Source organism: Caloenas nicobarica, chromosome Z (assembly GCF_036013445.1).
Source record: "Caloenas nicobarica isolate bCalNic1 chromosome Z, bCalNic1.hap1, whole genome shotgun sequence".
NCBI lineage: Eukaryota > Metazoa > Chordata > Aves > Columbiformes > Columbidae > Caloenas > Caloenas nicobarica.
In genome coordinates this window covers 59621292-59752339 of record NC_088284.1, presented here as the reverse complement: position 1 = coordinate 59752339, position 131048 = coordinate 59621292, and the positions used below count along the sequence as shown (strand labels likewise).

The window sequence follows — 131048 nt, the reverse complement described above, 5'->3', positions numbered from 1 at the left end:
TGCTTGCTGCGGCCTTTACAGGGACCCTATCTGCTCTAGGAAGGGTCTTTCTTGTCATACTGCAACCTAAAAGCTCTGACTGACATTTCCCAGCAAATATCATCAGCTCGTGAACCATATGGTATAGGACCAGCATGCGTTCACTGTTGCCATTCCAACAATCAGTAACACCCAGCAACATGGCAGAGACGATGCTGGTGACCTGTGAGACCTTAAATTCCTGCAGCTGTCTTCACCAGTAGGTGAGGACCAGAGATGTAATTCTTACACTGCAGTTAAAGAGAAGAATGAAAGGCCCTTTGGGACAAATTGATCCAAAAAGCACGGTCCATCCTTGCCTGCTGCAAGAGCAGTGAATGCTGGAGAACACCTCTCCAGGGGAAGGGAGTGAGATGCTGCTCTCCCTGTGAGCTGGATGCAAGTCCAGAAGTTGAGTAACTCTGCTAGCACAGAGATGTGCTCTGGCTAGGAGTCCTGCCTGACAGTGGGCTGTTCTGAGGCACAGAGCTGTATTGAGTCAGTGGGCAATAGGTAGCTTTTGTTGAGAAGGAGGAAGAACGTTCCACAGAAAATTTGCAGCTCTCAGATTTCTCTCTGTTGTGGGGAATACATGAATAATACCTCTCCAAAGCCCGCTGTCTCTTGCCAATCAGCAATACTTGTTTCAGGCAATTCTATAATACAAGTGGGGCCTCAAGTCTGGAAATACTCATTTGTATCTACTACCACTAGGCACTCACAGAAGGAGCCTCGGGGCAGTTGGAAATGGGATGGGAATAGGATGAGGATACAATAGTGGACTTGATGGTTACCTGCTCCTGTTGGAGTTAAATGGGCAGAACTCATTGTTTCAGGGAGGTTCACATTCAAACTGAAGTGAAGAAGAACCACCGAGAGTTAAATCAGATTTCACTGAGAGGGCAAGCTGAGGGACTCTTCCAGAGTATTTGGGCTACCGTAGCTCTTCAACTAGAGTGCAGGCTCCATTTTCTTTCTGAACTTCATTATCTTCCTGTTTGCCACTGACACCTTCACACTGCTTCACCTCTTCCCTGTTTCCCTAAACTTCACTGCCCCGCTATGTCAAGCATTTGCTACAGAAGCTCGGTGCTTTCACTGCATCCTCTATCTTTCATCAATGTATTTCAGCAGAGCAGCTCTCCAAATGACAACTCTACAGGTAGAAATGAGCTCAGTGGCACACGAAGTTTTGCAGGAACAGAGGCACTGATTCATTTCACCCATATTCAGTTGGTTATCATTGTGATTACCCAAAAAAGACATGAAAAACACAGGGAAGGAAGAACAGTCTAGTGACTTATTCAGGAAGGTTGCACAGTCTCCCAGTGGTGTTGGTGAGGTGAGCTTGAAGCTGACTCATGTTACATGGCACACTCAAATTGCAGTTTTCTGAGGGCAAAGTGGTAATTTTGGAATTTACCCAGATGTTTCCATGTGGATCCACCCATACTGCCCTAGTTGCTGGGGCTGCAGCACGCATGTGGAGGTATTCAGCCAGATGTCATGGAGAAAATGTTTCTTCTAATGTTTCTTCTGATTTCAGGTGAGCGGTGCTACGCAACCCTGTATTTATGGGCTATCAGGGCTGGAGTCAGAGGTAGGTGACTATGAAAATTACTTAATGGTGTCATTTAAATTTCATAAGGAGTAGAATTTAACCCAGATTCCTTCCAAGGCTAAAAAGCACTGCCACAGGGGCAAAAACACAAACCAACACACTGAGTGACTTGCGTGTGATCTATGGGCTGTAAATTCCTGCTTAAACTAGAGTTCTCAATAACTAAGGTCAGTGACAAAGGACCAGAATATGTGATGATGAAATGAGATAAGAAGTTTCCCACCTGCTTTGAATGTTTCTTGGTGTCATACCAATCTGTGAGCTGTTTGGCCAAAGGCAGATGAGAAACAAAATTCAGCAACAAGCTTCATAAGACAGAGGTGTTCCTTGGTTCACTGTGTGGGTTCATGTCTAGAGTCTGGACTTCAGTGGGAGTTTTTTTAGCTTAAACAGACTGAATTTATGCAGAAAATCTAGAGTGTTTGGTAGCAGCTATAAACTTTTCTAGCCTGCCATTATTTTATTTTACATTTCTGTAGGCATTTATTAATGTAAATTTTATGCTTATACAATTATTTTCTGCCTGCAGTTCCATCACTGTCAAGTAATGCTGCTCATTTCAGAGTAACTATGGGTTAATACTGCTACAGGAGTGCTCTTGACTGTCAAATATGTCAAGCCTTCCTTGCTTCATATGCTCCTATTTTTCTGCAGTTTACTTAGAAAGGTTTTCTAAGGGAATCTCTATGAACAGTTCCTTTTTAAACTCTATTTAATAATAACACAATGGTCGCATTTGAAGCATATGATTGCATGGGTACTTTGTTTACTTAAGATGGGAAAACCACAATTTCTAATGGAAAAAAAAAAAAAGATCGATCCAATGTGAAGCACTGCTGCCTCTCTACCTCTTTGCTGGAGACAAGCTGAAATAAATATTTTTATGGTAAGTTGATCTTTCCAAGAGAGAGTAATATGTCAGTGACTCTCTATGTTGCAACACAGTTCCATATTAGAAAGAACGTTACAGCAGGTCAAAGAGAGGTCCAAGTTCAATACAGTATTGGAAAGAGAAGCTCCTGGGAAACGGCCCCAAACTCAGATAACAGACACCAGCCATTAGCTCAAGTGGATCAAGTCTGTAAATTTAAAATAGAAGAATGAGAGTTATTCTCTGTGCTTTTGATACAAGCACTTCATGGGCACATTTTTGGTCACATTTGATAATAAATAATGAGTTGTACAAAGACATTAAATGACTGAAGAGTTGAAATGGAACTTCTGTTGTCAGTCTTCTGTGGCGTGTGTTCTAATTCCTAGTCTTTCTACGGAATACCATAAAAAGACATCATATTTTCATTTAAATTTAATGAAAAAATGCATCAGGTTTATATAATTTTCTAGTACTTGTCAATGCAATATTCCTCACTGAAAAACTGTGCCCACAGGAAAATTTTGTTTTTCACTGAAAGGACAGTAGATCTAACACTAATTGCATTTTTTTTTTTTTTAATTCTTTAGACTGTATATGCCTTTCTTAGCATCAGTCACAATTACCCTCAAATAGTTTTTGGTGGATAACATCTCTGCCTGGGGGAAAAATGTTGAACACCTTTGAAAGTGCAAAGCTTATTTTCGTTGTGTTCACTGAATGTTTTCAAGCAAAAAGGAAAGTAACAAATTTGGATTTCTTATTTCATACCAAGATTTTGAAGTATATTGGTTTGGCTCAGTGACGTGTTAAAGTCGTACCTATGCTTTGCTAGTGTTTGAAGGAGGTGCAAATGGTGCACATTTGAGTAGAGCTGGATATCCTTTAGCATGCAGCACTGAAGATCAGGAGTGATAACTTTAAATGCTGATTTGCAAACAGCCACAGCTTTTCAGCATGCTGTTCCAGTGATATGACAAGATCTCAGGATTTTCCCTTAAGGATGAAAATGTTGTGACCGTTTAGGCTAACTTGCACAGAAGAAGTCACTGTGAGACACTGGAATGATAACTCACCTCCCAGAGAGGCAGAGTGGATTTCATTAATAACCTAGACGGCAGCAAGAGAACGAGGTAGTCATTACCAAGACAGTATGGGTTTATTTGATAACATCTGGAAATGTTAAAGTTGAAGACAGTGCTTGTACCTTAAAATGCCAAGAAACAGATAACTAGATATGCAGATGCCAAATCATCTGCTTGCCTAAAATGACAGCAGTAGTCGATGATCAGAGCGATCATCCCCAAAAAATAGTGTTTAAACCTGATGTTGTGCTCATTTTCTAGTAGGCCTTGCTATTAACTACATAATGGTATTACGATGTAGTTTGTGGACAGAAAATATTAATTTCTTAAAGCAGTATTTTTCTGCAAAGCTTTTACTTGGTAAAATGTTCCACACTTCCAGAAGCTGCATGGACAGCTACATTCAGACAGCTATTTAAGCGCAAGTCTAGCTTTGAGCTTATGGAGGAAGTATTGATTTCTTTGGACAGGGTATGAGCTTAAAAAGCACACACAAGCTAATGCCACAGACTCTCCAAGGACTCCTTAAAAGCACGGCCCTCAACATCTCCTCTGCTATAAGGCAGGGAGGGTAGAGAAGAAAATTAATTATATGGCGCTAAAGGGCCTTTAGAAGAGACAGGAATAGGGGTGTGCCCCTGAAACGTGCTTTGCTTTTTAAATCACCCTGAAGTGCACACCATGGCAGTTCAGCATTCATAGCAGGCAAATACATGGCCTGAGGAACAAAGAAGACAAATCTTCTATTCCCCCACAAATCTGCTCACAGCGTCTCCAGAAACATGTAATATGAAGCATGGTGCACAAAAGCATTTTATAACCTGGAAAAAGAGAACTAAATTTTGTCTTCTTTTGTAGCAAGGAGATGGGCATGCTGATTAGGACAGTGTGGCCTTTTAAACGATGAAGGTAGGATCAAGTGTCTCCTAACATCATCACCTCCTCACAGGCCCTCTTACCTCCCATTTGCTATCACAGTGCTCCTGAGTGCGCTGCCTCAAGAAAATATGGTGGGGGGGGAGCAATTACAAGCCCAGTAAATGAGAAATCTAACTTCTAAGCCAACAGGAATTTTTTATTGGTAAGAGGGTAATATCAACACATATTTGCTAAAACTTCACAGTGTTTGGTCATCAGCTGTCACAAGGAAGCAAAGGATATGCTAAACCTTGCCTATGTCAGTCACTGAATCATTCGGAGGAGCGTTGCAAATCTTGTCAACAACTGCTGCAATTTTAGTGATGGCACCTCTGTAACTGAATGCATTTTTGAATGCCAAAATGCAACAAAACCATGGGGGACAGAGCATGCAATTTTTAAAGCCCTCTGATAAAGGCTTTTATTAATTTGAATAAATAAATTCCAGGCAAGGTCAGCATCTGCTCAAAATTACTGTTGATTAATTAGATGAAATGGAAGCATCTTACTCACCAACTTTTATCAGGACTGGGCTGAATCTGCTGATAATGGAAGTAGCCTCTTAGCCTCCAGACTGCAGTTACTTTTGTGAGGATTTTGAAGGGAAATCACAACTATTTCTAAATCACTGATGGTGCCTAATCTGGTTACTTTCCTATATAAAAATTCCAGGCTTTCTTATGAAGTGCGTATGTTACATGCTTAAACTTTCTATGGACAACTGAACAACAGCACATAGCTACACTGGAGTTGTCCTAGGTTATGCAAAATGTCCATGTACTGGGGAGAGCTATGAGAGATGTGAGACCCCGAGGAGCAGCAGGTGGAGGTCAAGCAAGGTACCCAAGCGCAATGCAAACAGGACCAACGCACCTCTCTGGCCAAGTGAATTGAGCCCTTCCAGGCAGAACACCCAGGTGAAAGATTTGCTCAGATTTTTTAAGAATCATAGCTACACACACAGTTTTAATGCATGTTTGTAGGGGGAGATAATATTTTTATTAGTCTGTTCAATATAATTGGAATGAAACCTTTGTGGGATCAGAGTCCCTTCATCAGGACTAATTGAAGCTCTTAAGTCTTCTGTAAAACTCACTTCTCTCATATACACAGACCATTAAATCTACAACAAAACTTCTGCATAAATAAGAAGGTAAGTAAACATTTTCCAGGAACAGAAGCATGGCCTATAACACCAAAATTACACCTGTCTTCCATAATGAACAGGCATTTCACACCTGCAGCAGAACAAATCAGTCTTTGTCCTCCAAAGCAACCTGCAATGCAGATTTCAAAGGATTTTTTGGAAAATTTCTCTTGGGGATGAGGGTGGGAAGTGAGGTGAACAGTGGAGGCATAAGAAGTGAGAGAGGCAAAAAAATTGCTTAGCCAGATTTTGATTTGTCCAGTGCAAATGCTGGACTATTTTTAGGATGTTGACCACATTTCATGAGACAGTCTCTGCTACAAAGATGTTGCTCAAAGTGCATGGTAAGTTATGGTTGAATGCATCCATGATACATCATGATCCAGAAGGCTGCATTTGCATGGGTTCATAATTAACTGAACACCTGTAAGTATATAATCCTTCTGGGACTGACAGCTACTGTTATTTCATTTTGTTTCGCCTAATGCATTTCAGCATTGTCTCTCTTGAAAGCTTATATGAATCCATCTGTCTTTGAGGAACTGTAATGTGCAAAGTGTATAGTATAGTTCATACATGTAGGAGTACATCTATTGTCGGTCTAGGCACACTGACATTTAAACTGACAACTGGCACAACAGAGTAGTGAGCAATGCTCTGTAAGACTTTCATAAAATTGTGTTTCAAAATAATGTTCTACTTGTCTTCTCGCGAAGTGTCGATGTCTATGCTATTTGGCAGTCAACCTGTGAAAGTTTGTTTCTGTCTTTCAGGAAAAGTGGATATTTTACAAAAAGTATTTTTTTCCTGGACAGACTAGAAAGATAAGGCAGTCTTAAAACATCAAAGATAACAAAACAGTAAGAAAACATGTACTACACAAAATCTGGTTATATTGTTTTAAAAATCATTGCTTCTGATTTTTTAACTGAAACAATACAGGTTAAAATGAGTACCTCTGACACTGTGACACTACACTCATCTCCAAATGAGTCTTAAATATCTAGGACTTGACATTCTAATAATGCCAAGCTGAACTTATGGCATCTCAGAAACCAAACTTGCCTGATTGCATTGTGATGCAAGAAGCTTTTAAACATACAGCTGGCTTTAAGTATATGCATTAATCCTGCTGAAGACAGTAATACTATAAACATGTGCTTAACAGTTTGCAAAATTAAGTCTTTAGATATTGCCTTTTAAAATTTACTCCTGCTTTAAAGTTAGGGTCCTAAAATAAAAACATAGTATCTTTGAATGGTACTATCTTCAGTTCCGACAGCTAATATTTCCTATTCCATCTTTCAGTATTAATAATTACTAAACATACACGAACTTAAAAAATATTTGACATAATTTATTTTAAATACAGTTCTCTTCCTTTAAATAAGATAACCTTCTGTTACATCACTGTGCATTTTGCCTTCATGCAAGTGTTTCTTGTGTTGTTTTGGTTTTCTGCTAGCTATGGCTTTCCTCAAAATAGAGAAATAAATTAATAAATCTAACAATTAGCGTATTTGAAAGTCGTAGCTCTAATTTAAATTGCAAAACAGAGCCACGTTAGGTGCACTGGTGGGGAGCAATGCGTTATACGTAATTCAATACATTAAGAGAAAACCTGAAAATAAGTACAGACTTCCGATGTTTAGGTTTTTGTTTTTACCCTTCTCTTTTGGAAATGTATACACCGCACCTATTCCCAATGGACACAGGTAATTAAATGGGATGGGGAAAAAAATCACACAACAGAATTTATTTTCTTATACAGCTTTTTTTTTTTTTTTAATTTTGCATTAAAGAAAGGAACTTCATCAACATTGATTGTCATTTACAGAAAACATTCAAAAATCATGTGTGCATTATTATGGAATGCTAACAGTATTGAACTAATAATTTACAGGACATAAAATAAGACAAAATCTATTACATTCTAAAGTAATATAGAACCTTTTCATTTGACAGGGATGCTGGTCCTACAAAATTCATGATTAAAAGAAAAACCCTCAACGGTCACTTTCTAAATGAATCAGGCTGTATTTTTACTCACATACATATAAATTAGGTCAGTTATATTAAACAAGGGAGAAAGATCAGAAGAAAATTGGCAGATGTAAAAATGCTGGATGAACTCCTGGCTCCATGGAAATCAGTGAGGGGTTATGCTGTTGGTTTCAATGGAACCAGATTTTTACCCAATATGTCACGGTTCATTTGCGATTTTGTTTTTTGCATCTACAAGCCAGTTAAGATACATCATAATTATTATACAACTAAGCTTCAAAAAAGAAAAATCACTGTTGGCTCTAGGAGACATTTGATTTTAGAAAGTAATTTTTATTCCATTTTTGAGAAAGATTCATTCTGAGTGCCATTCATGTTTTCTTTGATTGTTTTTATCACACTTCTTGATAGGCAATGCAACTCTTATGCGTTACCAACAGTGGTAAGCATGCTTATCAACTAGCAAACAACACACCCTCAAAATTCAAATCAAATTGATATACAATATAGCTACTGCCAAGCACCAAATAGCTTAGGGCTTGGAGATCTGAGTCTTAAAATCTCATTTCACTCTAACAAAATGAACTGGAAATAGGATAAAAACATTAGATATTTGAAAGTGGGAAGTATATGAAAAATCTGTTTCTCTCATAATCCTAAATGCAAGGAAGCATTTTCAGGGATATTTCAAAAATATTAGAAAGTTTTATTTAAATCTAAATATCTATTTTAATTATGTTTTTCTTTTTTATAAATTGGTAATCATAAAATACTAGCCATTAAAGTCATAGTGGAATGCCAGAAAAGCATCCAAATATTGTGTCCTATTTATGCTCCTGCCTGTGTTATTATAGCTGTTGATAAACTGGACATAACTTATTTTTCTATTATGATGTTTAAAACATGTATTTGGTGAAGGTCAGTTATGGCTTCAGATTACAGCTAATGAGTGACCTGACCTCAACTTTGAATAGAAATTAAAGACATACAAAAATATTTTGCTCACTGGAAAGAACGAAATGTTTCTATTCTAGTTCATGCCAGAAGGATTCATAAAAGCCGTATGCTGTAAGGAAACATTATTTGCTTAAGCAACCTTTCTTCAAATTATATTAGTCAAATGCAGTCTGCAGGTATTAATACAATTCTCACTGTACAGACTCACTGGGATCATGTTTCATTGACAGTTCCATCTTTTTTTTTTTCCCCATTACAAACAGAAGTATACACTAAACACCAACGGCTGGTCAAAAGGCTTTATCTATTACAATCAGTTTCCATAAAAACTGAAGAGTACATTACACTTACAAGAAGCAAGTACATAATTTGCTCTTTGATGTTTTTCCTCTTTAAAAAAAATTGTTACAAAGTCTTATGCTTAAACAGAGACATAGAAAAAATCAGTGTATTCACTGTCCCAAGTTATTTACAGCAAAAATTACAGAGACAGCATACATAGTATCAGACCTTCCACAAGCATATATTAAAAGTAATTACATTTGAAAAAATATTTTATTTGTCTTCTACATTTCTACAATACATACTCAGGTTTCTTTCTTCTTGTTTTGTTTGTTTAGTTTTTAACTAACTTTCTTTAGTGTTAATTAAATGAGGCAGAGAGTGCAGCTGTAAAATAAGGGATTTTGTTGCTATTCTGATTCCTATTTTATTTAAATCGCCCATTCATTACAACCAGAGTAATTAATTTAACATGGGAATTATCTCACAGCAATTAGCATAAATCTCTAAATACCCCATGCATTTGATTTAGCTGGGTGTTGTAACAGTTTAGGGTTCGGTTGTGCTTTATTTGTGGCCACAAGTACAATCATGGAGCCGCTCCCTGTAGCCTACCAGAGGTCACACTGCAGTCATGCAAGAGGCAGAGACTGTCACGGCTACTTCGCTTTCTATGCTACTCAGTGGCTTTTTAAGAGTAAGTGCATGATTAAATCCCCATCTACTGCACAAGAACGTGTGGTCCACACTCTGTTGGGTTAAATGATTATTAGCCTTTCTTACTAACAACAAAACACCTTTTTTTGCCTGATTCTGACACTGAAGTGACACATTAAAAAAAATACAAATGTAGTGCATCTGAATCTGAATCCCCAAAGTCGACAGCCTAATGTAGTTACTCTGACTTATTAAGCTGTGTGTCTAAGCAAGACAAGTATAAGTGCTTTTTCTATTTTTTTTTAATTTTTTTTTATTTTTTATTTTAAATAAGCTGGTTTTATCTGGAACAGTCTTCAAGATAAAGCCTGTTCTTTCTTGTTCTTTGTGGCTGACCATCTGGCCCTGCTTGTTTTTCAATGCAGTCGTGTTCTTGTTGCCCAAATAAGGGACCAATGTGATCATAATATTGAAAACTAGCAGACATTTTAAAAATTCTGTCTAGACGGAGTTTTATATTGAACATACTTTACTGCTGCCAATGTACAGCCATAAACAAGGGCCTCAGCCTTTTCTTGAAGCACATACATTTTTCTCAACAGCAGTATCTTTGATCACAAATGAGCAGCTCCACCCAACTAATCCAACAAATATGCAAAAACACTGTGATATCTACATTAGATGAAGCTTTTTCTTCGTTATTGTACAGAAGACCACGTGCAAAGCAAACATTTTCTGCAAGTGCAGTTACAAAGAAACACTTATAATTTATTTATTGCTGCTATATCCAATGACGTTTTCTTTCACTCTCCCTATGTGATGTTCTGGAATTGTGAGGATGATGAAGTTATGTAAATGCAGTACATCACTTTACTGAACTCACTGTGAGCAGTACTATCCTCGCTGCCCGCAGTAACACCCAGGATATCTCTCCCAGAGCATTTTGTGCATTGCCTTATCCTCTCAGCACAAACGAAATGCAAAAATTGTCTGGTGGACACTGACATCATGTCACTAGACGTTCAGGCTGTGTATTTTAGGAGAGTTACTGACTATGAGCTACCACTGCAGAAATTTTAGATCTTTTTTTTTTTCACAATGGCATTTGTCTGCAGACTGCATACACAAGTGGCTTTTATAGTTAAGTGATCCTCTGCAAACCACTTCTGGGGTGGTGAATTACTGGTGTGTTGGGCTCATTGTCACATGGCCTTACTTGCAGGGACAACACACGCAGGGACAATGTAGCTAGTGAGGATGTGGAGGCTGGGAGGAAGAGGAGGAAGGAGCCTGCTTCCCACCCCCTGCGTGGAGCCTTCCTTGCATGCTGCAGGTGAGGATCAGCTTTGAGAAAGAGGAAAGATGAATCATTTACCACTCCAGGCCTCATTCATTAGGAGTAAAAGGAAATGAAAGAGAGGCAAGGTCCTCTGGCCAGAAGACTGCCCTTTTTAATGGGCAGGTATCATGCTAACAAGAACTTCACTCACTTGGACACAGCTCCCAGCAACCTGAAAGACTGAAATTCAAATTGCAACGGGACAGTTGGCAAGGAATATGACTATGAAAACCTTGATGTGTAAGGATGTTTGCCTCTCCTTTTCACCTCTTCAAGTTGTCCACCCATCTTCTAGGTGTAGAGAATTCAGAAGACGGAGTGAGTAAAAACGCATACATACTCACTGTGGGAACAGGAGCAATGATCATACTCAGAGCTGAGGAAAACCTCTTGGCTGGAGACCTGGAACTAACTCAATAACAGGCAATATAATCCACTGCAATTTTTCTTTGTGTGTGTGTCCTTGTAATGATAGGTCTATAAAAAGCACGGTGTAAAGCTAGGAATAAGCAGAAGCACATTTCAAAATTCTAGGAAACAGGAGTATTTTTCACTAGCACAGTATAAAATGATGTCATGTTTGCTCGAGGTGAGAAAAGGACAGGTCATACCATGGAGGTGCATTGCTACAGAGGACTCGGGGTAGCATCCCTGAGAGGAAAGGGTAGCTGTTAGCCACGTTACACTACTTGCTCTTTATAGTCATTTCTCCATGTGGTAGCTCGGCATAGCTGTTGCTGTCATTGCTGACATACTATCATTTGTTCCACGTCTTAACCTTTCTTCTTACATGCCCGCAGCAATTCTGAATATGCACTCACACTAACGGTACCTAAACTCAGCACCTTTAAACTGCACTTTCTTTTGTCAGTTGTCTAAATTCAGTAACTTGTACAAAGCTTGCCTGTGTTTTGTTTCCAAAAGGACTTTAACGTCGCAGACTGATGGGTCAGTAGAGCTCCACTGACTGTGAAACAATGGGTCAAGTGAGTCCTGCATCAAGCTGAGGAAATGCCGACAGTGAATTCAGTTTATACCAATGTTAATCCTAATCACTGGCTTGAAAGCCTTGTCTGGGTCACGTTCATCTGGGCAGCTCAACCCCATGCCCTTCAAAGCCTCTAACATTCTCTTCCTTATTATCACTGTTATATTTATACAGCTATTTTTAGTAATGAAACATCCCTGAGTGGCATACAGTGCAACATCTGCATCAAGCAGTGATTGTCATTTACAAAGCATGAAACTTAAAAAGGAAAGAAGAGGTCTGTATCTCCAACACACTGTTTCTAATGGATGTTAGAGATAGGAGTTAGCTTCTAGAGTGGAGGCAGAAAGTGCTGGGACAGGTTGGTAGGTATAAATACACTATTTTGTTATTGCCAGGGAAAAGTGAGCTGTTCTGTCTCAGGTTTCCATTTCATATATGGTTAGACATAACATATTTGGATAAAAAATCTCTTCCATGTTTCAGATTGATCTTATTGCCCAGTGCTATATTCCTGGGATGTCCAATAGACAATGACTCTGAAAACAGGAACCAACTTCCAGGCTGGACCTTGGCTCTTCTGCAAACACAACATAATGGAGAGTCAGGAGGAAGGAGGACAGGGGGAGCCTGAACATCTTTCAAATGTGCTTTGTCGCACAGCTTTAGAGGGAGTGAAAAAATACAGGGAAGGGAACCATCAGCTGCACATCTCTGACGGTGCTGCCTGAGTGCTTTGTGAGACTGCTGCAGTCTTTGAGCAGCTCTCAGCGACTGGTGGTGGGAGGCTGAGAGGCCAGAGCACAAGAGCAGCTTTGAACCCTCTTTGTGTAGAAGTTGTCATGTCAGAAACCCCTGCAAACTATCCCAAAGGGGAAGGTACACCTATGCAAGCTGCCACCACGAAAACAAACAAAGAAAATCACATCGCAAAGCTCCACCTGGAGCACCATAACATGGCACAGGCATCGAGACAGCATTGGAGCCCAAGGCGCAACAGGAGGAACAAACTGATCCCTGTTAAATGGAGCTGAAATGGACAACAGCAACTGTGAAGTAAAAACATAAAAAAGCAAGTACGAGATAATAACAGACTTGTGCTCCACAAAGCTCAAAGGGGACCTCTTAACACCATGGGCCTTGGACTTTACGAGGGGTTGAGCACTTTCTATGTGGTGCTGAGCTGCCTTCATGTTTAGTGGTGCTAGTTAGAGCTAAGGGAGCCTGACGACTTGCAGAATCAATTCCTAAATGCTGCCTAACACAAACCAATCAAAAAATGTACCTTGTTTTTGGAAAAAAGTTGGGTCAACTGGATGCCTTCTATTACCTTTTTTTTTTTTTTCCCTAGCAATCACTAAAGCAATATTTCCATTAGGAGGAAATATGACTCTTGGAATTAATTCTTTATACAAAAAGCTGGCAAGAGTGACATTTACACCAAAATTAAGTTTCTGTGGTAGCGTAATGAAAAGCCTACATCTGCTTCCTTGATGCCAAGGATAATTTAGATCAACATGTCCGAATTATTGTGAGAGCAATGCTAGATGATTCAATACATGCTTTAAATATCCTTTTGTTAAAAATCCCGGGTAAATCAATCATTAAAAAAAGTGTCTTATTTAAAAAGCTTGTCACTAAAAGATCAACAAACATAACCAATTACTACAGAGAGCAGATGTGGCAAATCCTAGTTTGAGAGATTTAACTGAAGGGCTTGAGATACTACTGTGAACTAATGAAAGCCAAGAAGAAATAAAGAGCAGCACTAATATTATCTTAAATGCATTTTGTGAGAGTATTATGCAGTTATTTACTAGAATTCATGCTATTTTATTATTTAAATCTATGGATAACTTGAACACATTAAATCTAATATCAAGAATCTGAAATTTTAAGTATAAATGACCATGTATTAAAACCTACATCAAAAATCCACCCTGTAGCATGTAATCATTATTTGTTGTTTTAAACTCACTCAGCAAAGGGCAAAACAGGTAATACTTTACCTATGTGGCCAATGCCAAATCACAGAAAATTAAATAAAATTTATCAGCCTTAGTTACCACGAATAAGTAATGTATAAGAATGAATTTTTATTTTCCAAATAAACAACAAGGTTATTTGCTCGAATTCTGTAAAGGTACTAACAAAAATAGAGCAAACTGTTGATAATGAACATTATTTGAAGACAAATATTTGCTTGTCAGTATTCGTAATTGTTTGTAGAGGCTATTGCCTATCAATGGCAATGAAGATTTTGTATACCATCATCTTTGTATTTTTAGGACCAAAAGACATGAATCCATTTGTACGCCAGGGCTAAAACCTGCAACCTCTGTGGTCTCTGGCAAGTCATTTAACTTCTTTTCCTTCATTTCTGCATCTTTAAGAAGTGGCAGTAATCCCTACTGACTGAAAAGGTCATGAGGTTGCAGTGATTTAAGAATAGTGCTTTAAGGATTAAAAGCCTTGCTGATAGTGATGAAATAATGTCTTTTTCACTGGTGATCTCCATTTGGTTATTTTGCCTAAGACATAAGTAAAAAATCTCAAGGACTGATTAACTTATTTGAAAAGAACAGAATATTTTCAAGATGTAACCTGTAATTGTGAAGGACTATTTATAAACATAACAAACCTCTAAGAACAGAAATGTTTATGACATATTCTATATTTCTGTGGGTTGGCTAAATATGTTCATTTTGATATACTGAAAACAAGTTTGTAAAGAATTTCAAACAAATATATACGTGCGTGTTCTTGTGTTGGAAAATACAAGGAAAATATGAATCACCTGCAGTTAAAACTGAGCACTTCTAGGGTTCAGACTGACTTTTTTTCCCAAATAAATTCACACAAGCAGTACATAAATATAGTTAATTAAGTATTTTGTTATTAGAAAGAGTTGGAGTTTGGGGTCCTTTTCATGGATTTGCCATGCAAAAGGGATTGCAAACAGATAAATCACCTTAAAAGGGAATGCCAGATTTTTGGTTTAAATGGTATAAAGAAGAATCAAGCTTTATGATGTTAATTGAAGACATTTTAATGTAATCAGTAGAGATCAGAAATGTGCTCGGAATTTGGAGCAAAAAAGGTATTCTAGAAATTGCTGTTATATAGGACTAAGTAATTTTGAAGAGTATGTCATGTTTGCAACAAAATTCTCAGCACAACTAACTTTGCTGTGCACATTTTTTCTTTTTTTCTTTTTGAAGCTGTAATGGACCTACAAAGAAACATTTATTAGCTGAGAGTTTTTAACTGCTCTTGTATATGGTTTGGCATTGCTAAAACAGAGCAGACAAACATTGATGATGTGTAGATGGGATTCTGTCATGAAACGTATGTAAACTTGCAAACTGGCTGATGGAGGCAATGGAAAACTCCACAAAGTACTTGGACTAGTCTGTAAATTATTTGGTCATGCAGAGAAGGGAACAGAAGATTGAGATCAGAGCTGTGCCAGTATGCTGGAAAAGCGGGAGGCATTAAGTTATTACAGCAACAAACCAAGTTTCTGCACCCACCCTGGGGCCCAGCTGTGTTCCCCCTCTGACACTGCTCTGCCGTGCAGCCTCCTGCCAGCATGCTCCTCCTCACCTTGCCTCTGATTGCACTGACTTCTGTGTGACTGGAAATAGAGAAATGTATCTGCTCGTGATCCTGCGTTTGTTTCTTCTCTACTGCCTGTTTCCTCTTACTTATGCTCTGCTCCCTCCACTGGTGTTTCCGGAGGACAGTTCTCTAAAATGTTCACAAGGGGTAAAACTGGTGGTAAGGACAGAGCTGTAGCAGAAACTGAATTCCTCTTCCATAGCTAAAAAGTCTTTCTTTTTTATCTCTGGCAGGATCCAAATACATTAATCACGACTGCTAATTAAACTTAATTAATCCACAAGATTAAGTCCATGGCAGTCTTCCACTCACCTCTGTGTTTGCCTCTGGTTTTGCAAGCAAATGCACAAAAAGTCAATTCAGAGACAGAAAAAAAGCAAGCGCCGATCCTTTGCTCCCCTCCTGAAGTGCATCTAAAATCAACTCTATGTAAGTATATATACACAGTTATATACATACAGATATATACATACATATATGCATGTGTATATAACATACATATATGTATGTGTGATTTGGAAACCATCAGTCCCATCTAGATGATGGCTATGTCAGAAACAGTGATAGTTATATTCGCCTTCGTAAGCATGGACATTGCTTGCTTTGATTTTCCTCCTCCTTCCCTCCCTTTCTCCCTCTGCTGTTACTCTTCAGAGCTACATTTTAGGCTTCCTGTGGTTTTTGCTGAGTTCAATATACATCTTTCCACTGAGTTTGGCAAAAACCAAACCAAGCCTTAAAACTACTTTCCAAAATAGTATATATAAAATAAAATCATGTGTGGAATCAGAAAAGCATACGTGTGGGATAGTCCACATTTTTACTCTGTGTTTCGGATACTTTACTGCCATTAGGCCCTATAATGTTCGCTTTTTTATGTGATCTATCCCTATAACATGGAGAAAATTCCAAAAACTTGTCCTCTCTCTGCTAAAATCATCCAGACAAGGCTTTTGCACCATTGATACATTCCTGATGTTTCATTTACAGACTGCACACATGCACTAGATTACACATACCTCAGAAGTGATTCTGTCATTACACATTGGCAGCTGACAATTTAACTCTGAATGGCAAAGTAAATCTAACATGTTACTTGGAGAGTAAGAAATGCATGACAGCCGGGCTGAGCATCCTTTAAAAGTAGGCATGGGATTCTTAAGCTACAGCATGTATGCACATAATACCTACATATATATATGTATATAAAGTATATAGCATATATACATATATATGTGTATTCCATACATGCACCATAATTTCCAAGACAGCTACGAATTTCCACATGCATTAAACTATCTAAAAACATAGAAATAGGCAAGTCTAGTAAGTGGAATTTTCTTAAATTATATTTGAACAATAAACAACAAGAGTAATACTGCAAAGTACTGCTCTATTCTCATGTATATCTACAACAAAATTCTAGGAACAGTTGTCTCCCAAAACAACCCCCAATAAAATAAAATTAAAAAAAGGTAACACCCAGTGTCCTATATTTGTATATTTCTTGTCAGTTTAAAACAAAAAAATAAACAAAGAAAAGAGAAAAAAGACATCCCCACTCAGAGTTGCATATTTACATTCTTCAAACTGTAGCGGTGAAAAATAATTCTATTAAGTGCAGGACATTCCTAGTGTTGCAGTAGTGACATTTTTAATAAGTTCTTCATGAAAACATTTCTTTTTGTCTTAATAGTGACGCATTCCATGACTACGTGAAAATTCTATTATCCCCTTCACTTGCAGCCAGTGGTTGAGTCTGGATTGAAAAGCTCCTTGTATAATGGAGGAAACAGTGTGTTCACTATATCTGGATGAGATTGCTTAAATACCTGTAGTTTCTCTCCATGCAAGTTGCAAAGTGCAGTTATGGTTGGTATCTTGGCTATTAACTGCGAAACATTAAAATAAAAAGGAAGAGGGAGGAAGCACATTTAGTGTAAATTAGTTTTCAAAATGAACTATCTTAACATATTGTTGGATAACTGAGTGCAATACTCTGAACTCCATCAAAACAACTCAGCCAAAGGACCAGATATCGTTCTTATTGTAAAAGGCTAAAAACAATTGTCCTGGAAATTTTAGCCAAGTGCCAAGAATGCATTTGACGAGTAACTGCTCCCAGGGGTATTTTTTTAAGGTAGTCTCATTCTTGCTACTTAAAGGCAGTGTCATTCTGCTAATTAAAGAGATTAGTGGATTGAATAAAAAATGGAGTAAGACGAACCAGGGACAAGAGTAAAACAAGCCTTACTTATCCTGCACATTGCAGGTACACAGTGTGCTGCTTTTAACTCATATTAATGCAGCAATACATGGAGAAACAACTACAAAAAAAGAGTCACATCAAGGAGTGCTGGGCTCTTAGTTTTAAAAAATTACCTTTGTCAAAGTCTCATCATCGAGGTGGTTCTTCTGGATCACATGTTGAAGTGCAAAGTAAATCTTTTCCTGAAGCTTCTGGACCTTCCTTGGCTCTATTAACCAGGCTCGGTCTGAGAAAAAGGAAAGCAAGAGCTAAAGTCAAGAATGCTCAGATGTGGGGCATGCTTACAGATGTACATCATGTCCCACGCTGGCAAGCACTCACAGCAATCATAGTTCCCAGGAGGAAGGACTGCATAATAATTAAGACATAGTTTTAAAGGCAGAGTATTTTAATCCATTAAAGGATCACCTGACAGTTTACTTAACAGATACGAAGTGTACAGAAACACAATGTTGGCTCTGCATCTGTGTAAACCAGTATGTTGGAGATAAAGATGAGAGTAGAAATGAAACAAGGCCCAAGCATTTTATTATTTTCTGTTGGTTCAATCAGTGTTCTTCTAACTTCATACTGGCTAGGTGAAAAACATGTCATGTTATCTCAGTGTCTTGATACATAAGTAATAAACATATTGATCAAAACAGTTCTTTGAAAATAATATAATTATTTAAAATTTAAAATAAAATATATCTCATTATTTACTAGGTGAACATTTTGAGACCAAATATTATATTCTGAATAAAAAGAAATGGCTTCCTTCAAAAGAATTTCTTTAATAATTCAAAAGAATTATGAGTTGTTGCAATGTCTTGAAGTGCAAATTTCTCATCATTTAAAAATGTTCTCTTTTTAAACAACACAAAATAAAAGATTATCTGGGAGAATAACAGTTACAGACAGTTTGGAAAACTATATGGCTTCTACTGAACTCAAACCTCAAGTGTAGGAACACTTAAGATCTATATTCTCAAAAGTCATGGTTTCTGGAGACAAACACACAAAAAGAAGTAGCAGATCCCAAGACAATCTCCAAAGCATTAACACAGTGTGTTTACAGCACCATGAAACCTTCTGTTTTCTCATGCTGCAAAGTTATTTCTTCTTCCCTCTCTCCCACAGTCCAGACAAATTCTTGGGTATAGATTATAGCTTTCAAGCAGGAAATTAAAAATCTATTTTATCACAGGGCATGAATCTTCATGTACACATTGAAAAGTGCAGGAAAATCCCTTTCACTTTCGGAGCTCTTTCACCCACTCCCAGTCACTAAAATAATCCATAGAAATAATACAAGCTGACCATTTCAATGAGTACACATACCACAGAGGCTGGAGCTAAATTTTATCACAGGAGGAGTAGGAGTCTGTGATTTGTCTTACTGTTTGTGGAGAGGGGTGTATGACAAGTGTCCATCACCAAGTAATGTGAAAAGAGAAAAAACCAAACCTGTAACTACTGAAGAGATGATCAGGAAAATAAAATAATCTTTTTGCAGAGCTTAGAGAATTATGCTCCCAGAAGGAAAGCCAACAGATCCTGTGCCACCAGTGGCCATAGAAACAGAATTAGCTGAGAGTACGTGTGGCACCACACAAACAAGCACACAATAATACTTAGACTTCACTGGTTAGGTGGCAAGTTTTATGCTATTGCAAAAACATGTGTTTCAATAGTGTTAAAACAATGCCTATTGTGGCTGCCTGGAGCTAAAAAGATTTATCACAGAGACCAATCCTTAAAGACTTGTTTTTCTGTCACAAGAATAAGCTTAAAAATAGACTGAGGCTCTTGGAAGACAGGTTTAATCACTTATCTGTCATGAAGTGTGCTGTATTTAACAAGAGTTCTTAAATTCATGATAAGAGCTAGATGAAACTTTTACAATCAATTTTAAGTTCATCTCCCAAAACGTGGTTTATACCACCTGAGAGCCACCTGCAAATTTGGCTGTACCTCTAGTTATATTCACAAAACTGCAGGAAAAAGCCAATAGATCAATGGCTATCCATACATGATACAAGAAGCAGTGGTTCAATTCTGTACTTTTCCTTTTGGGTTTTTAAATTGAGTACTTTAAAGAGTTCAGAGGCCACTAGACTAGAGAATAGAGTAGGAAAGAAGATAGGGGACAACTCACTAGGCCTCTTTTTGCAAAAAAGAAGATGGAAAAAAGTAACATGGCCAGTCAGAATTTCAGAAGAGGCACTGGCAACCAGGAGGAAGCCACGTTAGTGTTTTACCACCAGCATGTTTGTAGGTGATGTCCCTGCAACCTTTACTGGACTCCTTCCACAATGTTTTAACCTTTGAAATCAGCAATCAGGCTAAAGAATCACCTCGAAGCAGAGTGCTTAGGTCCACCCTAAAGTGGAAAATCTGGATTTGTGCTCTGAACCAGATGGAAAATCCGTCTGACACAGAGCTTTGCAACCTTAGCAATTGTATTAATAGATGTTCTTAAGTCCCCTTACTCCTGATGGGACCACTCTGTTTCCTGTAAATGAGCTAAACGCTGAGATCAAGGGCACAAGAAACACCTTTCAGGATGGTGGCTTCTGTAGGAAAGGAACTTGAATATAAGTACTTCCCATAGGGAATCTCTGTGTACCTATCTTAGTGGACAGAAGGGCTGTGCACGCACCTCTGTGAAACAGTGCTTATTTTTTAAATTTTTACATATGTTCCCAAGATGAAACCCTTTATTTTGAAGAAGCTGGAACCATCTAGTGTGGAAGGAAATTATTTATTTCTCTGTTGTTTACTGTTACCATTTTTGTAAGAAAATAAATGGCAAATTTCAATGTCAGTTCAATCTATAGCGATTTTCCCTGCCTTCCCACTCTCAAACTTAGCAGCCCAGCTGAAATACGAATTATTAGCACAATCCAAATTTGCAGACTTTTAAGGAAGAGAGATTGCTTTCACTCATGTACATGCTGCTGAAGCCCATCATTTCTTTCTTATTGAGTCTTCTATGACTAGATACATATGCTTACAGACTATAGAAAAACACAGTCAGCATGCAACAAGTGCTTTAACTTTTTTTTCTTTTTTTTTTAATTAAAGGAATAGGAGACACTGTATGTGTCATCTTACTTGCAAGAAAGGAAAAGCCAGCTTGGATATGAAATGGGGAACTGTGGATTATAGAAATATTTGACCTCATACTACCACTTTCAACCCTAAAGTTTGATTACAGTGAAAAAAATCTTGGAATTGCCTCTACATATCGGTGCTGCTTAGCAGAAACAGAAGCTGCTATTCAGGAGACACCCAGCTATGAAAGGCTGTATGAGGACTGATGTAAGTCATGACTGGAATGCGTTACTAGAGTTAATGAAGAAGCTTTTACAACACGTGCCTGCAATACAGCTGGCTCAAAGCCAGTGCTGAGTTGCTAGCTTTTTAAGTACTTAGTACAGCTGCAAGATGTAGAAAAAAGCACGGATACTCAGGCAACATGAACCGCAGGCATATTGCGTTTTTGCGTGCTTTGCAAACTAACGTGACATACATAGAACTGCAGAGCTGAATCAAAATTTTGATGTCCATCTAATGCCTATCTGCAGCTAAGCACATTTCATAAATTACTTGATCCAAAATCCACTTAAAATAAACAGAAAATTTTTCATTACTTAAATAGATTTTTCCCAGGCCTATGGCACAGGACACTCTGAGATGCTATAAACTTTCTGCAACCAGGTTTTGTTGAATAGGGTGATAACTTGTTCTCCTTTCCAAGATTAGCTGGGGAGACAGAAACATGACTTCTTTTCAATTTGGCTAGAAATTACATAACTGAATCCTCTTTCTCCCTGCAGGTGACGTGACCTCATGTGATCTAAAGTGCTTTCAAATCAGCTTTGAAATAATCTTATTGTTTTTGTCTGTTCAGCTAACTCCTAATGTTCCTTTTGCTAACTGTAAAAAAATAAAATGAAGAGTAAAAAACCCTCTAGCTCTTACAAAAGAAAAACACAGATCCTGTTTACAAGGATCCCACCATCCTCTTCCTGATCCTCTTGGTTTCATAACGTGAAGTCAGCTGGAGAACTTCACAGCCCAGATGCCACACAAATTTCCAGGTTATCTTTAGCTTTGCACTGAGTCAGTCTGCTGAACAGGCCACTAACACTACCCGGGAGCAAGCACTGACTGCACATCTCTGTCACGGACCTTTCAGACTAAGGGAGGGCTAACAGAGAGGAACCCATCAGGACACTGCAACTGTCCTGTCCCAGAGGAAGTCAGGGCTGGGACACCTCTGAGGTGTAAATCAGGGCTGTTTGGAGGGTCCTCTCTAGAACATCCTGGCCTAACACCATGAAGAGCCATCGGCTCAACTGTTTCACCTCTAAGCAGATGACCACAAGAACTGCTCAAAGGGAAATTAAAAGGAGCAGAGTCCTTTCAGTTGGTGTCATTAATGATGAGAATGAACATGTTGACACCATCTGTGCCAGTTAATTCTGCCTACTATAATCTCTACCACAGCTGTGCAACAGGGCAAACTGACCTAGAGGAAGTCTTTAGCAGAAAAGACTGTAAAAATAATTCCCAGTGAGATTTTTTTGTAAAGGCCTTTCAATAAGTTACTCTTAGTGGGAGCTGGAGGTCTACCTCTGTCCTAGTTTCAGCTGGGATAGAGTTAATTTCATTGCTAGTAGCTTTGTTTTGGATTTAGTATGAGAATAATGTTGATAATACACTGATGTTTTAGTTGTTGCTGGTAGTCAAGGACTTTTTAGCTTCCCATACTCTGCCTGGTACACAAGAAGCTGAGCAAGAGCAAAGCCAGGACAGCTGACACAAGCTGGCCAAAGAAGTATTCCTTATCATACGATGTCATGCTCAGAATATAAAACGGAGTTCCCCAGGGGGGCAGATACCACTGCTTGGGAATAAATAGGCTATCAGTGTTGCGGGTGGCGAGCAATTGCACTGTGCATCACTTGTTTTGTATATTACATTATTATTATTATTGTTATTATTATTCTTTTTCTCTTCCTTTGGTGTCGTATTAAACTGTTCTTATCTCAGTCCTTTCCTTTCCAATTATCTCCCCACATATCACTTAGGCAGGAGGATTGAGTGAGGGGCTGCGTGGTCCTAGTTGCCAGCTGAGGTTAAACCATGACAGCTCTTTTTGGCACCCAACGTGGGGTGAGAATGGTTTGAGATAACAACAGATTAGCTAGAGTTTATTAAGGGGCTTGTATCTGTTAGCAGTTGTGGGTCACGATATTGATTCATCTGTTCTCCGAATGAGTTTATTTGATGTGCACTGTGCTCTTGTTTTTGTCGTATACGTTAAAGATTGGTGTTGGCTTATGCAGTTTGCTGTGCTCTGCAATGATTAGTGGCATTTTGCCTCGGGAGATTTGTTACGAGAACACTGACCTTGAGCTTAATCTGGTATTTGAGCTTTGTACTGAAGCCATTACTGTACTTCGGGCACCATCTCGTGGAGACAATTAGTAATTATACTCCTCCTCTTGAGAAGTTTTTTATGGAGGAAATACAGAATGGCACCTTTGCTACCTTCTTTTGTGATATCTCCTCCTTCATTACAATAATTTGTCAGTACCTTCGACATCTTTAGGTAGTTAAAATACTTCCATTGGTATGTCTTGGAAATATTGTTTTGGTGTTGTCTAAGGTTAGCAAGTGATTTAAGAACATCATCTAGAGATCTGTCTCAAGGCTGGACAGTTGTAAGTGGCAGGGTGTGTGGAACAGTGTGGGAAAATGCCTAGGATGCTGGGCACTTCTGGTGTTTTGGAACTTCACCTCTGAACAAATGCAGAATCCTCAAAAATTAGTAGAACATTTGGAAGACGTATGCTGTCATTGTGGCAGTTCCAGGGAGACACAAATCATTGCAATGTGCTGGGTCCTAGTCCATGACTACTGAGCCCTGTTTAACACTATTCAGTACCTTCAAAGGGAAGAGAGGGTCTCCAGATCGGATGACAGTGTGACAGGCACTGCAGTTACACAAACCCAGTGACAGGCACTGTGGCTAGTTGGTGTTAGGCACTGTAGATGGGCTAGAGAACCAGCCCATGCCAGTATCAGTTGCTCCTGTACAAAAGAAGAAATCTTGGAAGTGAAAGTCAGCTTGTTTAGTAAGAGACAATGAAACAGCAGGGCCATCATGAGAAGGGGAGGAGGAAGAAGAGGAGATGGTAACCACCTGGTCTCTATCCCTGAGTGAGCTGCAAGATATGCAAAAAGATTTCAGCCATTGTCCATGCAATCACATTGTCACCCCCCGGGATAAAGGGGCCAATAGCCTGGAATTAGAAGGTAAGGAAGTCAAGCAGTTGGGATCCCTTTCTACGGAAGGAGGTATTGACAAAGTGATTGGAAAAGTGGCACTAGCCTTCAGCCTCTAGAGATGACTCCTATCGGGCATAAAGAAAAGACATCCCTTCAAGGAAGATATTATATTTAACCCAGGCAAGTGGACTACCTTGGAAAGAGGTATCCAGTACCTGTGTAAATTCCCTGTGCTTGAGGTGATTTGTGACCTAGACAACAAGCAGTTACTCAAACATTCAGATGAAGTCCAGTGCATATGACCCATGTGGCAGAAGGTTGTATGGAGCTCACCATTGCCATATACCAACTCATTGGCAGTACTGAACAGCAAAGACAGAGAGGTACCAACAGTGGAGGAATTGGCTGGTCAATTCTAGCAATATGGATAAAATCTCTCTTAGTTCCTTGTCTCAGCTGTGGAGAAACTGTCCCGGGAGTTCCAGTGGTTCAAAGAGGATATGTCATATTCTCCACCTGTACAGACTAGTATCTTGACTATTAAGGGTAAGCATTTTTCCGCTCAAGAGGGAGGGTATGAGGAAGTGGGATGGACAGCCTGCCTCAACCCTAGAGGTACAGGTATATAAATTGCAAGGAAAAACAATCACAAATAAAGGAAAATTGCTGCTCCAGTCTCTAGCCTGCTGTTCCCTAGACAGAGTAGAAGGGCTGATCTCACTTCCAATCCTATGGAGGGAACTTCTGATTCATATTTACAAGAGCTGAGTAACAAGGATGAGATCTGAACCCATGCATGCCACACAAACCCATTTGTCAGTAATAAACACTATGATAAGGACTAGAGGGGACTGTCTCCAGCCATGTGGAGGAAAAGGACAACCAGGTCTACTGGACTGTGTGGATTTGATGACCTGGCACATCAGCACCGGGGGAGTATAAGGCCCTAGCAGACACTGGTGTGCAGTGTACCCTAATGACATCAAGCTATTGAGGCAGAACCCATCTGTATTTATGTAATGACAAGGGAAGTCCAGCAGCTAACACTTTTGGAGGCTGAAGCAAGCATAACTGGGAATGAGTGGCAAAAGCACCCCAATGTGCCTGGCCCAGAGGCTCTGTGCATCCTTGGTACAGGCTACCTCAGGAGAGGGCATTTCAAGGGCCCAAAAGGGTACCGGTGAGGTTTTGGTATAACCACTGTGGGGACAAAGCGAATTAAAAAGCTGTGTACCTTGTCCAGTCTCTCAGAGGGCTCTTCTGTTGTAGGATTGCTGAGGGTCAAAGAACAGCAGGTGCTGATTGCTACCATGACGGCACACCGGCAGCAATATCACACTAACCAAGACTCTGATTTCAATGCATAAATTGATTTGTCAACTGGAGAGCCAAGGAGTGATCAGCAAGACTCACTCATGCTTTAACAGTCCCATATGGCTCGTGTGGAAGTCTAATGGAGAGTGAAGACTAACAGTAGGCTATCGTGGCCTAAATGAAGTCACAGTGCTTCTGAGTGCTGTCATGCTGGGCATGCTAGACCTGCAATACGAACTGGAGTCAAAGGCAGCCAAGTGGTATGCTGCAACTAACATTGCTAATGCATTTTTCTCAATTCCTTTGGCAGCAGAGTGCAGGCCACAGATTGCTTCCACCTGGAGGGGTCTCCAGTACGCCTGGAATCGACTGCCCCAGGGGTAGAAGCACAGCTCCATCATTTGCCATGGACTGATCAAGACTGCACCGGAACAGGGCAAAGCTCCAAACACTTGCAATACATTAATGATATTATCATGTGGGGCAATACAGCACAAGTTTTTGAAAGAGCAAAGCCAGGACAGCTGACATAAGATGGCCAAATGGGTCATCTTACCATATGATGTCAGGCTCAGAATACAAAATGGAGTTGGCTGGGGGAAAAATACCGCTGCCCAGGAATGAATGGGCTATCGGTGTCTCAGGCAGTGAGCAAATGCACTGTATATCCCTTGTTTTGTATATTTACAGAATCACAGAATCACAGAATGGCTGGGGTTGTAAGGGACCTCTGGAGACCATCTAGTCCAACTCGCCCACTAAAGCAGGGTCACCTAGAGTAGATTGCACAGGAATGTGTCCAGGTGGGTTTTGAATGTCTCCAGAGAAGGAGACTCCACAACCTCTCTGCGCAGCCTCTGTCTGTGCTCGTTGCCCCTCATCCTGTCGTTGGGCACCACTGAAAGCGGTCTGGTCTGAGTAAAACACCACAACCTCCCTTGAGGCATGTTTAAAAATCCCACACTAAACTCTTAACTTATTTATTAGATCTACTTTCTGAGTGAATTAAATCACAAAAACCTCTTTTCTGTGGTCAGACAGGCAGCACTCACTGAATGAATGCTTTTGCCTGCACAGAGTTATGATATAAGAATACATGAGAAAGAGCCTGTTGCCCCTGGAATCAGCATCTCTCACCTGGAGCTAAAACCAGACAGGACCTCATACAGACTTTTACTGCTCATGTTTTTATCCACACACACACACAAAAAAAAACCAACCAAAAAACATTGCCCTACAACCTGCTCTGGGCCGTGAGGTCTGTGCTTCAGGAAATGCTAGGAGGAACATGCACCTCCTTGAGTGCCATGCTTCTCTGTACATGGTCTGGAGGAACACCAGCCTGCACTGCTTGCCTGTGCAATCCTGCTCCATGTCTGGTACCCCCACACTTTGGATCTATTTCCAGTATGTGTAATTGCTGATAGTCTACTAAAAAGAGAGTGAAGTATATTTGGGTAATTCAGGTATTCTTCCATTGCTTCATACACTGCTTACTATCACTTAATACAGCTTAAACAGCTATTTAAGTAGGTAGAAATAGCGGTGGACAAGGATGAAAAAAAAAATCATTGTAGTATTTGGAATGAATAATTACCTGGTGATATCAGAACAGCAGACGAAAACAAGGCAATCTCCTCCTCAGTCAGCTGTAAGGAGCATAAATTTTTTGCAAATTCGAACGCTTCATTCACCAGATCATCAGAACCTGCAGACCACGAAGGACAAAATCAGTGCTAGAAATTTATCAGCTCTTTAACCTGCCATAAAAGGTGGATTGTTTTGGTGTCAAAAATGTTGTGAGAGAATGTCTATACTTCTAAAACAAGTGCCTTTCATCAGCTATTAAAATTCCACCTACCCCAAAAATGTATCACTAAAATACCCATTGAATCACAAAAATTACCAAGAATTAGGGGCATGACCTGAACAAAAATTGCAGAGAGATCTTAGAAGAGGGTTTTATTTTCCCAATGTGTAAATAAATGCTATTTATAAACAGATATTAAATATAAGAGGTAATAATGACCAGTCCTAAACAACTTTCACATATATAATTTTTAATTAACAGAATTTGTGAAAAAATCATAAAGACCAAAATGAATCAACTAATGCACATTTAAATATGCTGTAAACTTGTAAAGTAATGTTATTTTTATCCATATACAAATAACAAAAATAGATACCTACATGCTAAATACATGCATTTGAAGCAAGTATCTCTCTTTGAGTTTGGTCCTGAATAAATTTCTGATAAAGTATCAATCTCATGGATGGGCAAAATACATCCATATAGCTATTAACATTTCAGGTAGCACTCAATATGTTGAGAAATTAAGCAGTTCTTTCAATACATGAAGCTTAAATTTTTTAGGCAAAATAATATTTTCTGTAAGTCCTTGCCTACATTTTGTTGCAGTTTATAATTTTAGTCCCCTCATTGCCTTATGCAGGACACAATTAGTAGGAGTGAGTTGATATATAAAGCATAACTGAGCTGTTAAGAGAAACTCTTGGCTCCTACCATAAACTAAGGCTTTATCAGAACTTCAGATGGCAGAATAAGAAGTCTACCTGAATAACCCTCATGATGCTCTTTCTTATTAGAGAAAACCACCTATCACTGCTAGCAGCTAGGGAAGTCACCTTTTTTCTTTTTCACTTCCAGCCCAGAGATTTGGAGGTTTGGGGATTTGCTATTTACTGGAGATTTTCATTGTGGGTCACTATTTTCAGACAGACAAATCCATAACTATGCAGCTTCATGTAATTGGTCGAGAAGAAAAAGATCAACATACCCAAGGCTTTAAACATTTGCATCCCTCCATACTTTCCTTCAAACAGAACAGTATTGTTGAGTGGGTTGAAGGCACGGCACATTCTCACCAAAACCACTTCCAAACAGCCTATCAGACATGAAAAAGAGCAAAAGTACCACACATTACTGCAAAATATCAGAATATAGGAAATTTCAAGAAAACATGCTGGAAGACATTAGTCATTAGAAACATCAGCATGGATAAGACACTCTTTGAAGGCATCTAGAAGATATGTCTCTGAATGAGAGAAACAAAATATTTCTGTTTGCTCTGAGTATAGAAAGTGGTAATTTCTGGTCCAGCGTAACCACCTTTTCTTCTGGTTGTTTTTTCCCCCATTGCAGCAAATCAACCGCCTGGACTTAATCTGAATTTAGACCTAGGCAAATATTCTCAATTTGAAATACTTTATCCTGAAAATCAGGCATTTATTGAAGATTCTTTTGAATAATTAAACCTTTTTTGTACAAAAAAGCAGCTTAATTCAATGTATATATGAATCCCAGCTTCATTTGGATGGAGGGGGAGAACATCAAAAAGTGTTTTTAGAGACAAAATAAAAGTTAAAGCACCGTCAAAAAAACCCCTTAAATTGGATTTTGTTTCCCTTGTTTTTCATCCAGGTTGGGGAACAGCCAAAGAACCCTTCTTTTTTTTTCACTCATGTTTCCTTATTATTTCCTAACTGGAAAAATACACAGATTGGGAAAAGGAAGGAAAAATTTTAAGCATCCCTTAACTAAATTTAACTTTCCTGTAAGAGGAACTCTGAATCTGAGGATTCTTTTGCAGACATGCTTTTGAGTGAAAAGTCCTGATTTTCTAACTCCTGCTCAGCATTAAAAATGAAACAGAAAACTTGACATATTTACACATGCTGAAGCTAAACAGAGTTGTCTGGCAGTACGATCAAATATAACAATATATTTTGCTGAAGGTGCAGTTGTGTTGTTAGCTTTGCCAGCCAAATGACTGAAGTTACCTGGGGTGCACTGGCATCTGCAGAATTTTCAAAATTAGTTTGAGTTTTAAAAAAATAGTTCACATGCTACGACCCTGTTTTTCCAGGAGGTTGTCTACGTGTTCCCAGGGTCTCTGTATCCCCTCTCTTTGTACCTGCTCCCACTGTCTCAGCCTCTGTGTACACAGCTTTGAATCACACTGGCTTTCAGCCTTAATGAAGAGGTCTCTCTTGAAATAGGAATTACTTCTTACGCTTTTACAAGCTGTCTCACACAGCATCCTACCTTTTACACGTGGAAGGAGCGGGAAAATGATATGACAGGGTAAATGCATTTAATTACTAGTAGCGGTTCACTTGGTCATAACATTTTGCCCTCCTGAGTTTGGCGATGTTACTACATCATCACGATAAATCTTGTCATGATTCTTTTGGAGGACAGAAATTACCGAGTACCACGGCAGGGAATGAAACCCTTTTCCCCCTTGGCCTGATGCACACGTGTGCACATCCAGGCACACACAGAGAGCACGGCCAGAGCACACCACCGTAATCCGCTCTCATTTATTCTGAAACCAACTGGCGCCAGCAGGGATTTTCCCTCCTGCGCACTGGCTGGAGGGTATTTCTGTAGTCTCATTAAAAAGATTAGAGATGACCACAGAGGCAGGCCCTGGTGAGCCCCGTGTTCGTTTCACTAATGACAAGTGGGGATTTTACAGGGTGGCAGATGACTGATTCGACCAGCTCAATTCGCAGGGTCCTTCTACCACATGTCAGGTTGGAGGCTGCAGTTTCTGCAACGATTGTGTGCGTGCGTGTACTCAACAACCACAACTGAGTGTAGAGGGAAGGGGATCAGAAGGCAGTAATGTGATTGATGTGGAAAAATACAGAAGGTTTAACGTAGCTAATGAAACAGACTGTAATGAGGCCTTCTTCAAAATTAAAATTTGTAGAACAAAACAGCAGAGTGCACTTCTAATGTGCTGCGTGCTAAACCAGTCTCGAGCCCGCGGTGTTTACCCACCTGACTTGAGAAGGAGAATTTGGTCATTCTGGCAGAGCTCCATGAAGCCTGTTATGCGCTTTGCAAACTCCACCACGTACTGGATAGCGTGGGTGATCTGAATGGCACACTGCTGCCACAGAGCTTCTCTGGTCTTCCGGGAAAACACACAGGGAAATGAAAAGCAGTGAGCAAGCGGGTTCATCAGTGCATTAAGTTCTTCAGGTGGTGTTGCAGAAGCGTGTGCGCCTCCGTCACCCACCCCATCCTCAGGCAGAGGTGGCAGCACCTCTGCTTCTCAAGGTACTCCAGACTTTTCATTAGAAGGCTGTTTTCACGAGCCGATTGCCTCAGTGATCTGAACTCTGGTGTGCCTCTTCAAAGGGGCAGAATGCATGGTGATTGCAATGTCGGCTTTTGTGCAAGATAGGCAAACAGTGGCACAAACAATGTAAACAACCCAGAGTACTCTGGGGGAAGAAGTGGCACAGTGCTATTAGGTTATCCAACAGAACTTTTTTGCTAATTTGAAATTTAAAACAATACATAATTAAACTGTCATTGCGATCTGAACACTGCAACAAACCTTTTTTCCTTGATAATCAACTTCCTTGCACACACATGTGTGCATATGTAAACTGATACTCTTGGTCCGCATGCTACAGCACCGCAAGCTGTGGTGTATTTTTATTCTTGCTAGTACTGCATAGCCCCTCAGCTGTCAAAGAACAAGCTGGAGTCTCTTCCATCTCTTCTGTTATCAGCTAATGTGCCAACTGAAATCTGATTGAAAAATCATCGCTAGTGATGTTGTTGTGAGAGACACAAAGATTTCTGTTGACTGGACTACGTTTGAAGAGGTGCCAGTGGGAAAAAGTCTGAACTGGACCTGAGAATCTCAGAAGAAGAACAAAAAGAAAGTGTAATAAGATCATTTTTTCCACCCAGTTTTGAACAACTTCAATTTCAGGAGTACTTTCCATTTGTCAGTATCTATTGTCTTTAAGTGACAGATATTTGTTATTCACATAAAAAAGTGGATGTGCTTTCCAAACGATAAGGGAACAAAGTTAGGTTGTCTTATTTTCTTAAAATGCTTACAACAGAGGATCCAATTCTGATCACATTAAAGTCAGCTGAATTTCTGGATGGATTTTAGAAAGCTGGATTCCATAACCATGCCTGAGCTTTGACATAGCAAACATTCCAACATGCTGGAAAGCTGCTACTTCTTTTTATCAAGTGTCACTCCTTTGCTTTCAGTAACCAGCTCCTATATTTAAAAGCCTGTTTTGACCTATAGGAAACTCATCAGCATATCCTTGCCAAATACATTACGCTGTTAACATTTTCAAACCATAGGGAGAAAAAGAAAGATCATATTACAGGATTGTACCTTGCTCTGGTAAACCTTAATTTCTTCATATGTGTGAGTCTGCCACGCTAGCTGGTGTAGCTCCTCCATTGTATATTGACATGTCTCCAAATGAGATTTAATGATGTTTTGTGCAATTCGATCTGCAGACAGGAGAATAAAAATATCTTGCATGAAACAGTGAACTATGATTTGTAATAGAAAAATGATGAAAACATTAAAGATTTTTTTTTAAAGTATCTTTTCTTTCTAGTGCTACCTTTCTGTATTTTTTAAAAATTTATTTCTGAAGATGACTGTTCCAAAATATTTCAGTATTCAACCCTAATCCAAAGGATGCTTGAAAAATAGTGGACCTGCACATGAAAATAACAATGAATGTTGTGACACTATTTAAACTCTCATTCTGGAAGTGATCTTTTTCTTCTGTGTTTAAATAAATGTCGTTTGGAAACCCTTGTTACTCGATCATTTCTGTCTGCCCCAAGGCTGTGCAGCTGCCCAGCTCTGGCTGCTGAATCCTGACATGGTCATTTGCATTACCTTGGGCTGACTCATATCAGAGAAACAGGAAACAGGTCTCCTTTTTTTCTCAAGTTAGTTTTCGGCTTGATCAATTTCCCATTTAGGTCAATGAACACAAACATGGAGACCAGTGCTAGCAAGGGGTGGAAGCTAGAACTAGTATCCTGGGTTTTAGGAGAGATGGGGGGAATATATCTCACACAGAGGATTAAGTTACCCTAAAGTTATTTTGACATTGCAGCCTTAGAAAACCACTGTGTAACATGGAACGCAGGATACAAGGGGAAAGGGGAGCATTCAGTGCTGGCCCGAGATTCCACTGAAACTGAGTAAACTTCTCAGGGAAATATTTTAAAGTAGATCTTTGTCCTTTAAGCCACTTGAGTGGATTAAAAAGGTTTTCACAAAAACTTCCAACGTGAATTCATTAGCACTGGAAGTTGAAATGTCTTGATAAAGCATGCTTTAAAAATGTGATGATTTCTTATTTTGCAGCTTTGAGACCTATCCATCTAATGAAGCTCAGTGCTTCAGGCTGAAAACTTTGCTTAAGCTGAATAACTTTCACGCAATGGAACAAAGTTGAAGTCACAGAACTGAACTGAAGCCCTTGTGGCAGAATTGGCATTTCACAGAAAACATATTTGTCAAAAATGAAAGGACACTGACAAAGCCTCAGCCAAACCTAAGCATAGGAAGTAGAAAAAAACTAGGAATGTCATCATTTATTCTTTCACATCCTCAACAGTTTGCCTACAGTGGGTGGATCTGGTGCTTGGAATCCCAAAATAAGACTTTCTTTGGTCAAATGTTGACTGAATTTAAAAACACCAGCAAGAAGGAAATCTGAAAAATGAATGTAAACATGCATACGCTCTGTGCAAACACTGCAATAGGAGTGTTATTTAAAGGAGAGGTGCCCGTGCTGCCACAGTTAATAAGCTGAGGCTCAGTGGAAGGGCGCTGAAGAAAACACAAAAGAGTTCCAGGTTTTTGTAGGAACAATAAAACCTGCTCAATTCAGTCTTTACAGGTATGCCTTTAAAGGTCAGCACTATCTTTAGGTTTCCTGATGGAAGAATTGACTCAGGTATAAAGATAACTAAAAGTGTATATTAGTGAATAGAGGGATCTATCCATTGTTCTTTTATGGACGGCTGGATGCAAGTCTTAACCCATGATGGTAAGCTGCTACATTTTATAGCAAAAATCTTACAGACAAATGGGCATGCTGGAAAAAAAGGGATAATGAATTGAAACAGATTACTTAAAGGATTAACAAAGGTTTATTTGTATTTCTTTAACCAAGAAAAGCAAGTAAGCCACACCTTTTTTAGAAAGATCAAATTTCAGATGTTTACTCCCATATTGTTCTATTTAAAGTATAGTTTTAACAGCATCATATTTCTGGAAACATCCTTAGCTGCAGTAAATCTGACTGCAGAAGTTAAACTCAAGTTATAGGTTCTGTCACTTATGTTCCTGGAAGGATTTAACCAGACAGACAAATATGGTCAGAGCAACATTTAGGCCTTGTATCTAAAACATCAGTGAAAGAAGTATGATTTCAACTTCTGTGGCCTGAATGGTGAAGGATTTTGCTCTCTGCATCCATTAGCTGTCTTTTCTCTCTTGTGCTTCCTCGGCCAGCTCTCCAAGCCTCACCATTTGTTACAAAAGCTGGAACTATTCATATTCTTGACATAACGAAAAAGCTTACAAGAAATACCTCAAATACTTTAACATTACTGCATGGAGAGATTTTGAAGAAGATAAGGTGACCTGATGCCAACAATCTGAAAATAAGACCTTTTCCCTTCCCTGGCCTCAAAATATTCTTGATTAGCAGTTCTGCACTACTGCAAAGATCCTCAGCCCCACTCCTTTTCCTACCATTTATGTATTTACTTTAGGATCGAAGATCTGACAAACTCTTCAGGGTTTTGTAGAGATGGCATCCTGTGTTTTACCCCCATACATATTTCTGTATGTACTTGTGCTTATGTTAAGCTGACATTAAAACCCATTTAGATGTGTGAAGGCCTAGGGCAATAGCAGAAAGCAGCAGCTGACATCCAAAGAGGAATCAGGTGCCAGACGAACTTGAAACTCTTGCGCTGCAGGCTAGGCAAGGCTGACTGTGTGGTAGAAAGGATAGGCTGGGTCTCTGGGGAGGAAAGGACGGCTCATTCAGCACAAGCAGCAGAGGAGGCTGCTTGCTGACACTCGACACTGGAGTCCCTGGAAGGAGGTTTATGCAAATATAGCACACTGGGTGTGCAGAGCTTACATGATGCAAAAGGTAGATGAAGTATAAGCCTGGCTTCTCAGATGCTCCAGCAACAGAAGTTCCAATGCAGGCAGATCAAAGCATATAAATTGCAAACGGTTTCAAAGACCATAGCCCCATTTTGTTTTCCCTGACATTTTCAGTTTTTATTACAGCATCTTTTCACTAATTAATCTAGAATCTGTACACATCTTGGCAAATCCCATGTGGAAATAATTTCCTCAACTGCTGGGAATAATGTACTGACATCTAATGTAAACCTGTACTGTCACATGGCACAAGTACTGTGCTGTACACAAAATATGGTACATTTCTGTGAGACCTGGCAGCTCTGAATCACTGCTGGCAACTGAGTTCAACGGATTAATTCTTTTACTAGAACTAGAAAGAAAAGAACAATCAGGAAAGAAAGCAAACAGCTTCATTCGGCTGGAGAAGATCTGCTACCTTGATGCAGAGGCTGCGGCCTTGGCCCTGTGGAGGTCCCCTGCACTAGGAATCCTGTTTGGGTGGGCTGCAAGGACTATGAAAGACAACTCCATTTTTTTTTTTTACTTCAATGTGAACTGCATTTCTGATTGAAATGTTGTGGGTCTCCATTTTACATAAGTTGCAGCAGCTTTGCAAGTTTTGCTTTATGAAAGCAAAACCAAAAGAGATGATGCTGGCTACTCAGGTGTGAGAATCAAAGTCTGCAACATTTTATTTTACAAGTACCAGATGCTGCAAGTGTTGAGTGAAAATTAATAATTCCAGCGAAAGAATTACTGAACCTGCATGATAGTACACTACCGTCATTATAACAACTACAGCTGTAAACTGCAGGATTTGTAAAGCTTATCTGCCACAGTATGTAAACACAAGTGAATGCTAGGTGCTTCACTCCTCCTTCATCCATATACTGCGTTTATTATATTACGGCTGTATCTTCTACCATGCATCATGATTGCTTCATACTACATGATACCATGGTGAATCTGAAAACCATAGCATACCCTAGCAGACTAACTCTGTCTGGGAAACATGTCCCACAGAAAATAACATGTTCCCAGTATCTGAACTCCAGTATGCACTGTGACATGGAATCATTTAAATTAGACGGCTTTGTTCTAAATTTGAAGATTTCTTAATATTGGCACCTTGAGATTTTTAATGGAAAGCAGACACCTTTTGTACAAATGCTATGTTTCACTAAAAAAAAAAAAAAAGAAAAGAGAAGAGAAGAGAAAAAAAAAAGTAAGAAGTTTAGAAAAAAGTATTTACTTCCAGGGAGACAAACCAGAAACAACATACTCCAATCCAGCAAATAGTCAATAGTTGTAACTAATATGAGGTCTTAAAAAATCAGAAATACTCAAACAAGATGTATCCTGGAATGACCACTTATATTTCATTTATTTCCTGCACATATCTGACTGGCTTTCTATAATGGCCCACTATGCTACCTGTAAAGTTTTGTCCCTTCTTAGGGGTGACAGGGAGACCTACGCATGGCTGGTTGTCACTGCTGGAGAACAGAGACCCGAGAGGTCGGGCTGGCCTCCGTGTCCCGCAGCAGGCAGGAAGAAGCACTGCCCCTCCTGTCACAGCAGCTCGGGTGCTGCTAGTGGCGCCCTGAAAGGTGCCAGCCGGAGAGGGGAAATAAATGAATTGGGATTTTGCAATGCGGCAGTGTAAAAAAAGAAGTCAGATGTGTAGCAGGAGATGTCCAGAAGAAGCTGAAAATTGCACGTCAGGAAGCTGAAGGATTATCTATCAAAAAGATCCGTTCTTATTCAGAGAAAAAAATGTGGGTTTCCTGAAAGAAATACTGTGTGCATGTACGCAATTTTATGGTCTGTGACGTTCAACTTGTCAGATAAAAAGGTCTCAATGCTTATGACTACATGGAGCAACAAAAATGTAACAGAAAGATGTGTATGTACTGTTGCTGAAACAAAGGCTGCACAACACGTAAGGGAGTATGGTAACAGAACAAATAAACATCTACAGAAGGGGCTCCTGGGCTTGTGGCTCAGTGGTTATGAATTGGACTGTTGAGGCCAATACCTGAAAGAGGCCACATGCAAATATTGATGGGAACTGTCCTGAGGACTTGTCCTAACAGAATTAAATGAAGCAACCACAGAAAAGCAGCATCTAAAAGGTGAAATGTGCTATATAGGACATGAACAAGACAAGGATGAGGAGGACCTTGAGAGATCAATGCTGTTTTAGCAAAATAAATAGCTTTTAAATTTGGCCTGGCTTACCTAAAACTACAGAAACAACAAAAAACCTCAATTCTGTGAGGATGGCCCAGTGAAGAGTGAAGTCAGCTATACCACAGTTAGTGCAACAAACCCAGCTTGGTTTCTTTCAGATATTTAAAATATCACTTGCCATTCCCTCTCTGACCTCCCATCCACTGTGTTTGGCTGGCTAAGAGGCACCATGGGTAAGTTTGGCCCAAGGGGCTGGTCTGCTCAGGCCAACTGGCCAGCAGCCACTGCCTTTCGGGGTGAACATGGGCCTGGGTCACGGCTTCTGCCTTCTCCTAAGGTTGTCTATCTCCCTCAGTTGCTGAGTAGCCTCTTTTCCAGAGCTGCGAACCCAAGTGTCTGAGACCTCTGCTCCCCTTCCTTGAAGCTGGATAGTAGCTAAGGCAGTATTGGATGGTCCTGACAGAAGGACTGGGCAAATAGCAAGACTGCAAAAGCCCTATTCCACCACCAAAACACACCAAAAGCATATGTTGCAAGGGAAGAACAACAGTGCAGAAGCTATGCACTTTTTGCATAAACTTGGGATTATGGCTCACAACTTCCAGAACAGCAAATGACCTTTTCTGTTTCCAGTTTTGGTTCCCCTGCTGGGCTTTTTTTTTTTTTTTTTTAACCTACTGTAATGTCTTATTTTAGATTTCGGTAGACACCTCACAAAAGGTACTCTCCAAAGGTTATGATAGCTCAAATATGTATCACACCACTGGGTAGGAGCTGTTTAAATCCTAAAAGTGCATACAGAAAACTGAACATTGCAACCTAGATAATATAAATCAGCATAGCACAGACCTGCAGGGGTCTTTCATCAGCTGATGAGTCAGTCCTGCCTTTTTCAGCCATTTCCTTGCAATATTCAGAGATCTCAAACTATGATATACTGAGGAAAAGCTCCAACTTGGGGTCAAGTACAATGCTGGTGGGTATGGGTGTAGTAACTCCATGGACTGCACACATTTACCAGCTGTGAATTTGGCCTGCTAAGTGGAAATTATCCACAGTGCTCAGCAGTGTCTGTTTCCTACAGGCTCTTTAGTTCTTTCATTTGTCTCTCTTTTCTCAGGAGAGACTCCAGTTTTTCTCAGCATTCCCTTCTTTTGCACTGGGAACTGAAGAACTTTGATGTATGCCTCCTAAAACACTGATAATCATCCTCAATTAAAATGAATAATGAATTTTTAATTTGCCACTTACCCTTAGGATCCAGTTGAGCAGCTAAGAGCTCATCTCAGCTTATATCCTAAGTTGAGCTCTCGCAGGGATCCACTTTGAATTAATGCTGCAATAACACCACAGCTTTGGCTGGCTGCTGTAAGCATGCATATCAGGCTGTACAACTATCAAAACTTCAGCTAGACATTAGAAATAAAATCTCTCTTCTAGTAGCCAAAATAATCACAGAATCATAGATGCCAAGCTAGTATCATATCAACATTCTTTTGTACACTAATTCAAGGATATTAGCACTGCAAAATGTAAAGTTTTGCAAACTGGTTTCGTTATACGGATTACCTTAAAAAATTCTTAGACATTAGTAGGGGCAGTGACACAGGGAAAAAGGCAAAAGTATTCCTTGATGTTGCTGTCAAACATGAATAATAGGTCCCAATTTTTTAAATTGAAGTGGCTGAAAAGTCTGAACCTTTTTTTTGCAGAGAAGCAGGAACATATTTTCCTAAAAATGGTTGCAAAAAGCTTGTCCCATATTTCATCTGTCCCTGGCATTCTCAATGTCATAATGCACAAAAGATTTCCCTTTCAAAACTGTTATAGATAGACTAGCAAGTTTTATAACCCACATTTGTTTAATAAATTTGTGACACTACATGATATGCAGCCTAGATACCAGAATACCATGCGACTAGAAATGCTTGAATTTAGTTGAGGAAAACCCCTCCCTTGTGTTCAAGTTACCGAATGCTTACTGTCAGGAACAGATTGCACATTGAGGCAATATTATGTGTGTGAATTCTGCACTTCCCTCTCCCTTCGAAATAAATCAGTGTTTCATTTGCCTTTCAAAAAAATACTAGTAAATTACAAGAAATGACAATACAATTGAATGAAGTCCTAATCTAGAGGAACATGGAGGATGGACCCAGAACTCTGTTAAATCCTAGAGGATCTTTATAAATGCTTAAAGGTCTCCACTTAATAATACTTTTCTTGGGTCTCAGCCAATTTAGTAAAAAACGTATATTTTGTACTAATTAGAAATCATTTAGCTGGCAGCAAAAGCACTAACCAAGGCAATAGCTAGAGCTTACGGGACATGGACTCTACAGGCACTGTATAATTATCACAAATTTATTGAGATGAGCTGTTTTCTAACTTGTTCCAGCATAGCTTACACAAAGAGACCTTTGTATTAAAATTGAGACTGTTCTGAAACAAGAATGTGGTTTCATTTATTACAATTAAGCAAATAATGCTTGGAGTGGACATTGTTCACGATGAAACCTAGAAATATGCATGGAACAATTGGAATATTAAGGGTTTTAAACTCGTGTTGGAAGGGTTCGCCCTGTCATAGTCTGCAAAGGACTGGGAGAGGTTAGACATACACTTTAGTACTTCTTTCATTGTCACAGGCTTACATTTATCTTTTTATAAATATTTTAAGCAATCTAGGTATAGAAATTATGGTTTTATTTTCCCGTAGTGTGGCAACCGAGTTGGATCAAAGTTGTGTGTTTAGTGTCAGAAAGTGAAGCAATTTGGTTATCATAAGCAATGCCAGAGATTTCACTGAGCAAGAGAAAAAATGTCCATACAGACAAAAAGGAACACAAGACAGTGCTCCGTGCCTTAGTATCTTCCTTCAACTATTCCGATTTACAAGTGACTTTCATCCCTGCAGGACTATTGCACTATAAAAACTGTGTCTGATAATCACTTTCAGCATTTGTCTGAGCCCTGTGTCATTTTTCCATGAAACACATCCATGTACCTCTCCCGTGTGTTTCACTCCAACTTTTTCTCATCTCTTTTCTCTCTTGTATAAAAGAATTGTCACTGTTCTGTCAAATAAAGTATCAAAACTGAATGGACTGAAGAAAGACATCATTACTTACAGAGCTGGGAACAACATTACAAACTGCATAACAAGCAGAATTACTTTATTCTCAAAAATAAGGTGGAAAGCAGTGAAAACCATGAAGTGAGTGATGAAATCTGCCAAACAGAAGACATGCAGTGAAAAAAGTGAACTACGGCCTTGAGAAGTCAAATTAGGATGTTGCATGTGTACTGGGAAAGAAAAAATATTGTAAAACCAAGCTTCTGTTGGCTTCCTTGTGCCTGAGGATTAAAGAACGATTGAACAATGTTGTCCAAGATGATGAAGAAATACAGTATGAAGCCAGAATAAGCTTTCAGAAAGCACGAGGTAAGTGTACATATTGTGAGTGCTGACTGCCCAGAAACAACATACACAAACATTAAGGACAGGGAGCATTGGTACTGAGATAAAAGGGTTCCTCAGATGAGGAAATAAGCAACATGTCACTACTCATTCAAAGCACACCAATTTTTGCGGATAGTATGCCTCTTCCATAAACTACAGTGATTCATAAAGCATCACTGCCTTGTCCTCTTTCTTTTTGACGGTTTCTTGCAGAAATCCAGCTACCATTTCTTCTGCTATTGACATTGCTCCTCTGAACCATGCGAAAGGGAGTCAGCCTATTCCTGCAACTGGCAGCGGCAGCACACCTCAATACTTGTTAATACCATTAGCTTTACGTTGATCTTTTTGTGTGATTTCTAATCTGACAATATTCACAGCACAGTGCTATTCTTGAGAAGACTGTCATGATATATGGTAATATATGGGATGTATGATATGGTATTTTGCATATTTTGACTGCTACAAATGTTGCTTTCTAACTGCTTTTTTGATTCTCAGTAGAATGAACATATTTTGTGAAGTTTGGTTATGCAAGAAAATATTCATATCTTTTGAGAAAAGGAGGAATTTTATATACTTGTTTTAATGGATTAGAAATTTATTCACTTTAAACAACTGTATCATCACGCTTTAGAAATATAAGCTATAAACAAGGTTGTTTTTAATACTGATTAAGGCATCTTTTAAATTCATTTGTAAAACAATATGAAAAGTAAGTAAAACAGAACAAAAGATCACAAAATGTTTCCCATCTTCAATTTCAGTTAAAAGATGTCCCTGATTTTATTGGTTTAATCACTTAATCCAGCTGCTTATATTGTTTAAACTGTCATAACCACAATTAAGATGGGATCTCGTTGTCTTGGGTGCTGCAGAAAAACAGACTCAGTTGAAAATTTTTATTTCTTGAAAACATGCACATACGCCAAAAGTAATTAAATGTCATCTCTCTGTGAACAGAATTCTTGATTGTATTTCCACTTGCAACACCTATGCCCACAAGAAACATGAAGTGCAATATTTAAAATCACATTTTCTGCAGCCTCTATAGTCCATGTCTGTAGTATGATCAAACTCCAGCTAGGAACGCTGCCAATGGCCGCCACTGGTAAAACTATTGTGACGTTACTAGCTGGCGTACATTTGATATATTAATTGACTTAACTGAAAGAGAAGTCAAATTGCTTTCAGAAGTAGCCAAAAAGCTTTATCATCTGCAGGAAAACCCAATCTGAGGCATACTTTTGGACTATCTACAACATTTCCAAATAGTTTTAGATTAATTGCTTTATTGTATAAATTTGAACTAGAGATAGTAAAAATGCGCATTGCACTGTGCTTATCGAATTGCTATAATTTGTATTAAGTGTAGTTGAGCAGGACTGCCATAATCAACACGCAACTGATCCTCACAGTTACTGTGAGGTAGTGGATGCTCAGTGATTTGAAAATCACGGGATGAAAAAACTGGTGCTTAAATATAATACCTTCCAGAAAACAGTCTTTATTTTCTAAATCTACATCACGAGTTATAACAAACTCTGCCCTCCTTAAGTCTTCTTAAATCAGTAAGTGGTAAAATGTGCACTTTGTAAAAGATAACAACATAATCAGTTATTTGTAAACATATGGATCATTTAAAGTACCAGGCTGGGCAGCATAAACTCATTAAAGCTTTTATTCAAGTCTGTAATTAGGCTGATTTTGGTCTAAATTTACAAAAAAGAGAGGTTACTAATTTGGAGGCAGAAAAGATAGAACTATAAAATTTAAAAACTTACAAAAAACATTATATTTTTCCCACATTTCTGCCAAATTATTCATTGCTTTTATTGGTTAAAATTATTTCTAAATATATGCTTTAAAAAACCTGAATCCACAAATATAAAAAAACACCCTTCACTCGAGTATCAGTTCAGCTAGAATGCTTCAGAATCATAATGCTCTAATTTATTCCTCCAGTTTTCTGTCCATTTTTTTATGAAGTTGAAGCTTTTCCTAACTGAGCAAAGCTGTCAAATTAGTTTCAAATCTTGCCATTGTCTGTTCTTTTATTGACTGTATGAAAGGGGGGAAAATTAATTAGTTAAAAAACCTGCAGAAGAAGCTCTAAGTTTTGTCACATGAACTGAAATGAGTACAGAACTGAAATATTAATTTATTCTGATTGTCACCTTTAAGTAGGTAATGACGGTAAGATATAGTGCCCTAAGGGTATCTGTGCAGAAATGCACATGCTGCACATTTTTAATTGCTCACTAGGTGGCAACATTGCTCTGCTGAAATACAGCTGTAAGGCTGAGGCACCTGTCCTGCAAAATTTGACTGTCACCTTAGCAGGATATTCAACATTAAACTACGCTTAGAAAAAGAGGTGAAGAAACATTATGCAGCACTACAGTCACAGAACCATCATTTCTGCTTCACTGTGTGGTCGGTGGTGGCCTTGTAAAGCGAACATCAACACAGACGTCAAAGTCATCTTAGGTATGGTTTTTTTGGGAGTTCATTGCATTTTGAGTGTTCTGGTTGCTACAGTGTCCATTCAAATAAAAGCTGACAAATACATGTTCAGTAAGCTGTCCATTAAGACTTGATTTGGTACAGGGAACAAATTCTGGAGATACAGAGAAGGTAGTTAAAGAATAGTAATAAAAAACGCTTATCACACTGGAGAAGTGCTTTTGCATCCTTCAACAGCAACGCACAGCATACTTTCTAAGACATGTGTCCCCTGCTGGTATGTATATTGCATATGCAGCATACAGTGCTGTGGACATTCATAAACAATATAGGCATGGAGGAGCAACCCAAATTCTTCTAAAGATATTTATGAAGTTGTTCACTGTAGGTCCTGAGATGAATGTATAAACCCAGCTAAATACGGGCTTACATATGCACAGGGTGTCATTTGCAGTTACCAAGGGGGCTTTTCTTTTACACACCCATCCTGAGCCAGACTTTAAAACATTTCAAAGGTCTTGTTTTACTGTGATTTTCCAGTCAATGGGTCAGGGTCAAAAGAGCTGCACGTTATGGTGGATTTGGTGAATAGAGCAGGTGATGCCTTCTCCCGTTCTGCTGCCCTAGGGAGCTATTGCCCCACCTTATGATACACACGAGAGCAGGGTCAGAGGGGCTAGGGAGAGGGAAGACCAAGTCCAAGCATACCAGTCTTACTTATTATTTGCCTTTAATTTTGGTAGAAATGTGAGCTCTACCTTCAAATAGCCCTGACATTGAAGAAATGCCATGCAAACACACATAAACAACAGCTCTTTCTGTAATTATAGAGGCTGGGCTATATGACCTCCTGCATGCTCCAGTAGTGCCTTATTGAATACCTAAATACACATAGCTATAGGGCACTCTTTAGTTTGACCTGGAGTGAACCCTTAAACAATTTGTTTTCACCACAACAGAGTTTGCTAGTAATTTTTTCTCATCTTTAAGAAATCATAGTCTGGTAATCTCAACTGCAGGCGAGGTAGGGTAACCTTTCCATTAATTTTTATGGACCAAGATCTGAGCCACATATTTTGTGAGAAATGCAATGCTGAGCTCAGTGACAGATAATATTATGCACATATATTTAAACAAGATGTCTTTAATTTGACCAAGTCTAAAAATAAGCCTTTAATACCTGATAATTTAAAATCACACTTGAGAGCAAGGATTGCCATCCCCTTGTGGGGATATCAGGGTCAGTAAACGGAGCTCCCTTCTGCCTTTAGGATTTCCCCCATACCACCTGACCTCTGTGATTCTCTCTGTGAGGAGAAAGACATTCTGCAAATAACCCAATTCTCGGTTTTGACATTACAAGCAGATTTCACCCCACAGTTTGAGCTCCCACTGCAGCATGAGGAATTTCTGCCTTCCCAGAAGGGCAGATGGCAAGATGGTCCAGGAGAAACAGGACTGTGCTGCATGGTCCCTGGCATCATGTGCCTCAGGCCCTGGGTGTCCCCCACGCTGGCTGCATGACCCACCCTGGGTCATGCCACCCGTGGACAGCATGGCAGCTAAAGAAAGAACCAGCCCAACTCATCTGGTTGCTGCATCTGACCTACCTTGTGCTCTGCCCATCTGGCTACAAATCCAAATCAAGTCTCAAACAAGATGCCTTGAGTTAGGGATGAAAATACCTCCCTTAAAAGAAAAAGGACCAGGCCTGGAAACACAGCTGATGCCAAGCTGAGGTTCTGCTCATGTATGCTTATTTACAAGTTTTGGACTGACTCCTTTATGTTTTATATTTCTTTTTGTAACAGGAACTGGAATACTGACTGGGGCTGAGCCTAAGACACAGTTCTGCCTAATGGGAAACTACTTGATTTATCCAGCTTTTCTCCATCATAAGCTCAGGCAGTTACATGAGAAATTTGTGTCTGTATGTGAAACTGCTCTAGTCATCTCTTCCATAAGAGGCTTCCTATCCTCCTTCTCATAGTTATCAGATAATGTGCAGTTGTACCCTGGGCTATTCAACTCATTTGGAGGAATATACTAGTACTAAGTATGTACAGTAGCCCTGTATGACTTTACTTTCTCAGCATCTCTTTTTCCGACACTTATTTCCTGGTACAGTATTTAGAGATACTAGTAAGCATGCAGGATAACCTGTATTTTGCTTGCTGTGCCATTCTAATACTATGTGTTGAAACATTTGCTGTATAAAAATTTTGAATTTCAAAACTGTGAAGTTGAACAATTTCAATTTCCACTACAAAGTCTATTGTAGATGAAGGTACGCTCAGGAAAAAGGGCACTTTCACATTCAAATTAAAGCATACCACTGTTAAAGATCAAAGTAGGCCTGACTATTTTTATTCCTTTTTGATGGAATTAGAAAATTAACTCGTGAAGAAAAAAATGTAAATGATGTGTAAATTATGTCATATGGTATCTTAGAAAATATTACTTTTATAACTGAACCAAATTGACATGGAAATTCAGATTTGTTATTCGGATTTTTCAGAGAACCTTACTGTTGTATAGCAAGCAAAAATAAATACTGAAGTGACTTAAGCAATTGCAGCAAGTTGTTTAGTTAGGTGCAGCAGGGACCATTATTAGATTTTGTTTTACAAGCATTTAACATTTTCTTTAATAATCTGAAAGAGAGTTTACAACATGATAATTAAATGAAGAGATAATTCTAAACTGAAAGAAGTCACAAAGCGTCAATGCAGACTGAGACATAATGTAACATGATTGAAAATGTTAGAAAAATAAGAAAATGAGATTCAAACTTGGAAATGTGTGGTCAGAGGTATCTTAACTGCCCTATGCAGGAGAGGAGTGAGAAACAAGCAAAGCAATAACATTGAAGGAATAAGTGAACTGGATATTGGTTGGCACGTGATGCAGAAGCTACAAAGACTACTTTGATTCTGGGCTGCCTGTGAAGAAGTCTGTCCCTTGGAGAGCTTACAGAAACTTTTAGGAGCTCAAGGATGGAAGGAGTCTCACACGTTCACTTATGAGGAAAAAATTAAAAGGGTTGCACTCAAGATCAGGCAAGTTGGAAGTGAGGTTGTGCTTAAAAAAATACATGTATTTGAAAAACATAAAGAGCAGAAGAAAAACAAGACTGGATATTTGAACCTGGTAGAAAGTTGTCACCGAGGAAAAGAACTAACATGATCTGGGACACTTAAAGCAATGGTTCAGTGTATCACTAGACAAGGAAGTATGAAGAAATAATCTTCATACTTTCTGCCAGGCACAAAGATCAATGCAGTAATAGCTTTTCCATCTCCTATATATTGTCTATGATTTCATCTAACATTTATAGTAGTGATTTCTATTTAACATGACCTGAGCTTATTCCTAAATCTCACTGGAGTTAGATACAATGCTGCAGTGAAATTTATGCATACTGTAAAATGAAATCAATGCATCCCATTGCTTAGAGTTTCTCTGCTTTGACTATAAGACTGCAGCGTTACAGATGGTCCAACAATCCACTGCAGCATTAAAAGGCATTTTCTGCTTGTTTTTAACCACTGAAAATATCATTTGCCTGTGCACTAATCCCATTATTTCATGGTACATCTCTTCAATTTTTTCAGTTCTGTCAGGTGATCCATTATACTACATTATCTCTCACTAACACCCTTACCCCTCTGCTGTAGGAGTCACAAATGACATAGAGCAGTACTCAGGTAAAATCCTAGCTATTTAGGAGCCCCAGTTCCAACTTCAAAAAGAAGAGAGGTAAATCCCAGCACCCGAATTTTTTTGTCAGCTCAGCGACAGGCCCTTTGATATGTCCTGTTCACTGCACTCTGGGGTTTTCCCTGCTTTTTATGCTCCAGAAGGAGAACACTGGCCAGACGACACAGAGGATGAAAGACTTGCAAATGTGGAGTGAGTTTAGGGCTGGCTAGTTTAGGGCTAGGAGAGCAAAAAAATGGGTGAACATTTGAGAATGATGCATTATTTTTAAGTGATTCTGAGACAGAAGTTAAACAATTTCCTACATCTCCATAAGTCAAAAGATCCCATTGACTTCAGTGGGATCCTTTAGCCACTAAGTATGTGAGAGGGGAGATTCAGGCTAGACATGAGGAAGAAACTTTTTACAATGAGGGTGGCAGAACACTGGTACAGGTTGCCTGGAGAGGTGGTAGATGCCCCATCCCTGGAGACATTCCAGGCCAGGCTGGACGGGGGTCTGAGCAACCTGATCTAGTTGAACATGTCCCTGCTCATTGCAGGGGGGTTGCACTAGTTGACCATTTAAGGTTCCTTCCAACCCAAACCATTCTGTTAATATCTGATATAGTCTTGTGGTCATATGCTCTCTTTGGGGTCACTTCTGTAACTGAGCACAAACCCAAATTCATGGACTGTCAGAATGGTCACATTTCTGGTACCTCCTCTGAGTCTCTCTGCAAACATTTTCCTTTGGTATAGGGTGCTGCAGAGAAGAAACTCTTGACTATTTACATTGTCTCTCAGATGATTTGGAGTACTCTGAACCCCTGTTGCAGGACTGGGGTCTCCAAAAGCCACATGTAATATTCACATGGCCTCAACTGCTGAGAGGGAAGTTGGAGCAGATGTTCCTCACCAATCCTCTCTATTGCTATGCTGTGGGTGTAGGATGTCACTGGACAGCAGCCTAGGCCAAACGTGATGGCAAAACATGTCCCACTAAACAGTGTGACAGAAAAGCCTGACTTTCCCCTATGCAATTTGCAACTAAAGCACAGAATTTTTTACACACTTTCCCGTATATGAACACATATATGTAGAAAACATGCTACGGATTCTAGCTGCAACTTCATTTTTTATCAGACGGTATCTACTACATACACCCTTTCTGTAACATACATCGAGTGCATGCCACATCTCTGGGTCTCTCAGCAGGCCTGACTACAAACAGAAATCTACACATTTCAGTATACATCCACAAGGCAGCAAGTCCAGGCCAGAACTATAGAGGGGTTTTATGATGTGATATTAATTCGTTACGGGTGCTCTTGAATAGGATATTTTTTTTCCCCTCTTCTTTCCTTAAAATTAAATTCCATTAACAAAGTGTTACCTTTTGATTATATTCTCAACCACAACTGGCTCAGTATACTTCACTTGTTGAGGTGAGAAGTACCTAATTAGGATGCCAATCTTCTTTCATGTTATTTCTTTGTAATAGAAGTAGTACTTCCAGCTGCATTGGAGATATAAGACTAGAGGCATTACATGAACAGAAATCCTCCTTAGAGAAGAATCACTGTTAGTTATTGCCTTTCAAACCACCTCATCTCACAGAGACGTCTCTTTGCTACTTTTCAAAGAAGAAATCAAGGGACATGTTGTCCCTGGCATTCAAGCAGAGGAGCACGGTTATCCACACAACTTCATTCAGAATTTGTGCATCTCACAAATCTAGTGAACTTGCTCTGCATGTATAACCACACACCAGAAATAGCAAGCTGGTGCTTTTTGACAATAAATACCCTAGAATTAGCTGTCATGGGGATTCTGGGTGTTGACAAGAATACGGATGGCTGGCTGAAGAGATCGTTTAACCCTGCTAGTAATGAGCTCATTTGAAACAAGCTCCCTGCTACTATTATCACTTGGTTCTGATTGATTCATCACCTGCTTTGGTGCTCCTGTTTCATAAACTGGGCATGAACTGCTGAGCTTAAGAAACTGTGTAATTAGCAGATTTTGGTAAAAACAGAACTGTCTCGATATTGTGTCAATTACTGCCAGTGTGATTTTCTTTCCTTTAATCCCTGTACATGTGGGCACATATACACATGTGTGAAGGTGTAAATATAGGAATGCCTACATAATATTTAATAAAGACATTATTGCAATCTAGCTTTTATATATACACACTATACTAGAGGAATAAGAACTTTCCTTACCTATTTCAGTCATGGATATCCCCGGAGCTAATTGCCCATTGTTGAAAGAGCTATAGGTAAACAAGTTTGGTACAGAGGTGAGGTCATAGATAGGTTCCTGCTTTATCTGTTTGATTCCAGTCATGTCTAACCCAGACTGGTCTGGGGAAGGCTGGGCAGAATCCACATTGTAATAACCCTCAGACTTCGGCAGGTCAATGACATGCCCGTTTGAGTAGGTGCTGCCAGTGTCGTTATTCAGGTTGCTCAAGCCGTTGCTGATGCTGTTGCTGTAAACCCTGGCGAGCGCTTCTGCCTCACCGCTCTGCTGCTGCCGCTGCTCCTGCAGTCGCTGCTGGTGCTTCTGCACTTCAGCGTACAAGCTATCCCTCTGCTTTTTGGACATTCTTCCAAACTTCACAGCTGAAAAGCAACGCATAATGTGTTATCTTTCATTTTTTTTCTTGATTCCCCTCAACCCCACCACTCTTTTGATATTTACTTTCAGTGTTGGTTTTTTTTTTTTTTTCTGTGGAAACTTGTCTTTTTTCTGTGGAAATGAGAGAGGATGCAAAGCTTTACGCCATGTGTGTCTCACAAAGGAAATGGTATTATGTGCTTGGATTTACAAGGTGACAACAATGACTCCTATTTGACAGGAAGGCCTCAGTCAAGCAACTCACTTCCCACTGTGAATGTTAAAAAGACCATGCATGCTTTTATATCTCCATGTTCACTGAACAACGATCCAGAGCCGTGTATGAAATGTACAGTCTGTAGATTCGTATCCCATGCGATTTACCAACTTTCCACAAACCTTTAAACAGTGCACTAACAGGATTAGTACTCGGGCTGAAAACAGGCCCTAAAGCCTTATTATTGCATCCTTTCAATGGGGTGTTATCTTCACACTTTAAAAAAAAAATCTTACAGGTTACAGTTAGAACCTAAAGGAAAATAACAGATTCGAAGGTAAACAGCACAAATGAATGTCATCTTTTCCACAGAGGAAAGTCTTAGGGATTTACACAAGCAATTTACATAATCTCCATGCACAAACCCATGCATTCCTTCTGATGAGAAAGGGAGGAAAACATCAGAGTGCAAACCACTCTCCCCAGGAACAGGGTTCATTACACTGAGATTGAAATTTTCAGAAATGACAGGCTGATTGCTGTGGAACTAGAAGGAGTAAATCCACAGCCTCAATACATAGTGGGTCATAGCTGATTATCTTCCCCCACCACAACACCCCATCTCGCTATAAATTCTGGCTTTCTACTGGGCTAGATCTTGGGATCTCAGAACAAAGGTAGTTGTTAATTGTGCTCTAAAACTAATGAGGGATACATTCAGCAGAATTTATCAGAGCAGAGATAAGAGGACATTACTCTGAAAATACTAATTTCTAGGTACTGTGAGGCCTATTTTCCAATGCCGAGTACTTCCACTCCATCTGCAATTGGGATAAATTCAGAATCATTACATTTATTAGCACAGGATGGGCTTGGCTCTCATTTTTGCCACCCCATAGTTCCACTATAGTCCTCAAGAACAGTCTGAGCCTACACATGTGGATGTATGTGAAAATCTTCAGTCAGGAAAGAAAAAAAAAAAGGAAGAGCGTAATATGAAAAAGCCATGCCAGAACACCAAGGAGATGGCAGCCTCTGCAATTTACTTGCCCTTTTTTTACACTAAGAGTGTTTTTTTCCTGTTGTCAACCTCAGCTTACTTGCAGCCCTTCACACAGGCTGCAACCAACCTCGCATGAACACAGCCTGCCCCTGGAATCAGTCCATTGTGCACTGCACACCCTTACAGACAATATGCAATGACTGTATTTTGAAAAATGTAACTGTGTATTTTCTTCAAATTTAGGGCCTCAGTAATAAAAACAAACACCCACTGTTTATTCTCATTATATATTCATTAATTGGATTCTCCAGCTGCTGTCAATTAGCATCCTGCCTCCGCAAGATAAAAATGAATCTGTTACATGGCTGAGAGGTAAAAATCACATTCAATTTCTCTGTCAAAAAAATCCATACAGTCTATTTTAAACTGGCAAGACCTCTTAATATCGTTAAGTATAAACACCCTTATGTAAACAGTGAGAGAAGAAAGTGGTGTTGTCCGAAGAATCACTCCTTTTGTCTGTACATAGTGGTCCCTGAATTATAGGTTGGGAAGACAGTGCTGTTAGTCACATTAAAATGTCCCTGTGATACGTCAAGTCATTGAAATATTACTTTCAGGAGGAAAGCACGTGCTGTTAAATTACTGAAATGTCACTACTTTAATCTCCTCCGGGAAGAATCGGGAGCTAAGGCATCAAGTAAGCTGCATGCCAGGACCAAAAAGAGTTCACAGATTAAAGGCTAGACTGCAAGGCTCCTCCCAGACTGGTGAGACTGGTGAGCAAGTTGTTTCAGTGAGACAAGGGACACAGAGAGGTAAGATGACATATTACAGTCCAAATTTAGAATAAGTTTAGAATCTGTGGGCCATCTAAAGAAACTCCTCCATCAATGGTCGTTAATTTCAAAAGGCACATTTTGTGTAAACGTCCTAAGACAGAAAAATGCTGGCAGGCGATCAAAATTAATATAACCTGCCTTCAAAAATATAATGTTTTCTTCTCGTACTTCCTGACTAAAAGGCGTCTGTGAACTGGAAAGCCCCCACACTAGCAGTGGCGGCCGGAGCAGGTCAGCTGCGGGCAGCCTTGCCCAAGCCTGCCTCTGCCTGCAGCTCTGGCGCGGCTGGTGTGCGTTCGGAACCTGCCGATCGTGGCTCGTCACACCACAGCTTGGAAAGTGCATCAGAGCTCTGCAAGCACCAAAGGATCCTGCTACCAGATACGCTGTGGAGCCTCCCTCTGGTGTAGTGTCCATTTTCAGTGCTAAACTATGAAATGTTTCTTCCAGAGACCCAGACAGGGACAGGGGATAATGTACAGGTAAAAGAAATGTTTTGTTTTGGTTTTTTAACAATTTAAATATTTAGTCAAAAGCTCTAAAAAAAAACCCCAGAAAAACAAAACCCAGAAACCCCTAATGCTATCAAGGTGTAAATTTCTTCTTAACTGCCTATTTACTGTCACAGACCTCTAGAGATCCCAAGGAAAGGGGTGCTTTCACACATCAATATTTAATGTTAAGATAAATGTTAATGTTTAATATAAGAGGTTATTTAAACTGGAATATAAATCCACCTCTCCAGAGGTGACCTTTTTGTGCTTTTGGTCAGAACAACACATTTAAGTTCTGACTGCAACTGTTCCAAACTAATACTGCTCTCCATTTTGTGATTTCCCCACCCTCCCCGTTAAAATAGCCTCCTTTGTTAACTGAATGGCAAAGATCCCGTGTCTCACAGTGCGTGCATTACAAAGCAAGCAGCTTCTCCTCCTTTTTTTTTTTTTTTTTCCGAGAAATCTACAGGGAGTTTAAGTAAGTCGGCAGTGAAGAAGAGTTTCAAAGGGTTTAGGCATGAAGCAGGAATCTGACTCCTTACCATCTCGAGACATTCCCAGGGCAAGACATTTCTGCAGTCGGCAGTGTTGGCAACGATTTCTGTTGGTTCTGTCAATTAAACAGTTTCTCTGCCTTGGGCAGGAGTAGGAGGCATTGTTCTGCTGACTCCTCCGAAAGAATCCCTAGAGGCAAGAGAGACAGAGTATTAACCATGTGCATATAGGCGCGTGCACACATACACACAGAACATACACACAGTGTAAACGACTACAATAAACACTTATTTAGTGCAATGCTACTTACACTGTGGCTTTGCAGATGTGCTTGCCCTGTATAGTGAAATTAAATAATATTTCCTTGTAACAAGGAGAATCGTGCTTTATTCTGTAAAGAATGTAATTCTACTTTGTTAAAACACACACAATAATGTTACAGAATGCATTCTTATTGTGCAATAACGACCATATATCATCTAATGCTTGCTCCTACTAAAGGAAAAGCTTGTCAGCATTTGTAAACAGATGACTTAAAAGTGCTTTGTCTGACAATTTTCTTCCTTTAATGAAAGAGACTGGTAAAAACCAGCACTGGCTACAAGTAGCACTAGGAGCTGAAGTCTGCTGTTCAATTTAACCTGGCAAATGTTGATCTGATCTGGAGGGACCATACACTTCAGGAGTGAAAAGTAATTCAAATTCAAGCACCACAAAAGCACGAGGATTTAATGACTGTATCAAGTAAAGCCAACATACAAAGGAGAAAGCAACACCTTTAGACAGTAGTATGAGAAAGTAACGACTTTTTCCGTTTCAATGGAATATAACATTATTGATTTTATCTATGTAAAAATTTGTAGCTATTCTATCTCCTAGAAGGTTTTTCTGGCCAGCTGTGGGCTACCTGGATAAACATTAGAGGGCTAGAAGGAGAGTATTAACCCATATCTAAGGCCTCACGTGCTCTCAGCTGCTAAGGACAACACTAAGAGGTACCATCATGGTAGAAGTGACACAAAATCACAGCGATGACAAGAGGAATGAAACGAGGGGGTGAGGATTAGAGAGAGAAGGAGAGAAGGAGAAGGCATTTTATGCTATTCTTTTCTTTCCTGTAAAATAAAGGACAGGGGGAACAACAAGTCCAGAGAGAGAGAGAAAACCAAACAATTTTCTTGGTCAATTCGGCATCTTCAGACGCACACAGCTGCAGGGTTGTGTGGTGGCAGAGCCAAAGAATAGCCTAGCCACCACAGAAAGCCATGAGAAGAAAAAGGGCAGAAAGCATCACTACTGCAGTTACACTGGTCACCAGAGGTGGTGTAAAAGTGGTTGTGCCTTTCTGGGCTGGTTTGCAAACAAGCTCTGAATGGAGCCAGTAAGCAAGAGCTGACTTCATTTATCAGGCAAAGGCAGTGTTAACTCTGCACAGGCTGACAGTCTGTAGTGGAAGTGAGACAGTCTGTCATGAGCCATGGCAATCACAGCAGACGTTCGTTTCGGGGGAACGGGAGTAGGAAAACAAGAAGGTGATAGTGTCACAGGGCTCACTTTGATTGCTACAAGTAGCGCCTGAATTCTACCTCCAGTCGTGGTGAACCCAGTGAAGATGGTGTGGGGAGCCAGTAACAACAGGCGACAGGTGGAGAGCCCCATCAAGTACACCAGCAGAGACAGTTCCTGAGGTTGAGCATAAAGAGAATCACTTCGTCTGGCCCATGCTGGTTTTATCAGTGATTATAGTATACCTAAAAGCTAAACTAAGTTTTATGATTTGCACTTTTGAGAATATGGATGACCTTTAAGAGAATTCTCAGAAAAACTCTGGTGGGGACTTATCTGATCCTGGCTGACTAAAACTTTCCTGAAACTGTGGAGGTGAGTTTAATTTAAGGCTAAATGGATGCTAATTGCAGATATTTCTACTCTACTTGCTGAACATCACAGCCAGTTTCGGTTCCGACGTCCGAAAGATTTTCTGCTTTAAAGGTTTAGGTTTTAGAAGCTCCTATGTGGATATAGATTTGAGAGAACAAATGAATTAAATAACACTAAAAAACCCCACATGACCATCTAGCATTGACTGTGCCTTATCCTGGAGTGCTGTTTTTTTCCCATTAAGACTGATCTCATCTCAGAAGAATTTGTTTGTTCCTTCTTTGCCCCTCTTAGGAAAAAATCAAGGGTTACATAATAAAATTAACCTATAGCAGGTAATGTATTTTTCTGAGGAGACTTTTGTACTCTCTCCTGCATAAGTTCTAACTATTATCTTACAAAGTACAGACAATCCTTTCACTTCATTTTTAGGGCGTTTTTATACAATATTGGCTATATTTACTGAGAATAATTCTATTTGGAGGAAGGAAGATGAAGTTTATTACTGAGGAGCCTTAAAGACAGGTTTCCCAACATTCTCAACACTGACAACAAGTATTTCTGCATCTCAAACAAGTCACTTTATCCATCACTGGCAGAATGGAAATGGTCACAAGAGCTACTGTCTAAACCGACAAAAGAGTGGTAGCAAATACTCTGCTCTGGGGGTAGGCAGGAGGGATGATAAAAGGCTGCTCTGCAAAAGAAGGAGACACAGACGGGATGGAAACCTGTCTTCAAGTTTCACCCTTTCAGTGACAACAGTGGCAGAGCCACCATTTTCTTCAGTGGGTCCAGCACGTTATTCAGTGTATTCAAGCATGCACACGAAACAGCGGTAATATTTATGATGCCCCCTTGAGAACTTATCATATGCATTTGCAGCGGCGTAGCTAATGTAGGGACACAAGAGGTAAAGGATTTCCTGTCCCTTGAAGTTTGTAGCACCGCCACGGGCAGTACAATCCTCGGATGCTGCGTCCTGAAATGCTGCAGCTGTCTGGTGCCTGGCTCAACATGCGTGCGTGCTTCTGCAGCAGTTCTCACCTCTTTCTTCCACACGTGATCTCCCTCTTAATTAATTCAGACTTCTAACGCATTCACACAAAAGGGGCCAGAAATTATCAGTTATTAGTACGCAGGCTGAGCAAATAGTTATTTAATTGCTCGGCAATGAAGAGCAGAGTTGCACTGCCAGAGACAGTGCTTACCTTAAGAGAGAGCTCTGACAGACTGAGACGGCTCCCATCCAACCTGATGTGAAGGCTGACAGCATTTTTTCACAACAGGCTCACAAAACAAGATTAGACTAATTGATCTGATACCACAAAACTGGCACAAAAACAATGGGGTTAAAACTGTCGTAAATGGAAGAGAAGCTCTTTATCTCAAAAAGCAGTCTGCACACAGAGCTGAGGGGTATCATCTCCTCTTGAGGCACACACAAGGGCCAGCATTAACCTTAATCGTGTCTACAGGAGACTCTAGCCCTAACTGCTCTGTGGGCACTGAGTACTGAGACAAGATGCTGTTTTTCTGCTTAAAGCATTTTTCTCCTGTAGCTTTTGTGCCAAATTTGAAGTGTCACTTCAATTAACCTAATCCCGTTTCATGTGGTCATAAGAATATGTTTATTTCTTGTCCAGTGTCAAAATAAGACAGTGACACACTGCAGGTTCTTCTGTTTACAATTGTTAGCTTTTCTGAAATAAATCTGATCTTTGCCAATAAATTGCTCATCAATATGTCGGCATTAAAAGCCTTCTTTTGGGAATGGGTGCAGCCAAATTTTCAGATTTCTCAGATATTCTAAAATTCTGTAAAGCATTAAGTAAATACGGATTTGCCATTTCACTCTGTAAATATGCACCCACTTTCAAATATACCATTTTGCCTGTTTCCACATAGCAAAAACCAGAGATGCAACCACTCCATCTTTGCAACTTCACATTTACAGTCAAAGCTGAAATACTAACATGTAGTAGGAAAACCTGGATTTCCATGCGTAATGGTATAATTCCTTAGATAATAACATCATAGAGTATTTTTAGAGTTGAAAACTGAAGCCTTTCTTCTCTTGGTTAGGAGTCTGATTTGTGTTATTTGAACTAATGCCTGGGATAATAATATGTTAGTGCGACTAAGCAGCAGGGAAGGCTTTTTTGCCTTAAAGAAACAAACAAACAAACCAACCCAAACAGAACACACAAACCAAAACAAAACCCCAAACAAACACAAAAACCCCCAGGCCTCCAGTGCTCAGCAACTGCCCCGGGCTGGAGCCTATAAAGAAGATGACAAAGGGTCCTTTTATGCTACTCATAATGTAAGGCATATCTTTTTTTTTGAGATTATAATCTGGCCTGCAGAAAATACAAGGGGCATAAAATAGGACCAAACTGACACCTGTAAACTTTTAACGTGATAAACTGGGATACTGCACCAACTTTTAGTGCTACATGGATTGTATAGGAAACAAGACAAGAAATGCAACTCTCAAGCTGATTTAAGGTAGAACAGGTGTGACTTAGAGTTGCAGGCCTCTGTATCAGCACTCATACTGCATTAAATGCGATTAATTCATGTTTCAAATGAGGAGGTAACTCTGAAGACTATTTGATGAAAAGGCAAGCTACTAGTAATATTAGGCATGAAACACATCTATATCAGGAGCAGGCTTTACAGCCTTTGGCACCACTTGCTTGAAAGCGTGTAGGAGTGTATTATTATACACAGATGCCTGAGGCTAATGCAGATGCTGATGACTATGCTGTATTAAAATCTCATACCTTGCAGCCTTCACAAGTGATGACTCCATAGTGTATTCCAGAGGACTTATCACCACAAATTTTGCATGGTATCACTTCAATTTGTGCTGAAAAAAGAAAACAAGACAACTATTTTGAGTATATAATTCTATTTAATTTCCTTCTTTCTCAAATGAAGATCTTAAAAACTAGACCTAGACAGCAGACAATGTGTTCAGCCCCTTGACAATATACAACTGCTTTGCATTGTACTGTGTGTTTCTGAATGTTTTGATTTGGTCAATTTTAATTGCTTCACATTCCATGGTTTCTACCATAGCACACAAAACTCTTCAACAATTTAAGATATCTCATGACTAGCAAGTTTTTCCTCATATACTCATTTTTTGTTTTTACTTGTTAATTTTGTCATCATTATTGTGCCTTTATTCTAGTCAGATATGTTGAGAAGAAATGGAAAAACATATTTTCTTTCCTGTTCATTTATTTTCCTATGTGGGATGCATGCCTTCCTGCAATTCTCCTGCCACCTTGGAATAAGCATCATACTTAGTAAGGATCAGTACTCCTAGCAGATAAGATATCTTTCCTCCATGGTCAGGCTACAACAGCAGCAGTTCTCTGCAATGCAAATAACTTATCAGATCTTTGGGTAGCAAAGCTGTGTAGTAGCGTTACCCTGAGCACAAGGCTTGCCAACCATTAGTACTTCAGCTGGACACATACAACTCCAAAATGGTTTGGGAGACAGGGAAACAAGATTATTGTCCAGATGCTTATCCTAAAATGATTCTGTCTTTGTAATTAATAGAGTTTACATCTAGAAATACAATTTCCTATGTCATCCCAAATTTTTGGGTTAGCTTCTGTATCCCACTGTGTTTTCATGAACTAAGTGGTGTAGTTTCTTTCCGTTCTTGAGAAACTAACATGCATTAGCCACCTTGGCATGATGGACGCATAAGAAAAAAGGCAATTCCTTACAGAAAAGCATCTCCAGTTCCTTGGCAATTTTGCTAGGTTGATCCTGCTCAAAAATTCCTGTGCTTTATGCCCACTGAGGTAAGTAAAACATTTAAAGATGCAACTCCAGGTACAGCTGTTTGAGAGGCTAGTTTGAATAACTGCTCATAGGTTTCTGCTTGACAATCATGTGGAAGGAGCAAGGCTCAACTCTGGGACCACACACTGCTTTATGTTGACAAGCCTCAAAGACATAAGTCAATGTCAGAGGCAGGAACTACAGTGTGAATATGAGGAGATCTTTAGGAAAAGACAAGACAAAGGAAGACAAAAACCCCTCCAAACAATATGAAAGCACTTTTAATACGACTTGCATATAAAGTTTGTAACTGCAATGGGAACAAAGATGGCAGAATTGATCCTCTGACACTCGTTGCATTTAGCACAGTACTCGTTACTGAGAGCAATCAATAATTCCACGCATGATTTGCAATTATAAGCACTATGTTCATAGTAAATATTTGTGGACCAGGTCCCTAAATGTTAAGGCTCAGGGTTTCAACAAATATGAAATAAATACTTTAGACTTGTGACTCTTCAGTTAATTCAAACCCTTATTCAAAACTAACCACTCTATAAATTAGTAAATACAGGATGACTAGGAAATTACTACCATGGCTCCTTAGAGAGCTCATAGAAGAGGCAGCATCTTTAGGACACAGAAGGCATTCAAAGAAGTTTGGAATAGAAGACTCTTCTACTGTCTCCTAGGCATTTCTTTTTGTTCATAAGACAGCAGAACAATTTAAGGATTCATAACAGAAAACTTGAGTCATTAATTGTACAGGCCAGATGAAAAAGAAGCCACTGTATTCCCAGAAACATCTTGAATTACTGTAATTAACACCCAGTGTACCAGGTTTCTTTTGCAGATTTAATGATTGTCAGAGGCTATTACACCTTTTTCACATTGTATCTTTGTTCAGCTGCCTATAATTTTATGCTGTTTTTCTTCTTCCATTCTCCTCTTTAGACCAACAAACAGTCTAGCGTCGTGTATCTCCTACCTCTCTTTATAGCTGTTACAAAATAAGCAGCTCACTTCTGAATGCCTTGAAAGTGTAAAATGCATTGATTCAGTACTGTTTCCTGAATATTGAAGCAAAACCAGAGTGATCTAATAATAGTGGAGTTGCCATAATGATAACTTTCAGCAGCACAGGGGTAGAACTTATTTTCTCCCAGTGTAGTAAATAAGAGGAAGCAAAGCTACTTATCTCCACTTTTGAAGTCCTTCCACTTGCCTTCTTACCCATCAACTTCAATAATGTGAATAACAGCTCCTTCCTCTTTTCAAGCAACAGCACAGGTCTCAACTGTTCATTTGTCCAATTTTTCAACAAGTGCATTCAGTTTTCATCCTGTCTTGAGACTTATCACTCGATAAAAGCCTGCAAAATCACCATCACCCTGATGTCTAACAAAACATTTATGATGTTTGGATACATGCTGCATTGTGATTGCTTCTTATCACCAACTCAGTCTTCTCTCATCAGTACCACAGGGTCATCCCATCTCTCTGCAGTATTCATCTCTTATTTTTAAAATAATTTTAAAGTTCTTTGGGGCTGGGAACTGCCTCTAGTTTTATATGGCACCTTACAAATTAGAATATCACAATGGAAATCAACTAATTCTACATGACTATTAACAATAATCTACAGATACTTGGTTTACCACCTGGAACCTAATTCATTCTCTCAGAACAAAAGGAAGAAAAGCTGAATTCTACTAAGGAAGAAAACACAAAATAATTTCACACATTTGAAATGAACACTTGGATAAAAACAAATATGTACTTAAAACCATCTTCAAACCAAGCATTAGCTGTTTCCTTAAATGTTGCCCCATGAGAAATAGAAATTAACACTGAGCTGTGCTTCTCTTTTTTTTTTTTAACCAGCAAAAAATTTACTCACGGGCACAACATTCATTATCCTAAAAGCAGGATAATAACCAGGTTTCAAGAATTGTTATATTGGTGAAATTAGGAATAAATGTGGAAGGAGGCACACAATTTACTGAATTCCTCATGAAACAAAGATAGGAGTCAATAAGGCAGCTTATGTGGCTATTGTGCATTTGCGAAGACTGCCATTCACAGGCATGTGTTGTCTAACAAGAAAAAAGGAAAACTCACGTTTTATATAATCTCAGTTTAACATCTCAGGAACTTCATTTGGGAACGACACGACTACAATCTCTCAGACCCACAGCTTTAGTTCCAAGAGGGAAAAATACTTGAGATTTCAATATTTAGTTCTTTATCAAAAGAGGCTACTAAAGCATGCTGGACATGACCTTTGAAGAGGAAGTCCTCTCTCTGACTTGTTGATTCAGGAGGGATTGCACTTGGAAACATCAAGGCTAATCAGAGAACTGATAGCAAAAAAAAGCAGCTCCTTCACCTTCCAAGGATTCCCATCATCCTCAAGCTGAAGTTCTTTGAAAAATGCTAGTAAACTGGCCCAGTTCACCTTCATGTCTTATCCCTAAGTTATTTTAAATTAAACATATTCAGCATTTTATCTAGTTGCCAACTCTGCTTTTCTTTTTCCTGACCTCTGCAAGACAGACTTTTTTCCTTGCATGTTACCATCAATAGAAGTTTCCACTGTAAGTTATGCTGACAGCTAGGTCTTGGTTTCCCTTTTGCCACTGGATTAGATATTCTGTAGCTTCACAGCAAGAACTCAGGTGCTTTGCATTTGTATTTAATAATCCGAAAATATACAGCTGAGGATACTAGTTATGTTTTCAGCCTCTGTCGTACCTCATGCAGTGAGAACTATATAGTTAGCAATACCTCAGCAAGACAATTAATGCCAGCGAATGTTAATTAATGTGTCTGTAGATACATTTGCTGTCAGCCCTACCCCAAATGAGCCATTAGAGTTAGCAGATATGATGGGATTCACCCAGGAAAATAGTGTTTTCATAAAATCTTAGCATTTTTGCACAGTGATGCACACAACTCTTGAGTCTGGACCCTGGGCTTTGTTAGAGCTATGAAGACTGTCAGGTCCACTCTGTTCAGGGTCCCCTCTGCAAGTGCAGCAAGGCTGATGATTCCCAAATACGCCAGTCCTACAGCTCGTGTGCACAGACATAAAAATTCCCCAGAAGCAGCAGTTCTTGTGTATCTATATGTCCCACTGGGCACACACACAGTAGATTTGATCTGTACACGACCTGTAAAAACTTGTTATGAATTTCAAGGTAAGTGGTAGTCCTGGAACCTGGATATTAAGAAATCTGATAGATCACTGCTTGAAATAGAAGAGTGGTAGATTACTACTAAGAAGAATTTTTTCCCTGTAAATCCACACAATTGTCACATCAGATTTCTTTCATGGTCTCACACTCTTAGCCCAAGGATTTTTAGCTTATAATCAATGTCACTAGGAAAGTTCTTTGGTGACAAGTTTTATTTCCCCCTTCCTCTTTTATGATTTTCCAGTGGAAAAAATAAGAAGAAAAAGCACTGAGTTGTACAACAGCTCTTCTAACAGATCAGTTCCATACTTATTCTAAAGACTATTGGAAAAGAGCCTTTTAAAACCTCAGGTTTTTTCAATTAAAAAAAAAAAAAGAAGTCTTAATGTAGTTACTCTGTGCATGCTTATTGTGTACATTTAAAATTTATTTCTCAAAAGGTAAGATCAAACATCAGAAATACACATGACAATGCCTGTAGATAGATTTAAAGTTTCAAAATTGCATGCTACACATTAGCCTTTTCGCAGGTTTTGCATATGTCAGAAATATGTTTATGCCTGCACTGTAGATATATACTTTGGAAGACTTTCTATATCTGATTCATGGCCATAATAATGTTTATAGACCATTGTCAAATGCTTTGAAATAAGACGGATGAAATAATATGAGTTCAAATGATTATGGCTGCTCCAGAGCTAAAGGTAATCTCCAAACTACTCATATCATCTGATCTTTTTGTATCTTATTGTTACATACTGATTTTGGAACAAGTCTAGAAATAATGATCTGCACATATTACTTGCCATTACATTCAGCAAAGAAGGTGAAATTATAGGAAAAATAAAAATAAGCACGGTAGAACAACCTGTTCCCATCACAATAATAATAGAAATAAGAAAAAATGTTTTTATTCAAATGCCCTTTCTTTCCTTTTCTGAGTGTAACTACAATGGATCTAGCAGTATTATTTAACAATTTATGAATAGTAAAAAGTTGCTGTGCTCGTGATGGTCCAAGGATATAGATGAGATGAGATCTTCAGAAGGATGTAATATCTTAGACCAAAGGATACACTCTTCTAAAAAGAAATGCTTTTGGACCCCTAGCTTTTTATCACACCTTAGATAGGAGCAAAGGACTCCAAGCTTAAAACAGGTTAAGGATAATTGCTCAAAGCTAAATTTCATTATGCTAATCAGTGAGAAAAGCTGCAAGATTTGCAAGGTTGGATGATCCTCTGTGGAGCAAAGGTAGTTGTGAGCAAGAGACTCATAAGTCTTAAGAGCACTTACATGATGTTGTGAGACAGTTGATATATACTTATTTTGGATTACCAGTATTTTATTTTTTTTCCTGCAGAAGTGATGATTTTAATTAGTTAAAAACATTTGTAAATTAACAGAAAATCTGGATTGCCATGGGGTTATTACAAGACAGTGGTGCTGATGCAGTTTCCTGGACTCCAAATAAAAGCTGTGCAGCTTTTTTTTGCCAAGAATGGCATCCTAACACTCAACTGAACACCAAATGGTTAGTAACATGCCAAAGGCACAGAAATTGCTACCTAGCAGCTTGTTTGTTTCTTTATTTTGGATGAGTGGCCAAAGTGCATAAGAAGCGCAAGTATTTAAGGCTGTCTCGGACTTTTGTGAGATTGTTCACAGGCAGGGAAGGCATCAGAAGAGAAGCAGAACTGCCTGTATCCTCTGCAGGGCAGTGATGGATAACACAGACAAGTACAGCCCAGTGTTCAGATCCAAAAAGATGAAAATCAGCTCCCTTGTCAGAAGCTATGACTCAAAAGGTTGACCCCTGAAAGGCTGTGCTCAAAGAGGTCAGAAAGGGTCAAAGGATCAGTAAACTTTGACAACTCACCTAGCACTCTCTAAATCTGTAAAGAAGCATTTTCATTGCCTCCCAACATGGATTTCTCTATATTAATCTACTAAGCTCTTTTCCCTACTAACTCATATGCATGGAAATTATGTGTGTAACTTCAAAGGATGGTGCTACAGTAGAACAAGTTACCACACAACAAAAACAGGTTGCCAAAATGATGATTTGGGCTCCACAGGTGAGTTGAAATCAGAGATATTTAATTAAATTCTCAAAGCATTAGCTTGGGCCCTATATAGAGCTCAGAAACTCGCCTTATTCACAGGGAAAGACTGAAGTGCATAATAAATGCAGAATTATTACTGTACAGTTTTTACTTCCCTCAAAGACTCAAGCAATGGTTCTGCTGATACTGCACACTTTCCCTAAAGAGATTATTAAGGTAATCCCAAATATTATACTACCCAAGCTATCTTATATTTGAGCTCATCAGATCCAATGTTCTGCAAATAATCTCTAGCAGCTTTAGCTAGTGTTTATATAAACTGGCCACGATGGCTATTTAAGCAGCGATGACCATGTTTTCTATGCAATTCTCTACACAGTAAAAGTGTGCTTGCTCAAAAAATAGCAGCCTATTCAGAAAATACATTGCACATGCAGTGTTCCTTGCTGTGACAAGTACACTTAGTATTTACTCTGCCAACCCATTTGATGTAATTTGTGGATGTTTCATTTACATAGTTTAAAAAATAGCAGGTATTTAGCAGGACAAATTATTTTCTGTCCTTACTTGGCTTTACACAGAAAGCTACTCAGAGTGTGCCCAGTGTTTCTGAATTAGTTTCCTGATTTCAGTCCATTGCTAGTTTTTTGGTTTTGTTTTTTTTTTCCCTCTCTTCTGGATAAATGCACTAATGAACTCTGCAAGTGAAGAGCCCAGATGGTATGATAAATATTTATAGTCCATTTTTCCTGTTGAGAGCTGGCTGAAATTGTCTCATAGTACTTAGCACCTAAGTGGGAATTCTTTAAGTGAGATATGCATATATCGCTGCTGTACTGTTACAAAGCCTATTAACACTGAGATGTTGCAGGAACAGGCTCTGAAGACCTTGTTTTCAAGGCTGTGGGATGACACAACCTTATCTTTCCACACACCTAGCCAGTGTTACTGCTTGCTGGAGTGAGGTGGAAACAAACTTAAAACTTACTTCAGCTTGCAGTGGAAGAAGGTGTAGTGCTTACCCTGAGCTGTCTGTGGCTGCACCCTCTTCTCTAGCTCTTTGCTACCAGACTGCAGCTGCGGCACACTCACAGTCCTCTCCCCTCACCTGCATTATTTTGTTTGAACATCCCCAGTTTCCTATACTTCCAGCAACACTTAAACCCAGAACTTGATGCCACGCAAAATCACCAGGGGAAATGAGGACTGTCACACAGTTCAGGTCTCCATACAGCACCAGCTGACATGCAACAATTTGAGTATTCATGACTCAGTTGCCACTATGCGGAGCCTGAAGACAGCCTCTGTATAACCAGAGGCTTCAAGTATAATCCTATTTAGCTCCTCTTCTACAACTGTTTATTTTCTGAACTGCTTCTCGAGCACTTGCTCTGGTAAAGGGAAGAAAGGCTGCACCATCACCTGGGATGGACAGCTGTAAGAAACAGCAACATCATGTGGGATGGGCGTTAGTAGTGCAATATTACAATGTGCTGTGAATGATTAAGGATTTAGGAGGCTTGCTCTCTTTGTGGATAAGTACTAAGTAAGAGTTGCTGGACTCACAAAGAATGCAGCTTCAGAGAAAGTAAAAACTGGGTCAGAACCTTCTTCTGTTGTCCCACCTCTCAAATATTTATCTTTTTCAGTACTGATAATTCATGCAAAAGTCATCTGCAAATTATGAAATACTCAGTTTCAAATGCTTTCTTCTTTAGGAAACATGTAAGATAACAGAGAAGAATCAGACCACCTAAATCTTTATTTCTGAAAGTTAGTAAGTTATATAGTGCTAGAAATAAATAAAATTTAAAATATGATGGAAAAATCACTAAGAATCACTTAGAATGAAAAATTATTTTACCTTCATACAAGTAAGTGAGCTCAACATTCAAATAACTGGATAAATAACTGGATATTTATGTTTCATATTCTTCCATTTTTGTGGAAATCTATAATGATTTTTATTGAGGTCTCAGTATGTTCTACTTTTTATAAACAAAATATTGGAAAAGTAGGGAGGTTGAGACTTGAAAAAGTCCAAACCTAATAGACACCCAACAGGAATAACTATTGTAATTTTTAAGATTTCATAGGAAAAAGCCATGTTTGAAATGTCAGCCTTAGTAGGAAAAGGCACTTCAAAATCTAATAATTTTTTATCCTGTGTGCACCTTTAAAAAACAAATTTGATTTTCTTTTGTAATGATTGTTACAGCTACCTTAAACATTACCTCTCAGGATACTGTACCCAAAGATGGCATTTTACTTTACAAGTTATGTAAATGTGACTTAAATTGACTTAAAGACAATGTTAAAGCATACTCGGTGGTTACTGATGGCTTTTGTAGACTTTGAGAAATATTATTTTCCAACTCTTCTCTCTCTTCTACATGTAACAAGTTATACAGAAAATACAGAAAAAACTTTCACATCCGACAATTATGTGTAATAAGGTTATGTTTCATATGGTAAGTATTCTGCAGTGGAAAGCACATATAAAATAAAATAATGTTTCTTTTGCTTTATGACTAGCCCAATACATTATTTGTCATACTAACATAACTGATTGTCTACACCACATCACTGTTATTACCAAAACACCCCTTTTTATATTTACTTGAATATGCATGCCTGTAAGATTAACATTTAATTACATTAATTGATCATATCTTCAATTTTCCCCAAATAATACATCCCCAGTATGAATTTTTATAGTCTTGTCACTTGTTGTAGCAAGAAAATGGTCACAATAGTTACATTTCTGGAGATTTAGTCCTGGGAGTTTTGTTTTATCTAATACTGAAAGGTAGCCCAGCAATATACAGTGCATCATCTGAATATGTACATTTAATTACAGAAAAATGAAAGGACTTTCAAGCAGTCCTGAACATGGAATATCAAGCACTACAGAGTGTGTACCATGAAGAAAGGTGTGGGAATGGCACAACAGGGGATCGAAAAGTGTTATTTTGCACATTCACAAGTAAAATTTTTGTCAACATTCCTGCTTTTTCCCTCTTCTGACCCTCAGCACTCCTCTTTCACGGAATGTTTCTCATTCCTAGAATCTCTGTAAATCTATTTGTCCATTACAATTAAAAATGCTTAATTATATTGTTTTCTGACTGCTTTATGCAAGGTATCTTCAGGAAAATTTTAGGTGATTTGAGTAGTGCAATCATATACTTGGACTGATTAACAATACTTCAGCGAACCATGAGGCATGATGCAACTTAAAAATCCGAAGCATTTTAGTAAGCTAAATATATTGTATATTTGCAGTCCTGATAAACCCCTAATTAATGCAGCTTTTAAAGTTAAATGTTTTACAGCTTAAAGCTTCTTGCCAAAGCAGCTAACTGTAATGCTCAAGGAAAAGCTGAGCGGGAAGAATACATAAGCATAATTTTTGCCTTTATTTTTGTTAATGAGCATGATTCAGTAGCAAAGGCCTTCTTAAAAATGGGAAGTTTTTTTCTTTTTCTTTTTTTTTTTTTTTTTGGCTTCTTTTTTCTTCTTTTTCCTTTTAAGAGAGAAAATCATCAAGCTGGCTGCCCAAGGGAAAGAAAGGATAGCAAAATGTATTTCTGCTGGTACAGATTTTGGTTCTGAGTTCACTAAGTAAATTTAGAGTAATTCAACACGCTCAATTAGAATTATAGCCGTGCAGCAAAAAAGAGATCTAACTTGCATAGTCTGGGACTTTATGTAACTGCCATCACAGTCAATGGAATAATTTCCCATCCACTTTCCTGGATCACTTTCCTTACAATACCTTCCCCCGCATCTTAGGCAGAATGTAACTCCTACAAGGCAAAATTACAAGAGACACAGGCAACAACAAACAAATAATAAAATTTATCTCAGTCCGAAATGACTCTGAAATCCTTCTGATGTTCCCTTCTTAGAGCTTTTTGAATTTGTTCATATTTTTGATCATCACTATGGATTTTCACTTCTGCACATTTTTATTTAAAATCTTTGCCCTATCTTTTGAAAAGCAATCAAATCAGCTGGAGATATTCTTGGATTTGCATCTGTTGCTGTATGAAAAATGTTATCCTACCCAACTGTCTACTTATCAATTTAATCTGCCATCTTTTAACACAGTAGAAAGAATTAATCTTTAGTAAAACTCCAAGTGCAGTTGTCTCAATCACAGATTTGGCACAGCATGATTAATATTTCCCTATTCATTCTTCATTGGAATACCTCGTATTGTTAAGGAATTGAAGAACAAAAATGTTTCAACTCACCAGTTGCATCGGTTTTTATTCTGGGTTGAATATCACACATTTTGTCGTAAATAAGACTCCTAGGAGCAGAGCAGTATTCTTCCTACTACCCTGCTTATCCACAGTTACACCTGTGCTGTTGCAAAAGTGGAGTCTTAACGGGCTGCAAGACTGCATTAACAAGATTAAATGGAAGAAGTGATAAAGGCATAGGCTGTTCCATTTCATTAAGGAAGGGAGGAAGACTGCTGGAGGAACTAAGTAATGAAACAACATTTTCTTTGGACACTGTCTTCAAGTAGAATGCATTTCTTATTTCAGCACAATCATTTAAAAATAATATTTATTTCCTGGAAATTCTGAAAATAAATCTCAGCTCTCCTTTACCATCAGTTGTTTTTGTTTCAGATATATACAAGAAATGGAGGATTAGACTGGCAGATGTAAGATGCCAAATTATTACAGACAAAAACTCCATCTTGTGAAATAACACCTATATCCTACCTACCTGCATCCAGGGCTAAAAAGTTAATTTCCTTACAGTGTTTTTTAGACTCCAGCATTTTTAGACCTGACTGAACTGCCACTGTGGGATACCCATTACATTAAAGGAATGTCCCAGTTGCTTTTAGTTTGTATGGCCAGGGGGAATTTAGGAGTGAGCTCTAGGTATGAATCTCTAACAGAATTGCTCAGATTCTGGGACTACTTTTTGGGTTTTTTTTCTTTTTTTTTCCTCCTAGGCTCCCACATTGGCTAGGATTGCATCCTGGTTCACAGGTTATACTTGCAAGGGCATGCAGTGGCTGTCATGCACCAAACATGGTATAGACAAACACAAAGCACTGCAGGCTTTACACAGGCTTTCTGTCAAAAACAAAACAAAGCCAAACAAGACATATGAAGAGAGCACTTTTACAAGACAGCTACTATATTATATACAGTTGCTCTCACTAATTCATTTCTCCCTTGGGAGTCTTTGTGGGTTTTCTGTGCTTGGAAAGAATTCCGCTCACCTCCCTATTATATATTCCCAGGCTTTTTTTGCTGGAAGAGCTCTGCAAGGTTACTTCATTTCCAGGTAACCTTTCCTTATTAAACCATTTTCTCATGTCCTAACCTCTTATATAAAGTATCAGTTGGAATAAGAGATGATTGAGATTTGAACAGTTCTGTCCTGCTAACTCTGCATATTCATTCCCTTGGAATTTGTGCCAAAGATAAACCACAGAAGACTTCATTTTCAAGATTCAGTAAGCCTGATACATCCAGAAGACTGTTAATCCTACATACTTTTTTAAATGAGAAAAGATGTTCAAAATTGCGACCATCTCAGCCACTTTGCTTTCAATGCTCGTTCTGGTTAGTTACAATAGTTGAGGAATTTCCAAAAAAAGAAAATGCAGGGGGAAATATTAGGACAGAGTTCCAAAGTTTACAAAAATAAGGAGAATTACTGAAGATTAGGAGAAGTACAGAAAACAAACAAACACATCAGCTGGGAATAGGCAGCCTGAAATAATATTTTTCCAATAACAAGGAAAACATTATTTGAAGGATAATAATAAACAGGATAAGTTAATTACTTATAATAACTCATTTAAATCTGCATAAACATTACACAGCTATTTTTTTCATGACTGTTCCTAGAACCAGTCACGTAGGCTACATGTGATGCTGTGGGATTATAATCTTAAATAAGGTCCCAAACTCTCGTCCTGCTGCATTTCAAATGAATAAAAATTCCCTGGCTTGCTAAAATAATAGGAATTGCTCTCTCTATATTAGTTCATAAATGGAAGCCTTTGATGTTATGGGGCATAATTTTTCCTGACTGGATAAATAATTGGTGTATAATTTTCCTCCTGTTGCAACAGCATTTCATTCTGCTGAAGCAGTGATTGCCTAACAAGATTTTTAAGTCTCACTGTTTCATAATATATAACAGTTCCCTATTAGACACACCACTTTCCTCTCAGATAAAAAACATGGATCAAAGAAATGACTAAAAGAAATGAACAACATTTAAGGGTTCTTTTCCCCTTTTCTCCCTCTCTAATTTGTGTAACTGAAAATTAGTTCTGCATGAGTCAGAAAGAAATCAATAGATTGTTGCCAAATATTACAGACACTTCTGATGCAGGAATTAGTATCAAACTGGTGCTGAGCAATGATTCCAGATGCACTGGCTTTCAAATCAAGAATTATCACTTGAGTAGCAGCCTAATAAATCACCCTGTATGTCCTGTCGGGTGTGGTCTGCCCCTACAGGCATCAGGGCTGGCAGAATTTGGATGCAGGCGTCTTAGGCAATGTTTGCCTTTTGTAATGAGAACTCAGTTTCAGAAGAAAATGGCAATATTTAAGCTCTTACAAAAATATAATGATATGACATAGTTTTCCATTCTGAGTTTGAATTTCTAGGAGTGTACTCCACTGACTCTCAGCTGAAAAAAAAAAAAAAAGAACAATTACAAAAGCTGAACAAATATAAAATGGAAACTCTACTCATCTATAGCACAAAGTAAAGCCAGTTCTACATTGCTGGCTGCCTTCTGACTAGGAAGCTGTCTTATGAGCTCTTTTACTAGCCTTAACCGATGAACAGTCTCAATTAAAGAGTCGTCATGCACTTTGCTTTCTTTTTAACCGTTTCAACACAAAGGAATTATGGAATCCCAGAATCATAGAATAGTCTGGGTTGAAAGAGACCTTTAAAGGTCATCTAGTTCAACCTCTCTGCAATGAGCACGAAACTGTCCTATTTGCATGTTCATGAAAAAATGTTACCTGTGTTCATTTCTGCCTGATGATGTTCAACAGAAAAGAGATTTTTTTAGTATGATAAGTATTTTTAAGATCAAGAAAGGGAGAATTCGACACTGACAAATGCTATGGAATACAGCCTTATTCCTTAATGTCCTGACAGTTAATTCTCTCATCAGTCTAATTTGCTCAGCAGTTTATAATATCTTATAACACAGTCACAGGATTAACTACAGAAAGGAGGAATGTAAACAATTTATCCCAGTAATCTAGAAAGAAAAGAAACGCTACAAGTTGTTGCACAGCAATGGACTATTGCACTACAGTAAAAAACAAACAACTAACAAACAACGACATTAAAAACCAAAACACAACCAAGAACCAAAAAAACAAAACCACAAAAACACCCTACTGAAAGACAAAGGTATTCGAATTCAAAAAAGTAATCAATTGAATATTACAGTTTTTTTGTACAAACTACAAATACTCAAGGACATGGTCTACTGGAGCCACCCTGTGCACTTTGATAGCTCAGGGAGTCCTTCAGCTGTTGTAGGTAAAATCTATTCTAGGTGATAGCTCTGGTAAAAATGATTTGGCTAAACCAAGGACAGTCTGGCCATTGCTTTAGAGACTGATAAATGTGGAGATCAGAAGGGAGGCAGAGTGGGATTCACTTCCATCCAGACACCTTGCTCCTGTTAAGAGCAAGCACCAGATGCATCCATAGACAGAAGCATTTTTGTCTTGCTGTTCTGGCTGTTTTTATCAAAAAGCAACCAGCTGTCTGGGGAGTCAGGAGAATTTTTAAAAAGTGTCTGTGTGTGTGTGTGCAGGCAAGACTGTACTGGTTCTGAACCTCATTTGGTGTGAACTGGTGCAGGGCTGCTGAAGTCAGTGAAGCTGTGCCAAATTATATTAACTGTGGGTCAGGTCCTCTTCTCATTTATTGCTACATTACATGACAGTTGAAAAATAAAGGAAAAGAGTGTTATTAAAGAGGCTACAGGTAACTGTGTCACTCTCCTCCTGAAGGCTGCGTATGATACATTTCCCTCGCCTTAACTGCCAAAACGACAGGAAATTGAGCAGCAGCTTCTGGGTTGTGGCCTTGCACAATTTCAAAGAAGGTGCTTCTGTTCTTTCATTTTAGGAAGTAGGTATTGTCCTTGGGGAATGTGACAAGATGAACCTTGCTCTCTTTTGCTTCGTATATTCTTCAGCCATGCAAGCTCTGATCCACCTTGCAAATGTCCTCTTGGATGTTGGCCTTCCTCCCTTGTGGATACAGAACAGAAAGAAAAGTCTTGCTGCATCCTGAAATCTTATGATCTGTAAATCTAAGTCTCCGCAGCCCTGGGGACATTTCAACAATGTGAATCAAGTTCTATTCCACTTGCAGGCTAAAAATACAAAAATGGTGATGCTACCTCCCAGTTTAAAGAAAAATCAGTACAAATTTATTGAGAATCCAGGTGCTTTAATCAGGGCTGCTATATATGGGGAAATAACAGCAATTGGTAGCAGGACCTCCTGTCAGATCTTTTTTTTTTTTTTTTTTCCTGGGGAAAGGTAGCCCCACCATACTGGGTATAGCGGAGCCATGAATGAGAGAAAGCATGCTCTAAAGGTCTGTTAGTCCACTGTGCAGTGCATTTCAAGTTCAAAGACTTAAGAAATGACAAGAGAGCCTAAACCTTTATGTGCAGAAAAGAAGGATCTTTGGACAGCCTTGTAACATTAAGGTGACAGCCTTACTCTGTTCGTATGACCTCTAATGACTTTGAAAAACCCTGAATGAGTTTTGAAAACCAATGACTAGATGGTTATCCGTAGAAAATTTGAAGAAAACCATGGACATGTAGGAAATAGCATCTTTGAACGAAACTGAAAGTGCTGACCTCAGAATTTTAGCTAGTCTATTATACTTCCCTGTGGAAACTTGCAGCATCCAGGTGGCTTGTTCTGAGTGACTTTTTTGTCTCACCACTTCTTATTTCACATTCTAAAGAGTGACAGACTCATCTTGATAAAAAAGTCTCTTCCCTAAAATGGATGCTGCTTCTCCTTAGCACAGGTAAAGAGAAATTTAGATCTAAACCCATTCATAAACGAGTCAGGTAGTTTAGGCTTTTACACTCTAGATGTTCACAATCCACTTAATCAGACTACCAGAACAATTAGCACTGTTTTAATGATTTCAAACCTCATGTGTCACGTGTTTCATGTGTCATGTCTCATTTGTCACGTATCTCATGTGTCACATGTCTTGTGTCAATCTTTTGCTATTGGATTTTGGCACTGGCACAAATTGTTTGTCACCAGCTACTGACTGTGCAACCACTGATTATTTCTGTAGGTCCATACACTCTTTCTAGTGTGACTGCAACTACCAGTACTGTGTGTACCTAACAGGGCTCTTTGGGATGCAGAGTGGTAACCTGCATCAGTAAACTGCTTTACTGTAACAGTAAACCAATTAGGCATATTTTTGTTATATCTGGAGATCAACATAACTACCACCAAAATTCATATTAGGTTGGGCATAAACAGAGCACTCTCTTCCACCCTACACCCAATATGTAATAATTTGCAGCACCAGCATACAAGGAGTGACTCACTCTGCATTCAGACACGTTCCCGATGATTTGAAGCATGGACAGCCTCAGCCAACATGCTACACTCCAATCTTCATTGGTTGCCCAATTTATTGATATTATTACTATGATTAAATAGCCAGCAAATGTTGTCTTAATTGAGAGTCACCTTCTGAGAAGGAGGAATACTTTGATGGCTGATTTCAGGTTGAACCCATTGATCTGTATTATTCACTTTTTGCTTGGTAGTCTGAATATGGACTACATAATTTGGCTATTTAAAAGTAGATTTATTTGCCTGCATAAGATAAATAGTTACATGCCCCAAATTTTGGGCATTTACAGAAATGACTAGATTATGATGGCTACATAAAAAACCTAACAGTGCTTCTTCCCATGAACCAAAGTATAATTCTGTATTTAAGTGTGTATGTTATTGCCCCTCCTTTGCCATCCATTGTGACTCTAATAAGCCTGTCAGCTGTTTGTCCATATCTCTTCTTGCCCTAGACTGATAGATCAAACTGATCTGAGCCTTCCTCAGGATCCTGGGGGTTCATGGACATCATAAAGAGAGAGTCTGGGCTTTTAAGGACTCTTCTCAGAGTAAGAAAAAAACTTGCTCTGGTGGAGTCTCACTGACCATACATACACGAAAGCTTCGCAAGGAACTTGTCAGTTGAACTGCCATACAAACATGGGATGGGGAGAGGGAAAATCAGATTTTACCATATTTTGTAGCTTTGCTACTGAGGTTCAACAGACTTGACATAAATCAAAGACTGTCTCTTCATGGGCCTGCTAAACTTATGACACCTCATTCTGTTTCCTAAGTCTTTGTGTCTCCACAATAAATTTCAGCCTTTCTGAAGCAACAAAACCATTGTCTCCTGAGAACTTGGTCTGACCTGTTAAGGAAATCTGTGGTTTACACTGGCTTGTGTCTCAAAAGAAAAGCAGAGGTAGGTTAAAGGTGGGCTCTTCTGTCTGTTTGGTTGGTTTTGTTTTTTTCTTGAAGAATGCATAAATTGCTTTTTACAGTTCTTTATAAACCAGCAACCAATGTCTTTTTCTGTAATTGCTGAAGTGACCTGTTAAGAAGAGTAGCCCCTACATCGTGAAAATAAGAACCGAAGCAGAAGCATTTAAGCAAGTTTGGTAATTAAATAAATCCTATTAAATGGAAATGTTTTCAAGAGTTTTATACTATCTAATGCAAGATTTAGTCTTCAATTATTTAAGTAAAGTATGAACTGAAACCTCGTGGTTTTACTCACATAAACTACTGTGACTGCACTATGCTTCCTATAATGTAGTCCACTTTAAGCTCTGGATTACACTCTATAACTGTAATGTCTAGCTGGAAACCTAGTAAGATGAGGTAATTTATCTGCCAATGACCACAATCACCTTCAGTAAGTTAGTGAGGCCAGTGTAACTATACATAGTCCAGTCTGAGACTTCTGTATTTCCACTGTAATGTAAGGAAAAAATAAAAAGTCTCTAGCACCTCTGCATTATATGTATCAGCAAATTGTATTTGACTGGCAGAAACACTGCCTCTGAACTATGCTTGTATCACATCCCTTCAGTCTGCCAAGCCCAAGTATTGGAAACAGTGGGGTAAAATGACAAACACAGCAGAATTATTTCACTGGGGATCTTAAACCTTTCATGAATTTGTGCTTCATCTGGCTGCAGGGAGAATGGAGATTTTGTGTCTTACCTTAAACTCAAATCAGCTTTCACAAATGGGAACACTGCCTGCCACGTTATAAGGCCAGCCACAGAGAAAGCATCACTGCTGGTTTTGTAATCTTGAATCTCATGCTCATTAGTAATACACAACACAACACCAAATCTTTCTAAAACAACAAGCCCAGAACTTTGCTTTAATACCTCTGTCAGCACTTCTCCTTTGCACTCCTGAAGATGCCGATTGTGCTATTGACAGAAAGATAGAGTACTTATAAGTGACCGTTCTAAACACTAACACAGGCCTCTGTTTCCAAGTGCAGAATGTGAATAATAGATGCAGAGGTTAACAAAAATAATGAAAAAAATTAACTACTAACTAATGATCATGCCTGTTGCAGGCAGAAGAGAGCATGAACCACCCAATGTACTGTGCTGTTCTATTAGCTATTATGTTCGATACGATCTTCAAGCATATGACAAAGTTTGTGGCACCACCTTTGAAAGTCCTCCAGGAAGGCATGAAGGAGTAGAGAGAAACTGCAACCAGTATGACAGCTTCATTCTGGCTGGTGACATGAAAACAATATTAATCCACACTCAGATACATTAGGGACAGATCCAAAAACCCGAAGAACAGAGACTCCTAAGACTTTGGTGCTCAGACACATGTCTTTTGAGAGCAGTTTGATTCAAAGTGTTATTAGTAAAGCTACATGAAGTGCCTAAATGCTTCTACAATGTATAAGCAGTCCAGTTATTTGCTGTTGGATCTGGCCATTTGTGGACTGGTCACACACAAAAGCTGGAGAAGAAAGTACCTTAGGTGCTTTGGGTAACCTATTAAGGGAGGTTTTAATCCTGAAATTTTACCTAATTATGTTCTCAAGAGCAACAAACCAATAAAACTGTACTAGTGGCATAAAAATATAGGGGAAGTAGCAAACAAGCTATTCATATACAATCATTAGATACACCAGATGTAGGCATCTGCTTACACTGCCCAAGGCACTCAAGCTTTTTTTTTTCTGACAACGCTTTAATGAAGACAGCTGTAACTTCATTAAGGTCAAATGGAATACAGTGTTGTCACCCTAGCTGTATAAAACAGATAGTTTTTGTTTGTTTGTTTGTTTTGTTAAAGCTACAGGGGAAAAGAGAATCTGTTAAGTCAAAGCCTAAGAGCTAGTATCTGAGATGTGGCTACATCAGAGACCAAGTAAAATAGCTTGTAAGCCTCAAATAGCAGTAGAGACCAAAAAATGCAAAATGCTCTAGCCACACAGAACTTTGTGGGACATTTAGTTAATTAGGCAAATGTTCCTGGTACACTAGGAACAATGTGTCAAAACACTTCCACAAGAGATGGTGAGAGCCCTTAGTAAGGGGCCCTTACCCCTTTCAGCAACTGATAAAGCCTATCACCATCCACAGGACAAAAGGAAAGAGCAGTATCAAATGAATCACAAGTACATCTTCCTGCCATGCTAGGGAAATAATGCCTTCTTGTCAGAAGCCTTTCATACGATCATTTTAAAAGAAATGAGAACAAGCTGTAAGGAGAGAAGAGACCACCAGTAGAACAGTGGTGTTACTGTAATTTTTTTATCACTGTCGCACTGCTCTGTTATTAGGTTGGGTGCGCTCTTCTGACTTTCCCTTCTAGGAGCTCCCAATGTATTTAGAGAAATGAAACATATAAACCTGTATCATCTACCTCTTAGATTCAAAAGAATTCCTCAAAATAAACAAAACAAGAAGACGAAAACCTGATTTCATTGTTAATCAGCTTCATAATACATAAAAACGCACGGAAAGCACATTCTGCTTTTTTAGGCCATGAAATATAACCCTTCTTTGCTATTTTTATTGTTCTTGAAAACAATAAAACATATAACCTTTGACGAAGACACTGAAATGATTAGATGCAAATTTGTTATCTCCTAATGAGATGGGATAGCTGATGAAATCTGAGAATCCAGTAAGAAAAGTACAATCAAAAATATGATTATTGAGATTTTTAATTCTCGTACTTATCTAGACAAGATTTCCCACTCTGTGTGCTGAGACTGAGAACTTAATTTTCTTTAAAAAGTTAAAAGAATTCTGCATCAGAACAACCATATTTATCAAGGTTAAGTACTAAGATACTGTCTGTTGTATTCTTAAATGCGGAACTACAGTCATATTACAACTGTCAGAAATGGCATTGCTATTAAAAATGTTTTAATGGTGTGGTATACTCAGGTCGGCTTATAATGACCTTTTAATCCATTTTTCTTCTGTCTGCAAATACTCTTTCTGAGAGGAGAGAAGTCTTTATTTTCTGCTCCTTTGCACAGTTCTCATGCATAATGCAATTACTATGATTTTCTGCACCTCAAAAGTGCAGCCATTTCCCGTAACTACACAGAGAGAAAGAAAATGACCCAAATTCAAATTACTGTACAAGAGACAGACCTTACTAACATAGCTCTTATTACTTAAGATGACAGTGAATAACTACAGATAGTATTAGTATTTTCAGTCCAGGTGGTTCTACATTCAATTATTAACCAGCCCTACCTCATGTTCCCTTGGACGCCAATGACTTCTGATCACATGACTCAGCAGATCTGAGCAAAATTTTGACATTGGTCCCACCACAAATTACCTGCCCAAGTCAGAGGAAAACAATATGCCAGGGATATAAGCCAAAAATGCAGCCCATGTTAAGATCTTCTTATTCACTGTATCTTTAGCTGTTAGATCCAAGAAGGCAAAAGAAACATAAAATCCTGCAGTATTTGGAGCTTTTCCTTTTGCTCTCTTAACTATTATTGCTAAGCAAATCTGGCATCCAGACACAAATATTTTGCTTTGCAGAAGAATCCTGGAAAAAACGTTATTAGAAATGTCAGGAAAATTGTTATATCTGGTAAAAATCATAGATATTAAAAAAAGGAAAAAAGCATTCAAAGCAGATGTCTTCAATAAGTGTACCTGAAACCTTTTATAACAAAGTTCTCTCTCCACATCATCAATCTAAATCTTTAATTGGCAGACAGTAAAGTCTGATGGGAAAATAATGGTCTTTTAAATACCTGGGAATGAAAAGCAAATTGAGTTAGCACAGTGTAAGAGGCAAGTAATTACATAATGTCAATCCTGTTTTATACAGTTCAGTCTTTAAACAGCATGCAAAGAAAAGACATGTCTGGGAGAAAATATGAATCTCCTTACTTTAAGTGACTCGTGCTCTTTTCCCAATGAGAAGTTAGGGCTATTACGTGTAACAGCAGGCTCTTTGCTTAAGGGTTTCTCAAATGTGGCTGCTGCTAACACTGTTAGTTTGTGACTATTTAAAATTTTCTCTCCCTCTTGTAAAATCCAAATGTCAGTCACTAGGCTACGAGAGTGTAATTCCTCACTGGGCAACTTCCAAAATGATCCTCTCTGAAGAAAGAATTTCTATTATCTCAGAGAGAGACCCTCACAGAAAGTAGGCACAAAGTTGAAAGACTGATTGAAATCTCAAGAATATATACCATGCAACTGCATATTTTCATTGACATAATATTTAACAATTTGCTGAAAGTCTATCACTGAAAACAAATAGAAAAGGGGAGTTTTAGATGGCTCATGTCTCAGTTCTTCACTGATTCTGCACTTTGCGGTTTCCTGTATCTATTGTGTTTGTATCACTTGTCCTTATGCCACATACATTGCTTCAGCAGGATTTCACCCAACAGACTCAACATCAGAGAAAGTCTCTAGAAAAGAGGGTAAGAACTGACAGGAAGCCAGAACTGAATGCCAGATGTCAGGTCATTTTTCTAAGCAAGATGATCATGTGGTACCGTAAGGTTTCCAGGGAATATTACTTATTAATTTAACTTTGAGTATTTTGCATTTGCAAACTTTTACCTTCAATTGTCCCATGTGCAAGGATTACCCAACAGCAATCCCTCATCTTCATTCTATATAGGAAAGGGAATATGATCCTGGTCCACAGTGGTATATTTATTCAAGCAAATTTTGATCATATGTGAAGACATGATCTCGGAATCCTTTTCACAAGTAACGCACCTAAATATATTCTCAACAGGATCACAGACACTGAACTGATAAAGCAAGAATTGAGAACAGCTATTATGATCATGATTTTCTTTTATTATAGGCCTCCACTGCTACTCCTAGCAGGGTGCATGCAATTAAGTTACGGTATGGTACTGGGTATCTCAAAAGATGATAACCTTTGACCACTGGGCTTCCTCCAAAAAGACATGGATTGCGTATTTCTCCAATTTAGGTTCATGTTGAATTTCAATCTTTTCTTCTGTCAGAGGGCCTACAGGCAGCTAGAGGGTTTGAGTCTTCTTTTGCCTTTGCCTTCTCCGCTTTCTTACTGATTTCAAAACAAATGAATTCAGCACTGTTGCTTGCTGCTCAATCTCCTTTCCCAAAAGCCAGCTTAAGATGCCTTTCTGCTAGCCTCTCAAAGCTTTAACTACTCATGTTCAAATCCTAGTTGCCACCTCCTTTCCTGAAAGTTCTCATGGATTTTATACAAACATATGTAAAAATATGTTTCCCCTGCTTTCTCTCCAGTAGAAGCTGAATGCATGAATTCTTTCTTTCAAATTCTTCTCTCTTCCTACAGCCAGAACAAAAAAATCCTGGATATTATCTCAGTTTGCTTTGTTACTGCCACCTCTGACGCAATATACCATGTGCAATTTTGAAAGTGGTTGGTAGGTTCTTAACTGCAGGGATCAGCTGCCTATTCACCACTGTGCCAATGGCTCACACTTACCTGCCGTGTACACTGGTCACTCAATGCAAACATGCTACATTGTACGCTGGCATTTTGCCTGCAATTTTTTCAAAAACTTCCACAAATTGCAGTTAATTTGTTGCCCACAGTAAGTAAACACAGTGTCACAGTTCAGCTGTTGGCATGTGGAATTGTTACAGAAACAATCCTTGGTAAAGATTTTCAAATGAAATTTTTTGGCATACAGGCCATGACCAGTCAGGAGAAAAGTAACAACAGACTATTGGAAGAGGTCAGAACTGCATGGCCATTAGCAACCACCCACAGTGCTTTAGTAGCCATGATACAACTCTCTGTAACAGAATTTCCTTAGACTGCAAATATAATTTATTTTGAATTAAAACTATTAACGAAAAGCACAGATAAAGTGAGCAATAATGACATAAATGTGAAATGTTGTGAAACACAATTTTCACCAGTCACCTGGGAGGGAGTATCTGTTACACAGACTTAAATGAAGAGTTAACTAGGGATTTTGAAGTAACAATCACGCTACATTTGCTAATCATGTTTTTATTGGCCTTAAGTACCTAAAAGGGTTTCTTTTTCAAAGCTAATATGCTAGTTATGCCTTTTCTTTATAGAAACCTCAAAACAATGCAAACCATAGAATCATATAATTATTTAGTTGGAAAAGACCTTTAAGATTGAGTCAATCAACCGAATAATTTTTCTAGAACACAACTACCTTTATGTGGTATTTTAAGTAGTAGTTACTGACATATTCAAGAAAAATATCCTGGTTGATGAGTGACTGAAACTGCCATGTAATGACTCAAGGTATTTCAACTCTGTAAGTCTCCAGAGGTTTTGAAGTATGTTGATATAATGTAAGACCTGCATATGTTTCTTCTGATAAAGACATCTGGACTGTAAGAAAACAAATGCACACTAAGAGCCTTCTGATGGCTGGAAAATAAGAATTGTTAAGCTGGGCATAACTCAAACCAAATGTCCATAGTTTTTTCCAGCCATTGATACCTCTTTATTCTTTCAAATAATTCTTTGCGCCTTGCACCTTGGAGGCCAACCAATATAAAACACACTGAATTCTAACTATTTATTTTATTAACTTTTATTCCTAAGGCTGAACAAATATTTCATTACTTAAGTGTGCAGATGAAACAACAGATCTGCAGTGCATGACTAAGCATTTAAAAACCTCTTAGTACTATTTTAGGAACTTCACTTTCAAAAGTGACATTGAGGTCTACACAAACAGTAAGACTGTCTGCAGTCAGAAAGATGGCTTTGCCTGGTGTATAATCAAAACTATATTATTAGTAGTATTAGTGTTCTAGTGAAATGAACAGAATGCGATGATCTCCCCTACTCGAGGGTGTTTGTTTACTAGGTGTTTGTTTACTATAAGGAATCTGTTCTGAGGCCAGAAACAATTACTCCTCCTTGAGAAAAAGATCAAATGTTTATGGATCCGAATGCAGAATCAGCAAGGGAATGGAGATGCTGACACGCTCTTTTACCCGATAGATCGGTTAACGATTGTGGCACACTTGCAGGATAAGTATTTCTTGTTGCCTACGGGATCTGAAGGCACATTTCTTTTGTAAATTACTCAGCATGCTCCAGCAAAGTCTAAAATGGGATTTCCAACTCACTCACAGAATCACAGAATCACAGAATCACAGAATCACAGAATGTTAGGGATTGGAAGGGACCTCGAAAGATCATCTAGTCCAATCCCCCTGCCGGAGCAGGAACACCTAGGTGAGGTTACACAGGAAGGCGTCCAGGCGGGTTTTGAATGTCTCCAGAGAAGGAGAATCCACAACCCCCCTGGGCAGCCTGTTCCAGTGTTCCGTCACCCTCACTGAGAAGAAGTTTCTTCTCAAATTTAAGTGGAACCTCTTGTGTTCCAGCTTGAAGCCATTACCCCTTGTCTTACTGTTGGTTGTCACCGAGAAGAGCCTGGCTCCATCCTTGTGACACCCACCCGTTATATATTTATAAACATTGATGAGGTCACCCCTCAGTCTCCTCTTCTCCAAGCTAAAGAGACCCAGCTCCCTCAGCCTTTCCTCATAAGGGAGATGCTCCACTCCCTTAATCATCTTTGTGGCCCTGCGCTGGACTCTCTCCAGCAGTTCCCTGTCCTTCTTGAACTGAGGGGCCCAGAACTGGACACAATATTCCAGATGCGGTCTCACCAGGGCAGAGTAGAGGGGAAGGAGGACCTCTTTCAACCTACTGACCACCTCCCTTCTAATACACCCCAGGATGCCATTGGCCTTCTTGGCCACAAGGGCACAGTGCTGGCTCATGGTCATCCTGCTGTCCACCAGGACCCCCAGGTCCCTTTCCCCTACACTGCTCTCTAACAGGTCATTCCCCAACCTGTACTGGAACCTGGGGTTGTTCCTGCCCAGATGCAAGACTCTACATTTCCCCTTGTTATATTTCATTAAATTTTTCCCCACCCAACTCTCTAGCCTGTCCAGATCTCGCTGGATGGCAGCACAGCCCTCTGGCGTGTCAGCCACTCCTCCCAGCTTGGTGTCATCAGCAAACTTGCTGATAGTACACTCAATTCCCTCATCCAAGTCATTGATGAATATATTGAATAGTATTGGTCCCAGAACTGACCCTTGAGGCACTCCACTAGATACAGGCCTCCAACCAGACTCTGCCCCATTGATCACAACTCTCTGGCTTCTCTCCTTCAGCCAGTTTGCAGTCCACCTCACTACCCGATCATCCAGTCCACACTTCCTCAGTTTTGCCGTGAGGATGCTGTGGGAGACGGTGTCAAATGCTTTGCTGAAGTCAAGGTAGACCACATCCACTGCTCTGCCATCGTCAATCCACCTTGTTATCTCTTCATAAAAGGCTATGAGGTTGGTCAAACACGACTTCCCCTTGGTGAAGCCATGTTGACTGTCCCTGATGACCCTCTTATCCTTGATATGTCTTAAGATGGCACCAAGGATAAGGTGTTCCATCACTTTCCCAGGGATGGAGGTGAGGCTGACCGGTCTATAGTTGCCCAGGTCCTCCTTCTTGCCCTTTTTGAAGACCGGAGTGACATTTGCTTTCCTCCAGTCCTCAGGCACCTCTCCCGTTTCCCAAGACTTGGCAAAGATGATGGAGAGTGGTCCAGCAATGACTTCAGCCAGCTCCCTCAGCACCCGTGGGTGCATCCCATCTGGACCCATGGATTTATGGATGTCCAGATTGCTTAATTGCTCCCTAACCCAGTCCTCATCAACTGAGGCAAACTCCTCCATTGCCCTGCCTTCCTCTGGGGCCTCAGGGGTACGGGGCTCCTCAGGACAGCCTCTGGCAGAGTAGACAGAGACAAAGAAGGCATTCAGTAATTCTGCCTTCTCTGTATCTTCTGTCACCAGGGCACCCACCCCATTCATCAGTGGGCCTACATTGCCTCTGGTGTTAGTTTTATCTGCCATGTATTTGAAGAACCTCTTCCTGTTGTCCTTGACCCCTCTCGCCAGGTTTAACTCTAAGGAGGCCTTAGCTTTCCTAGTTGCCTCCCTACATCCTCTGACAACAGCCTTATATTCTTCCCAAGTGGCCAGCCCCTTCTTCCATGATTTGTAAACCCTCCTCTTCCACTTGAGTTTGCCCAGCAGTTCCCTGTTTAACCATGCAGGTCTCCTGGCTCCCCTCCTTGACTTCCTGCGCGTCGGGATGCACTGATCTTGAGCTTGGTAGAAGCAGTCCCTGAAAGTTAACCAACTATCTTGGGCCCCTTTACCTTCAAGCAGCCTTGCCCACGGGATTTCCTCCAGCAATTGTTTGGAAAGGCCAAAGTCGGCCCTGCTGAAGTCCAGGGTTGCAATTCTGCTCGGTATTCTGCTCCCAGCACAGGAGATTCTGAACTCCACCATTTCATGGTCACTGCAACCAAGGCAGCCCCCCACCTTTACTGCTTCAACCAGACCCTCTTTGTTAGCAAGGACGAGATCCAGCAGCGCACCTCTCCTAGTCGGCTCCTCCACCATTTGCATCAGAAAGTTATCATCAATGCACTGGAGGAACCTCCTAGACTGAGGCTGGCTGAGTAGTCCTTCCAGCAAACATCAGGGAAGTTAAAATCCCCCACAACAACCAGGGCCTGTGACTGTGAGGCCACGCTCAGCTGCCCGTAGAAGGCCTCATCAACTTCCTCACCCTGATCTGGTGGCCTGTAATAGACTCCCACAACAGTGTCACCCCTGCCAGCTGCCCCTTAATTCTCATCCACAGACTCTCAACTTGCTCCTCAGCTGCACCTGGACAGTACTCTATACATTGTAGTTGCTCTCTCACGTAAAGAGCAACTCCACCACCACGCTTGGCTGGCCTGTCTTTCCTGAAAAGGGCATAGCCATCCATGACCACATTCCAGTCATGTGAGCTGTTCCACCACGTCTCTGTTAATGCCACCAGATCATAATCTCCTGACCGAACGCAGGTTTCTAACTCCTCCTGCTTATTCCCCATGCTGCGCGCATTGGTGTACAGGCACTTCAGGGAGCGAGCCGAGTACACCGATTTCACCCTAGGGGCCTGAGGGGCCTCCCGGTCTTTATGGATTCCAGCATGCTGCCCACTGATGCAAGCCCAGCTACAACCCCATCCCCCTTCGAATCTAGTTTAAAGCCCTGCAAATGAGCCCTGCGAATTCCTGTCCCAGCATCTTTTTACCCCTGTGGGATAAACCTTTCCCACATATCACTGACCGGACTGGTGTCTTATAAAACCAGCCGTTATCAAAGAACCCAAAGCCCTGCCTGTAGCACCAGTCCCGAAGCCAATCATTTACGGACTCAATTTTTCTATTCCGTCCCACATCATCATCCAAAGATGGAAGGAGGGAAGAGAAGATAACTTGAGCCCCAGACTCTTTCACCATTCGTCCCAAGGCCTTGAAGTCTTTCTTCATTCCCCTCAGACTACGGGATGCCGCTTCCTCCCCATCTGTCTGGAAGATCAGCAGCGGGTAGTAGTCCCTTGGGCGCACCAGTTTGGGGAGCGCCCTGGCGATGTCCCTGATCCGAGCTCCAGGTAGGCTACAAACTTCCCGATGCTGAGGGTCAGCTCTGCATATCGGGCCCTCTGTCCCTCTCAGAAGGGAATTGCCTACCACAATTACCCTTCTTTCTTTTTTATCGGAGGCAGTCTTGAGGCGTGGAGTCAATCGCCTCTTCCTATGTGACCTCGTAGGTGGCCCCTGCACCACGTCCCCAACTACATCTTCTTCAATATCCAGGGCCTCAAACCTATTACGGAGGGGCACCCGGGGAAGCAAAGCAGGTAGGGAGGGGGGTTGCCCGCGACGCCTAACTGGAACTTGCTTCCAACCCTCCTCAGCTGTTTGACCCCCTACTTTTGGCCGACAGCGACAGGGCAGGGGCTCTTTCAGATCTTCCCTCTCTGCCCGACTGGGCAGGGGGTCCATCGCCTTTTGGGGGAACTGTCTAATTTCTGGACCTGGAAAAGGTTTCTTCTATTCCAGGACATGGGAATTTTACTGTACATCAGATATTTGATGTGCTCAAAAACACTGGGTGCAGGAGTGCAATCACTTGGTTTGAGCAGCCTGCATTTTACATAAGGAGAATGCACTTCAGAAGGCACAAGTACAAACTCTAGTATCATGGATTTTACTGACCTTGTGTGCAGCGCACCTTTATAAGCCATTCAATGGAATGTGCCATTCAGGAATCATGTGCCTGAGCTACTCCTATCTCCACTCTCTAGCTTAGAGGAAAGTTGCAAGTTGAATTCAGACAGTGGTTCTTCTTAGTTTCCAATGTTTAGCAAAAGAACCTTTTTTTTGAAAAGGACATTTTTAAGTTTAACCATTTGGAGGTCAACAAAGAACCAGCCCATTAAGAGATTTAAGCAAATAAATAACTGTAAGGATCCAAATTGTCCCTGTTGTCACTAAGCAGCGAGTTAGACAAAGCTGAGGAGGCTTTGAGCTCTGTTTGACATGAGTAGTCAGAAAAAAGATGAGAGGGATAAAGCACCTGCAGAATAGAAAGATGGTAGTTAGTAGAGGGAGGACTGATGTTTATTTTGGGGATGATGTTGATGCTCAAGAATAAAGGTGTCATCCTGGGTGTCTTCTAAGAAAATATCTTATGTAAGCATATTTTTCCTTTTAATCCTTCTGGATTACATTTCTGTTAATCTCCAGATGAAGCCTTGGGTTCAGTTGTTCCTTTAACGTATGCTCCACTAACAGAGGCATCTTTCAGCTTCTTGATTTATAGATAAGTTTATCAGCTGCTATAGCTCTATCTGAGATGTATCCTTCCTTTGCTTTAGGACATGGCTAAATCGGGAAGTTTAGTTCAGTGAGTAGTAACAACCCTGAGAAATCCTTCTGCGAGATGTGTGGAACAATCTGATTTGTGGCTGCAAATCTGTGGCAGCCTAGGTGTACAGGTCCTGTCCAGGAAGCAAACTCCGTAAGTCTTTTGCTGCTATTTGTATTTATTTTTCCACAGAGGATGCTTTCAGAAAGACAAGAGATTTGTGAAATATAAAGGGACAGGCAAAACATCAGGAACAGTGTAATGTTCTAAGCCATGTCCTACCCAATTGAATGTAGGAGGATGGCTTGTCTTGGGTTGCTGGGAATGTTTAAACTTGGTACTTTATATATCCATTGAAAGGGCTCTGAAAAACTGCAGAAAAAAGCTCTGCATTGAAAATTCCATCTTTGCTCATTCAATGAATTTTTTTTTTCCAAAGATTTTATTTCCATTTCTTCTAATTGCAGGTCCTGAAAGCTCAGCGTGGGGCCTGAGAATCAAGCAGATTCTTTCTTATGCTATAAATAAGGCAATACAGGTTATCTAGAAAAATAACCTTAATTTCTGACTCTACTGTCTTGTAGTTATTCTTCAGTGACATGCAAAGAGCAAATTCCTTACCTGAGTGGCTACAGCTATCTGAAATGTCACAATCAACCTGCTGATACACAAAACCAAACAGAATACAGCTCGCCCCCTCCCAGCTGTCTGGATCTTACAAGTGCAGCAACAGTATAAAGGATTAAAATAAACCAAATTAAATATTCCCTTTTGACTAAAGTTACTATAACACTTGAATGAACAAATTTCAGTCTCAAAGTTTCATCAAAGAAGTTCCAATGTACTGGTATTTTAAACAAACAAAAAAAATAAGAGTGAAGAATTTATTAAAAGAATGAGAAATGAAAACTCCAAATACAAACAGGCATCTCTCAAGACTTCAAAAAAAAAACCTAGCTACATATAAATCTAGACAAACTTTCCTGAATCTGTGCTATTCTCTTTTTTTCTACAATGAACCTAAGGAAAATTTTCTCCAGAATTTGCCTGCTGAGTAAATCAGTCTTCTATGTTAATCTTGATACAGCTAGGAAATAATTTATCTAACCACAATTTTAAAGTGTATTTTCTGTTTCAGAAGCAAGTTGATCTTCTGAAGTAGCAAAACCCAGGTTAATGTCTTTATTTTTTAAACTATATGCCTCCCTTAATACTATTGATGGCTATTTCGATCACTAGTGGCTCATGCCAGTCACTCACTGGATTTTTTGTTTTTATTGTGTTGTCCCTTTCCCTTGAGGAGGATCCAAGATCTGTTTAAGTTCCTGAATCACACATTAGGTATCAGGCCCAAACTTCATTTGAGCAATACAACCCAGCTAACAGTTTACACAGTATCACTTTGGGCAATACAACTGAAAGCTGATACCAGCTGATCAGATATAAATGATTTGCAAGGCTGTACAGTCCTTGTGGCAGGTTAGTTTTCCACTACTGTTTCCTCTTCTCCTGTTTCTAGAGTCTCAGATCCAAAAGCTATTTTAAAGTGCTGTTACATAGGGGATATAACAGTTAGTCTATTTTAAGCTTATGACACCATTAGCATACAACCAATGTGACGGTATGTATATAAATTCAAATTGTTAACAACGCCTCTTCTTTTTGCCTAATAATTCCTCAAAACCACACTTCTGTGCTTGTGTGCTTCAAATTTACATATCGAAAGTAGTTATTTCTTCAAACGAATTGCTAACAAGCAGCTGTCAGCATACATGTGATTGTATACATTTTTCATCTATTGTGGAGATGCAAATACAAAACTCAGTACTCCAAGATGTAATGCTGGTTTCTGAGTGTCCAAATTACTTTGGACCCATAAATGAATGAATGCCTTACATTCACATCTATAAGCAGTTAATCATCACTGACAGATACAGTATGGGCAACTTTGCAGAGGTAATTCAACAAATGTGCAATGTAGGTAACTTATGTAGATTAGACAAATTACGCCTTGCTAGCTTGGCACACAAAGAAATTTCAGCTTCTGATGCACATTAACTCTGCATCAAGGGGTACAATTCATGTCTCTCTGGACATCCTACCTGTAAAATTCTCAATTACATAAACAGTAAGCCTAACATACAGCAATTTGTGAGGACAGAACTCATGAAAGGAACGCAAGCAATGAAGGTAAAGCATGTATCATGTATGACGATGGAACACCTTATCCTTGGTGCCATCTTAAGACATATCAAGGATAAGAGGGTCATCAGGGACAGTCAACATGGCTTCACCAAGGGGAAGTCGTGTTTGACCAACCTCATAGCCTTTTATGAAGACGTAACAAGGTGGATTGACGATGGCAGAGCAGTGGATGTGGTCTACCTTGACTTCAGCAAAGCATTTGACACCGTCTCCCACAGCATCCTCACGGCAAAACTGAGGAAGTGTGGACTGGATGATCGGGTAGTGAGGTGGACTGCAAATTGGCTGAAGGAGAGAAGCCAGAGAGTCGTGATTAATGGGGCAGAGTCTAGCTGGAGGCCTGTATCTAGTGGAGTGCCTCAAGGGTCAGTTCTGGGACCAATACTGTTCAATATATTCATCAATGACTTGGATGAGGGAATTGAGTGTACTATCAGCAAGTTTGCTGATGACACCAAGCTGGGAGGAGTGGCTGACACGCCAGAGGGCTGTGCTGCCATCCAGCGAGATCTGGACAGGCTAGAGAGTTGGGTGGGGAAAAATTTAATGAAATATAACAAGGGGAAATGTAGAGTCTTGCATCTGGGCAGGAACAACCCCAGGTTCCAGTACAGGTTGGGGAATGACCTGTTAGAGAGCAGTGCAGGGGAAAGGGACCTGGGGGTCCTGGTGGACAGCAGGATGACCATGAGCCAGCACTGTGCCCTTGTGGCCAAGAAGGCCAATGGCATCCTGGGGTGTATTAGAAGGGAGGTGGTTAGTAGGTCGAGAGAGGTTCTCCTTCCCCTCTACTCTGCCCTGGTGAGACCTCATCTGGAATATTGTGTCCAGTTCTGGGCCCCTCAGTTCAAGAAGGACAGGGAACTGCTGGAGAGAGTCCAGCGCAGGGCCACAAAGATGATTAAGGGAGTGGAGCATCTCCCTTATGAGGAAAGGCTGAGGGAGCTGGGTCTCTTTAGCTTGGAGAAGAGGAGACTGAGGGGTGACCTTATCAATGTTTATAAATATATAAAAGGTGGGTGTCACGAGGATGGAGCCAGGCTCTTCTCGGTGACAACCAACAGTAAGACAAGGGGTAGTGGCTTCAAGCTGGAACACAAGAGGTTCCACTTAAATTTGAGAAGAAACTTCTTCTCAGTGAGGGTGACGGAACACTGGAACAGGCTGCCCAGGGAGGTTGTGGATTCTCCTTCTCTGGAGACATTCAAAACCCGCCTGGACACCTTCCTGTGTAACCTCACCTAGGTTTTCCTGCTCCGGCAGGGGGACTGGACTAGATGATCTTTCGAGGTCCCTTCCAATCCCTAACATTCTGTGATTCTGTGATTCTGTGACTTCGAAACACATATTGGTCACATTGTTTGAAACTTGTGATGTCATACTAGCATAATTTATTTCTCCTGAAGTGAACTATCCATTTTGCTGATTAAAGATTCATCAGCCCTGTATGATAGGATGAACAGAAATGACATTTCACAGCTTAAGAACTGTTTTCATGAGCTGAGAACAGCCAAAGGACAACTGTGTTCATAGCCATAATCTTAAATCCATATCTACCAGAACAAAGTAGTATGTATGTTTTTTTCAAACATTTTCAGATAGACATTAGTCCATTTGGACAATCACCTGCCATCAATATTGTTAAGGGATGAGGCAAATTTATCACCCAACATGGTGCTGGATGATAAACATAAGCATCCCATGCAAAGAAATAACTACATCTCAGCTAAGTCACTGTTTGTTTTTTTTTTTTTTTCTGAAGTACAGATTGTGACATAAGCTTGGCAGTGACCAGTGACTAACACAAATATAGTAAGAAGAGCATTGTATAAATATTTCAGCTATTTGAATTTTTCTTAGTCAAAACAACAGAGCGAAGGGAAATACTAATGGCAATTGCAAACAAAAAATTAATTTGAGTTGGACTGGTCTGCTCAACACCAAGATGCTTAGACAAAGTCTAAGTGAACAGCTTTGTCACAAGGACTGTGTGCCCATCATGTACAATGAATGATCTGGCATTGGACTAATATGGAAAATTGACCCAGAGGGAACAAATCCACAGAGATATTCTTCATTTATTTGCAGTAAGATTATGTAACTGGAGTTGATGTTACACTAAGCTAGCAAAATAAAGCTTTAGAAACATGTATATGTAGCTACCAATAAAAAGACAGCTGGCATGAAATCAGTTTGGTTGCAGTTTGATAAAACACCAGTGCTTTCTGCAGTGTCAGCTGCTTACTTGGTCCTACATGGCTTATTACAATCTCAACTCTTTAAGACAGAGTTTAGAAATAAAGTATTTTCCCAAAGAGCTAGTGACTAATGCGCAAAGTTGATTTGAAGGGAATATATATGAATGGGCCATTCAACTTGAGTGAGATACCACAACAGAACTTGACCACTAGTGAGTACAGCCGTTCTGCTTTTTCGTCTCCAGTATTGAAAAGCAGTCGTCTTTACTTAGCTTTGCTTTTTGCTCCAGAAGTGGCAAAAGTAACAATGTTGTTCTTCAAGATAAAAATGAAAACAAACCAAAACGAAAATCCCACAGAATATTTATAACAGGGTAGTACTAGTAACTGCACAGATTTCAAAATATTCATCAGCAGAACCTTACCCAAAGGGAAATAGAGAGATTTATCTGAAAGAGCAAATAGGGCAAAAATGGTAATTCAAATCATCACTGCCTAAAATCAGCTTATGGATCAGAGATAGACTGACACATTCGTGTAAATGATGACATAAACACGGGTTACAGTTTCTTGATATGGTGTTACAAAAAGGCTCAAGTGAGATACATTAATTTTTCATTTCCCCTGTAGCTAGAAGAATGGCAAGAAAAACCTATCTGGTGGTATTTAGGCACCCTATTTAGAAACTTTCAAAGAACCAGAAAATTTATTGCAGCTAAACAGCAGAGGAAATATGTCAAATGGTTTTCTACACTACATTTTTGTACTGTCTTTTTCAAAGGACCTCTTAAAATAGTTCATTGACAGTAGATGCTTCTCCAGCATAAGCAATCTATCATAAATTACTTTGCTATTCTATAATTTAATTTTGCTTTTGTATCAAATCTTATTTTGAATAAAATATGTATTCCATGCAGAAATACCTTTGTGAAAAGAAGCTTAAGAGTTATGCAGGTTTTGAAGAATAATCCAGTAGATGAGGAAGAAATGCTACAAAATCCACAGTGGGGGATAAATAGGATAAAGAGCAATCTTAAAAAAAATTATGACCTGCAATTTGCACAAAAATGAATGAAAAAACACCCTGTCATTTTTAAAAGACAATACCTGTGGTCTATGAACTTTTAGTTTGAAGGAAATTAGCTATAACTACCAGAGGTCTTCTTTCAGGGAAGCAGAAAGGCTCAAGAAAAGATTTGAAATAAAGAGTCAATCAATTTATTCTAGTTTGATATAATCTACAAATATATTTATACTCTTCAGTCCAAATGACTCTTGTGAAAAATGGGACCTTTACAGAAATTGCAAGTCGCTATTAAAATGCCATATAGCAACAAATGCACCTATTTACATTAAATCTCAACAACAAAAATGTGTCACAAACACTTTCTCAAAGAGCTAGAGGAGACATATTTCAGTAATAAGCAGATAAAAAGATACATTTCAATATAGATATTGAAATATTTTATTATAATATGCATTTATAATATTTATTGTATGCATTATATTAGAATATGCATTACCAGTGCCTAGTAAAATTATGGAGAAAGTAATTCTGGGAGTTATTGAAAAACACTTGAGAGACAGTGCAGTCATTTGTCATAGCCATCAACAGGTTCACAAGGGGAAAGGACTGCTTAACCAACTTAATTTCCTTTTATGACAAGGTAGCCCATCTACTTGACCAAGAGAATCCAGTAGATGTGGGGTTTTTTTATTATTGTATTTTAGCAAAGCTTTTGGTACTGTCTCTTACAAAATCCTTCTGGACAAAATGTCCAGCACGCAGCTAGACATGTCCATGGTACTTTGGGTAAGCAACGGGCTGGTAGGTTGGGCACAAAGAGTTATAGTAAATTGGGTTATCTGAGGCTGGTGGCCAGTCACCAGTGGGGTTCTCCAGGGCTCAATTTTAGGGTCAGTGCTCTTCAATGTTTTTTTTAAATGATCTGGACATAGGAATTGAATGTACATTAAGTAAGTTTGCCAACAATACTAAACTAGGAGGAACTGTGGACTCCTTCGAGGGTAGAGAGTCCTTACAGAGAGATCTGGATAGACTATAGAGAGGTAGGCAGTCACCAACTACATGAAATTTAACAAGAGCAAGTGCTGGATTCTCCCACCGGGATGGGGTAATCCTGGTTATACAAACAAATTGGGGGGCAAGAGACTGGAGAGCAGCCCTGCAGAAAGAGATCTGGGAGGCTGGGGTGGTGGCAAATTGAACATAAGCCAACAGTGCCCTGGCAGCCACAAGGACCAACTGTGTCCTGGGGTGCATTAAGCACAGCATCATTGGCAGGTCGAGGGAGGTGATTATGCCATTCTGCACTGCACTGGTGTAGCTTCACCTCAAGTAAGGTGTGCAGTTCTGGGCACCACAGTATAAAAAGCTGAGGTCACCTGGCTTGTTCTGCTTGGAGAAGAGAAGGCTGAGGGGTGACCTCATCACAGTCCACATTTCCCCAAGGATGGCAGCAGAGAGGGAGGTGCTGATCTCCTCTCTCTAGTGACCAGAAACAAGACACAAGGAAATGGAATGAAACTGCATCAGGGCAAGTTCAGATTGGACACTAGGAAAAGGTTCTTCACTGAGAGGGTGGTCAGTCACTGGAACAGCCTCCCCAGGGGAGTGGTCACAACACGAAACCTGTGAGAATTCAAGAAGCATCTGGACAATGGTTTAGTTTTAGAGTTGGACTTGAGGATGCTTATGTGTCTCTTCCAACCTCAGATGTTCTATAAATCTGTTTCAATATAATGGCAATACTTGGTTGTGATGGCATAAAAAACATAGCTAAGACAAGGTTTAGTGTTGGGTATATATTTACAAATGAGAAAAGTAGTCAAACTTACAGGTACATACACTCTTCCCCAGAGACTTCAGCTGATAAGCAAAGCTTCAGATTTAAACTTAGTCAAAGCTGTGTATTTAGTTTATTTTGTTGTTTAGTAATATTAAAAAGCATAGACATCTTTAAAATTATATAGCAAAGAAAAATCTTGTCCACTGACAACAGCATGTCTTGGGAGCACGTTTATTTCCCATGGTATTTATTTATCCCAGTGCAAAACCAAAGTGATGATGGAAGTCAAACTCAGGTCACAAGTGGGCTTGGCTGAACAGCCTTACACATTTAAAAATTTTCTTCCAAGTGCCAGAACCCCAGGGAAACACAAGAAACATGAATGAAATTATAAAGGTGAATTATATTCCTGACTAGCCCCATACTTTGACAGATTTAGATAACCTTACAGGACTGTGTTGATCAAATGGTCTCTGTTAAAGTACAAAGTACTGTGTTCATTAATGTGCAGACTTTGATAATGTGTACACTGTCCTGTTGTTGTGGTCACTTTCAAGGTGAACTTAATGAGCATACATTTATTTGATATAACTCTTGTAATCTAGGAATTTAGAGACCTGATCTGCATAATTTTTGGTGTGTTGTTTTCATTAAGTTTCAAGCAGGGAGAAGAGACAGAAACGTAGGGCCTGAGAGCAGGGTGATTCCTCAGACAGTGCCTGCACTGAGAGCTTCTCTGGGCTTTCTCGAGGCTGTCCAGCATTCCCAAAACCCAAATATACAAGCAATGGGCAGAGCAGCAGAGCTCTAAGAAACATTTTGTGCCTCACTGGTAGACAAAGAAATATCCACAGGGTAAGCTGAAATTTATTTAAAATATTCTGTTCTTTGCCTGACAGCCAGTATTAACATGCTGCAAAAGGAAGAGTAGCAGTTTACAAACCATTAATTTAAAACAGGTTATATGAAAAAAAAAGACAAAAAAGTGTATCTAAACATCTAATCATATAAATGCCCAGGTATGCATATATATAAAAATTCATATACTTTACAAAAGGTCCTCAGTCTTTAGACTTAAAAATGCCAAGTCAGCTTCCTGAGGGTAAGAATGATAACCAAATCCTCTTACGCACATGTTTCTGTGGGTGTGGAGCAAGATACTTCTTCAGTCTCTCCTTTTGCAGAAAAAGATAAAGAACAGATTTTTGAGTCGCTGGGTGAACCAGAATATCACCAAAACCAGTTTCAGCCTCAGATTTTTTTTTTTTTCCTGCAAAAAGTACAAAATGTTTTTAAGAACCAAAATGCATCATTTTACCACATTTACTTTTGGTGTTAGGAAACTCGAAACCAGAATTTTTTTTGCCAGATGTGGATTGAAATGCTTCCTTTGCTCAACAAGGCACTGTCATTTCTTCATGTAAAAATTATTGTCTCCTACATTTGTCAGTATGAATTATTTTTAATTTTTTTTTCCTGATTTACAAGTTTTTTTTTTCTTTGCTCTGCATGGCAGATCTGCCTACAGTGTTCCTCTGTTATGAACTCAACTCTCAGCTACGTTATTCATTCATGGATAAATGTCATTCCCATATATTTTAAGTAACGTTTTCGCCTTTATATTTTCTTCCAGTGAAAAAAATCACTGCCTCTTCACAGGATGTAAATATTTGCTTTATAACTACAGTGTGAATCTGAAGCTGCTTTTAATCTTTGTATCAGTGAAATTCTGCTTAGCAACGACAAATATTTTGTTTCCCCGACACAGTAAGTGATTACTGCCTTCAGGCTGGGAAGCAAGGGAACATCAGTTCTGGTGCTGTAAATATGTACAAGTTGCCCATATCTTAGGCCATTTTTTTAAGCGGGGACCACTTAAGAGAGCTGAAGTTTGGTGGAATAATTAAAATACCTTGTTAAAGAACTTCAACTGACTGGCTTAGACTGCACAACACTGGATACATGTATCACTTGGAGAAAAAATGAGGACATAGTTTTTGCCTATGGTCCAGCTATTTCAGGATAGATGCATGGAAGATGGAGGATTTGTTTTTCTGCATAATGTTAACAGTGAGGCTATGGCTGCCTCATCCTTCCCTCTGCCCATAAATGTGTGCCAAGTGCTGTAATAAGGAGTCATCTATAGATACTCTACTGTTTAGCATGCTTTCCCTTGCTACTGGGTAGATCCTGCCATCCTTAATCTTCTGTACACAACAAATCTTAGTAGCCTTGGCTACACTTGCCAGTGTTAATATACAAAACTTTGCTAAAGTTCAGCTTTTCTCTGCAAAAGCTGCCTAAAAATAGCATTGTGTAGCTCCACATGTGCTTTTTCTCTCAATAATTACTATTCTAAATGCACTCTGTTTAAAAGTAAAAGGAGAGAGTTCGTTTGTCACTGATAGCTTTATAAACTCAAACACGGGATACCATTGCGTTATTTTTGTATCTTATCACCTGGAGTAGTGCCTCTAAAACAGGAGCTTTTACAGCCCGGGTGACATCCTCTGTCATAGTCATGTCATGTGTCCTGTTCCTGCCCCGACATCATCCGTTCCTCAGTGTTAAATTCTCAAACTTATGTAGATGACATACAGAGATCAAGTATCTGTCCTTCAGTTCTTGGAATCAGTCATACAATATCTAGTTCTCATTTTTCCTGATAGCAGCTGAAGTCTTGATCTGCAGTGAAGTTTTTTGACATAAAAAAATTTAAGCATCAGTTGCATAACATGACACACTTTTCACTCGGGTGAAATGTGGCTACAACTAGGTAGACAATCCTGCTCAAGTTGAGTCCAGGAATTTTTTTTTCTTTTTTTTTAGTTAAAAACTATAGCCACGACAGCACTGGATGTTAACAAAATGTTTCTTATTTGAACAGTGACAATAATAAACTGTGGAGTTCTGAATTTCACCAACAGCAGTGGCAACTAGAATAGTCTCTTCTACATGTCCTGAGACCTCACTAGGTGATCACTTTTAGCAGCTTGTCCCTAGGCCTATGATGAGACCTCACTGAAGTTTACAGTGCATAGTAGAAGACTTCAGCTTGGTGGGCATATCTTAATTGTCAAAAATACATCATGATGAGCACTGAACCAAACACTAAAAAATAAAAAAGACTTTTCTTTTTTTTCCTCCACTATTATATCCTATTGACTATTTTAAAATACAAGAAGTTTGTAAACTCTACATTTCAAAGATAAGCCATTTTTTATTTACTTGCTTCTGAAATAAGGACAAATCACATAACCGATAAAAAACTGTTATCTTATGCCCATCACAGAACAGCTGATTAAATGTTAAAAGCAGAAGTCATTCAACTATATAGTAGAGTACCAGCTGCAAAACCACACATATGCATTTTTATTTCTTGTAACCAGTTAGACGTACTGTAAAATTGTAAGACTGACATATATAGCAAAAGGTGAAAGCCATGACACCTACTCATACAAGTATCAGAGTGTCATTCTCCAATGATGCAAAAGCAAGCCAAAGTGTTTGATTTCCACTTGTATTCAGATGCCCTCCCTTACAAAGAGTGTGTTTGTACATATGAAAGTGTAAATACACACAGATGTATCTGTAAATCACTATGAACACATATTCAAATCTGATAACCATCCAATGCTTATTTCTTAGCATAATTTTATTTATGCCAACTTGCATGCAGATTGAGTATATACAATGAAATTAGGCAGCAGGCCTGATTCTTCCTCATGTATTAGGTAGACTCCTATAGGTTCATTAGATGTATATTGATTGGCCAAGTTCTGAGAAGTTTTTACTGAAATCTCACAAAAAGGAGGTTTGTTTCTATTAGATCAAATAAAAAGGTAGAGGGATGCAAAAGGATTCTTCATCTGCTTGACACCGTTCTGATCTTTGGCCCCTCAGGTACACATTTCACTTTCTGAATGAAAAGTTTCACATAAAAAAAAGAGCATCACCTATTTATTTTAGCAATTCTACAAGTTGCTATCAGGTAATAAAAATAAAATAAAATCTCCAAACAAAAAACCTACTTTATTCTGAACTGATCTAGTAAGCCAACTGAAGTTAACACTTTAATAAATTAATTGCATTGAGGACTGACCTACAGACAAAGAGCTAAACAAACAAAAATAATCCAAACCAGAAAAAGATTAAAAAAAACCAGCAGGAGGAAGGGACAAAGATTTAAGAACAACTCAGTGACCAACACAGAAAAATTTAAGAACCGTTCAGAACATCCACAGCTTCCTGCCATTCTGGAGAATAAATATACCCAGACCCACTGTTTAAGATAGAGTGAACTTTGAGGATTCATAGTATTTCTAAAATTAATATTTTATTGGTGATAAATTTTAATAACTCCCAGAGAAACAATGTCACTGAACACTTATTTACCAGAGAGTGGGCTCAGTCATGCCTACATTAGTAGACAAATGGGGTCAAGCTGCCATTCCAGATTTAATCACAGTCAGTTTCTTCAGCTCTAAGATTCAGTTTTCATGCATGTCAAGATGCTGTTTATCTTGCTCTTTTTCTGGCTGAAGAACAAGAGTCTGAATTTGAAAAGGGTAGTAAATTGGAACTAGAGAGATACGTTTGCAAAAACATCTCTTCCCTAACAGGGAGATGTACAGGGTGAAGAAGACTCTCTGGTTTAATCTCGAGCCCTTGCAGCACTTGCAAACTCCCAATTTTTTTGCAAACTTTTCAGGAAACAGGTGTATCACACTTTCATGATCCAGTGGAGGCACTGAAGCCATTGTGCTCTTCCCAATGTCAGCTAAAGAAGTGGATATACACTGCAGAGGCAGCACCTAAGATTTATCAATAATTCCAGCATTGATTCTGAATACAGAATAATACTTAGAGTCTCTAAAGCACACGGCAAAGCTTGTAAGTGAGAGGCAAGGTGTAATCTGGCCCATCCCACAGGCCTAGCACAACCATCATGCATTAAGGAGCCCGGGAGATCTGCTGTTGCACCTGCCCTTTAACAACTGTGGTCAAATCCTACTTTGCCTACCTATATTTTCTAGAACTCAGTACAATTGCTTCAGCTTCAACAGGCTGGAGAGGTTCTTCTGCCCCAGCTTCCCTCCAGACCCCATGCTGTACTGGCCTTGAGGCTTGCAGTCTCAGTGGAGTGTGGGAGGCATCCTTTGCTTTGTTGCAGTCTTGCATGGATGCAACCACGAAAACCAAAATTTGAGTAGCCATCAGCAGCAGTACTAATAAAATAAATTTATTGACCAATAAATTTTAAATGCCACCACAGTCCCCCAGTCACAGTGTGCTCATACCAAAGGCTTCATGTAGAAATGCAGGCTTTCTTCCACAGGAGAGTAGGTCACATAGCTAATACGAACAGATTAAGATCCTAAAATATTTAACAGTGAAGTCAGCAATTTAAGATTTCATTTGGAATATGGACCAAGTCTGAATCAGTGATTTTCCTCAAAGACTGGTCATAATAAACATTTTGAAAGTATTTTCAGTTAAACAAGGAATTACACTCTCTCAGATGGTTTCTCACTTCTACTTCATTATGAGGAAATCTAATACCTTGAATTTGTTTCACAGTAGCTATCTAAATAGCTAAATACCAACAGTTTAGGTAGAGAGAAGGAAAGCAGAGAAGGAAGATGGATTACTTGGCTTGTACCTCGTTATCCAACTGTGGCACAGTTCTATTTTAGTTTTCTATAAGGAAAAAAAAATGGCTTTATTAATGATACTCGCACTGCTACCTACCTAAGATCAGGTTAACTACAGCAACTTAATCCTTCAATACAAGAGGATTTCACCCTGAGAAAAATCCTCTGTAATTCTCTTACCTCTATAAATGGCTCCAATATGCTTACCCAACAAGGAGTTTCCACCTCCTAATCATGGGTCTGCTTGCTGTCACATCAATGGCTCCACCTTTTTTTGCCTTCTCTCTTATTATTACAGCTTTAGACTCACCCAAAGTCTTTTTACTGCAATTAAAACATTCTGCAGGATCATCTGCTTTGTCTTTACCTGCTGCTGTTCTAAGCAGAGAGCTAAAACCGGTTCATAATTCATGACTTGATTAAACCTGTTCTCTGGACCTTTTATCTTCATGAGGCAGTGGTGTGGCTAGACCTGGAAAGCAAGAGCCAAATCAGGGGTTCAGTTCCTGGCTCTGCCACTTGAATTGCTATGTCATTTTAAGTGTTAATTATCAACTAGATGCGTTTTCTTCCTTCAGGACAACTGTGAGGCTTTACTTGTATTGCAACCCTTTCATGGATGGAAGGCTTACTGTATACAAAGCATAACTCCCAGGCCACACACAACTTTTCACAAAGTCTGCAGGAGAACCCTGAAGTAACCACTACATGAAAACAAAATGCACCACCTAGGTTCCAATATAACATGCTCAAAGATAGGAGGATACTGTGATTTAATTGCTTTCAGTGCATCAGTTCCACGTTTACCCCAAACAATTCCCTCAACAGAACAGGCGACATTTAAAACAGCATCATATCTTTGAAATATTGTTGCAACAGGAAAGAAAATAGTTCTTTCTCCTCCAGAACTATTTTTTGCCTTTAAGTAGAAGGAATAGGAAACATCCTGAATAAATAAGGGTTAAAAATTAAAAATAATTACAGAAACTCTGTGTGAGGACAGTAAAAAAATTGATGTTTTAAATAACTAATAATTATACCCTCCTCTAGCTCTTACACTGCACTTTTAGGGACAGATTTTGATCTGTTGTGGTCATATAAATTCAGTTCAACTCCTTCGTTTTTGATTGAATTACTTCAGGCTCACCAGAATAACCAAGATCAGAGGCTGATTAAATGATTTGCCCAAAGGCAATCAGCAATTTCAAATAACAGAGTAGAAATTAAAGCTTTGGAGGACCAGGCTCTTCTTATATTGGTCTTCAGCAATGGAAAATGCCAAATATAATGCAATTCACCAAAGAAGGAAAATATTGTATTTTCCAAGCATTTCTGATTATTTGGACCACATCAAACCACCTCAAGGTCTGACAGTATCATCATTCATGCTACACAACGTGTGTAACACGCACACTAAGTTAAAAGAACCTTGTTAAAGTAGTGTGTTCAAGGTCTTTAAAAGTTAGGAAATACCAAAAAATATTATTTTCCTCTGGTGTGTATGCATTATGATACAGCTGTTAATTTCAAGATTCAATAATGTTTTCTCCATAGAACTGTATCTCACTTGATACATAGGATGGATGGTGTTCATTGAAAAAGTAACCAGTCAATAGCTTGTTTTCTGCTGGTTGTTCAATGTTTGGCCTGGGGTCTTATTGAGTGTACACAGTACACAACACTGCTCTGAAAACAGAATTCTTTATTTCCTCATAAACCTTTTCTAATGTTCATTGGTATCTAAATGCTTAAAAATATTATTATATTTATTTTTACAACATCTTAACTAGATATGCATATGCCCATTTTAAAAAGCAGCATCTGAGGAATAGGGAGACTAAAATAAAAGAAACAAACTTGTTCAGAAGCTTTATTAATTGGATGGTTTATCTTCTAATATGTTGATTTGTCAGCTGTTTAAGAAGACAGTTTTGATGAAATGTTTCCCAGAAAGGGTTTCTTAATTTTAAGATGTTTGCGGATTCCTGACCACCAAAAGCTATAGAAAGGTAAGCTGTCAGACAAGAAAAACATTCAGCTGCAAGGAAAGAGGTGACTGTCTCAAGTCTCCCACAGATCTCAGGCAAGCAGGACACCAACACCAGCTGGTGACCAAAAACCCCAGGCAACCAGCCACCAAGCAGTTCAGCCTTCACCCCTCATCTTTGCACATACATATGAATACCTGCACACAACTGCGTACACATTGGAGACCTCAAACGATTTGTTCTGATGCAGAAAAAGGGAGTTTCTGTAAACCCTAGAGTTAAACCTCCAGACCTTAAAAGGACAGAGGAAAAGGACCCCCTGTCTTCGACTCAGGCCGCATCATCTTTGAGATGATCCCACCTTTGACGGTCACAGTTTGAAGTGAATTATTTTAGGAAGGGCCATAGCATCATGACTCTCAGATCTCAGCTCCAGCCCCAGTCCTGGCCAATTCAGCAAAATATCCCGCTTACTCCAAGCCTGCCATAGGTCCAGTATAGACAAAAGTTACTGGGAATATAGCTCAAAAGCACTGGAGAGTCTCTCTGAAGCCATGTGTAAAATGTAATCCTCCCGAGGAGAATCTCCATAGTAATGAGAGGATATGTAGGTCTGAGAATCAGTCAGCTCCTATCAAACCATCAGGGTTTCAAAGAACATCTCGAGTTGGAAGGGACCCATAAGGAACACCGAGTCCAACTGCCCCCTCCTCATAGAACTTCCTAAAACTAAACCACATGACTAAGAGCATTGTCCAGACACTCCTTGAATTCTGACAGGTTTGGTGCCATGACCACTTCCCTGGGGGCCCGTTTCAGTGACTGACCACCCTCTCAGTGAAGAACCTTTTCCTCATGTCCAATCTGAACTTCCTCTGATGCAGCTTCATTCCATTTCCTGGTGTCCCATCACTGGTCACCAGAGAGAGGAGATCAGCATCTCCTCCTCCACTGCCCCCTAAAGGAAGCTGTAGACTGGGATGGGGTCACCCCTTGGCCTTCTCCAGGCTGAACAAACCAAGTGACCTCAGCAGCTCCTCATAAGTCTTGCCCTTGAGACCTTTCACCATCTTTGTTGCTCTCCTCTGGACTCACTCTAATAGTTTGATGTCCTTATACTGAAGCAGCCAAAGCTGCATACAGTGCTCCAGGTTGAGGCCACACCAGTGCAGCGTGGAGTGGGATAATCACCTCCCTCGATGAGCTAGCTACACTATCATCAGTTTTTGGGGAAAACATCAGTCCAAATTATTTCAATTTTACGAAGCTATCAACAGTGGAAATTGGAGTCATATGATACCAGTTTGTAACACTGATTTTACACGCATGCATTAACGTAAAGACTGTGTGGAAACTGAACAGAGATGTTACATCCACTAGGAATTCAAATATTTCAAAACATTAAATTAAAATACCACTGTAAGTTTATATTGATATATTGACAGAGGAGTATAAAGGAGCAATTGAGTTTGAATGACACAAATATAACATACTCAAGAATTCAACATTGGACTTGTCAGCAGACCTTACAGGGGAAATTGTTATTGTTATTGCCATTCCATAATTTAAATGGGAACCACCTCATTCATGTATTACAAAATAGATTTTTATATGCTCTTTACACCAAATATCCCTCAATTGCACAGACAGGTTTACGAGGTAAACAGTGGGACACAAACGAAGGCAGTCGGGGTCCATCGGCCCATGACATACATCTTGAACTGCATCCTGGTGGGTGCTGCATGAGGAAAGCCGCTGTTTTCATTTAACTGCTCACTTGACAGAGCCCAGCACTAGGAGATGCTGAGTGCTGCAGCCTTGGCCAAGCACCTGCGTGTGCTTTTTCACTTAAAGGCCGATAACCCCCAGGCTTCATGGCACATGGCTTCAGCCCCTGGGGCTGCCCAAGTGCTGTGCTTGGTGTGGGCAGCCCACCGCTGCAGCCCACCGCTGCAGCCCGCTGCGGGACTGAGCAGAAGGGCAGCTGCCTGCTGCAGGCTCCGGGGATGTGCAACACCCACCAGCACCGCACAGGGGCACCGGCATTGGGCCTGGTAGCTGACAGGGCACATTTCCCGATGTGATACTCTGTTCAGCCATGTTGTCCTCTGCTGAAGCAGTTTCCACTGCTCTCTACGCTCCACAGTGGTTTTATAAATCACTTCAAGAGCACTTGAGGACAAAAAAGCTGCTTGTATTTTCTCTCCCACCACCCCCCTCTCCAGTAACACACAACACATTTGTTCAGGGATTCATTAGCAAAGCATTTTTTAACATTAATCTAGGGAGAAAATCCTGCAGTGGTTCCTTAAGCTTTTGCTCTGTTAACACTGAGAGTAACCAGTCTGCAGGCTGGAGATTGCAAAATGCTTTGTCCTTTCTACTTTGCAAAGCAGTATAACTCATTAGCAAGCCCTTGCTAATTGAATTTGATTTAGTGTCAACATTGTCACTGTCACACAGAAGCACACCAATAAAATTTCAGTCCTGCTTGCTGTGATCATTAAGTCCAGTTGTTTAACAACACGAGTTCTGCCTTTGTGGTGAAGGTTGTCAGATCAGACTCACAGGGGCTCTGTGTTTCAGTTGCTACATGAAATAAACAAAAGTGCCAAAGCTGCCATCTAAAATATAAGATTAATAGAGAAATTCATTAGCTCAAATGACATGCATAAATGCTGCTGTTGGCTGTTTTTGGGGTTTCTGATCTCAGTTATCCTCTTCAAAACACAAAGCCCCGTAGACCAATAGAGATTTGAAAGAATAAGTGTGCTAGGAAAATGACTGGATTTTTTTCACTATAAATCTCCCTTCAAATAAACAGAATAAAAATATGGAAGGAAAGGTGGATTTAAAATATGTCACTGATACTTATTCATTTCTATATACTGAGCTTGCTGGTAGAGTTAGGATAGATTTTTTTTTTCTCTTTGACCAAAACAAAAGGATAATAAACAGCAAAAAATTGTTTCAAATACCTAACCTGAGGGCTTTGGGTAAATACTACTACTAGTAATAAAACAAAACCAAACCCCTAAGAACACAATTTGTTTAGATTTTGATTTAGATTAATGAAACTAGAACGAAAATATTCAAAGACTGATGGTACTGTTTGCGATTGTAAAGAACCATTCACTGGATTGACTGTCCAAGCTGATTTTCCTCCTTGGCCCATCACTGGGCTAAGGAGACACACTTTTCCTTTTTACGATCAGTATTTAGTTACTTTCACAACGTAGAGCTGCTTCTCTCTTTCGAGGGGGAAGTTCATGAAACTCTGGGGTTCGTGATACTCCATCATATCTTTTTATTTTAGTGTTTTACACACAGGCACAAACCTGCCCCTCACCAAAGCAGCAGGGTTTCTATACCTCAGCAGCAGTGTGCTTGAACCTCTGTCTCACTGGTCACAAGAAACTGCTTTAAATACTGGAATACTGGATAACTCCGGATAAGTAGTCGTGCAGGGGGGTACTTATTGACATCTGTCAATACTAAAAATGTATTTTAAATCTCCACTGGAATCTCACCTGAAAACTTAAACAACCAACCAAACCAAACCAAACAAAAAACCAATGGAAATACCGAGATCTGATGATCAATAGTTTTCCAGTGACCACTTTCTATTGATCCTTCTCCTTGTCATTTTCCACAGCTAAGTTCCCACATTGCATGAGTTCAGTCATTAATCCACAAGTATAAACTGTGAAATTTGTGTTACAGAATTTCACCCCATTTCTATTCCTGTCCTTATGGCCATCTGTGCAGTTTTCCCTATGGCAGACCCAAAACCTTCTCCAGATTAATAAAGCCTCCCAATTTTATGATGTCACTATATCCTTAATAATCACACCATGGTCATTAATGGAAATATTAAACAAGATCAGCACAAAAACTGATGCATGAGGAGCTCCACTAGAAAAATAATTCTGTTCAGTCTGTTACTGCATATCCCTATCAGCAAGGTATCATTTACTTTCTCTTATGTTGAATCCCAGAAGACTGAGATGAAATAAAGAACACTTCATATTCCAGATTAACCCAGCTTTTTCACTCATAACTGCCTGTTTATTCTCTTCTGGTGTTTGGAATGATACTTATAAAACACTTAAAATTAATTTAATAAATCCCAAATTATCTCAGCGAAATGTTTGTATGACAAGAGTATATTTTCAGGGATTATAGAGAGATTTCTGTGAAGAAATGGAGACAGACCAGGTATGACGAGCCTCCAGCACGCTACCACACATGTGTGAGCTTTGGGTGAGCTCTAACCCTGCACTGTCCTATGCAATGTGGACATACCCTGAGTCTCTTTACCATATGAAAAGGCAACTGGCTTATCATATACACTGCAGGCAAAACATTTTTTTGAAGTTTCCTTTCTAAAATCGCATTGCTCATTGCCATCACACACTGTATAATTTTGAATTATATATCATTTCCTCTGGCAAATTACAGCCTCCCATTTTCAAAAGCTTTGGTCATAACAACAGTACAGTGAACTATTAAGGAATATTTTGATAGTCATAGGGCAGTCCATTCAAAAGCTGCACTGTATAGGTGTGTCTAAAAGTACTGCTGGCCCAACAGAGTATATATACATACCCCACATTGCAGAAAAAATAAGCAAACAACACATGAGAGATCTGCATGCCTTTCTGTCTTGCAACTCAAAATCTGTGGGGCTACCCCACTGTTTTTTTCTACTCGTTGATGCTAAAATGTTACTGTGTATCCTATTTACTGCAGAAAAACAAGCTATCCTAGGAAATCACTAGTCTTCTTCAGCATAAGATGTGCCCTGATGATCCTGAAGTCTATCCCTTCCAGATAGGCTGAGAGTTGAACAATGAGTACAATGACTTGTCTGTTGGACACATCACTGTCTGGTCCAGCAGATTCTGAATTTCTTTCCTTCCTGCCAGGCTGGAAATGATTTGCCTTTGACAAGGGACGATACCGTGCTGCTTATAGATTGTTTTCACCCAGGCCAGCCATTTCCCTCCTCCTTTCATGAAGGCTACTGATCCTTACTCTGTGTCTATGAGAACACCCTTCTCTATCAGAGTTTTCATTGCAAATTGGTGCCTCTTCTCCAGGACTAACTTGCAGAGACTAATAACCAGCTCTCCGCTTGTTCCCTTTTCCAAATGATCTATCCTGACTCCATGAAAGAGTGCTCTTACCATCAAAGGTCAAGATAATGGGATTGATCACTTTACTTTTGTCTCTATCTTACTCTGTGCTCACAGGGACTCAGGATGCTTCTGAATTTTTTAGTCTTTCCCTTATCAACATCTCTGGGTGAGAGAAGAACACAGAAACCTGTTAAAGCATTTGCTCCCCAAATTGTGTGTGGGCTGTGCCTCACTTCATTCTGCCACCGTCTAGACTATTCTCTGAAAAAAATCTAGTCCTTATGTAAAAGAAACAGGCGAGACAACGTCTCAGTTGTCTAGTATGTATTTTTAAACTCTGCAACTTTGTGTCATTCCAGTTAGGAACAACCAAGTGAGGTACAAAAAGATGTCCATTTTTAAGCTGCTGAAATCCAACCGCTTACATAAGACATGACTAATTACAAGAAGGAAACCAAACTTCCACAATCTAGTTTTGCTAGTTGAAGTTCTGAACCACTCTTACAAGTATCTGGCCAGGGGATCTGATTGCCAATTGCCTGAGCCTCTCGGCAATGCCAGGATTCAAAGAGCTAGGTTAAGACTGATGAAGTAACTTCTGGAAACAAGGCTGCTGTTTTATTTCGGTCTGATGATTTCTGATGTTTCTAAGATTTTTAAACCTAATGATAGGATTATCTTTACACTAAAGGATTACAGCTGTTTTCATGGCACTGTATTTTTAAGTAGAAAGTACTTTGTATTATATTTACAGATGAAAATTGTACAGAGCCTGGATTTTTCCATTAGAAAGGGCTCCCAAACTAGTGTGAGGCAAAATAAACTTCCTTTTCTTCTGTTCTTTCTAACCACACATACTCTGATTATCTCTAAAAGGCCAGAAAGGAGACAGATAGCAAGTTCAGTTTTCATTACTTTCAGAAGAATGAAAATGATGAAAAGACCCTAATGGAACTATTTAACATATCTCTTTCAGTCTGAAAAGATTTTGCATTACATGGTCACTGCACCAGAACAGCAGAAAACTTGTAAGTAAAGAAGATAAGGCATTTACACAGCCATTTTGGTTATAGTCTCAATAAGACTCTGGTATTTCAGCATGTCTGACAAAAACTTGAGACAAAGTCAGAAGTGTAATTACTCACAACGAGATGATGCTCCTTAAAACTGCAGGGGATATTTCTAAGATAATGACTATAAAACCATATGCAATTTCAGTAAATGAACCAACAGTTCTTTATGAAGAGTAAGTAGTTTCAGGCCTGTGATATATTGGTCATGGTAGTAATATTCAAGAAAGTGTTAATGAGCTGTACTGTATAGTCAATATACAAGTAATTGAAGATGTATTTTTCTATCTAAAGCTAAGGATCAGAGAGCACCATGGAAAACACTTAGGCCTAGAGTTAACTCACCTAACAGTAGAGAAATACCAAGAAAAATGCAACATGAAGTTTTACATTTTTAATTGCTTTGGTCATTCTTCAAGTTTTGCATGTCAACAAATTTGGCATAGGGAACTTTATATATAAAATATTCCTGAAACCTCTCACATGGTGAACTGTTCACAACATAGTTCACAAGTAGCTACCAGTTCGATCCAGTATGACACACCCCTCACACTGCTGAAAGCTGTGGTATATAGCTTGTGAGATTTGAAGGAAGAATACAGTGAAAAGAGCCTGGAATGACAGATTGAATTAGAGGAATGCCTGCTCAGATTCAAAAATTCCCCAAAACGTAAATAAAAACATATGGCTTCATCTCTCTAGATTTGGCAAAGCATCCTATAAATGTATCTGTTCTAAAGAGGGGAACAGAAAACCAAAAACATGTACAAAATCTTGAAACTGTCAACCGAACTGACAGCTGAAGTCACAGAAGAATCTGATCTGAACCATGCCTGGCCAGCTACCTGGCTTCATCTACTGCAATCCTGTGATTGCAAAGGATTGCTGAAGTTGTTTCAGAGTTAGTGGGAAGGTATTTTGCTACCCTGTGAACATTTTGGGTATTTAACAGGTTTTCTCATTCTGTAATGGGATATTCAAGAACTCTTTAGAAGTATTCTATGAAAAATATGTCAGAGGCTTAGCATAGCTCAGGACTTAGGTAAATAATTTGTACAAATGTACCAAAATTTAATTCCCTGTCCTGCTTCTACCAATTAAATATACAATCCTGTGCCCTCTCGTAATGAAGATGATCTCCCACTTAGGGTTATGCTACCTTGAACAAATACTGAAATACTTTTTGCAGTAGAGACTTGAACTAAATTGTACCACAGTCCATCTGGCTGGTTTAACTTCTAGCAAAGATTGCATTTGCAGCAGGACAAGGTTTTGCTAATTTGCTCTTTCCCTCTTCAGCTTTTTTGGGTTTGATCCAAATATTCTGTCCTGGTAAATGTGGCATACCTGTTCCCACAGGCAGTTCTGATTTTGCGTATTGAACATTTTCAGACAAAAAAACCCATGGGGCATTTTTTTAATCAACTCAAAAATTTAGAAATCTCAGACAAACAAATAAATTGCTTTTCAAAATGACAGAGTTGTCAAATGTATTTCAACAATATCAGCATTAGTACAGAAAAAGTCATTTTGGTACATTCTATCTCATTGAAATACTACCTCGTGATTTTACGATATGACAAAATCGAGGACCTAAAGCTGCAATAAATTAATTTAGAGGAACCGAAGGAAAAGGTTATTTTTTTTCTCCTGAGGCTTTAAAGCTATCTTTTTTACTTGTGTTTAATAGCACTTTAATAATAACAATACTTCTTAGTGCTATAACTAAATTTGCCCACTGAAACAAACAAGCTTTGGCTTCCAACTCAGTCTTTGTTAGCACAGTGTCTGGGGGTGCTGCCTGAGCCCCCAAAGTTACCAGATGCAAATGCTGTTGAGAACACAGTTTTCAGTTTTACATTTGCCCTAATTTCCTGCTACAAACACTAAGGAGCTCTTTTGGTGACCAGAACTCATTTGTGGTGGGTCCCAGCTTATTTCCAGCAGTGATACTAGTCCTCTTTCCTTGGGCAGTCTCAGAGTTTGGAGAGAAGCCCAGGCATATCCAGCACTTAATTAATAATACATCACAGTTATTTCAGAAAATGTCTCTGATTTCTTCAGGCGATAGCAATTCTGTTAATTCTGTAATAAACTAATATACAGTACAGTCCTTAAGAAATGGGAGGGTCATTCACATGTTCTGGAAAACCTATTTTGTTTTAATATCATAACAACACAACAACAATTAACTCCATATCTATCGACATCTCAAGCAAGCAAAATGGTGGGACAAACACTGCTCTTATTTTTCAGTTTAAGAGAGAGAAAAATCAGGCTCCAATTATAAATTTACAATGGTAATGCTCAGTCAGAATTATTTTTCACAGACTGGGAACAATTATAATGTCATATCAAGAATATGCCCATTTTAAGGTACTGATTGATTTATTACACCAACTGGATGAAGCTGTACCTATTGCTATCAGCCATATGATGTCACAGGTATTTTCCCAATCTTAAAGATGAAGTTTACAAAATCATGTGTAAGAAACAGAACCGGATATCATCAGTTTATTTACAGGCTAATTCAATGGGACCAGCCCATTACTGAGTTACAACAATGCTGAAATTGGTTTAAAGTTTCTGTCTTTCCATATATAAATGCATTGTATTTGTTTATTCTTGTTGACTTTTCATGGTGGAAAATACTTTTTTTTTGGTTTGGTTTTGGAGCCTTTCTGATGTGAGGTTATAGGATGCTCTTTTTGACTGTAGCACCCAGAGATCACTGAGAAACTTGCAACTGTTGTCACATGGAGCATATACCAGCCACTTAATCTACCCAATGGGAAGGGAACTCTGTCTAAGCACTGACATTGATAATTGTGGCAAAACAAAACTTTGGTTGCTATAAGACTACAGTTCAAAGTGATTATTGCTGTGCTGCTTCTACTCCATTTTACATTTCATCTATGAATCTGTCTGGTTGCAAGTTAAAACCAGACAAGTTATCTTCCTGAATTACTCTTGCAGAAGGCTAAAGACAGAGAAGGAAAGGACACATGTTATTAATGAGTAGCTTGATAGATGTCCAACGGGGTTCACATGATGTGGTTTCCTACAGTAGCATAAATACGTTGTATTGACATAGAAGCATGCAGGAGCCAATCTGGTTCCATCTAGTGGAAGTCACTTGACTTGCTTATAAAACATTACCAAGCCTCACAGTAATTTGTGTATCTGACCATAACACAATAAATCATTAAGAACTGGCTAAATGTACCTGAATATTGGCCAAATCTGTGACACCATGAGAAAGCGAAAAATGACCCAGGGTCTCTGTAGATCAAGACTAATACATTTCAAGTGACAAGTACACCTCATTGGCAGGAAACAGCAGGAACATTTTTCCTAGAGGTGTTTAATACTTGTGCTTGTACTGTAATATTAAAAGATCATGGCAATTTAAGAAGCAAAGACTTTTTATCCGTAAGATAATGAAAATCTATGTGTTTACATTTAGGTAACATATACGTGTATGTATGTATACTCTTACACATGTGCATTCTTTGGTGTTCAATTGCAAGAGCTGTGAATCACTGCAGTGGGTAAGAGAAATAAGGTCTTTGCCTTCTCAAGTATACATTGTACTTGTTGTAAACATTACCTACACCTGTAGTACCATCCAATATTTTTCTGTGACAGTGAGGCCCGTCACAATCCAGCTGCATGCACCTGACCACAGATACCTGACCTGCAAAATTCAGGCCAAGCAAACCTCCAGACCACAGATTCATAGCTGTTGCACATTAATATTACACTGACTTTAACAGAGTTACTAACTTCCTGCAGTTGAAAGCCTGGCCTAGTTTACTTTTATGATATCACATTTGAGAATGACAAGATTTAAAATATAATTTATCAACTTTTTTTTTTTTTAACTGGTGTAGAAGGAATTACCAAAATGTTGTTTAACTTGTTAAACTAATCACTTGTAACTCTGCATTATATTCAGGTCAAAGGAAGCACAAACAAGCCTTTGTTTTTCCAAGACATGAGAAACAAGCTTATAATTCTGTACTTAAGCCATTCAATCAACACATATATCTGAACATATAATCATCCAGTACAAAAATTTATTAGCTTGATATTCTCGGGCTAGATTATTATTAATCCAGCACCACATCCACAGCATATCAGCTGTAAAAGGACAATTTTTCTAAATGGCCCTGACTGATACCTAACCCCACCCTTCAAACATCCACTGTAAAGCATCTTCGCAGGGCTCAGTATATGATGGTGATAGCTTGCATGTATAAGCAGGACATAATCATGTAGCATTTGGATTTTTTCCCAAATTTTTTTATGAATATACAATGTTGAGACTAATGAATTTCATAGTTTAGATTCACAGCATGAATTCCAGAACATCAGAGGCTTAGAAATGGTTGCAATATATTTATTTTTCTTGATGAGAGTCAGTTATTTCTATTTGTATTTTAAAAGTCCCAGTACTTTAAACGGCACAACACTTCTAATCTACTTGATTCTTTTTTTTTTTCTTATCACAGATAGAAGATTGAAAGCTGCAGGTTACTTATTATGAAAAGAAATCTGTTATGTTCTAATTGGTTCTTCTGGGGAGAAGAAGTGATAGTTCTGTTTATAGCCACACCGATGCTGTTGTTTTCCTGTATCACTAGGTAAAATAGGAAAAATTATCATCATCATCACCACATTGACTTTCATTTCTGGAAAACTAATGTAAATAAATGCTGCAGCCAAACACAGAAATGAAGCAGTTTTAACCTGATTCACTCATCTTTCCAAAAGTGCTGTCCAGTGCTGAATTATTTTAATTATAATCTTGTATTCTACCACGTCATACATATTCAATGTCATAACTGCAGGCTGAATTTTGGTATGTGTTTCTGGGTGTAGGGATAGGAGGACATAGGATATATTCATATATTGACATATATGAAAAAGGGTAGCATGTTTTGCTACTGAAACATTATGTTGTTCTCCAATTTACCACATATGGTATAGCTACAGAAATTTAGATTAGCCAAAATAAACATCGCTTGTTCAAAAAATTCTAAAAGCCTTTTATTAGCAGACACTTAATCAGATATGCTCTATAAGAGATCAGACAAATGTTTCGCTTTCTGGCATTTTAAATCCTTGCTTTTCAGATACAAAATATGGTCCTATTCTGCAGGAAATACCAATGGTCTGCAGTTACTCAGCTTTCAGGATATTTTAAGAGGTAGTCAGAATATTATATGATCCAAATGAAGGAAAGTAAAAAAAAAAAAACAAAACCAAAATAACCAAACAGCTAATTGAACACATCAGATTTAAGTTGGAGGCAACCTTAACCACTATAATAGACATTTATAAAAGCAACAAGCATGACACTACAATTTTGAGGGCTGTTGTACATTACACCTTTTTTAATTTGTGCATTCTATAAATTGTAAAAATTGTTCCTGAACTGTAAAAAAAAAAATCTCTGGATGGGTCTGCTAAGAGTTCAGAGCCTGTTACTGAATGAAACATTTCCTCTGAACACCTTTTATTCTCACCCTGGGAAGTAATATCAATTTCTGCATTCCTGCAAGCAAGAGTGATTTGGGCATTGCATAAAATCTGGCATGTGCTCCACTGTGCATCACTTTAGCAATAACTTTCAAGCTTAACGTCTTCAAATGTCTTGATTTAGTTAAAACTGGTGACTCTACATACTAGCTATTAGCGAAGGTTTGGTTTCAGACTCAATTTTGAAATTTTTTTTTTTACCCTTTATACTCCCAGGAAATCCACAGAAGAATTGAAGCCTTACAGTGATCTGCAGATAGAGCTTTGAAATTATATTACGTTTTTGCCTACCCCCTTTTTTGTATTGTCATAAATTTCTTTTTCTCCTTGATAAAAAAAATCTGAAAATGTTTAATAGTTCACCTAAGTATAAAAATGTGTAAGTGTAGCTCAAATCCTCTTTTTATCACAGCACTCTTGTAAAATATCATTCCTAACCTTCTAACCACTTCAATTAAATTCAGTGAATTTTATCCAGCTCTAAACATTTTTGGGATTAAACACTTTGATCCAAATTACATGGCAACTCCTCGATTACCCCATCACCAAAAAAGTAGTAGAAATTATAAACCTACAGAAATGTTTAATAACTTAAAATTATCAAGGATTCCTTTAAAGGTTTTAGAGGATTAGAAATAAGGTGGTGAGCAGAAGGTAAAGTCAAGGACATCACGTACCCCTTTTAAAGAAAAAAAAATGAGGGGAAATAAAGGCATTTTGGTTCCAAGAGGATCAAGTATTTAGAAGTTTTGCTAGTGTTCTGTTATTATTTTTTTAATGTTTCTTCTTATTTCAAAAGAAATTTATATTTCCTGCATATTTTACACAGAAAGTCATTTTGCAAGGATGCTAATTGTATGTGCAACCCAGCTAACTCTGTCGTGATCACCATACTACCAGGAAAACAGCTGAATAAAACAGATACCTTGGACTGCTCTATATTAGTGTATGTGCACACACACAAACACATGTACATATACAGGAGTGTGGGTTTGTTTCCAGTCTTGATCCAATTATACGTTCTGCAAAGTATAATCTGGCAATAAATTTCTATTTCTGCAGGAAGAACAGAAACTGGACATGCAAGTTATGTCAAGATATTAATTATGCTGACATTATCTAGAAAGTTTTATTTAAAATTAAATACCTACTAAAATCATGCTATGCTTTTTTTTCCATTCTGGGCTTCTTGGGCAATGTCGTATGTAATACTGCGATGAAAACATCTCCCTACTTTGTGGTGCTTTGCGTCAGAGTTGCATCATTTCTACTGCTGTATGGAGACATTGTCTGGCCAGGAACAGAGGAACATTAAGTTCATCGAGTGAAGACAATTCACCATAAAGCTTGTAATTTATATTTTCTAGGACACTTAAACTCTTATTTAGAGATGCATTTTTATGTCTAAACTTAAAAAACATTTAGAGTTAACATGAGTTAACATTAGTAACATTAATATCTACCACACAACACAGACCACATTTTTATAATTTTTCCATGGAAAATTTACTACAATCATCCCAGTACGAGTGCAATTCCTGTCTTTTGTATGATGCCCACATAAATAACAACATGAGTAGGCAGGGGAGCGCTCAGAGTTTTTATAACTTCAAGTACTGTAGACTGACTACCTGAAATTTCACTTCAAATGATTATATAAAGAAATGAACCCTAAAATGTTATAAGAATTTGAACATCTCCCAAATGCTGCATTCTAGTGTATGATTTCTTTTATGCCTGTGCAAACTCTTCTCAGCAATTTATAAATTAGGTCATATTTTATCCTAACTATTGACCAAACAACATTGATTTCAATGATCCTATAATTTGTTTTTCCATTTTCACAGCCCCTCACCGACTGACTATAGTTTTCCCACCATTTTTTCTTTTATATTTGTATGTAATTCCAAAAAACCACAAACCTTTGCCTTCTATGTAAATATATAAGTATACTCAAAAAACACTCACACTGGTTTTTCACATCTTTGTAGAGCAATTAGTAAACAACCGAGAGAAACCTTTTTAGTTTCCTCTTCATTCACTCTTATTTCATCACATCTATTTGCATTTTCTGCTTATTGGAGCATCTTGTTTAGGGTACCAATGGGTTTGTCCTAGACCTTATGTCTCCTTGGATACTATATGCTTCTGAACCATATCAAAGCTTTTTTTTTTTTTTTTTTCAATTCTGCAAAATAAAAAAACCCCACATACATATTCCTCTTTAAATCCATATTCAGACTATTTCATTTCAAATATGAGCTTTTCTGGACTGCATGTTTATCATAGCTGTCTGCAGAACAATAGATTGGCCTGTGCATGTTTGATGTGATGGATCAATAGCAACATCAGCAGTTTCTTAACTGTGCATAATTAGAATTTGCTGTGATACCTGCTGGAAGGAGGGACAAATGTTTCATTGGCCAGTTAAGCAGAGGTACGAAAACCTACCCTGTGCTTCCAGGGAGATGTTGGCATTAAGAACGATAAAAACCTTGGCACAATGTTTTCACACTAATCTATATGAAGCTTCTTAATGGCTCAGAAATTCAGTGTAGAATGGGTTAACTCCATGGTTTAAATCTTCAAAAATGCTTTATTCAGAAATCTAGGTTGAAATGACATATGGGCAGAAGATAGCTGACACTTAGTAGCAATACAATACATGATTTTAGTGGAGTCTAGTTAAATCTTGGCAATACAAATACAATAACTGACAGGACTTTAAGGCTTAAATATATATTTTTAAGAAGTGTCTAAACTGTGTGTTCAGCAGTGTTGGCTTGATGTATGTCTTCTATGGAAACTTCTGGTAGGCTTACAGATACTAATTCCTTCTTTCTTTCTGATATACACAAGCTGCCATGTCAAATCTACATTCAGAAGCAGCTAAACACATCATTATTAGCTCTTGTTTGCAGTTACTTTTAAAAACTGAAGCCAAGTCCTAGCTTGCTTATATGGTAGTATGAAGTTAAACAGTAAATACTTTCAGGAGTTAAAAAGAATATTTGCTAAACAAAATACTGCCTTCCTGACTGCAGAGAATTCCAGAGTTATGTTTCCAGCTATTAGCTCCTGAACCTGTAATTTTATAAGCAATATCTGTTCAGAGTTCTTGCAGCAATCATGAAGTAAATAAAAATGTTGGTCTATTTCTTTGGGGGGTTTTGTTTGTTTATTTTGGTTTGGGTGGGTTTTGGTTTGTTTTAATAATGGAATTTACCTTCTTTTTGTACCCTCTCAGGACTAGTTAAGTCCCTCCTGAAACAGCTCTTGAACACCAGTCCTTTTACAGCTGAATAAAACCTAGTAAACCACAGGGGACAAAGGTCTCTGCTGCGGTGTATGTAAAAAGAAGATTTACAGTCATATGCTGTATTGAGCAGCATTGTTGAATAGAATATAGCATACTGCATCTTTGACAAGCTGAAAGAAACCACATGCCAGCTCTGACTTCAGACTTGCATAAGAGGTAGACCAGGTTATATCTTCAGCACATCAGGAAATCAAGCAGTGAAAGGGATAGGGAAAAGAGGCACTGGGAAAGAAACAAAGGTTCAGCCTGGTTTTGTTGTTGTCCTACATAATATATAATATTCCCAGCTACAGCTTTTTTCCATTTATATGCTCCCCAGGGCAATTATATGGCACTTATTCACTTTAACATTAGTAGCAATGAGAGGCTACAAACAAGATTTTGTGTAACACCATTTAACCCAAACTGTCTGGGTAAGGAGGAAAGAAATGTCACCCAATCTGTGTTGCCTAAATACTTTTGGATCATCAGAGCCGTCAGGTTAGTATTTCAACCACTTTCTTCTGGAACTATCTGCATTAATCCATTCTTTGACGAAAAGGGAACTTATCTTCAAGTTTCAATCAGATAAGGATTCTGTGAAAGGAATAATGGCCCTCCATTTATTTCTTAAAGATATTCAAACACGATTTTCAAAGAAATTAAATCTCAGGTAGCAGCATGATGTGTCCTCACATGCTGGGGAGGGAGGATTCAAAATTATGCCACCTAGGTGAAGCTGTGACTACAGTCCTGAATGTTCAAGAAAAAGGAAGACCAATAAGAGAAGAAAAAATAATACCTTTATATGCACATAGGACAACAGAAAAAAACCCTCCAGCATACAGTCTGACCCATATAATCTTTCTCATGGTACAGGAATAAGCAGCAGTAAGGATGATGAAGATAATGTATGTGGATTATTCTCAGGAAAACACAAAATTTTCACATGAAACACAGCAAACTTTTACAGGTTTTGCATGAATCTAGCTCACATTAATGACTTCTAGAGTGAAAAGGATATATTACTGTACTGTCAAAGAACCACATGGTCAAAGTGGCACTGGAATATCTCAATTAATTTTCTAAAATGGTGACATTTGAAAATTTAATGGCATCTTCTGGGCAGTTTGGGCTTTTGTTCGTGCTTAATCTACATGACCACATTTTGCATAAACTAGTATAAAATTTAGCTTAGAGTGTTTAGGATAGTAGTTGATTTCCAAACCCCAAACAAAACATTAACATTTGTTTAAAATTATTTATGTTAAAGATGAACCACACTTAAAATCAGTTTCAAAAAGCCCTAAACTTTGGCAAGCAGGTCCACAGCCTAAACACAGATTTTGACTAGAATATTAAGCAAGACTGCTATTCTTTCCCTCATATTCATCTGGCTAGGACGATACATGACCTCTTGACCCACATCTGAATGCTACAGCATAGACTCTCCTCATTACAGGCATATTGATGGGTGTGAAGGGAAAATATTTAAAGAGATAGCCATTTACCTGCAAATGACAAAGTACCTACATCTTTTCATAGTACTTAATTTCCCCTGATTGCATCCAGGCTTCCTTCCCTAAGACTACGTTATGGTCAATTATCAAAGAAAAAAAAAGGGATGAAGCTTTTGAAGCCATATTTCATTGGTTGAAGTACATGGAATTGTCTAAAAAATGAAGTTATGCAGGCACCAATTAAGCTGCATTACACTTAGGAAAGTAGGATATGTCATGTAAGACCAGAGAAAAGAGTCCAAAAAGCTTGATATCCTCCTTCCATATAGGACAGTCCTAATTCTTTGTAGAAATGTGAAAGCCTCCAGAACTTCACACATCGCCGCCCATGTTTAGCTACAGAGTTGAATAACAGTATCAGAGAACAATTCATGTTGAAAGGGAGCTCTGGAGTCATCCAGTCCAACCTCCTGCTTGAACAGCATAACTGAACCATGCCATCCTGACTCCAGCGTCAACTAGTTTGTATTGGAACAAGAAACTTTTTCAATAACCTTTTGTAATGCACATATACAAGCTGCAGACAATATTTCTGGACACAAAATGGTCTCCTATCAGGTATTCTTATCTTAATACAGGTTTAAGCAGACGCTCCTATTTTATCTATGGATGCCAGGCAGTTTATCTCCACTACCATATCCCAGCTTCTGGCATTATATAATGTACTTAAAGGCATTTGTAGATCAGTTCATCAGTTGGGCATGACTACCTGGACTTTATTATTTAATCTTTGAAATCATTTCAGGCCTACATGATTCTCAGAGGTCTTAGTCCCTCTTCTTTTATCTCCAAATTATTGTTATGCATCTGCAAGACAGAAAGGAGCTAGAGAGGTCCTATCTCATTAAAGGTTATCCAGACTTCATTTAACAAGTGTATGATTGCAGGAGAATAAAGACAGAAGACCTGATTCCCTCTTACCTTATGCCAGTATAAATTAATTTCTTTAATATAGAAAAATATATTAGGGATACATGCTCAATTTTCTGTTTTATGTTTTTGGGGACACATACATAAATCAGACTTTCAGTAGCATCCTTTCTGAATCCTTTTCTATCTGGAGTTTCAGTGGAGTTACAATTCAATTAAAAGCAGAATGTAGACTGTGGCTTTTCTCTGTGTGTGTGTGTGTGTGTGTGTGTGTGAATTTTCTTAAAAAGCAAACAGGTTTTTGAGAAAATACAAACCATACAGCATTTCTAAGCACACTAGTGACTGGATATTTTTTTTTTTTTTACTTAGGGATTTATATTACCAATTATTCATTGACTTAGCCAAATGAAAGGGAACTGAAGCTATTCTCCTAAGAGAAGTTTTCTGTTCTCTGAAAAAGCTTACCAAGAAATAGATACTTTAGCAAGGGAGCAAGGACAATAGATGTTGCCCGTTGCATGGAAAAAGAAGTCTTTTATAAACAAATCAATTTACTTTCTGCCTAGCACATATCCAATGACTGTTTGACTGTGTATCTGTGATGATAAAGGGTAGTGATTATCTTTTTAGAATGTTCTCACAGATTTGCACAATGACTTAAAGATCACAGGAAACAGGAAAACTGCCTCCTTCCCCCAAATTTCACACTGTTCAAGACTCAGATCTTACCCAGACATCTCCTTGGGGTGCAGGATTTTTGGATAGTTGCAGAGCACTTGCTCATGTTTTGAACCATTAGACACTGACCAGAACCCCGGCATGGACTCCAGCATTTGCTGTGATATCTTGCTTCCTTTGGCACAGCTGCCCATGGATGCTGGACAGAACTGGTGCTCCTCCCCATAGGCTGGCTGGGTGGCCATGAGTCACAAACACAGCACATGCTAAATTACCCATGTGCCACAGAGACCCTGGAAATGCTGGAGCAATTCTGTGTTTCTCATTTTTTGTGCTGCCTTCAGTACAGACTAGATGCAGAAGTTGCAAATGTAGTCACACGAAGAAGGAAAAATCCCAAGGAATAACAAACCACATAGTGTGAATTGTAGGAACTTAAAATAACTTAAAACATTCTTCAGCAACTACGGGTGAAGCAGCTAAATCTTCCCCTTCTGCTGGTTAGAAAGGGGTTCCAGCCACTTGAACACCTAAAGATAATAATACTTCAAATATCTATTTGCCTTTTGAAAACAACTTATTTTGAGGAAAAATTATCTCATGGATTACCTCCATCTTTTGGAAGGAAAGGTTTGGGGACTGAGAAAGTGTATCGTGTTCTCCTTAGCATTGTGGTATAATAGAACAAGATGTGTCTTTGACTTAGCTTTGTGATTTTTAATGTTGCTTTCATTGCAACACTCCTGGAGGCTGGAATTTTTTTAGTTACTTTTAACTGTTACTCTCACCATTGGCTGAAATGGAGGTCCCTGAGGTTCTCTACATCCTATATGAAATAGTTGACCAACATCTTGACAGTTAAATTAAAACCAAGATTTTGAAAGTGATTCCTTAAAACTGTTATGGAGTGAAGGCAAATCCCAAAGGACTTGCATTCTAGAAACTCTACTATATAAAACTGACTGCCTTCAGAGTTTTCCCTTATAAGCTGCCCTGTTTGGCAAATACCTTCTTAGAACAACTAGCATGAGGAACATTTTGAACAAGGCCATTTCAGTCCAGAATTTACAGTGTTGCAAAAGCACACTATACTCACAATAGAAAAATAAGCAATAATAATTTCAGACCTGATGTCCTATTCTTCTATCAATTAAAAATATTATTTCATTTCTACTGAGGCTCCAAAGTTAGGTATATACCAAAGTACATTGATGGACTGGGTATTTCTATCTGTCATGTTCATTAAAAAATGAAAGCTTTGAAGCTTTACCTCTCATGAAAGAAAATAAGCCATTGTAAGTGCATATTGTCCTTGCTACACTGGTAGCCCTGGTCATCATTATAACCAATGACACTTCAGGTCTAGGAAACCAGGGATCCAGAACAATATACCCTGCATAATTAATATATTGGATGGTTTCAAAGCTTCTATTATTCTGACACCTGAATTTTGTAATACTAAAGGACTGTCAGGTTTCCATGCTGGTCTCAGTGACCAAGACCATACTTTGAGAGGTTCTTTTATTCGTCATTCTCACACACAGACCGCTGCAGTAGACTGGTACTTTCTGAAATCCTGCATGCTGGCACTTTGGAAAGCAGCGACTATCTCTTGAGAAGATAGGTCCGTTTTATGTCCTGTGCAGAGTTTGTGATCTTTACCAACAATGAAACTGTGGTTTTCAGAAAGTGGATAAAACTCTAGGAAACAAGCTGAGCCCAGCTAATTATATGCAAACTGTAAAAAAAAAAAAAAAAAAAAAAATCATCAGATAAGCCCCTCAAAAAGCAGTTTCCACATTGTGGTCTATAGATTAGTGGGTGGTCTGTGAGCCCATGCTCAGCAGCCTGCAGCTGCTCCAGAGAATTTATTGTTTTGTTTTCATTTATATAATCTTAAAGAGAGTTTTAAATTAAAAGTTCAGTGCTAGGACTGAATAGTGTTCCATTAAAAAAACTGAATACATATTAGGTACAGCGATCATAAAAAGTTTGAGAACCATCATATTAAATGTAATATGATTAATAGCATCTACTTGACAGGCAGTCCGATGCTGCAATGCAATGGGCAGATCTCCATTAGATTCACAACACACAGTAGAACACAGAACATCAAGTCTGACATGAAAGTTAAACTTAGAAGTTTTATAACCTTATTTATTATTAGGTCTTTCTAAAAATCTCCTCTCAGCTTTCTGACTTGGAAGCTAATTTTTCTAATTAAAATTTCAGAGGAAACCATAAAACTGACACAACTATTTTCAATGTTATCAATATTTCCATGTTAAAGAGAATAAGTACATTTCATTAGTGCCCCATAGCTTTTCTTAACAATAAAAACACTTGAAAAATCCGCCTAATGCTTTTACTTATTTTAATTGAAGTTTTATACATTTCAACTCCATTTCCCTATTTCTGTGGTTACTAATGGCTTCATTCAACATGCAAACATACCAAATGCACATGTTCTTCAGCAAGTCCTTGAAAAATCCTAATATGTTTGGCTCTGTGTCTTTATCTGAGAGCTGATGTCTTTAATTGGGATGGGTTTTCTGATATGCCCAAGTATTTTAGTAATCAAATTCTGTAGACAAGCAATGTAACATGGAAAGCTACCTTTAAAATATCCTTTATCCATTTCACTAGCTTCTAAAACCAAGCCACGTATTTCTGGTTTTCACTGAAGTCAAAGATAGCTGATAATACTTCTCATATCTATACTATTCTTCTCATTAGTCTCTCTTCCTCTATAAATTGACACGTCTAAATTTTTATCTCAAGACTGAGGTTTTCAACTTTACATTTTAAAGGTAACGTAGCAAATGGGAATTTCTTTCTTAACCAGTCCTGAGCTGAGGGAATGAAAATATGTTAAAGAAATAAATGTTACAGAATATTCATCTTGAAAGTTTTGTTTTTATTACCTCCTTGCTTTGTACGCTTTTCTATGTATTGGAAGACAGAGAGAAGAACACTATGTTTTCTTGTGAAAGGATGATGGGGGGGTGAGGGTGGTAAAAAGTATTGGAATGGAAAAAGCTGCTGTTTTCATGTAAAAAAATGGCATGTTTTACCTTGTACTCTGGGGTTCCAAATTGCCAATCTTGTGATGCGCTGTCACAACTTATGCGTGACTGACTGGTTACAGAGCCTGCTGATCTATATGGAGAGGTGAGAATTTGTCACTGTGCATAAGCAGAGAGATCAGTCAGATATAGTGATAGATCTGTTCTTTGCCTGGATTCGTCTGCTGCTATATTAGGGTGGCTCAGCAGCTGCCAAATCAAATTCTGAGCCTAGTTTTGTGTTTGAAAAAACAGGAAAAAGAAGTAGTGATGTCCTGACACAACCACTTTGGAATGCAATAACTGTGGAGGAAAAAAACATTGTTATAACCTCTATGGTGTTGTGCTCCATCTTCCAGGGCACCCACAGTGGTCCTGGAGTTATTTCATAATCTTTCCCCAGCCACTGCAGTGTGCTCATGGCACAGTACGGCATAGCATAATGTGGTCGCACATACCTACCTCTCCTGGGGCTGTCAGTAAATAAGATCTTTTGTATGGCTAAATGTGTCACTATGAAAAACCATAAAACAGTAGCACGGCACTATAAAGAGGAACCTCTTCTTGCAGGGAGAAGCAAAGCCCTCCTACAGTGTTTGTGTAGTGTACAATGGTCTACTTGTATTTTTAGGCTTGCGTTAAAACCGTGGAGCCCTTGTTGCAAACATGTAGGCCCTGAGTAGGCTAATTCTCAAAACTGCCCCAGTCTAGAAGCCATGTTAGTGTGCAGCTGGACAACACGCTAAGTTCTCTAGCATGGCCATGTACCACCATAACTCAGTGGACTGAGACAGTTTAGGTGTATCTCAGTTTAGAGCTCAGGTGGAGGTGGATTGCAAGTAAATCGCAACCTCTGCTCAAATATCTGGCACTCCAAGCAGGCGCTCATGAGATCTGCAAGGAGAGGAGCCCTTCTTGTCTCTGCAAACTCGCCCTCCTCATTTGAGACGGTGTGACATATTCACTGGAGGTGTGGGGGACACCCTACAGAAAGCAACATGTAGCATCCACTCCAAGTCAAAAATGAAAATACACAGGAGTGGAAGAAGGAAGGGATGAGCAGTATGATGAAGAATGTGGTGAGTGTCTGCATAGTAAATGCTCTATTGCTGCCTGTGTCTCCTCCCTCTTCTCCCTTTTGCCATCAGTCCTTGGTCTCTGTCTCCATCGCAATTTCCTGAATATGCTGTGCTTTGTCAGAACTCTTGACGGTAGGCAGATTAGGTCTAAAAGTTCAAAAGTAAACTTAGCTACGTAAAAAAAAAAAATCACATCAAAATTACAATTATCTAGCAGATAGAGAGATTTCAATAGAGTCACAGTGGCATAAAATTGACAAAGTGAGGTGTCAAGCACACAGGATTTACAGAAGCCTTTTTCAGTCCATCTCCACAGTTCTCCTAGATGCTACAGACACACCTGAGACTGCTGGCCTAAATGTAGGTCAATGTCTGACCATCATCGGGGGTTTTAGACAACGCTGTCTATGCCATCTTGTCCAATGTTTCTATTGGTCTCCTTTTGGTGGTGATTTATAGTCCCAGTTACTATTTTTTAAACTAAGGTAGCCATTAAGGAGATAATAGCAACTGTATCAAGTGTATTAAATTACACTGCTTGAAGGCTGCTTTACTGCTGATAGAAAGAAGATTCCACTTGGAATTTTGCATTCCTTACCACTTATCAAAGGAATAGTAGTAGAATGCATTTCACCTTTTTTCCCCACTGACATAGTGTAATAGTAGCTGTATTAGTGTTCATTTATATAGATTAAGGTAACTGCTGGTATGCAGCAGTTTGTAATGATGGGACAAAGAACCAGTGTTCCTCAATGATATTACCAGACCTGACTTTGATTTGCAGCATGACCTTGGGCAAGGCACTTATCACATCATCCACATGGAAGACTATGTTAGGTCTGAAAGAGTTCATTCAACACAGTCCGGTGCTTCTGCGACCGTGAACATCCCTGCTAATCTTCAGAAGAGAGACCTTGCTGCAAGTATACAAAGTTGGCCATTAGTTTGCTAGGTGGTTTGTCCCTTGAATGGGAGACCATGAAAGAGACCAGCCACTTGTCACTACGGTGTAGCTGAAAAGCAATGCAGCTGTTGCCACGGAGTGAAATAACCAGCTGCTTGTTCAGCAGTGCCTTCACACCTGAAGCACAATAGTGTTATAAACATTGTATTGTTCACAAGGATCACTTTATTTAGGGTTCCACTGGAAGGAAAAAGAATATTGTTTTATAACAAATTGGCACAAAAACCAAACCAAACATTAAACAGAGCTCTTCGAGTACTCCAACAAATTCTGAAAGAAAAAATATTGCACATTTTCAGTTTCCCTGAAGCCTGCAGCAACAAACAGTAAACTTGTGGTATAGTTATTGCTGTGTGCTGTGCTGTTTCTTACAGAATTGCTTGTCATTGGTGTCTATTTAATCATGCCTGTTATGCCGGATTTTAAAGCTTAATAAACACTTTACAAATCCACCCTGGCTTTAGACAGGCTTGTTCTTTGTGAAAGCTGAAATGACTGGATTCATCAAGGACAAACCCCATATACAGTGCAGGCATAATCTTTCTGTGTATTGCTGTATGACGATGAATCAAAGTGGCAGGAAATTAGTACATCAAAGAAGACACAGTTACTCTGCTGGTGCTGTTGCAGTATTTTTGTTACTTTTCTTTTGTATAGAACTAAACACTATACTTGACACATGAAATAGCTGCCACAGAAACTTATTTTTCCTGCATTTTACAACTAACATGCAGTGTCACAGTTAACCAGGCTGTATTGGGTCAACATGCAATGATATGTTTGCCAAAAAAATGTGTGTATATACATGCACCCTAAGGGAATATGATAGAGCCTTCCACAAACATTGCACATGTATGATTATACAACTTAAGAAAGAGTACCATGATTTATCTAAAATACTATAGATTTGATCAAAAACTTTGCCTATTTTGGTTTTAATATTCTAGAATGAATCAGTAATGAATGGCTCAGACAGAAAGTAAAAAGGTTGTGGAACATGGCCAAAACATGACTTGAGATGTAGCTATATAAATATATATATGCCTCTCTGCATGTACACATACATACAGGAATGTATATCACATGTAATACTATATGCACACATATATATACATATATATATGTACACATACATGCAAAAATGCTGTGATGCTTTCAAGTATGCTTTTATAGCATCTGCTGTCAGATTGTCTCTGAACGTATCACGTATCAGTGAGTAGATGTTAGCATTACAGAATATTCATAACTCATTTTTTAACATTTGCACAAAATAACACCAGTAGATGCATTATTATCTACTGTAGTAAATATGTTTTTTAAAGACTTGATTAAGGATTGGGAGAGCTGCTTAAGGAAAAGTAGCCTTGACAGGACATGCAGCTTGGAATCTGGCTTCAGCATGCTAGATCAGTTTATTTTCAGCTAGAGAGACAACATGTCAGCTCAGTTAAAAAAGATCACAGCATTTCTTCATGCAGTGCTAGCTTTACAGAAGTTTAAGAGTTGCCAAAAATCTCTGAACTCATGAACCCAAACATCAGCTGAGCCAATATTCTCAAGGTAGAATGTTTTCAATAGAAATATTCCACACAAGTGGCTCTATCCATGTTTATGACTCACAGATTGAGCCTCAAGGACTGTGTATATGAGGGCAGTGGGAGATACTCAGACTGCTGAAAAAAATTGCTGATTTAAAGGTCAAGTGGTACCATAGCTTTTAACGCGAAAAGCCTGTCATTTCTAACAGTTCATTTTTACAGTAGCCAGAGATAATCATACCATTCCCTAAAAGGTAAAATTTCTTAAGAAACAAAACTGAAACGCAGAAATCCCCCATATTTCAAAATAAGTCACAACTTCATGCACATTTGAAAAGGTTTATCTTCAAAATGCTGGCAGGACCAGCACCCAAATGTAGGCAAGTCCTACTATACTGAAATATTACATTGAAAAGTACTATTATATTGAAAGTTTTATATATACACATATATATATATGTATATATACACCTGGATGCTTGGCCTGATTTCCAAATGACCCAGTATCTTCCACTGAAAATTTTTGTTTGCATTAAATAAAAGAATATCTGGAGGCTGGAAGATTTTGGGCTGACCCTACAGTTGCTTTGTTTTTCGTTTAAGATTAGTAGACCAATCTGCATTCAAGAGGTATGTTATATTCAGCAGATGCTGATGAGAAACAAAATTCCCAAAACCACAGAGAAAGTACTGAAAGCAAATAGTGCTAGCCACTGTATAGGCAGGCCACCTGGCAGTTCAGTTTGATTAGTTGTCATCAATTTGGTAAAATAATTAGTAAAAATGCCAGTGTGCTGCTTGTCAGTTTATAGCTTTAAAGAGGTGTTAGCTCATACTGATAGACAGCACTGCTCTTTCCCAGTATAGCAAAAGCAAGAGTACTGTATAGCAAAACCATAAATATTAATAGATATCATCAGGTTTACCACTTAGGACTGTCACCTTGTGATTAATGGGCTGAGAGGCTGTGAGCTGTAAAGCAAAGCTGAGCTGAATGAGATGTGCTTGTTGACTAAAATATAATTCCTATTGTACATTTCAGCATTTTAATAATAATAAAAACTATTAATCATAATACACAGAATTATAGATGTTTCACATTAGCTTGTGAAGGAAGATGCCTGTTCCGTTTCGGGCAGTTCACTACACAAAATCTTTAATGCACAGGCTAAACTCTTACTTGCTCTGTGCAGATACTAAAACTGCAGAAACATTTTTGGCAAAAGGCAATATTTGCCAAATTTTCCAACAGGCACGCTCCTCTTTCCTCATCAATTACCTCTACAATTGCACTTGAATGTTTGATTAGCATGTACATACTTATAAAATCTAACAGTGGTGACCACTTACGTGCATAGGCAGACTCGAATGTGGTGACACATCCAAACTTTGGGAGATTTGCAGAACTTTCTGGAGTCCTGAATGCATGCCAGCAGGCGAAGAGCTACTTTATATAATATGCTTTATGTAAGACACTCTTTATGAGTCAGACTTCTCACAATATTCCATTGTGTGTACCAGCACCCTGCAGAGGGTTCAGCATCATGTCTGATCTAATTCATGTTAAGGTTTCACTCTTTAAACGGTTGAATCTTAAAGCCTTCATGGACTGTTATGAGAGGGCTTTAGTTCCACTGACTTCAAGACTACAAAATTCCTCATGCCATACAAAATAAACACTTTGCTGCAAAACTGTAATATCCTTTTACTTTGGATATATTTATTAAAAAAAACTTATTCAACATAATTTTGTATATATATATTTATTTTTTTTTAAAGTATAGTACTTGACATCTAAAAGTCTTGTTTACTACCAGGCTTCCTATAAAATGAGTCTCATTGTATTCCTGCAATCCCTTCCACCTTACTTTCTGAAAAAAGAAGGTTAAAAATTCTCTGAAGGGGGACAATGCAGGAAAAAGACAATAACGACATCATTGAAAAAAGGGACCCAGTTGGAAAAATTTGCTCTTTTTCCTTATGCCATGCTATCCCCACTGGCTATTATTAAAAAAAAAAAAAACAAAATCAAAATTAATCAGTGCTTTCTGGTCTGTGATCTACTACCTGCCTGTCATTTTACAACACATATTCCAGTCTTAGCCAGTAACAACCATATCACATTCACAATAGCTGATGTGCTAGCTGAAACAATCCAATTATTTACAATAATCATGTAGAGTAACATCTCAGCTAAAACTTTTTTTCTGATACATTCTTCAACCAATTAGGAACTGGAAAATTCCCTTAAATTATATGAGATTGTAAGAGATGTGGAGAAGCAATGTGCCAAAACGCCTTCCCATAGATTCTTCCCAAGGAGTGTCGCAGTGTCTGGCTATTGCACTGCCTCCATTCCAGCAGAAGGAAAAGAAAGTGATGGTACAACCACTTGTTTTAAAACAGGGTTGAGAATTATTATTACTATAAGCTCCTGTGATGCTTTTTATTGCTCTGCCACGTGAAACTGTGATTTAGAAGCAAATGGTTTCTGTGCTGCACGATACATACATGCATCTGTGTTTGAGCATGAGCAAGACGGAGGAGAGGGCTGGATCTGGATTTACACAAAGTTCGACGGCTCATCCTCTCCTATGTAAAAGTGACAGGTCTATGTAACTACACAAGCCTTATTCTGCTAGGTGTGCATTTGGAATCTGGAGTCTACACAACATCTTAGAAATATCTCAGTATTACAGTCTAGAAAGGAATAAGATAAGCTTATTTAGCAATGAGAGTGTTCATGCAATCTGTTAAAAAGGAAACCACCTTTATTTGGTTTACCTTCAAGACAATCAATAAGGAAGTTTATGGTTCTCCTTTTGATATTTGAAAAACTTTTTCCAACTTTTAACATTAGTCAAATCTAAATCCACCCCTCCCTCCCTTTTCTTGCTTCTCAGCACCACTTAATCTAGGTGCTATTGATGATGTTCAGTGGTGTGAATCAGCCATCTTGCCTTTTTACCAAGTTATTCAGGGCTCCTCTGTAGCCAGGCTCTTTTTTTAGTGCTGGAAGCACTATCCTGACACAAAAGCAGTGTACAGGCATTTTCGCAAAGAATTCGCTTTAAATGCAGCCTGAAAAGTCGCATGAACTTTGTGTACAGGTCTGTAAATGCAAGCACAGACCTCACAGAAAAATCCTGGGTTACCATGGCAAAATAGACGTTTGCTAGATGTCATAAGTTTTACTTAGTTCCATGAATTAATATGAAATCAATAAATATTAATTTATCACTAAAACATTTTCTTATATCGGTGAAATACTATCAGTCTAACAAAGGCAAGAATTTGGTTTGTATTCAAGAGAAGGTTACAGAGCCGTTTAAGCCTCTCACGTAGCCTCACTGTAATGAATAATTTTGAGCAGCATATTTTCAGAAGGATTTCTTAATCTTTCTCTTCCCCCTCTAGCACTTATTTTGTTGTTGTTTTGTTTTCTTTTCTCCTTCTTTCAGCAACTTCCATCGTTTGAACTATTCTTATCATATACAGTTTCCCATTAATTCTTCACTTGCTATTTTGAGTTTTACTCTTCCTGGAGGGTCTTGCTGTCAAAATACTGTCAAGCTGTCAAAACACTTCTTTCAGACTTCCCCTCTTCCTACTGCAGTATCACCCTGGACCCTTCACACTCAAGGTAGACTTAGAATCACAGAATCATTTTACTTGTACGGGAACACCAAATTACAAGATTTTGGACTGTAGAATTAAGTATCAAGAGGCACATTTTTAGTGCAACTTCAGCCATGAAACATGCATTAGAATGACAAAATCAGTGCAGTCTTACTGATTAATAATGTCAGAGGTAATTATACAGCATCATTTTATTTATTCCGTATTTTCCCTGTAGTAAGAATAGAGAGGGTATGGCTATACCAAATAATATTGAAATAACTCAATTTATCGAACTGCCAATTGGGAAGTATTTGAGCATGGCCACTGTTAAAATATTGGCACACATACAGTATTACAATAATATTCGGTATTACAAATATTTAATACTGTAATATTCACTTTGGAAAATGGTCATGTTCTGGATTTTAAAGCAGCTTTTTATGTGGATATAATAACTTTTCATCCTAGTGTTACATATGTAAATCCCTGCATATTAGGGGGAGAATATAATCTTTACTGTGAATTTTTAATATGCATTGCACATGGTCTGTGCATATAGTACAGTTTACATGCTACACTACATTTTTCAAGTCATTGACAATACTTTTGAAGGACAAAATACAATACTCACCTGGGGCCAGAGAAAACCAAATTGCCCTCTATTCACCAAGACAAGTTTGGCTACAGAATTACAGAATTAGATTCTATAGGATAAGACCAACCTCAGTAACCTGAAGAATAGGTACTTTTCTGAAAACAGGAATGGCTGAGAAATGACAGATATACACCTAGTGCACAAGCTTACATCCCCTCTCCTTAATGAAAGGTCAAAATCCAAGGTCATCTTCAGCGAGGACCATCGAAATAGGAAACAACATCTAAACACATGTAGAGCTGTCAGCAAGGTCACTGGAGGGGTTTAGGGGTTTGCTTTTTTTTTTCTTTTTATTAAAATTTGTCTGACATCCACTGCCTCAGCAGCTCAACAAAACTCAAAACCAGTTTTCAGCTGGAGAGAAAAAAAAACAGCTAGCTGATACACATCTAATCTTTCCTTCATGCTTAGAAGATGAGATGAATGCTCCACGTGGAAGAAACATTTTACTTATTCATGGATTTGTTTCAGCTCCTGCACATAACCAGCAAGCTTCCTCTGCGACCTCCGATAGTCCAGTCTTGCATAAAGTGGCTTTTGCCACTTACTGTGCTCTTGTTCCCCTTATATCTTGTCTTTGAGGACCCACAAGACTGTGATGCCATGGGCTTGGACCCTGAAAAGAGCAAGTCAGGCCCTATATCCCATGCAAGACCAGCAGGCAGATGTGCTAAATGATGCTTCCCACCAAAATTCAGCCACTTGGTTTCAGCTGACAGAGCTGGGTGCATTTAGGCTAAAAGTCTTCTGTAACATAAATAAACTACCTGAGGGAAACCTTTTTACACAAAATTTAATGCCTGCGTCTCATTCATGACAGGAAACTTGGGGATTTGGGGCAGTAAGGCCAGAAATGGATGCGTCCACTCTTGTTCTAAGTGAGAGATCTAAACTCCAGGTTTTATAGTCTGGGTCTAATCTACTAAAAGGGCAGCAGGCCCTTTTGCTTCTTCATTTGTCCCTGCACCCTGTAAATCAACCAAAAGTATTTGTGCTGGGTTTAATTTTTTTTTCACAGCTGCCAGATTTCCTGTTACATGAATTACAATGCCTGGAGTAAAGTTTAATAAGTGTCTCAGAAGAGCTGTTCTTTTATTCAAAGGGAAGTCAAACAATATTTGTTCAATTTTTAATGATAATCTCATTCAGATAATAAAGTTACCAGAAAATGCTCTCAGAAATAGGCAAGTGTAAGAAATGAGTTCCAAACTGGCAATAACAACACATAGCCACATTTTTCAAAAGAGGTTTTTAGTGTTTCTGTGGCTAACACTGCAACAGTATCTGCTTTTTAAATCTGAAATTAAGACCTTACTGTAATGAGAATGTATGTATACTTCAAATCCATATATTCAGTTTAGTTCAAAATATCTTTTCAGTGTTAATAAATGCAAACTTCAATTTCTAGCACTACTGAAGCAATCTGTGTCTGAGAATATATCTCTGCACGAGGAGTCCCAGTTTAAAATTAAGACTGGTAATAAAAACAGAACACTGGAATTCATAACCCCGAGAAGTTCAGGATGTATTTTCATATGATGTTTTATGAGGCTTGTGAGCTTTGACTACCACCCTCAGCAGTGGCTTTGTAGCCTGTGCGGCTGAAAGCCACATACTCAAATTTACAAAATTCCCGCAGAAAGCTGGTAACTGTCTGTTTTACTTGAAAAATTAGGCATCTGTATGGACGAGGAAGTTTTGTTAATACAAGTATGCATACATATGCACAGTGGGTGACTAAGTCTTTTGAGAACTGTGTGGCTATGCCTCTTCAGAAATTAGGAGCCCAGTTTCCCGATCACTTAGAATAAGACTATAAAGCAACACAGATACTTCTGCAAAATTAATCCTAAAATGTAAAGTATTGAAATACATATTTGAGCATTAAGTAATCTCCACCAGAAAAACAAGATTTTAACCATGACCAGCTTCCTT

At 38.9% G+C, this 131048-nt stretch overlaps 1 protein-coding gene across 1 annotated transcript; it reads right to left on the bottom strand.

Moving 5' to 3' along the window:
* Positions 1-17244: 17244 nt before the first annotated feature.
* On the bottom strand, positions 17245-84347 carry RORB (RAR related orphan receptor B). Its single transcript, XM_065656926.1, has 10 exons — positions 84042-84347; positions 56534-56641; positions 51911-52052; positions 48413-48814; positions 31559-31680; positions 30184-30316; positions 28172-28279; positions 26971-27081; positions 17891-18003; positions 17245-17400 (listed from the first exon to the last, which is right to left on the bottom strand). The coding sequence occupies exons 1-10, from the start codon at positions 84345-84347 to the stop codon at positions 17245-17247; spliced, it is 1701 nt and encodes a 566-aa protein (XP_065512998.1).
* Between the last annotated feature and the right edge of the window lie 46701 nt (positions 84348-131048).

Coding starts and splice junctions, on each gene's coding strand:
- RORB (XM_065656926.1), bottom strand. CDS start 84,347: ATGGACCCCCTGCCCAGTCGGGCAGAGAGGGAAGATCTGAAAGAGCCC. Junction 27,082..28,171: donor GCAAATGTTTAAAGCCTTGG/GTATGTTGATCT, acceptor CGTGGTCTGCAG/GTTCTGATGATCTGGTGAAT. Junction 17,401..17,890: donor ATGATGAGACTTTGACAAAG/GTAATTTTTTAA, acceptor AATGTTTCGCAG/TTAATAGCCAAGATACCAAC.